The 118510-nt window shown below is 31.6% G+C and overlaps 12 protein-coding genes across 17 annotated transcripts; 6 read left to right on the top strand and 6 right to left on the bottom strand.

Moving 5' to 3' along the window:
• The first annotated feature begins 6796 nt into the window (after nucleotides 1–6796).
• Nucleotides 6797–30440, top strand: LOC100801607 (callose synthase 3). The gene is made up of 43 exons (XM_003530857.5): nucleotides 6797–7010; nucleotides 7082–7298; nucleotides 7379–7479; nucleotides 7745–7869; nucleotides 7954–8047; nucleotides 8214–8324; nucleotides 8406–8522; nucleotides 8679–8771; nucleotides 9035–9126; nucleotides 9278–9404; nucleotides 10541–10678; nucleotides 10815–10891; nucleotides 10972–11065; nucleotides 14141–14263; nucleotides 14367–14484; nucleotides 15822–16159; nucleotides 16285–16337; nucleotides 16441–16501; nucleotides 17132–17213; nucleotides 17294–17343; nucleotides 17418–17504; nucleotides 18260–18394; nucleotides 18490–18584; nucleotides 18715–18799; nucleotides 18891–19051; nucleotides 19260–19383; nucleotides 19487–19593; nucleotides 19684–19822; nucleotides 19906–20057; nucleotides 20795–20904; nucleotides 21007–21135; nucleotides 21820–21888; nucleotides 22038–22224; nucleotides 24571–24721; nucleotides 26212–26331; nucleotides 26408–26526; nucleotides 26601–26684; nucleotides 27334–27446; nucleotides 27522–27751; nucleotides 27981–28781; nucleotides 28888–28938; nucleotides 29440–29625; nucleotides 30019–30440. Exons 2-43 carry the CDS (start codon nucleotides 7100–7102, stop codon nucleotides 30265–30267), a joined length of 5877 nt encoding a protein of 1958 aa, XP_003530905.1. The 5' UTR covers nucleotides 6797–7010; nucleotides 7082–7099; the 3' UTR covers nucleotides 30268–30440.
• Nucleotides 30441–33339: 2899 nt separating this feature from the next.
• On the top strand, nucleotides 33340–40219 carry LOC100803199 (putative E3 ubiquitin-protein ligase LIN-2). The gene is given in 8 exon segments (XM_026129829.2): nucleotides 33340–34978; nucleotides 35621–35773; nucleotides 35902–35929; nucleotides 36030–36645; nucleotides 37481–37625; nucleotides 38652–38921; nucleotides 39163–39469; nucleotides 40001–40219. Coding segments are annotated over 8 exon segments (3258 nt in total). The 5' UTR covers nucleotides 33340–33358; the 3' UTR covers nucleotides 40120–40219.
• Nucleotides 40220–40713: 494 nt separating this feature from the next.
• On the bottom strand, nucleotides 40714–44720 carry LOC100801059 (protein NRT1/ PTR FAMILY 7.1). Its single transcript, XM_041017790.1, has 6 exons — nucleotides 44053–44720; nucleotides 43145–43198; nucleotides 42619–42709; nucleotides 42319–42536; nucleotides 41678–42237; nucleotides 40714–41563 (listed from the first exon to the last, which is right to left on the bottom strand). The coding sequence occupies exons 1-6, from the start codon at nucleotides 44296–44298 to the stop codon at nucleotides 40714–40716; spliced, it is 2019 nt and encodes a 672-aa protein (XP_040873724.1). The 5' UTR covers nucleotides 44299–44720.
• Nucleotides 44721–45539: 819 nt separating this feature from the next.
• LOC100802679 (inositol transporter 1) lies at nucleotides 45540–48087 on the bottom strand. Its single transcript, XM_003532275.5, has 4 exons — nucleotides 47765–48087; nucleotides 47177–47691; nucleotides 46914–47099; nucleotides 45540–46429 (listed from the first exon to the last, which is right to left on the bottom strand). Exons 1-4 carry the CDS (start codon nucleotides 47919–47921, stop codon nucleotides 45782–45784), a joined length of 1506 nt encoding a protein of 501 aa, XP_003532323.1. The 5' UTR covers nucleotides 47922–48087; the 3' UTR covers nucleotides 45540–45781.
• An 8038-nt stretch (nucleotides 48088–56125) lies between these two features.
• Nucleotides 56126–57963, top strand: LOC100802145 (pirin-like protein). The gene is made up of 7 exons (XM_003532274.5): nucleotides 56126–56382; nucleotides 56481–56530; nucleotides 56650–56688; nucleotides 56766–56794; nucleotides 56882–56944; nucleotides 57027–57130; nucleotides 57204–57963. The coding sequence occupies exons 1-7, from the start codon at nucleotides 56135–56137 to the stop codon at nucleotides 57685–57687; spliced, it is 1017 nt and encodes a 338-aa protein (XP_003532322.2). The 5' UTR covers nucleotides 56126–56134; the 3' UTR covers nucleotides 57688–57963.
• A 3533-nt stretch (nucleotides 57964–61496) lies between these two features.
• Nucleotides 61497–62904, bottom strand: GMR2 (ras-related protein RABA5d-like). The gene is made up of 2 exons (NM_001358134.1): nucleotides 62381–62904; nucleotides 61497–62067 (listed from the first exon to the last, which is right to left on the bottom strand). The coding sequence occupies exons 1-2, from the start codon at nucleotides 62715–62717 to the stop codon at nucleotides 61745–61747; spliced, it is 660 nt and encodes a 219-aa protein (NP_001345063.1). The 5' UTR covers nucleotides 62718–62904; the 3' UTR covers nucleotides 61497–61744.
• A 957-nt stretch (nucleotides 62905–63861) lies between these two features.
• Nucleotides 63862–70989, top strand: LOC100801070 (signal peptide peptidase-like 3). The gene is made up of 13 exons (XM_003532272.4): nucleotides 63862–64204; nucleotides 64276–64546; nucleotides 64634–64750; nucleotides 65876–66033; nucleotides 66829–67008; nucleotides 67393–67427; nucleotides 67536–67692; nucleotides 68465–68518; nucleotides 68632–68724; nucleotides 69050–69192; nucleotides 69785–69855; nucleotides 70455–70538; nucleotides 70625–70989. The coding sequence occupies exons 1-13, from the start codon at nucleotides 64079–64081 to the stop codon at nucleotides 70726–70728; spliced, it is 1593 nt and encodes a 530-aa protein (XP_003532320.1). The 5' UTR covers nucleotides 63862–64078; the 3' UTR covers nucleotides 70729–70989.
• A 68-nt stretch (nucleotides 70990–71057) lies between these two features.
• On the top strand, nucleotides 71058–73270 carry LOC100800517 (actin cytoskeleton-regulatory complex protein PAN1). 2 transcript variants are annotated; one of them, XM_041017726.1, is made up of 3 exons: nucleotides 71058–71862; nucleotides 71957–72585; nucleotides 72760–73270. In XM_041017726.1, the coding sequence occupies exons 1-2, from the start codon at nucleotides 71688–71690 to the stop codon at nucleotides 72535–72537; spliced, it is 756 nt and encodes a 251-aa protein (XP_040873660.1). In that variant the 5' UTR covers nucleotides 71058–71687; the 3' UTR covers nucleotides 72538–72585; nucleotides 72760–73270. The 2 variants fall into 2 exon arrangements, with proteins under 2 accessions (XP_040873660.1, XP_003530903.1); XM_003530855.5 differs by having other exon boundaries at nucleotides 71127–71862; nucleotides 71957–73270.
• Nucleotides 73271–78700: 5430 nt separating this feature from the next.
• On the bottom strand, nucleotides 78701–79914 carry LOC100799988 (auxin-responsive protein SAUR71). The gene has a single exon (XM_006586220.4). The coding sequence runs from the start codon at nucleotides 79500–79502 to the stop codon at nucleotides 78972–78974; it is 531 nt and encodes a 176-aa protein (XP_006586283.1). The 5' UTR covers nucleotides 79503–79914; the 3' UTR covers nucleotides 78701–78971.
• Nucleotides 79915–84148: 4234 nt separating this feature from the next.
• On the top strand, nucleotides 84149–88418 carry LOC100305422 (serine/threonine-protein kinase). 5 transcript variants are annotated; one of them, XM_006584401.4, is made up of 6 exons: nucleotides 84149–84373; nucleotides 84504–84658; nucleotides 84766–84965; nucleotides 85110–85299; nucleotides 87149–87540; nucleotides 87624–88418. In XM_006584401.4, exons 1-6 carry the CDS (start codon nucleotides 84309–84311, stop codon nucleotides 88080–88082), a joined length of 1461 nt encoding a protein of 486 aa, XP_006584464.1. In that variant the 5' UTR covers nucleotides 84149–84308; the 3' UTR covers nucleotides 88083–88418. The 5 variants fall into 5 exon arrangements, with proteins under 5 accessions (XP_006584464.1, XP_006584467.1, XP_006584465.1 ...); XM_006584404.4 differs by having other exon boundaries at nucleotides 84151–84194; XM_006584402.4 differs by having other exon boundaries at nucleotides 84155–84322.
• A 3143-nt stretch (nucleotides 88419–91561) lies between these two features.
• SWEET26 (sugar efflux transporter SWEET26) lies at nucleotides 91562–93494 on the bottom strand. Its single transcript, NM_001357950.1, has 6 exons — nucleotides 93358–93494; nucleotides 92964–93000; nucleotides 92648–92858; nucleotides 92266–92427; nucleotides 92056–92175; nucleotides 91562–91969 (listed from the first exon to the last, which is right to left on the bottom strand). The coding sequence occupies exons 1-6, from the start codon at nucleotides 93401–93403 to the stop codon at nucleotides 91724–91726; spliced, it is 822 nt and encodes a 273-aa protein (NP_001344879.1). The 5' UTR covers nucleotides 93404–93494; the 3' UTR covers nucleotides 91562–91723.
• A 4760-nt stretch (nucleotides 93495–98254) lies between these two features.
• On the bottom strand, nucleotides 98255–100726 carry SWEET25 (sugar efflux transporter SWEET25). The gene is made up of 6 exons (XM_003530853.5): nucleotides 100575–100726; nucleotides 99739–99775; nucleotides 99354–99564; nucleotides 99057–99218; nucleotides 98829–98948; nucleotides 98255–98735 (listed from the first exon to the last, which is right to left on the bottom strand). The coding sequence occupies exons 1-6, from the start codon at nucleotides 100618–100620 to the stop codon at nucleotides 98493–98495; spliced, it is 819 nt and encodes a 272-aa protein (XP_003530901.1). The 5' UTR covers nucleotides 100621–100726; the 3' UTR covers nucleotides 98255–98492.
• Nucleotides 100727–118510: the final 17784 nt, after the last annotated feature.

The raw sequence follows: 118510 nt of genomic DNA, 5'->3' as shown, positions 1-118510 counted from the left end.
CACAAAAGAAAGCCAAGGAATGCGGCAAACCCATCAATTAGGGGCAATCTTTAAAAAAATTTATTGCCCGTGGCTAAAATTTAAATTAATATCATGAAAGAGATAACTTTTGTAAATAATTTATTACTTTTAAATTGAAAATTATAATATTTATAAAAAAAATTATTTACACTGACGTCATACAAAAATTTATGACTTTAATTTTTTATTTTCTTAAAAACATGATATTAAAGTGGTAAATGAAATTTTTTTATTGAAGTTATAAATTATTTTAGGACTTTAACTTTTTTTCATGTATTTTTAAAAATTGTAAATAATTTTTTATTTTGATTATTTAATAAATTAATTTATGTTATCTTTTTATATTTTTATTTAATATTTTTTATTTTTTATATGATTTTATTTAATATTTCTACAATTTTTTATATTATTTTATTTAATATATTTTTTATATTTTTTACCAATGCTAAGGATTATTAAATTTTTTTAAATTAAAAAAAATGAAAATGACTTAAATTGAAATAAAAACATTAAAATACATTACATATCTATTTAACAAAAATATTAAAATATTTTTTACTAATATTAGTAAATAATATTAACTTATAATTTAACAAATAATATTAATTTTAAAAAAAAAATACAATTATCGTTAAATAAACTAATAATTTCATATAATAGTATTAATTAATTTTATTTTATAAATTATTTTAATATTAACGAATAAAATATAATTTAATAATAAAAGTAGTTGCTAAAATAAAAACAGCATAATACATTTTAAAGTCAATCAATGGTATCCTACTTATTTGGGGCAAAAATACTATTCTTCATTGTTTTACCACTATGAACAAATATACTATTTTAAAGTCAATTAATGGTCTTTTACAACTTCGGGTTGGTGTACTTAAATGAAATTTGTTGTTTGAAGATGAATTGTTATATAGGCATGTTCTAATATGCACAATGAGAAATGCGCTGAGTCAAATGCCTTGCCAAATCAATCAACTAAGCTAGTTCCTTCTCAAGGAGCACAATTTTTGCAATCTTTTTTAGGAATTCATTTAGCCATCTTTCAACCGTAAAGGGATAATGCTACCAAATTGCCTTAAAATCACTATTTTCTTCAACTCAAACAAATATTGTTTGTGTTCACATATAAAGAAAAAGGGGAAACTATGAAAATATGGCGTGAATGTGACACCCAAATGTTTCATTCAATTGCATACAAGGTCATGATAATTTTTTTCGTTGTATGTTTTAATCATTAGGAGTTACAATTTTTCTCATTGTAGAGTTAACATGACTACGAAAAAGATCAATCTAAGACCAATTTGAGTGTGTGTGTGTGTCTCTCTCTCTCTCCAAATATGTTATCAACAAAGTTAACAAATGAATGTGATTAACCAAATTATATGATAATTTATTCTTTCTTGAATCATCTTGTCTTCTTTATGTCAAATTTGTATAACATAAAATTATCGAGACTTTGCACATGACAGTGTAAATCATGTTTTTTAAGATTTAAGCTCATTCGACATATTTTGTGTGTCAGTTGGGATTTCTGTTTCTTTTTCTACAATATTAACTCATAGTCAGTGCCACTCGTATATGTCCCTTCACTAGACAAGATAATTTTATGAATATACATCATTGTTTGGTTAATGAGTAGCAATGTTTGTTGTCCAATGTCTTTGTCAAGATCTTTAGTGGTTGGGGTGATAGATGAGAAGTTTGAAAGTGAGTATCAGATTTTGTTTTAGTAAGTTGTTAACTTGTTGGCAAGTGCACCAATTGTACTTAAGTGATACAAACTCAATTATTAAGCAATGAGAAGAAGTAGAAGAAAAAATGAATTGTAAGTGTGAAAATTGGGGGTAAAATAAAAGAAGAAAGATAACAAGAAAAATAAATAATTGTTTAAATGCAAAAAGATGAAGTCAGAATGTAATAATATTTGAGGCTTAGTATACCAAAAGTACTTACAGTGTAATGTAGTAGATTTTCTCTAATTAATGAAATTTTTGTTTTCACCCGCATCTATTAAATTATCCTATCTTTGGTTTCCCGCACGAAACACCTAGTTTATTTATCATTTTCCCTCAAATTTCTTTGGAGAGATAAAATAACAAACCACATTAAGATAAGAGATGCAAAAAATTTTGGGCAGAATAAATATCAATCTATTTTTAACAATGAATTTATTTAGATTCCTTCCCCAGTTCTTTATAAAATTACCATTTTTCAATGCATTACCCTCTAAACATTATATGGGTGACTAGACTATAATAACAGAAAAACATAGAGAAAAACATAAAAATAGAATTGCATTAAATAGATAATAGGAAAGAATTACATTACAAGAGTTTGGCCTCCAGGTTCCCAACAAAATGGAATTTAGCCTCTTATAGCCACGAGAGACTTTACACTTCACAGGCTAATGGAAGAAGGGACTGGATGACTAATAGCAAGAAAATGAGGAATGACTAAGGAATAGGGTTTCCCCTAAGGGATAGGCTCAGGCTTTTGATAGCTATGAGACTCGGTATTTTTTTTTTCTTTCTACTTTATATTCCTTTTATAGGCATAATGTAGTTTCCTTTTCATGCTGACCTCGCGCTAAGTGCGCATCTGGGCTTCCTTGTGGGCCTTCTCGCGCTAAGCCTGGGTTGCATAGAAACTATGCACTAAGCCTGAACTTGTTCGATAAGCGAGAGTGCACGTTGAGTCTGGATTGCACGCTAAACGAGCTATCCAATTCCTTCAATGCTTTTTCTTCTAGATTTTTCATCAATTTCCTCTAAAGTGCTTGAAATATTATTCTTTTGACTTTTGTTAATAAAAAATTGCAAAGATGTTAATTTATTCATTATTTGATTAAAAATAATAAAGTGAAGAAATTATTATCATTATTAACCAAAATTGTCTATCAAATTAGCTCAGATTTCACAATTATCATAAGTTTAGAGGCATATTTTATGAGGTTCCACAAGTCTATGTAATGCATGCATCTACATCACTTTAAAATATTGTGGTTAAGAACAACAATGTTAATGTTTCAATGGGTGTTTGTTGTCATCATAGGAATAATTCAAAAAAAAAAAAAAGGAGAGACCATGCTCACCCAAAACCCAACAAAAATGGCTACAATTTCTTCTTTGTTGAGGAACATGCAATATTCTAGCAATTACATCATAGCAAGGATAGGGATATTAGTAGGATGATTGGTGAACTTTGGAACAAGTTAAAAGAGCTTGAAAAATCTATATGCACACACAACTTGTTAGGTATTATTAGGTTAAACTATTTACTTGATCATCTCTGTTTTAAGTTTTAGTCCCTACATATATGCATAAAAACTAAGTTTTGGTCCTTGTTGTTAACATTAGATAAATTATTTTGATGGTGTAAAACTTGTACAAAAACTTTATGACAATGATAAACAATCACAATAAATTGTGTAGGGACTAAAACTTAACTTTCGCGTACATGCACTAAAACTTAAAATGGTCAGAGGTATAATAAACAAGTTAATACTTTAACCACATTGCAAATTTTTAGTATGTACTACATGCATTTTTTAAGATCATATGTGATAGTAATGCGTTGAGTTTCACTAATTTAAGGTTTATCAAGAAAAAGTTGTTAGAGATAAAGGTATACGACAAAAATGAAGGATTATCGTGAGAAATTAAAGATAGGCCCTGTTATTAGTGATACCATGTCGCTATAACAACGACTTCGTGATACAAATTTGGTAGATGTGGATGTAAAATTTGTAGGTTTTGAAGAAAGTAATTTCTGGTGAAAGTGAGTATGAAGATGCCATTATGGACGTTGAAGCTAACTATATAGGACTAGACAGGGGGTGAGTTTTTTCGCCATTACAGGGGAGAAATGAACGTTGGGGTTAAAAAATGAATGAGAGCAAAAATATGTTGACACTATTTTAGTGTAGACAACAATTTTTTTTATTTAACATTTCACAATTGAGATAGGATTTATTTCTAGTTTTAGGATGCTCATGGTGCCTTTTGTGTTTTAAAGATTAATTCATGACTAAATACATTTTATTATACATTGAATGTTGGCATAGACAATGGTGGCGTAATTAGGAGTGTGTTGGATAGACAAAAAAATACACATTACAATGCATAAATAAAAAGTTATGTGAGTTGGATTTAATTAGATGCAATGGTATTTCAAATACATCTTAAATAATTAAAAATTTCATGTGTTTGCATTCAATGAAGTGAATTCTGTAAACACAAAAAACATTTATTTTCTAAGGGATTTTCTTTTGTGTGAAAAACCATGTGTTACCATTTGGTTCCCATTGCTTATAATGTGGAGTTGTCAAGTAGAAATTGAACATTCAATTAACTCAGACATCACATACTCTCGCATTTTGTTTAGAGTTTTCTAAGTTTATGCAACATGTATCTAAGTTTATGCAACATGTATTAAAAGGCATTGAGCTAGTTAATGATTACATTATTATCTGGGACGTTGAAATCTTATTATGGTTTTATTATCTGTATTTAAAGGAGTTATTCCTTTTATAAAAAAATTATAAAGATAAAATAGAAGCTGTGATATTTTTAAAAACTAAAAACTTATTAAAATTAAAATATAATAATAAACAGTTTTAGTGGGAATGCTCATTTTCTATATTCTTGAAATGATATCAAGTTTATTTTCTTTTCATTCTTGATTAACACTGAAACAATTTTTTTATGCATAACACAAACAATTGTTTCTATGCAAACTTGCCTGAAAGTTTAAGATAGTAATTGAAAATAATGTTACTTATTTTAATATTTTATTATTCTAAAATTCATAATTGTAGGCTGAATTGATAGGAATAGGACTGTAGGAGACTACTTCAATGCTCTACTTCTAAAAGTGTTATTGTGTTTTAAAAGATTTTTTTTTTTGTTTAGCCAAAACAGAGGGAATAATTAATATTTTTTCCTTCTTTTTTCACTATGTCCTCTCTACTTCCAAACAAAGATTTTAATTTGCCACGAAGCCGATTTCTTATAACTAAATATTTAATACATAAATTGTTTTGTGGAAGTACAATACGACACAAGTATTCTTAATTTTTTGTTTTGAGATTTTTAAATGTTCACATGCAATAATTTTGTAACGGCTATAAGCTATCCACTCCATTAAAAAAAAATGCAAGAATTTTGCTAACAAAAGCAATCAATGGGTTAAGCCTTGTACTGTTATACAAACTAAAGTTGGTGAGCACGGATGTAGCAAGTATATAAACTTATATTTTTTTATGGTTAAATCACAATTTTAGTTTCTTTGTAATTTTAAAATTTAAATTTTAGTCTCATTTTTTAAAAAAATTATAATTTTGATTCCTCCATCCATTGATGATGGTCAGCAATAAATATTATTACATTAAATTAAATTAATGATGTGGTAAAAATAAGAAAAATTAGGATAAAAATTATGAAAACACCAAGTGATTGTAAGAATTTGTATACTCTTTCAGTTGCACATTTCGTACTTTATACTCTTTGCTTAATTTTTTTATTTAATTAATTTAAAGTATATAATTTTTTTGACGAGCTTAAATTCACAATTTTTCTTTTTTTTTCTTCATTTAATTCATTAACAACGTTTATTTTGTAGGTTGCACGTTTCGTACGGTCAAAATCATATTGAAAAGTCCCTAGAACGAACTGTTTCCGTATACACCTTTCATATTTTTGAAATAGTAGTTTTATTTTTAGTACAAAAATATTAACTACGAATCCCCATATATCTATGGATGATGAATTGCCCATTCAAAAAAAAAAAAAAATGGAAGATAATATACTTTGTCTCTTATAATTTAGCGATTTTTTTATTTTTGTTTTACAATTATTTTTTCTTTAATATGTATTTGTTTTATTTTTTCATCCTTTTTAGATAACATTTTGAATAGTAAAAAAATGCTTTAATAAGGAAAAATGTTATAAAACACTTAAAAAAATATTTTATAACAAATAAAATAAATTTTTTTATTGGAATAAAAATAAAAAATCACTAAATTGCAAAGAGAAAAATATATTTAAGTCTAAATTAAATAAAAAACAAAACTCTAGGAATTCAATGCCTATGTAGTGATAGAGTAAAATAATTTTATATTATAATTTAATTATAAATTATTATTTGAATTATTTTAAAAATCAATAAATTTATTATACATAATAAAAAGTAAAAAGTTATGATTGAATGACTATAAAATCAGTACATAACCCTTCTTTTTTGTTAAAAAAATTGAATAATCCCTGTTTTAGATAAAGTGTATCTTAAGTTTTATTGTGAAAGAATAAGAATGGTTAATAAAAAATACAAATATTTGTTGTTTTTACAGATCAAATATTTGATTATAATTAGATAAAATTAATTATGATTATAATTAATTAATCTTCATCATTGATCGTGAAGACACATAAAATAAAATGAAGAATCTCCTAAATCACTTGACAAGGAACAAAAGAGGTGACTAATTATGTCAAATGGTTGTTTGGTAGTCTTGCCAACATATGATTGCTGCTAATAATAAAAATATGGGGAAAATTGAAAAAGCACAGCTGTGAAGCATGTTGTGCAAGTGGCAGGATGGTTATAAGGAAGAAAATTTTGTCCCTTTGTTTGAACAGACCGAAATGGGTAGAAAAGGAGTGACCCCACGCTGACTACAGTAGACAGTAGTCACAGTCACAGCACAGAGGAGAGGTAATTAATTATTAATTAGTATCAGTAATAAAGTAAAGAAAAGAGGAAAAAGAAGAAAACGTCTTTGTATTGTGTGCTGCAAATGTCCGCAACCTCTCACTCTCTCCTTTTCTTTGCACCTTTTCCTTAGCTTCGAAGTAGCTTAATAAGCTTCTCTGTCTCTGTGCTAGGGTTTCAAATTCCATTCCTGCATCTCTCTCTCTCTATATATGCTCCAACATTAGTAATCACAATCCGAATCTCCATTCTCCTTTCTCTGTCTGTCGGTAAGAGTACTTTTTCATGCTTCTCTTCTCTTTCTTTATTATTCATCCTACTCATCATTTTCTTTGCACAGTTCTATAGAGTGGTCGGAATGTCGTCGTCCAGAGGAGGCGCGGGGCCGTCCTCGGAGGCGCCGCCGCCGAGGCGGATCATGCGGACGCAGACTGCGGGGAACTTGGGAGAGTCGGTGATTGACAGTGAGGTGGTGCCTTCCTCTCTGGTCGAGATTGCGCCCATTCTTCGTGTCGCTAACGAAGTTGAAAAGACTCATCCAAGGGTTGCTTATCTCTGTATGTTTCATTTCTCTCTTCACTTTCGTACCAAATTTGTTGCTATTTTTAGTTTATGTTTGCTGATCTTTGCATTGCAGGCCGTTTTTATGCCTTTGAGAAAGCTCATAGGTTGGATCCCAACTCAAGTGGTCGTGGTGTTCGCCAATTCAAAACTGCACTTCTTCAACGCCTTGAAAGAGTAACTAACCACCGTTCTCTCTCGCACTTCATATACATAGCTTCTGCCTTCCTTCCCTGCTTTACTGTTAACTCTTTTCAGCAAACCGACTTTATATTTCTAATGCATGTCTTACTTTACACTATACTTGTCTTCTCATTCACAAAATTTAATTTATTTTATGAATAAGAACTTGGTCCTGTGTTTTAATTTAAGTTATTTTATGCTAAGTCTCTCTCTCTCTCTCTCTCTCTCTCATTTTGTCAATTTGTTCAATAATTGTTAGGAAAACGATCCAACTTTGAAAGGAAGGGTAAAGAAAAGTGATGCTCGCGAGATGCAGAGTTTTTATCAGCATTACTACAAAAAATATATCCAAGCTTTACAAAATGCTGCTGATAAAGCTGACCGGTAGACTCTCCCGATAATTTTCTATTTGATATGTTCGTTATCTGGTTATTGGGTGACTAATAGTTTGCCGTTGTCTCCTTTCAGTGCACAGCTTACCAAGGCATATAACACAGCTAATGTTCTTTTTGAGGTTTTGAAGGCTGTTAACATGACACAATCTATGGAAGTTGATCGCGAGGTTATTTTCTGTGGCTCCTAAGATGTTATCTTCCTATTGGGGGCTTCCCTTCTATGTGAACCTTCATTGTTTATGCATATTCAAATAATTTGCTAGGGTTTTACAGGATGTTACTGACATTACTACTATACATGATTAATTTTCCATTGCATTGTCTTCGTTTCAGATTTTGGAGACCCAAGATAAAGTTGCTGAGAAAACAGAGATCTTAGTCCCTTATAATATTCTTCCTCTTGATCCTGATAGTGCTAACCAGGCTATAATGAGATTTCCTGAGGCATGATATTTAGTTCCATACATAGTGTAATTCTGACCATCTTACTTTTAATGAAAATACTTATTCATTACTGTTTTACAGATCCAAGCTGCTGTATATGCTCTTCGTAACACTAGGGGTCTTCCTTGGCCGAAGGACTTCAAGAAAAAAAAGGATGAAGACATCCTGGATTGGCTTGGGTCGATGTTTGGATTTCAGGTAAAACACAATAAGAAACTGTGAGGTTATTTATCAATTTTAATATCGTATTTTTATTTCTAAATCAAAAAAAATTAACATCTTCATTACTAAGTAATTGAATTGAGCTTGTTTGCCTCCTCTTGTTTTTAATATACAGTTTTATACATAATGCAGAAACACAATGTTGCAAATCAGAGAGAGCATTTGATCTTACTGCTTGCTAATGTTCACATAAGACAATTTCCAAAGCCGGATCAGCAACCAAAGGTCAGCCTTTAATTAACTGATGCATATTTTCCATTTTAGTGTCTGTAGAAAGCCCTGTTTATTTTTATTTATATAAAAATAAAAGTCAAACAGAATAAAAAAACATGTACCAATAAAGTTTGGACGAGCGTGCTCTGACAGAAGTTGACATTTTTGTAATTGTTAAACATATCAAGCAACAATGAAATCAGAAAAATAAAAAACACCACCTAATCAGTACAATAATTTGTATTGATTGTGACTAGTATGATTTGTTTGATTAGTTGGATGAGCGTGCTCTGACAGAAGTGATGAAGAAACTGTTTAAGAATTACAAAAAGTGGTGCAAGTATCTGGGTCGGAAAAGTAGCCTTTGGTGAGTGTTTCTGTTTTAATGTTGAAAGATAGATACTATAGTTACTGTTTTGCTGACTTGCAGCTCTTAGCTTTGTTCTACTCGTCTACAATAAAATAAATTTGTATTTTTCAGTTCTCCTTGTAATGTGCCTTGTGGATGCATATTGCAGGTTACCTACCATTCAGCAAGAAGTACAGCAGCGCAAACTACTATATATGGGTCTGTATCTTCTAATATGGGGTGAAGCTGCCAACTTAAGATTCATGCCAGAATGCCTTTGTTATATATATCACCATGTATGCTTTGTAACTTGAACCAATTTATGTTTATTTGCTTTTCCAAGAATGCTTAGAGTCATATTTGTTGTTTCCCATTGTCGGATTTTTAGGGATGTTTTGATGCATTTTCAGCATTTGCAATGAAAAGCTAATTTTGGATATAAAATGACCTATGAATTCCTTACCAAACTTATTGATTCCTGCTTATATGTGTGCTAGTGGATGAACTTGTTTCTCTACAGTTTTCACCTTGGAACAAAAATAACACTTATTCTGCTGACTTGTGCAATCTGTTGTTTCTCCTTATTCCTCTATCCTTTGATGTGCTTGCTCCCCTTTATTCCAAACCTTTTAACATGAAAAAATTGAATAACCCATATTTTGTACTTTTATGCATCGTAACTTTTTTGACCAGTTGAAGTTTGACTCGTTCGATAACCCTTAGTTGCATAGGCACACTGTCACACAGGGTTATTAATTGTGTTCTATAATGTAGTGGAGACTCGGTCCTGTTTTGATGCCATGGAAGTTTCAGCTGTGAATTGTGGCCACTATCTTGGAAAGTATCAGCCATCTTGGCCGCTATTCTTCATGGAGGAAATATTCCACTTAACTTATTCCTTGCACCCTGTTTAATGCGTGATTGAACCCCTTTTTTAATCAGTATTTTGCTATTTCCCCTTGTTCAGAAATACATGAGGTTTTATGCGTGATTGAACCCCTACCTATCAGTATTCTGTATCTTGCATGAGTTGCTGATATTATAAAATTAATGCATGTAAACTTTCAGTCTTGAAAGATATAATGTGCTGTTTATATCTTTTTCAGTCTTGGAAAGATATAATATGCTGTATATCTTTAATTGTTGTTGTATTGTATTTTTATTATACGTAATATCTGTCAATGACTGTTTGCATTGAAGCATGATGTTCTTATATATTACTTTTGTCATGCTGTGATTTTGTTATCTTGTTTCCTGGCATTGCATAATGACTGTTTTGGTAGCAATGCCCGTGTGTATTCTCCCTATGGTTTTGGTATTTTCTTACATTGTCACCTTTGCCATGATGGTTTTAAATGAATCTTTGATGGTAACTTGTTACTTTTGTTGAATATTGACATGCATTTGGTTCTTTTCATTATGAGTCCTGTAGATGGCTTTTGAATTGTATGGTATGCTTGCGGGTAATGTCAGTCCGATGACGGGAGAGAATGTGAAGCCAGCATATGGAGGTGAAGATGAGGCTTTTTTAAGGAAAGTTGTCACTCCTATCTATAACGTGATTGCTAAGGTGTTTCTCCCATTGATTACAGTCTACCCTTCCTTCTTTTTTTTTTGTTTGTGGCCATAACATCCATATAAAATTCTTTGCTTTCATTTTTCACATTGATGATATGAAAATAAATTGATATTTCCTTGCTCAAAAGGAAGCTGCACGTAGCAAAAAGGGAAGGTCAAAACATTCACAATGGAGAAACTATGACGATTTAAATGAATATTTCTGGTATAGTTAATGATTAAAATTTACTCTTCTATTCATTCTCATACCTATCAATGAGTTGATTTTTAACAACATAATTGTAGGTCCGCTGATTGTTTTCGATTAGGTTGGCCAATGCGTGCTGATGCTGATTTCTTTTGCCTGCCAGCTGAAAAGCTGGTTTTTGATAAATCAAATGTAAGTATTGATTACTAATTTTCCTGTTCATTTAAAATTTGAGAATAGCTGCAAGGCTTCTGGTTTTATTGCTCACTTTGAATTTTATATGGTTCTAGATCTTTTTTAGACTGTTATTACTATTTTTTGGATAACATAAGAATTCATTAAGAAAGAAGAGAAGTGGAACAGGCAAATATGGTGATTGTTGTGATACCCCTATTTCAAAAGACTGAAAATGAAACTAAACCCTAATACCTAATAATCAAATAGGGTGTATTTAGTAGTGCTCCTTAAGTCCCTCTTTATTTTAAAAATTTAAGCTTATCTATGTTTTCAATTTTTTGATAAGTTTTTGAAAGAAAAGTAAAAAAATAAAAAATAATGAATTGCTGAATTGTGTGATATTTATCAGAGACTATCGATGCATTACAAGATTCAGAATCATCCATGACTCATCACATACAAATTTATGGATAGCCAAATCACATCAAATCATAAGATTCTGATAACTACGCTCCCCAGCGTGCTTGGATAATGATTTTCTATGTGAATGTAGTAGAAAGTTGCCTTGCCTCTATTTGATTATCTATTAGCTAGGCAGTCAAGTGCCCTGCTATCACAGCGAATCATGGGATGCAGTTCTGGAATTTGAATGGGTTTTAGACAAAAGTGTGTTGTGACTGCCGCCACTGGAAAAGTGGCTGCAATTTGTGGTTAAATATCACAGAGTTTGTGTGTCAAAATTGGGTGGAGCACAGCTGCTTTTCTGAGGAGTGGTGGAATTTTCTTACTTTCCTGGCCAGGCAGAAAAAGTTAAGGAGAAAGATTAGGTGGCGGCTAATAGGAGAAAGACTAGGTTTCTTACTTGCATTTGCTTTTTGGATCAGAGTGGGTATTGGACATGCACCTTTAATTGGCCACTCTCCAACACAAACAATATTAATCAAATATAAAATTCTATTTTTGCTGTGGAGGGTTTCCCCCCATTTTTTATAATTAATCATATATCATATATTATTCTATTATAAAAATATAAAGTACTCTATATTTAAAAATGTTAATACATAGTATTATGTATTATATGATAGGGACAAATATATAACATATAATATAATATGATAACATATAAATCTATATAATCAGAATGCATATAAATAAAAGATGTAATAACTAAATGAAATTGATATAATAATAAGAAATATGAAATATATATAATGCATTGGGTGTATTTCCACACAATCCCAAAGACCATTTTCTGCAACATGATAACAGGTCTGCTGCTGGAGTTTTAGAGCTAGAAGATGGAAGTGCTGGTAGGTAGTGCTAACATGGACCATTTGGAAGCATTGAAACGGGGTAGTCTTTGATAATCAATCTTTCGAGGGAAGCAAAGTGATGGATGATGCATTATTTCTACTATGGTCTTGGCTTAAGGTTATGGAGAAGGGTTTCACAATGCACTTTAGCTACTGGTCCTCCCACCTGAAAGCAGTTTTCTAAAACTAGGGAGTGGCCATGTTTGTAACAGTTTCAACTAGATTTGCAGGGCATGTATATTTCCTATATGGGTTCAGTCAGATTCTTAGTGTTTTGAATCTGCTGTATACCTATCCCCTATATGTACTTTAGTACCTCTGGTACTCATCTATAATATAATCTACTTGTGCTGAGCAAAAAAAAAAAATGAAATATATATAATAATGAGTAGAATAAATATAAAATATTATTAATTCTAATATATATATATATATATATATATATATATATATATATATATATATATATTGTTATTTGCTATATGTGTTTGTTTGTGTGTATATATATTCAGAATAGCAGTCATCCTGCTTCAGCGTTTTTGGGGGTGGTGTATATATATGCGTATATGTGTGTGTGTGTGTGTATTCAGAATAGCAGCATCCTGCTACAGCATTTTTGGGGGTGGTCGCTCAGTGCTGCTATCCACCATTGACTACTATGTATTAGCTTGAGTCTTGAGATTGTACTTCCCTCATTTGTTTACTAATTCTTATAAAGTGGGTTATGGACCTACCTCAACCCTGCAAAACCTGCTTGTAAGGTGTGGGCTGCCCCCACTTATATACAGTATTTTTGCCTCATCACTGGATGATTTGGAATCTCCCAAATGCCCCCCTCATGCTGAGGACTGAACATCTTGGGCATGAAGTTTGCAGAACTGAACAACTGTGGGTGGTTCGATTGTGGCTAGATAGTGGGTGGCATGATAGGCCCAACAACAATCCCTGGGATAAGCTCTTATATCATGTTAAAATAGGAGAAAACAGAGGTATAATGGATTGAAAACCGTGTGTTTAAGACCACCACAGATGCTGTATTATAAAGATGCCATTACAATAAATACCATGATCAACACTATTTATTGTATTATACTTGTTCTTTTGTTTCTATGTAGAAGAGTTTTCCATATCTAAGAATAATTTTATTTAATTGAGGTGCCTTTCTTGTTATTGCTGTTTTGGCAATTGGTGGACATTATGATTTATGAGGCTGCAGGTATTTTGATGAAGTCAAGTTTTTTAGACAATGCCCAAATTATTGCATTTAGTGTGGCAATGATTTTTAGAGAATCTACCATTTTGGTCTTCAAATAATTCGTATTTGGTTCCACAAGTTATGTTTTAATAAATGAAATTCATAAATATGAAATGTGTATGTTGGGGTCAATTGTGATCTTACAAAACATGAGAACTCAATCGATCACATTAGATCATGAGTTGTGGAAATATGTACTTTTCATTGACCATATTGTAGCTTTAAACTTTCCTGATTATACAAGGCTCTTTCACTCTATCCTCACTTGTAAGATTGGTTTTCTTTTGATGCTTATATAATTTGGGTATCAGAACAGAAAATTCATAAACAAAATAACAAATTTCCTTGTATACTGTTCTTTGGATAGTTAATGATAATTTACGCCATGATATGTTTGGTTAGACAAGTCTTTTATTCCCAATCAAGAAACGAAATTATGATATGCATTTGCTCTATGTTTGGAATGTTTATAGTTATATTTTATATATACCACTGCATCTTAAGCCTTGCTGAAATGTACAGGATGACAAGCCACCTAGCAGAGACAGATGGGTTGGGAAAGTGAATTTTGTTGAGATTAGATCATTTTGGCATATGTTTAGAAGTTTCGATCGAATGTGGAGTTTTTTCATTCTGTGTTTACAGGTATTAAATATTTTCTGCATTTTGTTGCTCCCCTTCTTTGTCAGCATTTTTTCCCCTTTCGATGCTCACTTTCTACCTCTGAAAATGGTTAATTTTTCATTAGGCTATGATTGTTGTTGCTTGGAATGGATCTGGGGATCCCAGTGCAATCTTTAATGGTGATGTGTTCAAGAAGGTGTTGAGTGTGTTTATAACTGCAGCAATATTGAAGTTTGGGCAAGGTAAGCAATAGCCTAATTTATTTGCATCTATATTCAATTTCCAATTATGGTATTGCAGCTTACCTTGTTACTCTGATATTATGCCTTATCCTTTCTGCATTTAGTCAGTTGTTTCTGTATGAATTTGTTACCTAATTTGCCATTTTGACCTCCTACATTTTGCATTTTTCGTTTACATTTGTGAAAGCTGTAGCTGCCTTAGTTAGATTAAATTAGTGAAAATTTATAGTTTCTGTTAATTACATAGTGCCTTGGTGACCTGTTGGTCATGGGTTCGAATCTGGAAACAGCCTCTTTGCATATGCAAGGGTAAGGCTGCGTACAATATCCCTCCCCCATACCTTCGCATAGGGAAGAGCCTCTGGGCAATGGGGTACGCTAGTTTTTTTAATTACATAGTGCATTAGTAGTCCCTTTTGAAAAGTTTCAAGATAGGTGGAACGTGGAACTGTTATACAGGAGAGCAGACAGTGGCAATCTGAGAAAAAAAGCAAGTAGAACTGGCAAATAATAGGTAGAAGCATTGGATCAAAGTATTTTGGTCCTCATGCATGTGGAGTTTGAGTTTCTTTATGGTAGGAGGGATGTTCTTATAGGAGTGCAGTGCTAAAGGTTTCTTATAAGAATGCACTTGCATATCTCATATCATATCTGGCTTTCCAAGTAAATTTAGATAATTCAGCTTGAAAAACATTATGGGCTTGTTTGATTTAAAGTTGGGTAGAATTGATTTTTGATGGAATGAATCTTGAACAGTTTTAACACTTGAACATATTGAGTTGTTGACTTGTTTGACTGAATTAATCTTAATTATAGATTCTATATCAGAACATGTGCAGTGCTGCAGTTTGAGGAATTGATTTTATGTGTTTAGCCAAACAGGCAGTGACTTTGAAATGGTCCATCATTCTCTCTATTCATTATATGTTGTCTTATTAGAGATTTGGATCTCTGTCACTCAATAGTATCCTGTTCCCGTGTAACTTCTCAAGTGTGATTGGAATGTTCATTTACTTTGTCATAGTTTCAATGCTTTGTTAAATTAACGACTTTTTTAAGTACTGTGGCAAATTGAAGGTACAGCATTCGACACCGAAGTTCATTGTGGGAAGCTATGAGCATGCATTGTTTACTTGGCTGAGCAATTTATATAATATGTGCTGTTAAGATTTGGTTTGATTTTAAAATGAAAATGAGTTTTAAGAAGTCAATATCTATTTCTTTATTTTTTTTTATTTTTTTCCTGCCAGAAATGTATATTATAGAAATAGGAATACTTTGTCATTTCATAAAGCGGTGTGCTACTGATGTTAATCTTTTCTCTCCCACTTGGACAGCTGTTCTAGATGTGATCTTGAGTTGGAAAGCACAATGGAGTATGTCACTGTATGTTAAGTTAAGATACATTCTCAAAGTTGTTTCAGCTGCAGCATGGGTGATTGTTCTGTCAGTTACTTATGCGTATACTTGGGATAATCCTCCTGGGTTTGCTCAAACCATTAAAAGTTGGTTTGGAAGTGGTGGTTCAAGTGCTCCTTCATTGTTTATTTTGGCTGTTGTTGTTTACCTGTCACCAAATATGCTTGCTGCAATATTCTTTCTGATCCCTTTTATTCGTCGTCATCTCGAAAGGTCGAACTATAGGATTGTGATGCTAATGATGTGGTGGTCACAGGTAGGCAGTAATGAAACCCTTTTTTTACTATATTTTTTTTGTTTGGTATATCTTAAGAACAATTGTGTCATTTGAGATACTTAGATTCTAATAACTTGGTGTTTCTGATGTCTTACAATTGCCAGCCTCGTTTATATGTTGGTAGGGGAATGCATGAGAGCGCATTTTCCCTTTTCAAGTAAGAATATTAGTTGAATAGTTTCTATTTCATTTGATGTGAATGGTATAATATATAATATTCCTTGCATCTGATATTAATGTGTCATTGTTTATAATGTCAGATACACAATGTTTTGGGTCTTACTCATAATTACGAAGTTGGCTTTCAGTTACTATATAGAGGTGATGCATTTTCACTTTTTATCACTTGGTATAATCTATCATTTCTTTCAGATTGTAAGAATTATTTACTGTTGTGTGTTGTTGTATCAGACCACATGAAATACTCTTATTTATATAATGAAGGAGATTTACAAAATACGGAAACAAAGTAATGAGTAATAATGGAAATAATCCCATACTAAACTGCTGTAATTAAAACATCTAATCATATCATATCTTTGACACAGATGACTCTGATAGTCATTTGCCTTTTCATATTAAGTTCCACAATTTCACACAATGATGGTTATAAATAAATTTAACTTTTTTTGGGTCCTTAATTTAAATCCCTTAGTCTCATTGATACATAAGTTATTGAATTGTAATTTTGTATTTTTATGAACGAACTTTAATTGGTTTTTTAGCTGTCTTCTGTAATAATCAATGAATTTTACTAGTTCTTACTCTGTGTTACATCAATGAAACATCACGGGGCAATACCTAAAAATTGTTTCTTTAGAATAATCGTTTTTTTTTTTTTGTTTAGGAGGATTTGTTATCCTTCAGCTTCAGATCTTCCCCTTTTATCTTGATGGATTTCTACTTTTGCCAATTTTTTTTAGTTGTTTTAACCTTACATTCTTTCTGTAGATAAAACCTCTGGTGGGACCTACAAAAGCTATAATGAGTGTAAAAATCACAACTTTCCAGTGGCATGAATTCTTTCCTCATGGTAATAAGCTTGAATGTTCGTACTTTCATATTAGTTCATATTTTCTGAGAAAATTTTGTAAGTGGTTGTGCGTTTGGCAGCTAGGAATAATATTGGCGTTGTAATTGCACTTTGGGCTCCAATTATTCTGGTATGGGTTCGTAATCTCGTTTACATCCTATTTTAAACATCAGTAGTATAATGGTATAACTTTTTTCTTTCCAGGTATACTTTATGGATACCCAAATTTGGTATGCCATATTCTCAACATTATTTGGTGGTATTTATGGTGCCTTTCGTCGGCTTGGGGAGGTTAGTAGATTGTCCACACTCCTATTGTTGCTTATAACTGTGATTTCTTTTGGATTGTTCATTTTTATTCTTAATTCATTGTTTTTACTTATTTTTATATAATTTGGTCAGAAATCTAAACATATTCAAGGTATTATTGAAATTACTATCAAAGCAATCTAGTATTTTGATGATTGTTATTATCTCTACCAAAAAAAAAAAAAAATCTCTACCATCTCTCTATATTGGGTCATTTGTTACATGCCTTGGTTATCACCTCACTTTAACTTGATACAGTGCTGAAGTCTATTTAGATTTATGGTTAGATGAAAAAGGAAATTATGGTATAGGTTGTGTTTGTGTGAGAGTTAGAAGATTTTGTGTGGGTGGGAGTTACCTCCTTGTATAGAAATCATATGATCAGAATTCTAATCCTACAATGAAAAAAATCTAGACTGATATTTTTGGAATATACTGCACTATACTGTCCTGATTTGTTGATAATTTCATAAAGAATTACTAATTATAGACCCATTATGTATATCTGGAAATGACTGGATTGTCAACTTGCTAATGACTTGCAACTAACTTTTGGTTGCTGTCAATTGACTATAAATCCCTAATTACAGATTGGACTTTTCTGTTTTGAATTAACTTACAGAACTATAATTCTTGAGTTATTCTTGGCTTTTATGCATAGAACACTGATTCTTGAATATAATATCTATTTCTTTTAAATAATAATTTTTGTGCATCACTGCTTATCCTGGTATCAGATACGGACACTGGGAATGCTGAGGTCTCGTTTTCAATCATTGCCTGGTGCCTTCAATGCCAGTTTGATTCCGGAAGAAACAAATGAGCCAAAGAAAAAAGGATTAAAAGCCACTTTATCCCGCAGATTTCCTGAGGTTTATTGTTTTACTTTATAACCACTTACTTGAGCTTATAGTATAAAATTAGAGCATCTATAACTGGATTACATTACTTTGACTGATTGATGCAGATCTCATCAAACAAAGGGAAGGAGGCTGCAAGGTTTGCACAATTGTGGAACCAAATAATTACTAGTTTCAGGGATGAAGATCTTATTAATGATAGGTAATGCGAGGGATAATTTCATGTTATTGGTTCTTGATCTGCTCTCTCTCTCTCTTGATCGGTCACTGACCAATCAATGCAGCACTGTATTTTTTCTTCAGTAGTGTGTTGAGGTGGTTATATTATTCAGGGAAATGAACCTTTTGCTGGTACCTTATTGGGCTGATACTCAGTTGGACCTTATACAATGGCCCCCCTTTCTACTTGCTAGCAAGGTTTGTTTATTTGCACTTTGATATGAGACTTTGCTGCTATCATTTCCATCTAATCATTCACTAGTTGTGTTTGTGGCCACATGCTCTTTAGATTCCAATTGCACTGGATATGGCCAAAGATAGCAATGGAAAGGACCGAGAGCTGAAGAAAAGAATTGCGGCTGACAACTACATGTCTTGTGCTGTCCGTGAGTGCTATGCTTCATTTAAGAGCATTATTAAGCACTTGGTTCAAGGGGAACGAGAGATACCGTAAGTAGTTGTACTTTATGAATGATAGTTCAGTTTAATATTCCCACCTAGCTCCAAATATTGGATTGTAGGCCGATTGGAAAAATCCTGTAGGAAATAGTCAGCTTTATCGCTTTTGATGATTTATCTTTTCAAATTCAAACCGACTTCTTAAAGTTTCTGTTTCTATCTAACTTTTTTATAACTTTGTTGCTGTTGTTCATTTCAGGGTTATAGAGTACATGTTTGATGAAGTGGATAAAAATATAGAAACAGATAAACTGATTAGTGAATTCAGAATGAGTGCACTTCCTAGCCTCTATGCACAGTTTGTCGAGCTAACCCAATATTTAGTAATATTTCAGAACTCTTTTATGCAATTTTGTACATTTAGTTTCTCTTTTAGCTGTTTAGTATGGTTGTCAAAATCTTACCCAGTTATTTAACTTATTGCAGTTGAATAATGATCCGAAAGATAGGGACAACGTTGTTATTCTATTCCAGGACATGCTGGAGGTCGTGACAAGAGATATAATGATGGAGGATCAGGATCAAATATTCAGGTAATGCATGAGTAGATTATCGTCTCTACATCTGTAAATAGCAATGTCTTCCCTCCCCTGATTATGATTGTATCAACATTGTTTCTATAGTTTGGTAGATTCAAGCCATGGTGGTACCGGACATGAGGGGATGCTTCACCTTGAGCCTGAGCCACATCACCAACTGTTTGCATCTGAAGGAGCTATCAAGTTTCCAATTGAACCACTTACAGCAGCTTGGACAGAGAAGGTTTGTTACTAATTGAATTATTCTGCTAAAAGTTTAAATTGTGAAGTGCTTTTTTGATGACTTCTTTACCCTTTTTGGGGTAGATTAAACGACTTCACTTGCTGCTTACGACAAAAGAATCTGCCATGGATGTACCATCTAACTTGGAAGCTAGAAGGCGTATTTCTTTCTTCTCAAATTCTTTGTTTATGGACATGCCTATGGCGCCAAAAGTTCGCAACATGCTTTCATTCTCGTAAGCTATCTTTTAATCCCAAATCCCTTGCCATGCTTTATTGTTGTAATTTTTGAATCAGTTAAGTTAATTATTGCTGAAATCTCCCCTCTTAGCATGTGATTTTCATTATCTTAATCAGTTCCTTTCCCTGCATTATTGTCTGGAGATTCAAAGTTCTTGGATTTTGTTAACTTTTAACAATATGTGCAATTAACTCTTCAGTTTGGTATGTGAAGCATGAAAATTTAATTATATAAAGCACTTATGTTTTGGTTGGTAAAGTTTATGGATTACTGTAATGTTGTGAAATGAAAAGCTTGATAGAATTGAACGACCTGTTCTGGTTTCTCAAAGATGTTCTCAAGGATAATATTTTTTGGGAGGATTCACAAGGAAGAAACAAAGCTATTATCTATCGAAGTGTGTCTGGTTAAAATTTGCAGAATTTTGTTTTCTTGTATTTTTGCTTGAAATTATGCCCCAAATAAGAATATTCTTAGAATGCGGGTTTGGGTCTAACTCCCATTTATATATTCTACCAAAAGCTTGCTAATAGGGGAGGGTTACCCCCACTGACATATTCCATCTTGTCACTATCTCTAGCTGATGTGGGACTTGTGTTTTTTCCAATAAATATTAATATATTGTGTATATATAGTAAGCATTATTTAAAATTATCAAATCCCTCTGTTTTAGTGTATTTACATCTTTATTGTTAATTGTTGATTTTTGGATATTGTGGATTTTGGTTATAGGGTTTTGACACCATATTATACAGAAGAAGTTTTATTCTCCTTGCATGATTTGGATTCACAGAATGAGGATGGGGTTTCAATACTGTTCTACTTGCAAAAGATTTATCCAGGTTTACCAATACTCTCAAATGTCTTTTGTTGCATAAATATGCAACATTCACGTGAGTATATCTAATGTATTACTTGTTACCTTTTTGATTATCAATGTACAGATGAGTGGAACAATTTTCTTGAACGAGTGAAATCTACTGAGGAGGATATTAAAGGGAGTGAATTTGATGAGTTAGTAGAAGAACGTCGTCTTTGGGCATCATATAGAGGGCAAACATTGACCAGAACTGGTTATTTCTCTTTCACTCCACCCCCCCCCCCCCCCCAAATAAAATAAAATAAAAATATGCACATATGATTTCAAGTACTAAAAAATTTCGTAATCATGAATAAATAGTTCTTTCTCCATGAATAATTAAATAGGATTATAGTTGCACAAACTAGGGCAAAATAATGAGACAAGGATAATGGTATACTAACCTCTTACCTCATTGTTCTTCAAGTGCTCTCTGAGTCTTCTTGAATGCTTTTGCAAGAATGCTCCTTAAGTACCTTTGAATTATAAGATAAGATCTTCCTTTCCTTTCTCAAACTTGAGAGAAAGTGAACAGGGGACCTACCCTTTCATGTAGGGACAGAATGGTTCCATGTTTCTTCATCAAGAGACATGTTCATTCAAACCCCCTTTCATGAAGAGTTGCAAATTGCATTGGTTCCATTCAATTATATGCTACACCATTCAGGTACACTCACCATGTGACGTCTAATATTTGTTTATCACATTATGGATATTCCAAGAGTCATCAAGATTCCATTCAACAAATGTATTTAATAAATCAATTAAAGGCCAACACTTGGAAATAAAAATTTCTCACATATTTACTATTTGCTTTATATGCAGTTATGTTTTAGCCTCTGTTTAGAATGTAACATGTCATTGTGATTGACTGATATATTGTGTATTATTAATGCAGTAAGAGGTATGATGTATTATAGAAAAGCTTTGGAACTCCAGGCTTTTCTTGATATGGCCAAAGATGAAGGTAAATGATCCTTCTCTCTTGGGAATGATCAAGTGAATTTTTTTTATTTACATGTACTTTGGTTGTCACTCAGTTCATCAATAATTTAATCTTACACCTTTAAGTTTTTTGTTTTCGGTTTGTATGACTGAAATGTTACAAATGGGCAGATTTGATGGAAGGTTATAAAGCCATGGAAAACTCAGATGACAATTCAAGGGGGGAAAGGTCATTGTGGACACAGTGTCAAGCAGTAGCTGATATGAAATTCACATATGTGGTATCATGCCAACAATATGGCATTGATAAGCGATCTGGTTCTCTTCGTGCACAGGACATATTAAGGCTTATGACAAGGTAAGCATTGGAGCTTCAGTAATTTTAATAATAGGTTGTGTTTAACCCAACTTATTTTGAGTTTATTTTTTTCTTAAAAGTAGAAGCTCAATACACAAGTCTGAAGTATAAGAGAACAAAAAACTCTCCTTTATTAAAGTTAGTTTTGGGACCTTTTCCTTTTTCTATTCCAAATTCCCAGTACCTGTCACCCAAGAACATACCACCCAAGAGCTTTTAATTTATTAGTAACTTATAAGCTAAAGATTCATAAATTGCCAATCAATTTTAACTTTAAATTTGAAGTTCTTATTTTTAATTTTAAATATCATATAAAGTAGCTTTTAATATTTTTAAACAAGTTAGGCCAAAGGTTGCCTTAATGCTTGCCTTTTTTTTAAATTGAAAAATACATGTGCTAGAACCAGTGCAATGCATGGGCTAAAACACTACTCATATGTCATTATTAATCATGCAACATTGTTATTACAATTTTTTTTTTGAATGGTATTGTTATTACAATTTAATATACACAACTTCAATTTTTGCTCTTGCTCAGCATGACTTCCGGATTCTAAACCATTTTATATATTATATTTGTATTCATATATAAATGTAGAAGTTTATGACTTACTTTTAGCAAAAATGATTTAATATCTCATTGTAATGTTCTAAGACAAGTATATATGAAGCCAAACATGAAATGGATTGTAAATTTGTTCAAATTGTTCCAAAAATGACAAGGCATTGATTATTTGTCCAGTTTTTTTTCCACAAATAAAGTCTATTGTAAAATTTGCACAAATGCTTAATTTTAAATGTCATCCATTTAAACATGTGAACAAAATCTTAGAGAAAAGCCTGGATATCATGTGTGTACCCTCTTGGATCACAATCTGGTTCAATTAGTAACAGTGGTTCAGTTGTCTCATTTAAAATTTGAGCAACAATTCATCCCAAACCTCTTCCTTAAAATAATATGCAATACATCGATCAAAGAACTAAGTTAAAAGAATCTTTCAAGGAAAATATATTGTGAAAAAAGAGGCTGAAAGTACTAATGACTATGGTAGAATATTTATACAACTTAAAAGTCTAAATGAACTGTGTAATTATATAAACTTGGTAATAATTTATAAAACTGTATAACTGGATGAGGGGTAATTTGAATAACAAAGAAGCTATTTGTGTACTTCCAATTCTATTATTCTCAAGACTAGAATGTTTTTGGTACCTATTATAATGTCAAAATGGGTAATGCAACCCAACCATTTTTTGGTGGGTTTGGTTGGACCTGTTTTGAGATTGGGCTAAAAATCTGAACCAGACCCAGCACAACCCTGGTGAGTTGCCGGTGCCATTTTTTCTAATTGTAAATCTGTATTTCCTTTTTTTATTCCATTTATTTTGTAAGGTTCATTAGAAGTTTCTCTTTTTTTGTTTTCATTTTGTTTTGTTTTTCTGGACAAAATTAGATGTTCACAATGGATTGCGTTGGGCTAGCATGCCAAATCCAAACTTTAATGAATATTTTTTATTTTGTCTGTGGTCTCTTCAATTTATAATACATGTCTCTTCTTTTATTTCTAAATAGTTTTAATTTTTAATAATATTCTGAATTGTTAAAGGGGAAATACTATAAGTTATTTTAAAACATAAATACATTCTATATTTTTATGTATTAAAATCATTGAAAGAATTTTTCAGTACTATTTAATGGAATTTTCACCCAGAAGTGATTAAACATAATAGTATTCTCTTAAGAAAATTATAGGTACAAAGATGTCACTAAAGGTAGTAATAATATTAAAATAATTAATTCTATATATTAAATTGAAATATTTTTCAAATACTTTTCTTCTTCTCTTAAAAAATAATAATGCATTGTTTTTATTCTTAATTTTTTGTTCAGTTGTTTAAATTTAAATATATTTTTTATTTTATACCTTTTATTTTACATAGATTAGTTATATAATATATATAGATTATAAAATTTATTAAATATTTTGAATTTACATTTATTTATTTTATTTGTATGTAAGGACAACCAAACATGCTGGACTGCTACTCGCCTAGTCCCTTAAAGGAATTAGTCTGGTAAATAATAAAAATAAAAATACACCAAGGCGGATTGTTTGATGGGTTTGTGAGCAAAGGCAAGGGTCGGATGGTTGAAATGGGGAAAGGTAACGGTAGGATGTTTGGATTGATCAGAAATTATTTCAAATAATTTATTTAATGAAAATATCCTTTCAATGAGGTGGGACAACAATTAATATAGAGTTGACATCTGTAAGAGAATCATTCTCCTTTATATATTGCATAGCTAGTTTTTGAATAATTGGGTTGTATATTTACATTTGGCAGATATCCGTCTCTCCGAGTTGCCTATATTGATGAGGTAGAAGAACCTGTCCAAGACAGTAAGAAAAAGATCAACAAGGTTTACTACTCTTGCTTGGTGAAGGCTATGCCAAAATCCAATAGTCCTTCAGAGCCTGAGCAGAATCTGGACCAGGTATTTGGATTTTGATAAATAAGTTACTTCTTTTTTCCTACTAGTATTGTTTTTGCTTTGATAGGAGAAATTTTATTAGCAGACAGTCAGGAAATTTCAACTAGATGGACAACAGAAATTCCTTCAGAATGAGGAAATTTACATACAAAAAGGAACTGTGAAAACTAGGAATGTAGCAAGTTTGCTATGCTCAGGTGCTCTGTATTGTCAAAGATTGAAGCTCCATTCAAGTAGCCTTTGGTGTTCTGCTTGAAGATCGAATCTTTGATCTTTGAGCAAAATACCAAAGAGAATTGATAATCATTTGATCCCGTAATAAGTCTTGGTTGCAGAAAAAAAAGATGTGCTGAATGCCTATAGTTGTAAACTCCAATTATATGAATATATCAACATTTGTCCAGCTGACCTGTGACAATCTGACATTCTCACTCAACTTCTTAAACCAATCAACTCAAGTTGGAACTTGTTACATAGACTAAATCTTGGCCAGCCTGTAGTTTTGAAATTAGTTTCAACTCTAGTGAGAGGCAGAAAACAATTTCCTTGTTTTTCCCTTGTTCAAACAAGTAGAAATATGCTTGCGTGGCCTCATTATGACCCCATAATTTCATTGGGCAACCCTACTCAACTCTACTCAGTTTCAGCACTAGTTACATCTTCTTAGTGTTCCTGATACCTAGTTCCCTGTTACAAAGTGACCATAGATTGTTTTAGATGTTAGTTAAATTGGAGATCTATCTTAATCTGCCTTCAACTTGCATTTAACCATGATTTTTGTAGCCAAATCTTTTCTTGGGACTTTCTGCAAATACTTTGTTATGCAAATTAGAGCTTCCCTAGGAGTGTATGTCCTAGAAGCCATACAATTAAAATGTAATGCCTATCTACATAGATGTGAAAATAGTTCAATTATCATGTTATTTTCTTACTGAACCTCTCTGAAATTGAATCACTAAATGCCACTTCATCACCCAAAACAAAATCCGTATATGGTTCCATTGGTGTTTCAGAGTCTAGTTCTAGTATCGTCAAGTAAATTTTAGATAAACTTGTTTTGTTAAAGATTCCATTCTTGGAATCAATGTTCTTAATATATAATAATAGAGGGGTAGGTACTAAAATATATGAAATATACTATACACAGCATCTTCGTGCATGTTATGGTGAACTGAGAGGCAGAGGGCGAGAGACTTCTAAAACATGCATCTTAAAATTGGGTTTTGGGCCTAATTTAACCTTACAAAACCAGCTTGTCCCTAGCTTTTGGGGTTAGGTCCAAACCCACATTTTCGGAAACACAACCAATAAAATTGAAGTCACTCTTACATAAATAGACATTTTTTATTTATTTAATTCAAGATAAGAAAAAATTATCAAACTATTTTTCTTTCTATATAACTAAATGGAACTCTTAACCTTAACTGTTACAGTCTTACCTAAACTATCATTTATTTTCTTAATAATATACTATATTTGATTGTTTCAATCAGATCATATATAAAATAAAGCTTCCTGGACCAGCAATTTTGGGTGAGGGTAAGCCAGAAAATCAGAATCATGCCATAATTTTCACACGTGGAGAGGGATTGCAAACAATAGATATGAACCAGGTATGACGGTCATATACGAAGAGCTCATCACTATAAGGTCTCTTAATGCCATGTGATTAAATTGCATCTTTTATAGGATAACTACATGGAAGAAGCTTTGAAAATGAGAAATTTGTTGCAAGAATTTCTTAAGAAGCATGATGGTGTTCGGTTCCCTAGTATTCTTGGACTTAGGGAGCATATATTTACTGGAAGGTAAATTCATATTGCTCTATTTGCAACCATACATGATTTCTGTGTTTCTGAATATTGTCTTGGTTTGGCTTCAGTGTTTCTTCCCTTGCATGGTTCATGTCAAATCAGGAGACAAGTTTCGTGACAATTGGTCAGAGATTGTTGGCTAATCCTTTGAAGTAAGTTATTCTACTGGTTCTTTTTCTGGGTGCAGCATAATATGGACAGAATTTTGGAATAAATGTGCTTCTAGTTTTTAATATGAGAGAATTGCTAAGCTGCACAGAGAGAAAGAGAGAGAGTTCTTAAAAGTAAATAGAATTGATTGAAATTGGTAAATAAACAGAAAAAGGGAATATTAAAAGAGAGACTTGTTTGTTCTTCGTGAATAGTAGCAAAGTATCAAATCACCTTTTTTTTTTAGTCTAAAGCATTGCTCTTGATTGACTTTCGGTCTACTGATTAATATTTAATACATACTAATATTTCTGCAGGAAGTTAAGTTATTATTCTATTGGGCACCCTGAGTACTTGAAAATAAGGCTTAAACATCTTTCTAGTCCTTGCTATTTAGCTCCTTTTTGCTTTTTTTTTTGGTTTGAGTCCTTACAAAATATGTTTTGTTTTGTTTTTCGTCTTTAAAGCAGTTTATATAACATTTTTTTTCACTGTTCAAAGCGCCATCTAAACAACTTTAAGGACGAAAAACAAAATAAACATAATTTGTAAGGTCGGAAATTGGATCGCTAAATTGAAAAGACTAAATATATTTAAACCTAAAATTAAATAGAAATGTTTAATCTGTTTCCTTTTTTTGTATTTATGTAGGGTTCGTTTCCATTATGGTCATCCTGATGTCTTTGATAGGCTTTTTCACCTGACGAGAGGGGGTGTGAGTAAAGCCTCCAAGGTTATCAATCTAAGTGAAGATATTTTTGCTGGTACTGTGTCTTCCAATTCCTCATTATTTACTTATATTTGATTGCATCCTCATTGGAGTTTTCTGTTATTTCTAGGCTTCAACTCTACACTCCGTGAAGGAAATGTTACTCACCATGAGTACATACAAGTAGGGAAGGGAAGAGATGTGGGTCTCAATCAGATTTCTATGTTTGAAGCAAAAATAGCTAATGGGAATGGAGAGCAAACACTAAGTCGAGACGTATACCGACTTGGACACCGTTTTGACTTCTTCAGAATGTTGTCCTGTTATTTCACCACAGTTGGATTTTATTTCAGCACTCTTGTATGTTATCTCCAGAGTTAACTTTTACTTGCGTATTATGTAGGTTATTTTTATTTTAGGAATCAGAAAGGGGATGAAATATTCCAGTTTGGGGAGGGGGGGGGGGGATGAAGTCCTCTGATTTTAAAGATGGGTAGGGGGTACAGTGTGAGCTTGAGACTGGTCATATTTTTGAAGTTTTTATATCTTAGGTTTCTGAACTTGTTCCCCTCACTTCAAATTTGTGCAGATAACTGTTCTCACTGTATATGTATTCCTCTATGGTCGCCTCTATCTTGTTCTCAGTGGGCTCGAAGAAGGTCTGAGCACTCAAAAAGCCATTCGAGACAATAAGCCTCTTCAAGTGGCTCTTGCTTCTCAGTCATTTGTTCAAATTGGGGTTTTGATGGCCTTGCCCATGTTGATGGAAATCGGTTTGGAGAGGGGTTTCCGAACTGCACTTAGTGAGTTCATATTAATGCAACTGCAGCTTGCCCCAGTATTCTTCACATTTTCACTTGGGACAAAAACTCATTATTTTGGAAGAACATTACTTCATGGAGGTGCGAAATATAGACCCACTGGTCGAGGATTTGTGGTTTTCCATGCTAAATTTGCTGACAACTATAGACTTTACTCTCGTAGCCACTTTGTCAAGGGTATTGAGCTCATGATATTACTTGTTGTATATGAAATTTTTGGTCATTCTTACAGAAGTACTGTTGCATATATCTTGATTACCGCATCAATGTGGTTTATGGTGGGTACCTGGCTGTTTGCTCCCTTCTTGTTCAATCCTTCTGGGTTTGAATGGCAAAAAATTGTTGATGATTGGACCGATTGGAATAAATGGATTAGTAATCGAGGGGGTATAGGTGTACTGCCTGAAAAAAGTTGGGAATCTTGGTGGGAAGAGGAACAAGAGCATCTCCAATATTCTGGAATGCGGGGAATTATAGTGGAGATACTGTTATCATTGAGATTTTTTATCTACCAGTATGGTCTGGTATATCACTTAAATATTACGAAGAAAGGCACAAAAAGTTTTCTGGTAATTCTTAATATACATTGTCCTCTTTTCCTATATTATTATCTCACTACTTTATAATTTCGTAAGTTGAATGGAATGATGGATACCCTTTCCTTTGCTATAACAGGTCTATGGCATTTCATGGTTGGTGATATTCGTAATATTGTTTGTGATGAAGGTTAGTAACAAGCAGCTAGTGTATCTTGTATGGGCATGTTATAATTGTGTATATATGCTTCCACAGTGTGCACATTCTATTGTCTCACTAGTCCTAGAATGTGAGGATTGCTCCTCACTTATATACTCTAACTTGGCTTTATCTTTAACTGATATGAGACTTGAGTTTTTTTCAATACACCCTCTCATGTCCAATACTTCTTGGACTTGGTGCGTGAATAACATGGTGGGTGACCCTTTGAATTAATCTTGGATATGCTCTGGTAACATCTTAGAATCTTAGAATGTGAGTTTAGGCCTAACTCAACCTCAAAAGTTAGTTTAAGGGGTGAGGGTTTTTCCCAATAACTAAGCCTTTCATCATTGATGTATAGTGTGGGTGGGAGTATTCTTATATTGAATTATCACAAAGATGGCTTGTTCATTTTCTTGCCTAAAAAAATGTATGCACTTTTCCTATGATCTGACACAATTCAGTTTTCTGTTTTCCTTGTTGTCTCAGACGGTATCTGTTGGGAGGCGTAAATTCAGTGCAAATTTTCAACTTGTCTTCCGACTAATCAAGGGAATGATATTCCTCACTTTTGTCTCGATTCTTGTCATTTTGATTGCTCTTCCGCATATGACAGTGCAGGACATTGTTGTTTGCATTCTTGCTTTCATGCCAACTGGTTGGGGAATGCTGCAGGTGAGTTCTCTTTTCACTTCTTTCCCTACTAAATGAATATTCCTTTGGAGGGGAGTGCTATATTCCCATATATATCTTATTAATTTGTTAAAAATTTGGAACTACCAAGCCATGACATCCCGGATCACATTATCTATCTGCAAAATTTCTGAATGTGGGCCTGAGACTGAAGTTTTTGACATGAACTCATTGACTTTTGATTTTGAAAGCGATAGATGAGGAATTGGGGAAATATTTGTTTGTGTATAATTTGTTTTAGCATAGTGTAGTTCTATGATCTATCTTGTCTTGTTTGCGTTTGTGCTTTTTTTGTTTGTATCATGGGGCATATTTATAGAACTATTGTTGCCTACAACTTGTTTGTGGTTTTGATTCTGTTATTTTATTTTGCAGATTGCTCAAGCATTAAAACCTGTAGTACGCCGGGCTGGGTTTTGGGGATCAGTGAAAACTCTTGCTCGAGGTTATGAGATTGTCATGGGTTTGCTATTGTTCACTCCTGTTGCTTTTCTGGCTTGGTTTCCATTTGTTTCAGAATTTCAAACCCGTATGCTGTTCAACCAAGCATTCAGCAGAGGTTTGCAAATTTCTCGTATTCTTGGTGGCCAAAGGAAGGAACGCTCTTCTCGCAACAAAGAATAGGTTGTTAACTCTGAAGGGTTAATTATTAGGAGTCCAAAATTCTTGGTTGCCGTAAGAGCTGTATTAATTGTAAGTAGTTGTAACTATGAATCTGACAGATTCTACTCTTTGCTTTCATTGTAACATTTGAGTAATCATTATCATTATCAAACATGAAAGTTATTAAGTCTTCACATGTAAGCCCTAAGCTATGCATCTTCAGAGTGATATAGATTCGCTTGTGTTGCACCTACAAAACAACTATAATAGGATCGATCGAACTTGTGTGCAGGATCGTTTTAATTTTTCTTTTTTGTACTGTGTTAACGTGGACAATAGAGTGTCGCACTCCAAGCCAAACTATAGATTAGGTTAATTGATACCACGATTTTACTTTTTTTTAAAGATCAATACGCTGGATAATTTATTGATGAATAGAGTTTAGAGAAACTACATTCAAGATGATTTGGTATGAAAATCATTATATAAAGGTACGAATATTTATTCTCATTTGTTGGGAAGTTGTTTGAAAATATTTTAAGGCATCTTTTATTTTCAGGAAAGTTACATTTATTTTCATGTCTACACAACTTTTATTCTCGTGAGAAAGTTACATTGCTAGTAATTATTTTTTAATTTCACTATAACTTTTATTTCACGCACACACACACGAATGTTAAAAGTGAAGCAACAGTATTTTTATATGTCAAGGAATAGCATTCTTTGCTACAGTATTCTTGAGGATGTAATATCTGAAAATGCAAGATTAATTTAATTTTTTACTAGTCTCAGGTATTTCTTTATTACCGGAGGTAGTGTTTAGTATAGGGTGCAAGTTTGGTAGTTTTTTTTAATGATATATTGAATTTTTAATCCGATTAAGAAGAGACCGGGGGAGGGGCGGGGGGGGGGGGGGGGGTGGCGGTGGCGGTGGTATTCATCAAGATAAAATATATATAATGCAGAAAAGGTTTTATCAAGAAAATAACGACATATGGCATTTGAGTTTGATAGTTTATTATTTTTTAAAAAATATTAACCTTTTGTATATCTCCAATAATTTTGGGATTTAACTAAGAAATTTATGAAATTTAAACAACTGAAAGAGAATTGCAACTGTGGTTTGATTAATTTATAATTTAAACCGATTCAATTGACCCGTATCATTAATCGGTTAATCTAGTTTCAATTAGATTTTGAATTAATCAATTTTAATTTTTATTATTTCAATCATGAAATTGAGTTCTCTAAATCAAATTAAAGGTCAGTTATAATATTTGCAAAAAAATATCTATAAATGAAAAGAGAATGGTTAATATAAGTGGTTGAATCTTGGATAATTTTTAATATGAAATAAATTATGTTGAGAGTAAAATATTCATATTATGTGTGTTCATAGTCCCATCAACCAGAATTTGTCATTATTTTTTATAGGAAAAACTTGGTACCAATACCATTGTAATTTTTTTTTAGAAAAAACGGAGAATGTACACAAAATAAAGATTAAGTACAGAAATTTAAAATCTTAACTTGAATTCCTTGGATGAATAAATTCGTTAGCGTGACAATTCACCAAAAAAGTCAACTTTTTACTATTGACTGGAATTTATAAAAAAATACAAAACTTTGAAGGCATTTTTTTTATTTAATAAATTTCACTTAAAATATTATAATTTTAGAATATTAATAGAATTTAAAATAAATACGTAGAAGAATATGTTGCCAGTGTTATATCATGCAACATAAAAAGAATGCGTTAGAAAATGTATTATATCGGTGTTATATCTTACTGGATCAAAACATATAAAATGTAATAAAACAAGAAGAGTTGAAACAACTTGCATCATTTTTAGCAGAAAAAGTTAAATTTCTTGAATATATATAGCCATGCTCAGTTTCAAGATTTATGCATATAACCCTTGCTTTTAACACTTAAGTATACATGTATAAAAAAATTAGTGTCACCTACTTTTAAAAAGTAAAAAAAGGGTATAAAAAAATCATTAGACTTGATATTTGTATATGTAGAAGGCACTAATAATTAAAAAAAGTATTTTTAACAAATTAAGAAAAGAGATCAATATTAATATCCGAGTAGAAAGAACAAAAGTCATTTTAAAAGAAAGAAATGTTATTTTAAGAGAAAAAATATTATACTTTTTTGTTTTTCATAAAGATTATTTGCCACATTTTAACGATGGTCTTGAGTATTCGAAATACTTTATCAACAAATAATTTCTTTATTTTTATTTTCTGCAATAAGGATATTCTCCAGTTGGTAGTAGAATACTAATTCTTTCGAGAATAAAGCAGGTTGTCTCTCATAGGAATTCAATCTCTCTAAGGCGACCAATGTTTCCCGTTAACGTGGAAAAATGAAGATATAGTTTGGTGGGACCATTGAGAAAAAGGTGTTAGTTGGAGACAGTTAGTGCTTACTGCTTAGTTAGTTAATTAGTACTATCACTATTTCCTACTATATATGAGTATGATTTTGAGATTCCAAGGCTAGGCAAGGCAACGAAAAGGTCTTCAATTAATTACAATTTATTATGCAAAAAACGAAAAAGTATTGATAAAAGAAAAGACAATGTCTACCGTCCTTGAAACATTCAAATCTGGCAACTGTCAAAAGTCTATTCATTCTCTCATTTGTCGCCTTTCACTTGTCCACTCAACTCGTGTTGCCAATTGTTGTTGTTTCTTACTTTTTTGTTTTTAATAACTAATCAACTTGTTTAAACTCTTCACTAATCAACATCTCTATCATTCTCCTTAATTTGTTCTCTTTCATTCGTCTATTCTATGCATAGCTGGTTTTAATATGACAAGCCTTAGCTCCCCCATTCAGTTGGGAATGTTTGCTGAGCAAGTCTGATTCTTATAATGGGATGTGGCATGACAGCATGCTTATTTAAATGTTACATGGTTGTGGATATGATTATTCTTCTATCATCATTTTAAACGGCTGGCAAGGTTGATGATATTATTCTTTTTCTTTCTCACTTTTTCTCTTCATTCTGGTTTTCTACTTGATAATTATTCCTCACTTTGAATGTTTTTGATCTTTGCCTTTAATAGGGTTGGAAAGGGCATATATATATACATATATATGGCTTCATCTTTGGAGGAGCTTCTTGCAGAGGAGGGGTTCAAAGGAATCAGAAGAGTGACAAGGTCTAGATCCTCCTTCCACCATGGTGCTTCAAGTGAGCCTCTTTACTCTTTGGATGGGAGATTTTCTGTATCAAGTGAAAGAGTTCGAACTCAGAGAACAAAGTCTGATGCCTCACAATATCAAATTACAAGTAGACAGTTAAAAACCGACACTCATACTGCTACGAACCGGATGTCAAGGGATAATCTTTTTTCGAGAGACAAAATGGATCAACGGTTAAAGAACTCTTCTACCGATACAGATTCAGGCAAAGGAATTGATATGCCAAGGAATGAGATTACTGAGGTGACTGAGCAAGAAGCTAACATAGTTAAAGATAATTATTCAAACCAAGTTTCTCTAAAAAGAGGCAAAGAGAAGAATTTCAATGAACTTGTGGAGGAGGAAGATCCTGTCAAGGATGCAAAGATGCACAGCAGAAGTTCCAGTATACATATGCTTGGACACTCTAGTGAAACTAGAAAGAATATAAAACCCCAGAAGGACTCATACACTAGATCAAATAGCAGCAGGAATAAAGATAGCAATCATGCTATGCAAGCTGCTTCTAGTCTTGCTCTTGATCAAGTTGCTGTCCAAGCAGTAGTTTCCATTCTAAATGGCTATATAAAGCGTTTCTCCAAAGATGTGAATTTTCGGTCAACATTGCGCGGCAAATGCTTCTCCTCCTTGAATTTGATTGAAATGGAAGAAGAGAACATTACGGAGACCAAAGTCATAAGAAGTCTTGAGCAAGCAATCGAGGCCATTGATCAAACTGCTGAGGAACCTATATCTACCATGTATCTGAAAAGAACCACGATGCAACTTAGCATTATTACAGGTTTGAGTTTAAATGATTTTAAGTACGAGTGTACGTGTGGGATTCCAAATTATAAGTTGTCAGCCTGTGCTCATCTTTACCTCAGTGTGGTATACATGATGCAGAAAAAAAATAAGGTGTCAGCAAAGCATCTCTTGCAAGTGTTTTGTGATTCGCCTTTTCAGGCACGGACTGTATTGTTGCCTGAACTATGGGAGCACCTATTTTCTCCACAATTTTCTCATTTGAAGGCATGGTACATCAAGGAAGCAGAATTTCTAGAAGATGCACCAAGCAAAACAAGAAAGCTAAAACTTCTTCAAAAAGTGTATAATGAACATTTGGATTCTGGAACTCATGTATTTGCCATATACTACAAAGATTGGCTCACTGAAGGAGTAGAATCTCCGCCTATTCCTTCAATTGGCATTCCATCAGCTTCTGTAACGGGAAGTCAAGAGGGAAATTCACTTGGTTATTCATTTGAGTCTGCTAGCTCCATTGACCCACTCTCACCACAGCCAATGGTCAGCAAGAAACTGTATGATTCTATGTTTGGTGACTCTAGCAAATCCAGAGTTTACCAAGTCAAAGATATTAATGATGATGATAACCTAGACAACTGCATGAAAGGCTCTTGTGGTTCAACTATTGTTAGACAGACACTAACATATGAGTCTGAAACTGTTAAATTTACAGATCAAGATATTGAAGATTTCTCTATAGGTGTAGCAATTGATACAATCAAGCCTGTAAGATATTTCTCTTTCTGTATATTATTTTGCTGGGAAAATCACAATCAAGGGATTATTGGTCCTCTAAAATTGCTTTCAGTTTAAGAATGAATACTCAAGTGGTTAATTAAGTCTGGAAGTGATTATTTATTACCACTCTTTGAACATGATTAACCAGTTGAGTCATTAATTGTTCCTAAACTGAAAATAATTTTACCAAAAATTCCTTTTGGTAATTTTCTCTCTCCTTTTTTCATCTTGTCCTTTAATCTGAATTACTATAGTGGTTTACTCTTTGATCCCATTTGATTGGATTGTTCCTCTACTACATCATAGAAGAATTAATTAAAAATGATTTTTATGCTTCAAATTAATTTTCTTGAGTCCTCTTCAGTATTTGATATGCAAAAAAGTCTGAATTGTATATTTATGAAATGAAATTGTACCATTGGTCATTTTGTTTGGAACCGATACCTTTATTTTGATGGTTCTACATCTTGCCCAATTACACACTTTGTAGATTTGGAGTCATATAGGTTGAGGAGTGAAACACTGTACATTTTATAAAAAATGTTTTATGCTTGGAGTGGCATTGACATATTTGTTTCTATTCTTCCTCTACATCTCACTTATGTTTACAATGTCAATGATATTTGACAGCACAATGGAAATTCAATGACAGCTTCAGAAGAATGGCAGAAAAGGAATCTAGTCGATGACATTAATAACTCTTTCTCTATGAAAACTAATTTAAGCAGCCACAGTATTGATGCTCTATCACATGAAAAAGCTAGTGAACTTGTTCTTAAAAAGGTACAGGATCGGTTTTAGCAATGTGAACTGTGAAACATATTATTTTGGTCTCACTACTGTTTCACTGTCTATGCTGTGTTTATGACTTCATATATCTAATCACCTTCTTTATAATCTTTCATGTACAGCCAAATAAGACAAGTTCTACTCTTGAAGGTGAGAAAAATCATATGTTTGATTGATGTACCTTCCTTCAGATAACATCTACTATTAAATTTTTGGTTTCCTAAACGTCCTATCGAAAATATTGGTGCAGGGTCATATTTTCCAAGTATTCCACATGAATTTATTTGTCCTCTTACTGGAGATCTCTTTGAGGAACCAGTCACCCTAGAGACTGGTCAAACATTTGAAAGAGAAGCCATCAAAGCATGGTTTGAAAAGGGAAATAGAACATGCCCAGTAACAGGAAATAATTTGGAATGTGTGACCATGCCATTTACCAACCTTATTTTGAAGCGTTTGATTGATAATTGGAAGTCAGAACGTTTGGATTACCTTATTGATTTTTCTTTTCAAACAGTGGAGAATTTGGAGGAGCTTAAGTTGAAAAAGAGGGATGAGGCTGCTGTTTTCAAGTTAGAGAGTCATTTCTCCTCTTTGAAAGAAGAGGACAAATCAACTTATGCTAAGCATCTCATCTCTTTAGGAGTTCTTCCATTTCTTTTTAGGAGGTTTGAACAGGGAAATGTGAAAGAAAAATCACATGTGGTGTCACTTTTGCTAAACTGTATTCAAGTGGACTCTGGCTGCATATATCAGATAGCAAGGAGTGTTAACAGAAAATGTCTTGTTGAGCTTCTTCACAGTAAGGAGGCTACTCCGACAACAAATGCAATAATATTCCTTACTGAACTTTTATCAATGAAGAGGTGAACGTTATCAAATTTTGGCATTCAATTAAATAAGATTGATTTGTAGCCTAGTGCAACATATGGGTCAAACTTATTCAGCTTTTAAATTTTTTCCTTACCCGTCCTCTTTTCAAAAACATATTTTTAATTGGCTGTAATTGGTTACGGTAGGAATTTTGTTCAAGATTATCAGTTAAATACAAAAAATAAGTTAAGAGATATAACTTAAGGTTTTAGGACAGAGAAAACAGTTTGCTGCAATCTGAAATGTTAGAAGTTGGTTGAGACATTGACTAGGGAAATGGGCGTTGGGTGTTAAAATTTATGGACTTATTTACTTAAGGAGTGAATATGACCTCATTTGAAAGAAAAAAAAAGATGAATAAGTTAAAAGGAGTTTAAATTATTGAATGAAGGCCTGACATGCTTCCTCGTTTGTCTTGAAAAGCTGACTGCGTACAAACTTAGAACAACCTTGTGCTCAAGTAAACAGTATTTTATGCTAAAAGTTATTTAAAAGGCTAAAGGCAGCTAGAATGAATCTTTGAACCAATTGTGTAATACCCTCTGGGTGTAGCTCAATTGGTTGAGCATGATACCTGAGTTGTTGTAAACCCATGATACATCTCTTCGATTCCTACAGATAAAAAAAATCAATTGTATAATATCATGCATTTAATAGAATGATCTAATAGTTGAAGTAGTTAACAACTGCTTTCATAAATAATGGAAATAATTCTGGTCAGTTGTTTATCAGCATATTCTGGATATTATAAATTCCAGAAACAAATTTACAAGGACAACTAATATCTACTTCTCTTGAAGTATTAATTTCTGGACTGCTTTTTTGTAGGAGAAAGGATGTTACCTCATTCATAAGTGGCTTGGCGGGTGAAAAAGTATTTAATATAATGCATATTCTGCTCATGTATCTCAAGAATCCTTCTCCATTTGAAAAGCCCCTAATTGCTGTCCTTCTGTTACACTTTGATCTGCTGGTATGCTCAAGCAATGTTGAAAAAGTTATCCCAGTATAATCATTTCATGTCAATTTTCTTGTATCATCATTAGAAATAACCTTAGATGGCCTAACATGAAAGGTGGATGAGGCAATTTAACAGACCTCACAAATGGCTCCTCCCAAAAGTGAGGAATTATAATCATTCATTGAAAAATCAATGGTTTAAATTTAATAATTTGATATTTGTTATATATGTATAAGTATTTTTTCACAATGACACAATCTCAACACAGCAGATTTTTCAACCAAAGGTTATAACTATGCACTTTACCCTCTAAAGCGCACCCCTTACTTTATAGACATTTTCTATCAAGTTAGCCATAGGAATCTTGAGGCAGGCAATTGTCAAAACTCCCCATATTTAAATATAATTTTGTATTAAATTAATTGTAGAAGTTAGATTATGAAAAGTAATGAACAATTTTTACTCTGTAGTTTCCTTCTTCTAAATATTGAAATATATAATTGTACATAACAACTTCTGCAGATTGTGCACTTACAAATAAAATGACTACCTATGATTACTTGTAACGCATAATTTGCACCTTAAAATTCGCCAAATCATCTTTGTTTTTCAACACATTTAAGGGATACTACTGCATTGGAACATCTCTCCATCTTCTGCAAGAAAAATGTAAATATAAAAAAAATAAAAATCAGATGTTTAGAATAGAACAAACACTTGAAACCAGAACATTAGCAGTTCATGTCTATGCTCTTCTTATTTAATACGCTTAGATAATACTAGCTTGTAACATACAATCCTAACCTAACCTAAAATCTTGCAATTTGCTTCATTATATAGATTAAGATATTCTGTAGATTTGGCATGAATATGGAATTATCTGTATAATATTTAAATACCAAATGCCTTCAGTGTTTCATCCAATATTTAGCACTCTTTCGATTTATTTTGTTTATAAATTTTTCTTGAATTAAATGATAAATGAAATTCAGTTTCTGCCTTGCACACTTAAAGACTAGAACAAGTTTTTCACTTCAGGTTGAGCCTCAAAAGTTTGGCATATACAGAGAGGTGGCTGTGAATGCCATTGCAGAGGCACTTGATGCCAGCTTAAATGATGAGAAGGGCAGAGAGAAGTGTTGCAGAGCACTATTAATCTTGTGTAGCCATTTTTCTTCAACTGGAAAGATACCAACCATGACTAGCATCTTAAAACAAGCAGGTTATAATAATGATAGCCTAGAAGTGAAACCTCCTGGCCATGAAGAAGAGGGTCAGCAGTTATATGTAACCATTTCAGTTTCATCGGTAAGTTTTCTTTGTTAGGGACTTTGTCATCTCTAAGGTATTTCTCTGGATGAAAAACAATGTTTTCTTGTGTATACTGGATTAGATACAATCAATCTCTTGGCATGTGTTTAATGATACATATATTTATTGAAGAAAGTAAAATACTTGTCTTCCACTTGTGTATAAATGAATTTTTTTGTAACTTGCATTAGATACTGAATGTATCTTGGCTCGACTGATAAATTAATTAAAATGGTAGGAAGATGAAGAAAAAAGGGGTGAAGAGTTGCTAAAGAAGTTGTTAGAGTCGTTGATTGGTGATGGAGAAAGCCCTTTTTTGAAGAGCATATCTAGATGTTTAGATACTAATCACCTAGATTTGGTGAGAACGTGTCTAATAACTGTGACATGGTTGAGCTCCTCACTATCTTCGCTATTTAGTGCTGGATTGCATCTTCCCGCCTTCTTATCCATCATCTCTCAGTTGAAAGGAATCTTGGAAAATGGAGAACTTGAGCTCAAGACTCTTGCTTCTTTGTCTTTGCTTAATTTCAGTAAAATATCAGGTTCACCATCTTCTGCACTTCTTTTTCCTTTCCTTTTTTTGGTTGCTAAAAATCTTTCCATTTTTGATATGAACTTGTGCGAAAACGAAGTACACTTCCCATTATCATTCTTTCCCCATTTTTTGCTGTGCTACTTTTCTTTTTGTTTTGAATATGGGAGACCTTCACAATAACCAACCAAGATGTGAATCTAGATTCCTAGAATGCTATTTCTTCTTTCTTAATAATGGAAATGAGATTTCATAAAATTGTTCTTCTAGTACCTTTGAACAAGACTAAACAATGTTTTACACTGCATTTTGCTTAAAATTGTTTGAGAATCATCTACCGAAGATAATATTAAGCAAGTTTTTATGAGAGAAACTCTTAGTCCATTTTTACAATTTGTCAAGAAAAAATTCATTGTTGTCTTGTGATATTATGACAGGGTGTGAAATATATTCAAAAAGGTGATAGATATGAGCATTCAAGTGCACTAAGCATGCACAACTTATATGATTCTGTTTAACACCTTGTAAATTGTTTTAATAGAATGAAAAACGGTTTTGAAGACTATGGCAGAAGATATTGCTCCCCTTCTTCATGGACTTGTTGATGTAGCATGGACTGCAAAACAGCTGCATGCCATTGTGTCCAGGGAGAATTTGTAGTATTCAGAAAACATATCTTCATCTCCTCATTTCAGGAGTTCCAATTTTGATGGGGTCCAATTTTTCTTGTCAGAAAATTTATGCTGCTTATATATGAAAATCCTTGGCATAGACTGTTCTAGAAAAAGCAAATACTTCAACATGGTAAATTTTTGTCTAGAAAAAATGTAAATTGATCTCATTGATTTTTTAATGTTTTATCAGGATGAATAACCACAAAAGGTTGTGAATGTGATATGCTTCACACCTTAAAGACTAGTGTTAGAATGATAAATTGTTAGGAGGTCTCGAAAAAATGACGTGGTAATTTATAGTTTGATCCTCTCGCACGAGTAGACTGGCTTCAAAGTTCAGAACTATTACATAGCAACTAAGAATGCCTACTATATATTCACTAATACCCAGAATAGCATAAGTCCAAATGCCAAATTTGGTATCAAGAAAGCAATCATCCCACCAATATTTTGTCAATTCTCTCTCAAATTGAGCCGGCATGCTTTGTGTCACCAAAAAGGATCATCCTTGAACAGCCTTATCAAAATTATTAAGATAAAAAAATTCCTAGCAAGAAAATGAAAATTCAAGACAACTGAATCAAACTTTACCAATCATTTCCTTGTCCTCTTGGCTTTCCATGTCACCATCTCCAAGGTTGATGCTCTTGTACCAGCGAGCACATAATAAGTAGAGTACAAAGTCAAGAGCATTTAGCACTGCAACGAGGAAGAAAAACCTATCCATGTGCCCCACATTCAAGTTATTGGGAATCCATCCCGGATTCTCGCCTCTTGCAGTGATTCGCATCACCATGTAAACCAGCATGCTACTCACATAGTTTCCAAGAGACATTGAAGCCATGCAAAGTGAGCTCCCAAAGCTTTTTATGCCATCTGGGGCTTGCCCATTAAAGAACTCCAATTGACCCACATACATGAAAACTTCTGAAGCACCAACTAGAACATACTGTGGGATTTGCCAAAATATACTCAAAGAACTAGCCTTTTCCCTGGGTGTAACGTGTTTGAGCCTTTCAAACTCTGTGACACCAGCTGCAAGCATTGCTAACATTCCAATAACTAGACCAACTCCCATTCTTTGAAGCTCAGTTAGTCCCCTAGGATTGCCACTTAATCTTCCTGCCAGAGGAACAAGGATTTGGCGATAAATTCCAGTGCATAAAAGGACACTGCAGATATCAAGCACTGACATGCTGGCTGCTGGCAAGTGAAATTTTCCTATCTCGTTGTTCATCACATTCCCTTGCTCGACAAAAAGAGAAGCCATTTGCGTAAACACAACCGAATAAATAATAGTACATAACCAAACTGGTAGCATTCTCAGTACGCATTTGGCTTCCTCAACTTGAGTCACAGTACATAGCCGCCAGTGATTCTTGAGATGAACTGCATCTTTCTCCGTTATCGTTGCTGCCTTGTCCATGAATCTGCTCAACATCAACAAAAATGAACCAAGGATGTAGTAAGGTTCAATTCCATGCAACCAAACAAGTTAATCAAAATTATATAGTTGTTTTACATAATCACGTGTTTTTTGTTACCTAAAATCATTGCTGTGCAGAATCTTTCTACTCCCTTTTATGGCTGATTCTGGACCATCAACCTCATAAAGTTGGTCTTCCTTGGCTGAACCAACCTTCCACTTTCTAGCAGTAGCCACAAACACCTGAACTACCCTTATCACCGGATTCCCATGAGCCTTTACATATTTATATTTTTGATATCCTGCTAAGTATGAAACTAAGGCAATAACAGCTGAGGCCAAGGACACCAAGAAACCCCTTGTCCACATTCCTGAATTCTCGTAGTATACTAATACAGTGTTGGAGAACAGAGACCCAACATTGAGAGCAAAGTAAAAGTAACAGAAGAAGGTTTCTCTGGCATCCCTATGTTTTTCATTCTTCTCATCAAATTGATCTGCACCAAAGGTTGCTAAGGTGGGTTGGTGCCCTCCATATCCAAATGCCACTAGATATATGGACAAGTAGAAAATGCCAACACCCAATGATGATGGTTCCAAGCATGTAGTTTCTTCATTTCCACAACCAGCCGGTTTGATCAAAAATCGCCAAGACGTGAAAGATAACATCCCCAAGCCCTGTGCATATATGTTCAGAATTTCATAATGCCAGCAAAGTGTTATAGTAAGATGTAAGGTGAATACAATACAATACAATACCACAACAAAAATGAGCTGAAAGATTGTGCATGTTAAATATCGTCCCCAGTAAGAATCACTGAGGAAGGCTCCTATGAGTGAGAATATGTAAACGGTTCCGGTCCACTTGCTCACGTTGTTAGCAGCCTCAGCACTTTCTTGGTGAAGGACTCGGGTCAGAAACAGAACCAAGTTCACTCCAACTCCAAAGAAAGCTAGTGTAGCCAGTGCTTGATTCGCTGCATTGCATTCAATATCAATATCATGATTCATGTTGCATTTACATTCCAACTTGCTAAACACTGATCATTTATTTCATACCTAGCAAGATATTTGCAGTTTTCCAACCTCCTTTAATCTTCTCATGGCTTGTGCCTGACTGCTCTGTGTAGTGCCCATTTCCTCCTGTCACCTTTTTTTTTAAAAATAAAGAACACAATATACATAAATAAAATAACAAATTTAGTCTATAACCTTTTTTCTTTCATTCAACAAAATGAATCTATCTATGATATTTTAGTGGATAACATAGGCATATGTATTTCGTTTAATCATGCAAGCTAGACTTTGCGAAGTCAAACCGACAACCATAAGAAGAAAAAAAAGTGCAACTGCTAATGAACTATTTGACACAACATACTTCTATCAACTTTTCTTTCTTTTCAAGCATGTATATTTTGGCTTTTAAAGAAAACAATTTCAGTTTGTGACATGAAATATATATAAGCCATAAATGGTCTGTATAATTGTTTTTCTATTTAACATTAACACAAAGAACCCCTTCACTTTGTTTTGTATCACCAGGAAGCAAATTGAAACTAAACCAGATCAACTAAGAATAACTGACCTCGATTGCTTCAATATTTACGGAGTTGACAGAATTTTCAATTCCTGGTTCCATCTGCAACATGTAAAACTCTGTTTAAAACTACTAAGCTCCATTATTGATATATAAGAATTTCTCTTTTCAAATGACAATGAAACTCATCTTTAGGAGTCATTTTCAAGCATGAATTTCCACTACTATCTTGTTTCATGTTGTATAGAATCCTAAATAAAGTATGTTTTTAATAAGATAGATTGGTTAGGTTAGGTTGTTTATCTCCATACTTTGTAGACTCAAATAATAACAATAAGGATGAATGTATAAAATAGAGACAGAATCATCTAAATAAGCAACCACGTAAAGGAGCAACAGTATTTATATATATATATATATATATATATATATATATATATATATATATTTTTTTTTTTTTTTTTTTTTATTTTATTTTTTTTTTTTTTTCATTTATGCATAAGCATAACAATAAAGGTACTTTGCTACTCTTCTTTTACATTCACAGATATGGTTAATCCAAAAAGGAAAATACAACGCAACAACCAAATAAACTAAATTGCATCGATCCTACAAGTTGCTGTTCAACATATTGAGCTAATAAGAATATAACTTATCAACATAATACAAGAAAATATCATGGATGATAACTTCTGTTACAAGTTGTACGAACATGCACATCTTTTTCTTTTAAACATCTCAGGTATATATGTTCAGTGAAAACTTAGGACCCAAATTTTTCAAGCAAATTTATAATATAATAAATGTTATGAAAAAACATTTAATATAAATATTTACTTATGGAAACAAACAATTGTTGTTTGGTTATACATCATGAGGGCTCTTTTATAAGTTAGTATAACATTACTTTTTTGACAATTGACACAAAAACATTATGCCGATAACATACATGATACATGGAATGTTAAAAAAAAAAAACACAACACAAAAAAGAAACTCCAATAGGAGCGTAGCGACATATTCAACAAACGTGATAATTCCACATAAAAAATAAAAAAAAAAAACCTTTTGCGGAACTTGGTTACAGAAATAATGAACTGTTCTGGAATTGTGTCAAATTCTGGTGAGGGGGAAGAGCAAGAAGCAGCAATTACAAAGGCCAATGTTCCCCAAGAATCTGCCCGGTTCAAACCTCTATTCATTTATGGTTGAAACTTATAATTTTGATGGAATGGAGCTCACAAAGATGCCACCGCCAGTGAGTTCTCTCAATCTCTCATGCATGTACGTACAAAACAAACAATAACTTTGCATGCATGCAAATTAATTTAATCCTTTTCTTTTCTTCGAGCTAGTAATGGTGAACCACACACTAGACTAGAGGCCAATTAAGAACACCGATCGATCACTGGAGAAGAAGCACTGGCTAGCTAGTAATGGTTAGTTTTTTGTATATATGCTTGTTCACTGGATGACTTTCATTCTCTTTCTAAGTTAATTTATTTAAATAGTATGCTTAACGATGGAGCCGGATCTTACTTAATTAAGCAGTGAGCGAGGTCTAGTGACACTAGATCAGTTATAGAGTGTAAAACAACCAATGATTGATTAGCGACCAAGATTTGTTGCTATTTAAGTGTAACTGAATTACGAAAACTTAGCAAAATTCAATTTATGTGGATGAGATTAAGGGCCTCTCTTGAACCGATCTTCCTTCATCACAAGTTTTGCCCACACATGGATCTATATTATTAACGAATATAATACAGTTCTCTTCTCTGAAACTCGTCGATTATAAGCCACACAAGCTTGTAAAATAATCAGGGTAAATGGTTCTTTTTAATTAATTATTTAATCAATTATTATTTTTTAATATATAAATTATATTATAATTAAATTTACAATAAATCATTTTTGATATTCTTTTAAAAATGAAAAGAATAAATTCAAAAAATTAAGTTGTTTAGACAATTAAATATATATAGATAAAGATGAAATAAGAGTGGTTTAATACCCAAAAAAATAGTTTGAGATAGTCAAAAAAGAAATTTTTTGAACTAATTGATAAGTCAAATAAAATTTGAAATTTGAATTGAGAGTATATTTGAAATTTCAAATGACAAATATGGTTTGTTGGACTAACAAGACGTAGAGAGAAAAGAAATAGAATTAAAAAGTATATATAAAATGTTTTTTATGTGAAATATTTTTTTATTGAGTATATAATATAACTGCATATTTAAGAATAAAACTTGAAACTCTTGTCACCACTCAATATAATTTTTCAATCAATTGTTATAATTCCTCATCTTTTCTCTAAAGTAAAATCCTCATTTGAGAGGGATAAAATCTGAAACTGAACAATAAAATAACTACAGAATCGCATGATTGACAAAATATTAAAGGTAAACTCAAACATGAAGGCAAGTGAGAAGTCACGTTGTAAAAGTGAAACTCCACAAAATGAGTTGAAATAACCATGGACGATGGAACTACAGCATTTTAATGATGGTGCCGATCGATGGAACTACACAACTATTCCCATTCCATTCACTTATATTATGAGGCAAGTGAAAGATGCGAACCAAATCAAACAGTATGATATATAAAGTCATAATAAAATGCTTATGTGAAATGTACCCACACGATACATCTATTTAGGCCAACAAGCTCACACTTTATTAATTAGGAACTACTTCCCTGCTCAAGAAGGTTTTGTGTGTTGGGGTTCTTGCCCCAAGCTCTCTCCCTCCATATTACTTCCACTTCATCAAAGGTCAATCCTTTGGTCTCTGGAACATAAACAAGCACAAATACAAATGCAACCACAGCTATGACACCAATAATCAGAAAAGTTGAACCAATCCCTATACCCTCCGCAATTGAAAGAAAGGTCTCTGAGACAATCAAATTTGAGACCCAACACACAGTAGCTGACATGCCCCCACAGATACCTCGATATTCTTCCGGATATATCTCTGAACTCAGAGTCCATGGCACAGGCCCCATTCCTGGCGAGAAAAAACCAATATACAAGGCTAAGCCTACAACTGCAAGCCATCCATACAACTCATTTGACGTGGATGATTGCTTATAAAATGCAAAGGCCAAGATGACCAAAGATACAATTACTCCTCCCAGACTAGAAAGAGCTAATTTTTTTCGTCCAGCATGGTCGATAAGGTAAATGCCAAGAATTGTTCCGGCTGCATTCATGCCGGCAACTATAAGGGATAGAAGAAGAGCCAATTCATTAGCATGGAACCCTGCCATTTGGACAATTGTCGGGCTGTAGTACATGACTGTGTTAATACCCGTGAACTGCTGAAAAGCCTGCACAACCATTGGATGCTATAAGAACAGAATGCATTTCCACACACTGATGCTATTCATATTCAAAATTTCAAAATGCCCTTGGCTGCCACTAACAAACAATGTACAAGGGAAGATGGTGGCTTCTTAAATCAATCACAAAACCAGGATCACATTAGAGTTGGAAACAAGGAAACTAAGCACTGGTCTGAAAACTTAATTCAAACTTGAAAGCTGAAATGAAAAGGCATCACAATTTTAGTAGACCACTGCTGGAGGCGAGGGGGTGATTAGCTAGAGATAGTGGCAAGATAGAATATATAAGGGGGGGGGGGGGGGGGGGGGGGGATGGAGTAAGACCCAAATCCACATTCAAAGCATTTCTGGACAAGATGGTAACTTAACTTTTCGCATGGATTGATGCATAAGTATGTACTTGTAAGTAGCATTCTAATTGTGCAATTATTTCGAAAAATGCTAAAGCAAAGAAGAATTGTTCTGTTACCAGAAGTCCGGCACCGACGAGGAATGCCAGTCTGATTTCTTTGGATCTAAAAACATCCCAGAATTTGATATTTGACCTTCTTTGGCGCTCTTGCTCGGATTGAGCAGTGAGGAAATCGACTTCGTCTTCTAAGCGAGCAACGTCAAAGATCTTAGAAAGCACATCAACGGCTTCATTTTTCCTATTCTGAAAAGAGGAAGAGATAAAGAGGAGTGAAAAGAGCGCTGTAAGAAGATAAGATGAGCATGAGCATGAGAATTTACCTTGACAAAAAGCCATCTTGGGGATTCAGGGAGGAAGAGCATGAGAACAAACTGAACAACAGCAGGCACACCAGAAACACCAAGCATCCATCGCCAAGTACCAGGAACACCAGTAAAAGCGAGGTTAACAAGATAGGAAAGAAACTGTCCACCGGTTATCATGAGGACATTTGTGCTGACTAATGAACCCCTTATTTCGGAAGGTGATGCTTCTGCAATATAAACGGGAGCAGTGACAGAAGCTATGCCCACACCCAAACCAACCAGAAGGCGTCCCAAAATGAGAACATAAGGATCTGGAGCAGAAGCCATGATTATTGCTCCGGCGGTAAAGATAACATCGGCAAAGAGGGTGGCCTTCTTTCGACCATAGGCATCATTAATCCAACCACCCAATGCTGCTCCCACGATTGCCCCGGCAATAGCCATGCTGACTATTGTTTCCTGGAGAAGATTGCTGTTTCTAACCTCCTCAAAATCATCCTTAATGTATAAAAGAGCCCCTGATATCACACCTGCATCACAATCACAATCACAAGATGAGGAATTCTACCATACAACTTTGGATCTAAACAAACACTGACTTACCAGTGTCGTAGCCGAAGAGGAGACCACCGATGCCGGCGACAGCAGCCAGTCCGAGAATGTAAGGATTTTTGAAAAAGGACATCTTCCGCTCTGGATACAAATCCAAGTATCCTGAGCTTCCCGGCGTCGATTGCATAGTGATACCCCCCCCAGTCATCTTCTTCAATTCTACAATCAGACCTTGTGCCAAAATTTCATAGCTTTTTATTCTATTTTCTCCTCAGACAGACACCTGGCACTACCACCACCATTCCCAATTTACTTACCCTTCCTTTTTTCTTCAATACTTTGCGCATCGCCATACCCATTTATTATGCTCCCCCTTCGATTTTCTTTTCTTTTCTTTTATTCTAAAGGTAAAATTACAAATTCGATCTCTCAGATTATTTTCAGTTTTAAATTTGATCCTCTAATAATTTAATTTACAAATTTAATCTCCTTATTTTATAAAATTGTACAATATTGATTTCTCATGTCATGATTGAACGTTGATTATTGACAAATGATGTTAACTATCACGTATCATGTTCTTATTGGATGATGATGACTGTCATGTATCATGTTTTGATTGGATGTCAACTCCATAAAAGATAAAATGAATTGTTGTTTTTATTGACCAATCAAAACATGACACATGATAGTCATCATAATCCAATGTGACTGTGATAGACATTTAATAGTCAATGTCCAATTGTGGTCTTAACGATAACATAGCACGATTTTACAAAAATAGAGGATCAAATTTGTGAATTAAATTATCAGAGGAACAAATCCGAAACTAGAGATAAACTAATGGACCAAAAATGTAATTTTGTCTATTCTAAATAATAAATAATTTCCAATTAAAGCCCTTTCTGTTTTTTTTCTTTCTACAAACAAAACCCAATAAATCAATCCCATGCGTTTAGAGAACCTAGTATATTTGTTTACTTTTTTTTTGTCTTCTCAACTCTCAAGTCTGCATTTTGTTTTCTTAAAGCACAACACCTTTGTGTTTCAGATTAAATAAAATTCATAAGCTCCCAGTAAATGTAATGTAAAAGAAAAAAGGATGGAAAAGTTCTTAATTGTATAATTTTGTACAGTAACTGAATAATGAAGCTGACAGAGAGGACAGGGCTGTTAGTGATAATGTGTTGCTTGCAAATATGAAAAACACAAGTGTAGGGTTGGGATCAAACGTAAGTAAGCATGTGCCACGTGGGTACGGAAATTGGATGAATGAATATGGTCCCACACTCCCCCCCAACCCAACATTACTAATTATTGCCTCTATTATGTAATTTCAATTCATTCAAAATAAAAATACTACTGTCCTAAGTATGGAGTATTATAAGTTCAAAACTAACAAATATATATTATTGGCTCCCAAATTTTATATTATTTATTATCATAGGTACAAAAGGGGCAAAAAAAAAAACATCTCCGGTCAAATTTACATTCCATTAGTAGGTTGGAAAAAATGGCAGTCAAATTATTTCTAATCATACGAAATTCTCAATAGTAATCAATTCCGTATGGGTTAACTTGGCCAAATTAATTTGTGGTTCAAGTTGGGCCATGTGGATATGTAGGTTACATTGCGTGTGACTTTTGATACCTATTTCAGGTGTTTCATGTTTCTGTTTACAGCTATTGCCGTGAGTCCGTGACTACTCACTACAGTCCCTGGCCAAAAGCAATAAACTGCCTCCACCAATCGGTTACTTAATATATTTTTAAATTAATTTCGTAATAAATTTAATACTATAGTTTTTTAACACAATACTACAAAGTAAGTGGGGGGAATAGTGTAAACTGAACCCGACGCTTTTATTTATTAAATTAAAAAATTAAATTGTTTCTAAAACCTATTATGAAAGTATAATGTAATAACAATTTAATCTTTGAATTAACAAAAATTCTGAAATAATATTTGAAAGTGTAAAAAAGTACATTAGAAACATCTTTTCCTTAAGTGTAAAGCGACTTTTAAGTTTTGGGTATGATTCGTGACTCATTATAGTATTAAATTGTGGAGTAAAAAATTATCTTAAATATGCATGTTTCCATAAATGATGATGGAACAGTCTATTTTTAACATTGAATCCTATGAACCAATACGTACAGCTGTCAAGGATTTTTCACAATTTTGACTTGATCTACCTTGCTCTTCATTAGGACAAAAAATTGTAGTTAATTAGTCCCAAAGCCACCATAAACTCCTCTTGAATCTAATGTGTTATTTTTTACTCATTCTTCTGCTTAGAGCCTTAGATTAGACACTCCTCGTTTACACTGAAAGGCTGAGAAAATTAAATCCAATACAAAGAAACAAAATTAGTCAGAAGCACTTGTATATATACCAGCAAAAATCAGAACAATTGAACATGGAAGCACAAAGAAGAGAATTGTCAAGTTGGAGGTTCTAAAGCACGATGACATATTCCCGTTAGAAACCCCATTCATCAAAAGTGACATCTTTTCCTATGAGAAAATCACGTCGAATGAGTCTTAGAGGGAAAACTGGATTTTGTCTCAGTAATTTCCCAATTCCTGTAAAGAAACATAAACAAACAGTATCCATGTTTGATATGGCGCTACAATGAAGCCTAGCTTTATTTGGAAGTGACAAATTTAGAGTCTAAGATTTGCACAAATGTAACAAAAGTCACACACCATATTGGAATTATATTCCTTCTCAAGTGACTCTATGTGCTTATCCTCATCCGTCCCTTAAGGGAAGAAAAATGTCGAGTGTGATATATAATATGATATGGTACTAGAAATTTAATATCAAAAACAAGAAATTAAAAAGGAACAATGAGGTCAATATTGTCACCAACTTAATTAACAAAAATATCTCTTTCTTGATAGAGTCTGCATGAATTCAAACTCTTTCATATATATCCATCTTAATTAATCTAGAGAACCTGAAGAGTCTTTTTCTATAGCTTGTCATATTCCTCCAGAGTCATCTCCTATCAAATAGGGATAAACACTACTAATCCATAAAATTAAAACAAATAACGAAAACTCGGCGCTGAGGAAATCAAAATATAAAAACTGAAATTAAATGGCATATGTCAAGATCTCCAAGAGTAACTTTCAAACAGGGTTAAATAAGTAATCCAAATGTAGACACAAATGTCAATTATCCTCTATTTGATTACCATGTCAAATATTTTCACTCATTTTCAAGTATCCAAAGGATACAACGTACGTATGAAGTTTGATTGTGCGTCACAATATAAATAACATTCAAAATTTACTTACGCTTAACCTTTATCAAAAACATGCTCTCAACAGACATATATTATCAATGCACATCAAGTGAAAGTAATGTGTATAGGTTTTCAATTTCAGCAATGCATCGTCACCAAACAAAACATATTCACTAGGGTTCATTATTAGTTAATTTCCATGTTTTCGTGGCTGTGACGAGCCGTAATAAAGTCACAAAAATAAAAAGCACCCTGGGCCTAGCCCAGATAGGGGTCAATTTTTTGTTTTAATTATCTCCTGTATTATAAATTTAAATTCCCACTTAATTAAAACATTTTAGGAAGTAGCATGTTTTTTAAGGTATTACTAAAAATATTGAAAAATAATATATGTAATCTATATATTTAATAAAGATGATGCAAAATATTATTTTTTATGCAACTAAAACTGTCACAAAGGTTTAGACGCTTGTACAATAATTTCAAGAAATACTTTCCTAATTTAAAGTTGAAGCAAATGTTGTGGAAGGTTGTGAAAGTCACATATTCTGTTTGAAAATATAGTGTCTTAGTTAGGATAAAAAAGAGATTAAAAATTGTATTTGCTGCAATACAACAGTCGTTGACTAACTAAGTTTGATCCTTTGTTAATGTTGTAATGTATTTGTTGTTTTTAGCATCATTAATTGACTTACTTACATGCATGTGTGCATATGACTAATATGTGTCTAATTTTAAAATGATTTTCAGTTGCACACCTACACATAAGTAGGCTAATTAGTAGTGCTAAAAAAACTAAACAACAATAGATATATCATAACAACCAACACATCTAATTGAAAATAATTTTGATAGAATGCCCTCGATTGTATTCACTACTTGATAGATCAAAATCTATCATTCTATACACATGATGAACCAAAATGAAACCATTTGAAAATCATAAAGGACCAACACAAAAACATTTAAAATGATGTTGTTTCAATTAAAATATTACATCATCATCTCAATTAGTTTTAATACACACGTCACACTTTTTTATGAATATATTTAATGTTTTTATTTAAAAGGACCAAAACAAAATAATTCCAAAACATAAAGAATAAAAACGAGACTTTTGAAACTTAAAGAATCAAAATATAAAAACATTAAAACGTAATTTAAGCCTTTTATAATAATTACTTGTAAGTCATATTAAAGATGTAATGAGGTACTGGAAGTAATTTTTGGATGTGCTGGAGGCAACATTCTAGGACACTGCTACGCGCACCCAAAAAAATTGCTGGTATACCCAGCAATTTCACAATTTTCCCATTTTGTCTTAACTAATCCGTAAGTCTCATACGAATTAGTTAATTTGTATGAGGTCCATGGATTAGTTGATTCATATGAGGCCCACAGATTATTTAATTTGTATGAGGCTAACGGATCAACTGATCTGTATAAGTTCAATCCAAAAGTTTTTTTTTAATTATTTTTCAAAAATATGTGTTACGAATTAATTTAAAATTAATGGTCCAAGCAAGAATCTGGAGTACATATTTTTTACAAAAAAATTTCGGATTAAACCTATATGGATTAGTATGAGGCTTACGGATCAGTTGATCCGCACCCTTTTATGAAAGGAACAAATGGGAAAATTGCAAAATTGATGGGTGTACCAGCAATTTTTCTAGGTGCGCATAGCAGTGCCCAACATTCCACAATCGGTTGTGGATTTTAGTTGGCAAGACCCAACGCCCAACTCGCATGGGCTTACTTGCCCTAAAATCTTTTTTTTCCCATTGAATATCCTTACGAAAAATCCACCATCGAGTCCAGAGGTAAGTAGCCTAATAGTAACTATTATCCTTCTTTGTTTGCATAAGTTTGATTACACCTTTTTTGGGGGACTTAATTATACCTTTGTTTTCTAGTTTAGACAAGGTAATTTTGATGACCAAGTTTTTAAATTTCTCTATCTATAAAATTTATATAAATTTGGTTCTTTTGTAGAATTTCTTATACTTAAAACTGATGAAGTTTTATTTTCTATTATGTAGATTTATTTGATATATATAATTCAATTAACAACATACGCTGAGTTTAAAAGAAAGAACTTAAATTTGATTATCATAAAATATATCTTTGAAAAAATGATAAACTTTAAATATAATTAAGTTTTAGACTGAGAATTAATCTTATAGTTAGACTAATATATAAAAGTTTGTAAAAATATTTGAAATCCTCTCAGAGAATAAAAAATTCCAATTAGGGTGGTTAAAAATTTATTGTAGATTTATAAAAAAAAACTTGATATATTAAATAATTTCAAAAGTACAAAGGTAAAAAAAAATAGTAGAAGTTTGAGGAAATTTGAAACATTTAATAGGATGTGAGGTTAAGGTTACCAAAAGATGAAATTTTAGAATATTTTATTCTAGGCTAAATTTAGTATTTTAATTGATGGATCTTAAGAAATAGATTATTTAAAATGATTTAATTGGTATAATTTGTGAATATTTTGAGTAGAAAATTAAAATTTGAGGGTTTTAAGTTGAAAGAAAGTGATGAAGGAACTCAAATGCAATAATTATAAAATTAATTGATTAAATTTGCTCAAAATATTATTCAAAGACTAAAATAACACTTTCAATATAGCAAATTAAGAGATTAAGAGTGTAATTAAGTCATTTAAAAGATATCCTCCAAGTGAAATTCCTCGAAGACGACTGATTGATATATATATATATATATATATATATATATATATATATATATATATATATTTTTAGAATATAAAATTTAATTAAGATAATAATCAATAAAGTCTTATACAGTTCCCAAATAGTTGTGTCTTTTACTGTGGTAATTTCCACAAGAAAAATAACTTATATTGAAGGAGAATTTCCAACGGGCATGTTGTCAGCTTGTGTCGACGCCATTTTGTACAAAGTGAGTCATGGTACGCAGTTTACCAACAATCAGATCAGATCGTCAACAATAGCACACTTCAAAAAATAATGTTTTTAGCAGAATATTTCGACTGGGACAACGTCATTACTTACTTCCAAATAACAGATTTCAAATAGTAATATATTACGTTTTCCTTGTAGAAGTTTTTTTTTTCTTTTTAATTCTAAATTCGAAACACCACATGGTTATTTTTTTTTTAAGAAAAATAATAATAATCTTTTGGTTGCAAATTTATGAAAAGGTTATAGCAATGAATGAAAGGAAATTGATAAGTTTTCGATTGACAGTCCTTTCACTCCACAATTCACTCCACAATTATAATGGTATCCTTCTTTTGACTAACTAATTTCATTTAGTTAGAGAAATGTGGAATGAATAATCAATTTAGTTAATAAAGTAGTAAAACAATTCCCGAAATTATTTATTATTATTCAATTTAGTTTTTTAAATTGTAACGAACTAGTATTAAATTGGTGTCTAAAATAAATAAAATGGAAAATAATTTCTAAAATTGCAAAAAATATAATTGTCGGTTAAATTAGCTCCTAAAATAAAAAAATTCTTAATTACAATTTCCCCTTAATTTTCACAATTTTGTGAGTTATGTCCTTAAAATTTTTTCTAGCAAAATTTCACCCTAAATTCACATAATTTTATAAATTTGTCATAACTAGAATTGGCATTGATGTGGAAGAATATGTTGTTTAGAAAATATTTAATTTCGCTTTATGCCCCTTATTTTAAAATTTTCCATATTCTGTAATTTCAATTAAATACGTGGATAACTAAATATGTGTTTGATTTGTATTTTCATTTTCTGATTTCATTCTTGTTTTCATTTTCAAAAGATTAGAATTCTGAAAACATGTTTGATTTAACTTATTGTTTTCTGCTTTCAAGAAATAAAAATACTATTTTTAGATTTGCTTAAAATTACATTCCTTGTCATTGCATTTTCATTTTATCCAAGATGAGGTTCTTAGTCTCAACTGAAAACACTGCAAATAAATTTTATTGTTTTCAGTTTTTGATTCATTTGGGAAAATATTTTCACTGAAAATGAAAATAAAAATCCAACCAAACACATTTCCATCACCATTTTTTATTTCTAGTGAAAATGAAAACAGAAAACAATCCAACTAAACACCCCCTAAATCATCCTTCATCAAGGAGGGAGTAAATTCATCAATTTAAAAGTACAAGAACCAAAACTAAATTTGACACAAAAGTTAAAAAATTAGAAACAAATTAACTCTTAATATTTTTTTATACAATAAATATAAACATACACTTAAAAAATCAAAAGTGCAATTAACAAATGCAATAATAGCATATATATATATATATATATATATATATATATATATATATATTTCATATAAACTAAACAAACCAAATGATGAAGTGGCTTTGATGGTTGTGGAAAATGAATGGATTGAGAATTCAAACCCTAATTTTAACATTTTTACCATTTTCTGAAGGCACCAAAGTCCACTAAAACCAATGTTGGGACAAAATTTACAAAACTATGTAAGTTTAAAGTTAAAATGTGAAAATAAAAATTTCAGGGGCAAATTAATTTTGAAAGATAAGAAGTGCAATTAAACTTTTTTCCTAACCTAAACTTTTTATGAAAAATCCTATTTCAACTCCAAAGATTTAATGTTTATATGGTGTCTTCCTAAAGAGAAATGATTCGTGGAGAGATAAATAATTGATAACATTCGTGATATAATAAGACAAGAAAAAGATAGATAAAGAAAAATAAAGAATATTAATAAGATTTTTGTAAATGATGATTGTCTAAATATTATCATTTCCTGTCTAAAGGATTTTTTGAATTCGTAGGCTTTTTCTGACTTGGATCGGGGCTCTATTTCGGTATTTCCTCCCCTAAATTTTTTATTACCTAGAAAAAAAATCATCATTCCTTCCAAAAAGCTCATGCTAGAAGGAGAGGATGAGAAATTACAAGAGTGAAGGGAATTAACAATGTGATATGTGAGCATTATGATAGGGAGATTGAAGAAGGAAAGGAGGCAGTCATCACGATGACAATAGATTGATGTCATCATTATGATTGTTCAAAGTGGATCCCACCCCAAATGTCAGACCCAACTAAGCCTTCATCTTCTCTTTCCACTCTCCAAATTCCTCAATGATACCTATATATATATATATATATATATATATATATATATATAAATATCCAATGTTCACATACACAACACACCTACCTAATACCTTGTTTATGAGAGCTATAAGTCACCACCTTTCACTGCTCAATTGGAGAATCTCTACCTCACGATCTCTTTTTTCTCTGAGAAATACTTGTACCAATACCATGTCTCAATCTGATAATTCCTCTCCTTTTACCACACCCAGATTGGTTCTCAAGAAGGTTTTGGCCAAATCTCAACATGAAGGGGATGGAGCTGTTGTCAGAAGAGGCATTGGAAGGTATTCTTAATCTTGGATTTGTATTATTATTATTATTATGCATTTCATTTAATTAAAGCGCTAACTCGTATTCATGATTGATTGATTTTTTTTATCAGGAGCGAGTTGAAGAACTTGGATCCCTTCCTAATGTTGGATCACTTCTCAGGTACAGACAATTGCTTTTGTGTTTGTGTGAAACCTTATTGGTTGAAGCCTACTTTGGTTGACCTCCCTTTGTCCTGTTTCTGTTGTTACACCACCTTACTCATGTCTTTGACTTTGCAGTATCTCCCCCAGCAGGATTTCCCGATCATCCACACCGAGGTTTGGTTTTTAATTCCATATTTGCCTCCTTTTGCTCTCTATTATATTATTCTGTTTCCTTATATTTTTATTTGCAGGTTTTGAAACCGTCACCTACATGCTAGAGGTACATATAGTTACATTTAACTTCAAATTAAATTATGGTTGACCAAAGTCCATATTATGTATACTTTGCTTTATTTTCGGATTCCAGGGAGGCATCACTCACCAAGATTTTGCTGGGCACAAGGGTACAATAAGAGCTGGTGATGTTCAGGTATGAGTAACACTATTAGTTAATGTTACTGAAAAGAGAAGATTAATTAGGTTGTTAGAATATATTATTTTTGCTCGTGCAGTGGATGACCGCAGGAAGGGGAATAATTCACTCTGAAATGCCAGCAGAAGCAAACAACAACAAGGGATTGCAACTGTGGATCAATTTATCATCCAGGGACAAAATGTAACATATCCCAATAACTAGCTAGTTAAATAAATTGACAAGTTATTATTAACTGTGTTTGATTTTGAGTCAGGATCGAGCCTAATTACCAAGAACTTCCAAGTGAGAACATAGCAACAGCAGAAAAAGATGGGGTTGAAGTGAGAGTGATAGCAGGGGAAGCAATGGGAGTGCATTCGCCTGTGTACACACGAACACCAACCATGTACCTTGTTTTCTCCATGATGCCCAAAACTCAGTGGAATCAGAGCATTCCAGAGTCGTGGAATGCCTTTGTTTATATAATTGAAGGTGAAGGAGTTTTCGGGTCTCCAACATCATCCCCAACTGTGCCACACCATGTCCTTGTTTTGACTCAAGGTGATGGCCTCAGCGTATGGAATAACTCTTCAAAGCCTTTGAGATTTGTTCTGATTGGAGGCCAACCACTTAATGAGCCAGTTGTTCAGCATGGCCCTTTTGTGATGAACACGCAGTCTGAGATTGAGAACACAATTGAAGACTATCACTATGGCAGGAATGGCTTTGAGATGAGCAAGTATTGGATGTCTCAATAGTAATAGTAATCACAACTCTCTCTATCTCATATCTTATAGATATAAATAAATAAAAATAAGAAGCCTGTTTTCTCAATCCTTTTCAGTGTCACAGGCGTAGCTATCAAAGTAGTAGGAGCTGAAAAGAAAACAAATACTACTATTGCTTATTCTCTCTTTTTTCATTTCCATGTAATGAAAGCTTCTAGAAGATTAAGATTAAAATTGCTGCTGGGACAACTATTGGTTTTGGTTGTGGCTCAAGTCATGTCATGATGATGGGTCAGCTTATCTTGATTTTTCTCTCACTCTTTCTCCCTTTTGCTCATTTTCTTTAGATTTCTTTCTTTCTTCAGATCTATCCATGTTTGGGGTAGTTGAGATCATAAAGAGTAATATAAAACTGTTCACATTATAAATATCTAACCTTTTAGGTTCATCTCCAACAAAACAATGGATTGTTATATATTGTTGTGTTTTCCTTTTTAAATAAAAATTAAATATTAACACAGCCAAAAAAAGAAATCTATTTTAAGTTTTCAGGAGTATCATTAATAAACTTTGACTTTTTAAAGCTTTCCTTGGAGATTTTGTTGGCAAGAAAGAGGTTTAGGTAATGGTTGTAGATTGGAAACTATGATAGGGATTGGTGGGTGGTATTGCTTGTTGGGCTCACGATTGTGTTATGTGTTAAGGTCCTCCACTATCTCAGAATTTTAGGATTTTCTTATTAAACTGATCTTGAGTTGATCCCAAATGTGGCATGGTGTCCAAGCCACATCGTTGAGGATGATGTTGAGTGGGAACTTTTCATGTATGGCGCATAAAAATGGCATTTAAAAAAAAATTGTGACTGGTAACCAACGAACGAATAAAGGTTTTGAGTTGACGAAAAAATACAAAATTGTGCTATTAAACATATTTTATAAATGATAAACTGCTTATGAATAAAAAATCATTTGACGTAAATTATATTCACATTTTCCTAGGTTTAACCAAACTGCATTTGATGTTTTCTCTTTCTCAACATTATACTGATTTTTTAAATTTACATAAAAAATTATATATATGTTAACGGAAATAATATATTATATTATTATATAAATCGAGAGGAAAATGTGTAAATAAAAAATATTTAAGTATAATTTCATTAAATCTTAAAGAGTATAATTTTTTTTATTTGCTTTTATATAAAACTCTAAAGTCTTCATTATTAAAAATGTTATATATTTTCTTTTTCATCAAACATATAACTTTGTTGAAATTACTTTTATATATATATATATATATATATATATATATATATGTATATATATAATTTTAATACTATCACTTCCATATTCTTCTTATTAGTTACAAATACATTACTGCTAAACAAATTTCATATCTTGCTTAAGTTTCTTATATGATTTTTTAATTATATATTATTTATTTATTAAATATTATTTTTTCATGTCCGAACTCAAAATTATGTGACTGATTCCCAAGTTTCAATGTTAAATTAAAGTCTAAATAAGTCATTTAATTAAGAGCACATACACCAATGTGATAACAAGCACGTTTTTGGAAATCGAACAAAATCTCTCCTAAAACTTAAGTAAAATCATATTTTATATACTTATAAAAAAATCACATTATCTCGTATTCACAAATGTTTTTCCATCCATACATATCAATATAATAACATATTTATCTATTAATCATATCACATCATATTAATTTTATATAAAAATTAAAACTATAATTTATTTACAAAACATAAAAATAGGTCATACTTCTTTTGTAGTGAAATATAAGCAATTTTTTATGTGTGAGAATAAAAATAATCAAATTTTAATTAATCATTTCCTATTTAATGATATTACCTCTAAAATATCATTTATTTAATTAGTTTTATTTTTAACAACATTTTCTTTTTTATGATGTGCAATTAAAGGTAAAGGATACTTTATGAAATAAATTGATTTTCTTGGTGAGACTATCACAACTAAATAATGTTAAATAATTTTCTTAATAGGCATAAATTATTATTATTTTTACTTATATTTTAATTCAGAGGAAGTAATAGACATGATCAATAAGTGGAGAATTAATCTCAAGTCATCAAGACATATCTTGCTTACCACATTCCAAGATCTATTCACTTGTTATGAATTCATTCATATAATACATAATATATGAATTCACCCAATGGTTTGCTTATAGGTTCATTCATCAAGTATGTTTAAAGGTATTTTCATCATCTAGTAACAAATAAATATTTTGAGTTATTATAACATTAATGCAGAGTTTTTTTTTTTTTTACTACTTTGATGATGATTAATTTTTGTTAAATTTTTTTACTAACCATCTTTAGTTGAATTCTTTAGTTTAATCATATTTTTTTCAATTACTTTGGTGATGATTAATTATATTGAATTCTTTAACGAGTGTCCCAAAAGTATTGGCGAGTAAAATCTCTTATTAAATCTCATACTCAATACTACAAAATGTTTAACCTTTCTCTTCCTATAATTAGGATTTTTGATGCTCAACTAAAATTGTCTCACTTAATAAAAATGTGGTATACACAAAGTAAAAAAATTTAGTTCGGAGCACCAGCTACCTTGCCCGCATAGCATTTAAAAAATACATGATTGCAGAGTAGTTTAAAAATTCATGAATCTATTTCTTCTAAAACAAAGTAAAAAAAATGTACAATAATAAGCATTGATTAAAAAGTGAACAATGTTATGAGAATAACATAAAATTCTATATAAAAAAAAAGTTTAGAGGTAAAGAAGGCAGATAATAGAGAGAGAAAAAGAACGGAGATAATGGAAAGTTTCATAATCAATTTTTAGTGATGAGATAACTTATTAATAGGTACAAACTAAAAACTGTAAGGGAACAGTTACAAATAGTTTAATAATATTAAGACAAAATATAAATAGTCACATATAATAAGTATGGACATTCACCTATTAAATATTCATAAAAAAATTGAAATGAATTGATAGTCATTAGTTTAGGTTTCTAGGCCTTCTAATTTTTTGGGACAATAGAAAACAATATAACATTTTAAACTTTAACAATAAAATTTGACCAATTGCAAAATCTAAGTCATCAACACCGGTTGGATTAGCTAAGCAATTGACTCTTAAAACTAGATATTCATTTAAATAATAATAAAATTCAAAAGATCGATGATTAAATAGTCCACTCTTAAAACAAAATTATTAATGTGTTTGTCCAAGTTTTTTATCACGTAATTAGAAAGTTATGAACAGTTAATTTATAAAAGTACAACCAATTAAAGAAAAGTTAATTTATAAAAGTATAACCAATAAAATAAAAAAGCTGGCAGCTAAAATCTTGATCGAATAGTTCACAGTTTACACACATGGACCCCTTTTATGGGTCTCATTTATGAAATCACAAGTCATTGCCTTACATTTATACAAATATACGTCAATTCAAAAGAAACCCATGAACCGAAGGCAACTTCTGGTTGACTACTTGACTAAAAACAATCCCCCCCAATACATGCACACTGCTAAAGAGCCCGGGCAGTGAGATTAATCGAGTTAGAAGGCAAAGCATATCTCCATAGAAAGGCTAAAAAACACTAAAATTACATATTGATGACATTCATCAGGCAAATCAATTGAAAAGCCAAGGTCTTGTATTCTAATATAAGTCAAATTTCTCAAGAAAGAGAGCGCAGTAGTAAATCATACAGAAAAAATACTCAGCTAACAGGGAGAAATGCACAAGAAAACAACAAATGAAATAATTATTCCCGGGAGAGCGAGAATTGTGGAGAGTAGAGAAGAAGACGACGAGTCAAGGAAACTAACAATCACAGAGACATAAATGGATGTCCGATTTCAATTGCTGCAATGCAATTACAAGCTCTTTGTACCCCCATTATAAAACTATACCCGTTTTCTTAAAATAAAATTGAAGACAACATTTTGATTTACTATATAGTTGTAACTGATCAACAAGTTTTGAAGGAACCATTTAATTAATAAAGCAAAGCAACAAAAAGGGAATAGAAGTGACAAAGCAACTTGTATCGTATGGTAGTTATAGGTCATCGGGAACAACAAGAAAAGTAGGTTTGATTTTGCTTAGATGTAGCAGCACCATTGTTGACGAGGCTGACCCTGTTGACAGATAACTCTGCCTTGTATGTTTCGGAGTTGAGAACCTTCCTGCTCACGTTGTTGTATATCTCTCGAATTACCATCTCAAATGCCATCTTCACGTTTGTCGAGTCCAACGCTGACGTTTCCATGAAAAACAAACCTTCCGCTTCCGCAAGGCTTTTCCCCTCGTCAATGCTCACCGCCCTTATATTCTCCAAGTCACATTTGTTCCCCACTAGCATCATTGCCACCGTTGTATCGCAGTGAGCTGCATCATATCATTAGATAAAATCAAACAACCAAATAACGTAGTTTTACTTTTACTTAACAAGATACCATATCTATCCTCCTCTAATTAATTAATTAATACACACGAAGCTAGTATAAGACAAATTGCTCTGCTCCTAGGTTAACCTGTGCTGTGAAGGTACCAGAAGAATAAAACTAGCTACAAATACAAGAAATGAACATGTCAAGAGTGGTGAAAGCGATAGCGAATAGATGAGAATCGGATCGGGGCAGGATACCGGTAGCCGGTAAGTGTTAAGAAAGTGAAAATGATGAGAGATCAGATCTAGTACTTTTAAGCTCGTCGAGCCAGCGACCGACGCTATCGAAGGTGGTGCGGCGGGAGATGTCGTAGACAATGAGGGCGCCGACAGCGCCGCGGTAGTAGGCGGAGGTGACGGCGCGGAATCGCTCTTGGCCGGCGGTGTCCCAAATCTGAGCCTTGACTTCCTTGGAGTCGATTTCCAAGCACTGAGTCTGGAACTCGACGCCTATGGTGGCCTTGGAGTGCATGTTGAACTCGTTCCGGGCGTAGCGGGACAGCAGGTTCGATTTCCCCACCGCGGAGTCTCCGATTATGACGATCTTGAAGAGGTACTCTTCTCCTCCCTCGTCCTCCGAACCAGACATTATTTTCAATTCTAATCAATTTCCACAACTCACAGAGAGAGAGAGAGAAAGTGAGGAAAGTTTAGTAGTGGAGGCGTGCTTCGCTGTGATGATACCACACAACACAACCTGGCATCGCGCTACTCAGCTGCATTCTTTCCCCATTTTGCCCCACTTTTTTCCAATTCAATTATTATTCAAATTAATTAAATTAACTGTCCACTTTTAGTCCATTTAAATAATTTTATTTCAACAAAATTTTAATACTAATAAAATAAATATTTAAATTTTTTAAAAACAAAAATAAATATATTATAAAAAGGGCGCAAACTGTTATTTATATATATATATATATATATATATATATATATATATATATAAAGACAATACATATTGTAATTGTTTATTGATCTTCATTTTTATTTGTTTATTTTACCTTTGAATGTTTAAAACAAAAATAATAACAATAATGTACAAATAGAAAAAATAATTCTTATGTGATCTCCACTTTTATTTAATAAATTTTATCCCTTTATATAACTTCTACATCACGGAAGTTAAGTCTTCCATCATTTCAAAAACAAAAAACTACACACTATCTATATTACACTACTCCTCACAACTTTCACTCAATTATAGTTGTTTTTGATTTTCTTCTCTTGCGAGTCATATTTATGCTCTTTTTCTTACTATTATTTTAGTGTTGTTACATCCTTCCTTTTTTCTACAATTTTGATTAAAGACCTTGCCTCAATGATAAAAATTGGGGTACATAATAAATTTTTTACTCCCCTAATCTTTTTGCTGTATTTATTTTTAATTTTTTTTATTCTAATCATTCTTAGACATCTTTTTATATTTTATTTCTTTTGTTTGTTACTAATTATTTTTTTAATTAATTTAACAAATCTTTCATGAAATATACACTTGAAAACTGCCATTGTCAATAAGGAAGTAATTTATGAAAAAAGAGGAGGGAGAATATTTTTTCAAAACTAAAATTATTGTGAATTTTGTATGACCAATCAATTATTTTTATGTTTAGTTGTGCTATTTAGTTTGTTTTTAATTTTCTATATGAAGTATATCATTCATCGAAAATAAAATTCAGAAATTATAATTAAAATTATTATAATATATTAATTCTTGACACAATAAACGAGAAAAGGAAGGAGTAAAAAATATTAGTAGGAGATAAAGCAACAGTTGGTGTAATTGGAGTTGAGAGTGGAGGCAGCGAAGAGGCGGAGCGAGTAACAAAATTTGCATTATTGAATTGAATTCCTCTGTTCTATTCGATTCCATGCGAGACAGAGACAGAAGAAAAGAATAAATTATAAAAGCAGCAGCAAAGAGTCTTGATCTTGATCTGGTGGCAAACGATGGCGTTTCGTGGTCTCGGTGTGTTGTTGGTGTTGTTGTTTGTGATTGGCGCGGGCGCCGACGATGCCAAACGCGACGACGACAGGGCTCCCAAGTCGGAATCCTGCAATAACCCCTTCCAACTGGTATGTATTTCCATTGGACCGATCTGCGATTTATTCTTTTCTTTTGCAATTTAATTTGGCTTTGGGTGCAGGTGAAGGTGGAGAACTGGGTGGATGGTGAGGAAGGGCATATTTATAATGGCGTCAGTGCTAGATTTGGGTCTGTGTTGCCGGAGAAACCTGACAACAGTGTGAAAACTCCAGCAATATTCGCTGATCCCTTAGACTGCTGTTCCAATTCAACTTCAAGGTTATCTGGCTCAGTTGCTCTCTGTGTGCGTGGGGGTTGTGACTTCACAGTTAAAGCTGATTTTGCACAGTCTGTAGGTGCTACTGCCATGTTGGTCATCAACGACGCACAAGGTCAATCATGACTCATGACTATTAAGGCAACTCCACAAGCTGCAACTTATTTATTACTCACTCTCCTTTCTTTTTTGCTTTTGTCAGATCTCTTTGAGATGGTTTGCTCCAATAGCACTGAAGCTAATATTTCAATTCCAGTAGTCATGATAACAAAGTCAGCCGGACAAAGTCTCAACAAGTCTTTGACATCTGGAAGCAAAGGTCAGCCTCAGGACTTCAATTCTTACATCATATTTTTCTGCAAATAATTTTTCATTTTCTTTTGTTGCTTGGGCCAAATGGGATATGCTTTGATTGCTTCTTGTTGCTAACTAGTACCACACTAAGATGTCTACAAGGATGCTTTATTCTCCTCTCTTTTATTCCCCAGTCCCCACCAGAGGGTTTGGTCCTGTAATAAGAAGGCCATCATTCATCAAAGGCTCCAATGAAAAAAAAATGAATCACATGGAAGCTAGTATGGGTAAAAACAGCAGAGCAACACCTAAGAAAACAAAGTGACTTTTGCAGCGTGCAGCCTCACCTCTCTAATGCTTAGAATTAAAATAAATGTTTTAGTGCTTTTACACCCTAAGTAGCTCAATTTTGTTCATACATTGCATCCAAATGGCTTAACCAAGAGTTGAACTTGAACCTAAGTTTTTCCAGCCACAGATCAGGCATGCCACTGCTAACTGCTAAGCCAATGGTTCTTAATAATTGCTGTGCAATAATTTAATGTATTATGTTGCTTTGGAAAATGAACGTGTCTTCTGAAAATGTCCAAACTGAAGAATTGAACCATGATATTTTTCGTACCAGTTGTTACTGTACATTGTGCTGCTTAAATGATCTGTTTCATTATATGACATTTTTGTATTCATATTTATATTTAAAATATTTATTTCATGTAGGATATAATTAAATTTTAAATATATTTATTCATTGTAAGATATATTCAGTGTACTTAATGGCATGTGGATTTATTGTATATGTCATGAATCAAATTAATTAATCATGTTAGATGTTTATTTTTAGTTGTTTTCCCCATGACTTATTATATTTCATAATTTTTCAAAATTTATGAGTATGTTACAAATCTCCAATTAAACCAATAGTTTGACCTTGAAACCTTGAACCTATCTCTTTTCTGATTCATGGATTGTTCCAGTTTTAAAAATATTGGTTAATATGTGCCACCGTGTGTTATTTTAATAGGGATCTGCTCATTTCATGTTCATGCGTTATTTTTAGTTTTAATGCCACCATTAATGCTTATTTATCCTAGATGTCAGGTTTATTTTCCGCTTGACTTACAGATGGTTAATTTTGAGTTGTCTATTGCAGTGGAAATTTTGTTATATGCTCCACCTCGGCCACTTGTAGACTTCTCAGTTGCATTTTTGTGGTTGATGTCTATTGGAACAATTGTATGTGCTTCACTATGGTCAGATCTAACTACCCCAGAGAAGTCTGATGAACGCTATAATGAATTGTGTCCCAAGGTTTTTCCTTGCAACCCTATATCAGCCATGAAGTTTATTATATGTACTTAAACATGCTATTGTGATGCCTTAAGTAAGCACTTTTCTGAGTTTCTGGATGTGAAGACATGTTTTTGTGAAGAAAGCATCTCCTAATATTTGAACAATGCTGAAATAGGAAATGTATAATAACAGTTTGACATTGGCATGTGTACTTATCTAAATTTCGTTGTAGCTTTTATTTCCTTTGTTTTTATCCACTGATAATTTCATTAAGAGTGTGTTTGTTTCAAGTTCTGCAAAATCATTCCCAGGAATGTACTTTTGAATATAACATTCTTGTGTTTGTTATAAGTTTTAATTTTTTCCCAGGCATGGCTGATTCCCAGGAATTTGTCATCATATTTTGCTTGGCTTTTGTTTCCATGGTGAGGGGTGGGTATATTCATTCCCATGGAGAATATTGGAAGTTTCAACTTATCATATATCCCAATCATTAACTTCCATTCCCACTTTTGTTTTTAACTTCTACCAGTTGAATTTTGAAAACATTCCCATAAATGTTAAAACTCTAAGTAACCAAACATGTTTATTTTGATTTACCCAAGAATAACATTCGTCATAATAATATTCTTGGGAATGTAATTAAGTACCTTGAAACAAACATCACCTAACTATTACGAATTTTACAATGGGGTATAGAAGAATGCCTTCTTCCTTCCATTTTGTTTACTGATACAATTTTTTTCAAGTTTACTTTTTAGCAGAGATTCAAGTGTATTAATTTGTACTAATAATTTTCTTTTCTTTTGCTAGGAATCTTCTAATGCGGAAACAGCAAAAGATGATTTGGACAAGGAAATTGTTAACATTGATTCAAAGGGTGCTGTCATATTTGTCATAGCAGCGTCTACCTTTCTTGTGCTATTGTTCTTCTTTATGTCATCTTGGTTTGTCTGGGTGCTGATTGTACTTTTCTGCATTGGTGGTATTGAGGTAATGTAGCTCATTTCCTTGGATTTGGAATTTACTTCTACTCTAGTACTCCTTCTAATTAACAAAAAAAATCATATTTCATGGTGTGCATGAAGGGGGTATTGGTTCGGAATCTTGCACAATTAAATTTGGTGTATAAATTAACTGTAAGTTTGAATTAGCAATTCGAGTAATTGGCATATGCCAATCAGATTATATTGCATTAGCCTTGTTTATTTCATACACAAGTTATGTAAGGGTCCGAAAAGAAAGGAAGAGAGTGAAAGTCTCTTGAAAGAAAGGATTTAGGAGCACTAATACCCGCACTATCATTGTCATGAAAATATGCAATCTAAAGCTTTAAAATTCCTCTGTATGTTAATTTAAATTTGTTTTCATTTTCAGGGTATGCACAATTGTATTGTAAGCCTCACTTTAAGGTATATCCAGTGCCTCTTTGTTTTCTAGCCTGAGAATGTGCTCGGTGTTCTTTCTGCATGCCACACGTTTTATTAATTTCTCTTATTAATTTTAATTTAAATGAGCAGAAAATGCCAAAATTGTGGTCAGAAGACAGTGAGCTTACCTCTATTTGGGGAGATCTCTATTTTCTCACTGGCAGTATTGTTATTCTGTGTGGCATTTGCAATTTTCTGGGCTGCTACTCGACAGGAATCATATTCATGGATTGGCCAAGATATCCTTGTAAGTTTCAGATTCTAGTTGCTGCAAGATGGGTCTTTCTATTATTATTTCAGTTTCTAAATTCAAGCTTATATTGTTTAAGATGCTTCGAATAAGAAATTTTCTTCTTTCTCAAAACTTGTCCATGAATACTGACTATTGGAAGTCAGGAACTTTGTATGAAGAACTACAACAGAAGTTGCTGTGGTTTTTAGTCTAGGTTTTTGCAACATTTATATTTGGATGATTCCTATTTCACTTTCACACACATTTAACTGAATTCACTTATATACATATATAGATGTGCACAAATATCTACACACACACACACACACAGGCACGTCAAAGTGTAAGTATGTTTGAGAAATTACAAAAAACAGATATTCTTGGTATAGCAAGTCATCTAGTTTAGGTGCGGTGTATTTATCAAGTGGTTAATTATGTTAACTAGTGACTATTCATTGACCATTCTTTGAGTGTTGTTAACTACCTGAGTGGTTAGTAGTTCATGAACTATAAATATTTTTACTAATATTTCATTGTAATTTACCCTATTCCTAATCTTCAAATTAGATATTGTCAAATCATTAAATAATAATGTCCAAGTGTAAATCTGCATATATGAGCCAAATATGGAATTGGGATCTTGGTCGGTTCCATAGTGGGCTTTCTGAAGTATTGATCTTGAAGCTGGTTTGTTATCTCAATTATGTTTGACACCATTAGCTGATGCTAAGTTGTCTGATCTTTCATTGCATGCTATTCACTTGAAATTTGGCTTTGTTCTTAACAGGGCATCTGTTTGATGATAACAGTCTTGCAGTTGGCTCGATTACCTAATATTAAGGTACCCAAATGGATTCTTTATGTCTACAATCAAATAATCATTTTTCTCTTACTCACTTTGTTATGTATCTATTAAAACAGCTCTAATAATTTCTCATGCATCTGATATAATAGGTTGCAACTGTACTCCTTTGTTGTGCCTTTGTCTATGACATTTTTTGGGTATTCATATCTCCAGTGATTTTCCACGAGAGTGTTATGATTGCCGTAAGTATTTACTCTCCTAGTATTCTTTAACTTCTATTGTCTCAGCTCTGTTTGCATCTTTATAGGTCGAGTAATATAAGTACTTATTTTGTTTTACTTGATAAAAAGGAAAATTAAGTAGAAAGGAAGAAGAGAAAGTAGAAACATGAAGATAGAGGACATTAACACGTATACATATAGTAAATAATAAGTTACCTACTCAATTAACACTTATATTCTCTTTCAAATGGATTCTGTGTTTTCTATAATGCTGCTTTATTAAAAAGGAAGAGAGAATTCTGGTTTTTATAGTTTTTTCATACTCTTACATGGGCTTTCTTTTTAGGTTGCTCGAGGTGACAAGGCTGGTGGAGAAGCAATTCCTATGCTTTTGAGATTTCCTCGTCTTTTTGATCCCTGGGGAGGTTATGACATGATTGGATTTGGAGATATTCTGTTTCCTGGTTTGCTTATTTCCTTTGCTCATAGGTACTGAATTCCTTATTGAGTCAACATCATATATAAATGCTAGATTTACAACATTGAAGATGTAGATGTGAATGGATATTTTGGCTTACCACAAAAGACAAAGAATAATGGATATTTGTAGGGATATTTATTAGGTCATTTTGAAGTTCATAGCTTTGTAATTTTTCTTTCCTTATTTGCATTCCTGAAAGGGAACAGAACAAGCTTTCTTATTAGGCTTGCAAAACATCAGCAAATCCATTTTAATATCCCTCTATTTTAACCAAAGATTTTTTATTTTTTATTTTTATAATGTGGTGATGTTAAATGGGCAGTTTGATTGTGTTGCTTCTGCTTTGTGGGATTAATAATACTAACTTGTATCAAACATGGACAGAATACCACACCTGCTCAGAAGTAAAATCCAATCAAATTTCATGACTTTGCAAACCTTCTGTCCTCTGGATGGATTGTGTTTCATGCATATTCCAAATGATCATATGTCACTTAGAGAATTCTTTTCTTTTTAAAATTTGCATTAGGCAACTTTTTGTTTATGTACTTTGGACAAAATGCTTTGTTTTAACATATTTATTCTTTTTGGTTGTCATAGATTTGACAAAGATAATAGGAGGGGAGCATCAAATGGATATTTTCTTTGGTTGGTAGTTGGCTATGGCATTGGTAAGTTCTTTTTGTTCCATGTTTATATCAAAGACTTGTTTACTTGTGTACATTTAAGGCCAAGTATTTCTAGGCTTTATTTAAGCATTGTTTAATCCTCACTGCTTGAAAACTGAAGCAGAACTGAAATTACTGGCATATGCTTCCTCAATCACAAGGAATCTAAAAGAAGTTAAGAATGTTTAAGATCCAAATTTAGTCATATCATATCACAACCTCATTTCACCCTTCTGTTTGATTCATTGGCATTTACAATTTCTGCTAAATCCCTTCCTGAGTCACCAAAAAGAATCCTGTGAAACAAAACTTGATTTCTTTTGTCTCGAACAAAACTTTATGGTTTGAATATATTGTTGAAATGCTAATGCATAAGATACTGTACGTTCTTAAGCATAATTGCTGATGTTTTATTTTTAAAGGCTTAAATTATCATTTCAATAAAATTCATGATGTTTTAAAGTCCAATCCTCTGATGCTACTAGTAGTTTAAGGCATCACAGGTGTTCCATGTTGATTTGTGAGTTATTTAAACTCGTGATCTGGATTCAATGCTATAGTTCATTCTTCTATGTCGTGACAGAATCTTTTTTCTGTTTTAGGCCTCGTTTTGACATATATGGGACTATATCTGATGAATGGAAATGGACAACCTGCACTTCTCTACCTTGTTCCATGCACACTAGGTAACTAGTTTTTTGCTGAAATTAGATGCGTAATGGTTCTCGTCGTTAAGTTAAATCTATCTATCTCATGCCCAATTAATCAACAGGTGTCACAGTCATATTGGGATGTATAAGAGGTGAGTTGAAGAGCCTTTGGAATTATGGCACAGACTCATCGTTGTCCACAGAGCCCTCTGGCTCTGAAGTTTAAATGATCACGTTATTCACCTTTTGATGATTGAAGAAGCTGAACTGCAACTTTAGGCAAGAAAGACACCAGGTGTACAGGCTCCGTAACTATCTTCTGTATTAATGATTGAGTGCTCTTTATGGCTGCGTCATATTATACTACATTTCTCTTGTATAAAGGATGAAAAGCAGATGGAAAAGTACGTATTCAAAATTCACCATACTGAACTTCTGCCACTGCCGTAGTGAAAATTGAATCGAGCTAATCATCATTTTTCATTTCTGTTTAGTTGTCTGTCAATAGTCGCTTTCCTATTTGTTTAGTTTTATTTATACGGAATTAAAGTAAAGATTGAATGAGGGAATTAGATAGGAGTTGTGATGAATTAATATTCATTCAGTTGCTTGGATTAGTTATGTTCGATTCTTTGAGTAAATGGAACTTCCAAACAATTCACCATATAATTTATTTGAGAAATAATATTCAAAAACTTGTTAAAACTAGAAAATCTCACAATTTAGAACAAGACAAGTTATCCGTTTTCTTAGTTAGCAGATTAACAAGCTCCGCCATAAGTAACGTGTTTATTGTTCTTAAATCATCATTCCCCAATAATTTGAAGACGCACATGTCTTGCACAGACTGGTAGAAAAGTTTCGATGACCGACTAAAATATGGGTGTTGTTCCTATCAATCAATAAAAAAGAAGAAAATGAACCCTGACTACGTACCAAAGTCGATCAACTCTCCAAATCCACCCCATGATTCTGCCAACAACATCTTCACATGTCTTTGTTTGTAGTGAATACATTAAAAATTTCAACTCCGTTATTGTTGTTGGTCCTACCACAGTACCATTTACACACTCACGGGTTCCTTCTATTCTATGCTCACTATAAAATATTGTTGCCCTTCCAGTTCCCACTACCAATCATCATACAATTACAAATGCTTTAATTTTTAGAACCTTCACTATTCTCATGGATCAATTTCCTATTCTCCTTCTTCTTTTTGTTACATCTCTCTTCAGTTGCCCATTTGTGCTCATTGCTCAATCTCCAAGTCCAATTATCTCTCACATCAGTGTGGTGGGAGCTGTTTATTGTGATACCTGCTCCACCAGCACTTTCTCTAAACAGAGCTACTTCTTGCAAGGTAAGCCAATTAATTAAGCAAAGCAATTAAGAGTTTCAATTTTGCAATGCACTGTTTCATTGGTTTGTTTATTTGTTCCAATTAATTCAATCAGGTGTTGAGGTTCACATACAGTGCAGATTTAGAGCAACCTCACCAAAAACTAGCGAGCAGATAAGCTTCTCAGTGAACAGAACCACAGACCAATATGGAGTGTACAAGTTGGACATACCATCGGTGGATGGAGTTAACTGCATGGATGGTTCAACAATTGTGTCACTCTGCCAAGCAACTTTGATAAGTAGCTCCACTTCCACTTGCAATGTTCCCTTTCTCAAGAGCACAACACGTCAGATATCAGTCAAATCAAAACAAGATAACCTGTGTGTATACACCTTGAGTGGCCTCAGTTACAAGCCACCTCAAAAGAACACTACCTTGTGTGGACATGATCAGCAATTGCAATTACCAAATTCTCTCAACTCCTCAAAATGCTACTTCCCTTGGCCTCAGCTACCATTCCCTCCTTTGCAATCAATGCCACCAATACCATCTCTGCCTTTCCCTTTCCCACAATATCCTCCAACCCCATCAACTTGGCTACCTCCTATCCCTTCCCTTTCTCATCCTCCACCCTCCACTTGGATCCCTCATATTCCGCCTAATATACCACAATCACAACACCAAACTCCCTAGAATTTCCAACTCTTTATTTATTTATTTATTTATTTTCTTGTATGGAGGGCGAGTCCTGGTGCAGCGGTAAAGTTGTGCCTTGGTGACTTGTTGGTCATGGGTTCGAATCCGGAAACAGCCTCTTTGCATATGCAAGGGTAAGGCTGCGTACAACATCCCTCCCCCATACCTTCGCATAACGAAGAGCCTCCGGGCAATGGGGTACGAAATTTTTTATGGAAGCATGTGATTGAGCGGTGAAGAACACAGTATAGAAACTAGAAACTACTCCGTATAGTGCAATTCAGCAAATTCAACTTTATTGCTTGCTTGATCACGTCACGTGTATGCTTTGCTCCTGACTCAAAAGGAAAGCAGCTCACAGCGAGAATAATAATATGTCGAGTGATCACAAAAAGGGATCATAGGATTTTACTTCAACCAAGACATGTTGGTTGGTAGTACATAACTTGATGTCCAACTTTGTTTAATTTATTTAAAGCAGAATATCATGCTTAATTCTTCTAAATTGAAGGTGTTTGTAATTTTCTAGGTATCTGTTTGATTGTACATCAAAATGTTATTGTTAGTACTTTTTTTGCATCACATGCATAAGCCATTGATTTAATGTAAAAATAAAAAATGTTATACAGATGTCAGACCGACGTAGTAAATTTTAGAGCAAGCAATGGCATGACACATGAGAGAGAGAACATTTTGGATGAATAAAAATTTCTGTAATTTCTTCTAATCTCAATTGGTTTTGTGACATGATGCTATCAAAACCGGGCACTGAAAGAATAGTAATCACACATATTTGTTGGATTCCAGTTTTTCAATACTTAATTTTATTCCCACTTCCTCCTTAGGGAAAGAAGGTTCTTCACATGTTCCTTTGTTGCATTGCAGTAGTTTTATAGGCGAATATGCCTGCAGCTCCGTACGACATAAAGCATAATAAATAATCGTAAATTCTACCGTGAAGCAGGCCTGGCCTGAACGTAGCTCGGAGGGGCGATGCACCTGATACTAGAATGGCTCCAAAAAATTAAGAAAAATTATACACTACATAGTTTTGCAGCATTATTTTATGTTATTTTCATTAATATATTAAAATTACAATTTTGTTTTATGTCTTTTTTACCCAAATTAAAATACGACACGTGATTAGAATATATTGTTCTCATGGTTGTTATTTTCCCCCTAATATTTTATTTTCATAAATCCATGTTAAATGAATTTTTTATTAACTGTGACGTATCACCAAAAAATAATGTAGTTTTTAACTTGAGAATAACAAGAATAATACATTATTTGCTTCAAAGGATAAAATAATATTGTTTTAATTTTTTTTATTAAGAAACCTTTAGAAGAAGAAAAACAAAGGCCTTAATTTTTTTTCAGAAATGATGATTGTATATTTTTTGAGAGACAACCTAACTCAATTACAATTGCATTTACAAGATTCCTCGTTATGAAAACAACTTGAAATCCTTCAAGTAATGGCCAATAAAAAAGAAGCATTAAGAAAAGAAAAGATCACTCAATCACATGAATAAAACTTGTATTGAATAAAAGAGTTCAACTGCAGAGGATTCCCATGAAGTTCATATACCCTTAACCTAAGGAAATATAGCAAAACGCCAAAACACGAAATAAAATAGAGCAATAGAGAAAAAGACGACAATTGATGATAGTGGCTGTATTAAATCTTAAAGGGTTCTCTCCTAAGGTTCGAACAACATTGCAATGTTTGACTTGTCATTTCTAGTCTACTCTTTTCTAACCTCGAGTGTCAAGGATTTAAATGCAAAAACAAAATTTATACCAATTCTTATATATTTTTTCAATGTTTCAATTACTATTTTGCCTTTTCAGTTTTCCCTTACTTTTTCTAGTAGAATCATTCACATAAATTAATCAAGTATCATCCTCAATCAACCTTCCAAGTACAAAAGCACTCTGGCGACTGCTAAAAAATATGTTGTAAGTTTAACTTCACTTTATTGGCAATGGTTTTGGTGACAAACTTCACATCACATTCCACAAAGATACAGGCCTAAGTTTTAATGTGTCGAGGCTTTTTAATCTTTGAAATAATGTAAATGAGAGTATGAGTTAATGGAAGATGGATTCTTACCATTGATTAAAATATCTAGAATCAGTGTCATCATATTGTGGCCAATTGAGCTCAAGTGTTTTTTTTAATAGAATAAAAAGTTGGAAGCTCATCAAGGAATGGGTATGAAGTGGGCCTCAGCCTTTGAAATCCCTAAACACTTCGTAATAATAATAATAAAAATGGTTCGTTAAGAAAAATCTTCAATGAAAATAAGTGTGTGATTGTTTTTCCGTCGTGGAAGGTCCAAAGGTACGTTTAAAGATTTATTACTTCTCACAAAACGGTGCATTTGAACGCATGTCAATGGATTTCAACGATAAAACAAACAGGCTCTATACAAAGGCTGAATGTTATTTTTGGTCTTTTATGATTGTGTTTTTTTTACATTAAATTTTAAAAGTCTTATTTTAATTTTTTATATTTTTAAAATATTTCATTTTGATGTTTTCTAACTGAAACGTTAAATATGTTGATAAAAGAATGTAATGTTCTATTAGCCCTGATTTGAGATGATAATATAATATGTGAACTAAAATGATGTTATTTTAAATAGTTCAATTTTGATCCTTATGCTTTTATATGATTCTATTTTGATATTTGTGAATTTTTTAAATGGTTTCATTATAGTCCGTTAGGTTTATGAAATGGTATATTTTGTCCTTACAGTTAAATATGATCTCAATGTCAAGTGAATGTAATTGAGGGATTCTACCAAAATTGTCACAAAGGTTATGCCTTAAACGCTTGTACAATAACTTCAAGAAGTACTTCTCTAAGCAAATGTTGTAAAGGATTGTCAAAGCTACAAATCTTGTTTTGGAAGGTAGTGTCTCACCTAGGATAAAGAAGAGATTAAAGATTGAATATGCTGCAACACAACTCTACTTTACTAGATTTGTTTTTATGTTGGATGCTATAATGTATGGATTGTTTTCAATTTTTTTAGCATCACTGATTTATTTATGTGCCGGTATGCACTTCACTAATATGTCTAACTTTAAAATGATTTTCACATGCACATGAGTCAATTAATAATGCTAAAAAAATTATAAATTGTAAATACATTACAACATCCAATACATTTAACGGAAAACAATTTTAATAGAATATCTTTAATTATATTCATTAACATCATTTATAATTTTTTGGATCACAATTTAACATTTTGCAAACCTAATGGACTATAACTAAATTTTTTTAGAACTTAAAGTATCAAAATAGAATCATTTAAAAATAAAAAAAGAACAAAATAAAATCATTTAAAATAATATTATTTTAGTTAACATATCACATCATCATTTCAATAAGCATTAACTCACTTTCTTGTTAACATATTTAATGTTTAATAATGAACCTAAACTAACATTTAGCCAAATAAAAACTGTAATCAAGTTTAAATTAACACAATTTAATGTTTTTATTTAAAAAGAGTCTTGTCTGCCCTATAAATTAAAAGATAATGAAAACAGGGTTAAAATGAAATTGTTGGAGCCAATCTATACGTGGGTAGGCGAATAGGCTCTAATGTCAAACTTGCCAAGGGGGATAAATTAATGGACAGGTGCATCATTGCACGTTTTATAATCTCAATTTGTCTATCTGACGCCAACATTACGTCCATCTATTATTTAAAAGTCACATAGTGACAAAACTAATTACAACTTTAAAGTGGTATTTATTAAATAAATTAAGAAGTCGTAAATTTTTTTTATCTCTTTAGGAAAAAAAAGTAATAAAATAATTTACAACTTTAAACTTAGAAGTTGTATATTTTTCACAACTTATCTATTTTTAGGTATTTATTTACAATTTTTTCTCATTTGATAATTTAGAAGAAAAAAAATTCCTAAACAATCATATAGCCGAGAAAGTCACTAATTTTTTTGTTTGAACTCAACATAGAAAGTCACTAATATAGTTTATAAAACTAGGTTTATTTCAAATAAATCAAAATCTTATAATTCATATATAATTAATAATTAATTAAAAATCAATTTTTGTGTGTGTTATATTTAAAATATTACTTACAATTCTTTACTAAAATCTAATTCTCTTTCATTAGTTTTTAGCAAGATATTTTACTTTTAATTAATATTTTTAAAATATTGAAAAAAATTAATAAATGTAATTACTTTCATTTTTTGTTTCGTTTTCTCCGATTCTCAATTGCTTATTCTGTCAAATATTCACTCGTAAATTTTTTATATTAATTTTTTTCGTTCTTTTTCTATATGTCAACTGAACTGCTTTCCTTCTCCTCTTATATTAATTATTTTAATATATTTATTTAGTATATTTATTTAGAATTTACTCTTTAAAGAGTGACTAGATCTTTTAATATATTCTTACTATTTTTTATTTTAAATTAACTATACATATTTTTTATTCTAAATATTTTAATATATATATATATATGTATATTTAAATTTACATAAATTACTTATATATTTTTATAATTATAAACTTTACTTGAATTTTAAAATTCCCATATGATAAGCAAAATACTTATTGATTAAAAATCATTTTAAACACAGAGTAAACTATTCAAATTGCATATTCATTCTTCCTAACATCACACGTCACCTCTCACTTATTAACATCAGAAATAGGCTATTATGGTGTTTTGCTTATTAAACTCTACAAAAGTCAAACGGATATTTTATGTTTGTAATTTTGTGATACAGTATTGTATTGTCACCGCCGTTGTGTATGCCTGATGCGTCCTACAAAATAAAATAAAAAATCTATTAATATAATTATGCTTGATACCTCCACGTCATTCTTTAAGTGCTAATATTAATTTGATACATCAAAGCTTGACAAAAATACAATATTAGCTTCATAAACATCTTTTCAGCCGTTCCACCGCCCAATAGATCGATCCTTCATGCTTGATGCATCCTTTCTAATTAATAACAGATTTTTTTTATGATATTATTAATTAATTACAAAATACTTTAAATAATTATTATAAAAATAAAAAACATTTACACAATGAATTATTTAATAATAACAATAGTAATATACAATTTCATTACGATACATAAGTCACGATTTATTAAGTTATTTCATTATGGACGTTGGTGAGCTAATACTAGTCCGTTTTATGCGGGTTAAATTTCTCTCTAGTATTAAAAAACTCCAATAATAGGGTTGTAAGACCCACCTTCACTGGAGAGGATCTCCACTCTTTTTATGCCACTAACCTATAGATCGTGTTCACTGTTCACCAGCATGATTTTAAGTAAGTGTGCTTATATTATATATTTATTTTCTTTCATAACATTTAACTTTTGTTTAAATTTTAAATCAATTAATTTCTTCAACCAATAAAAATTTATTGACCGAAATTAACAAATACACAAATCTCGCTTGAAATTCAAATGCAAATTAATCAACACAACCAATATGAATATAAACTAGTTTTATCTTTTTAAAAAATTAGCCAAATTTGCATTTGCCAACCATGATTTATTGTTCCAATTTGCATTTTTTTTCAAACGATAAATGTGAATAATAAAAATCAAAAGGCATAAGCTGTGTATTGTATTGAAATTAATATTTACAGTTGCTCAGAGGTATATTATTTGATGATGAATGAAAATTAAAAATAAAGAGAAGTATAAATTATAAATTCAAATTCTTTCACTAATAAAAATTAACTATTTCCTTCTAATTGACAATTCAACCCGATGGAAGCTGTTCCGATACTTTGACAATCCTTTATCACAGCTTTGTACACTATAGCACCCATTTTGTAGCGGTTTCTAGGTTTGATCCAGCATAAAATAGGTATTGGAGTGTTAAAGGTAGCATTAATGGTATCTTTATTAGAGATGAATGAATATAACCTGAGTGAGAGATCTATTGGAAGGAAGGAGAACTGCGTATTTATACACAGAAGAATTCAATTCTTCCACTAAATTTTAAAAAAGAGTTAATTGCAGAGGTAAACCTAAAAAAAGAGGATTACACATACGTAAATAGTGAAACCCAAGAGCAGGCAGCACGGCACTAATATTTGTAGTCATTGTGTGATAGAGAAACAAGAGGCATATTCAATAGACGATACAGTAATTTTATTTGAATTCCAGAAAGGAAATTAAAGAAAGAGAAAACTAAATTTCAATAGATGATTAGTACATGAATATTAGAAGTGGTTTATGGGAGGAGGAAGAAGTTGATAACTATGAAGCATGAACACCCTATCCTCTTGCCGTGTCCGAGTGTCAGACACGTGTTTGTGTCCATGTCCAACACGACATCGACACTGATAAATTAACATCCCATTAACTTTTTCAAGAGGTGAGGTGTCTACGTATCCGTATCCGTGTCAGTGTCGGTACTTCATAGGTTGATAAGCAGAGGGAGAGTGTTGGTACTTCATAGGTTGATAAGCAGAGGGAGATCGCTTAACGCAGGCACAGCCCTGAGGAGTGGTTTGAGTTTCATCAGAACCCATTTCCATCAAGACCATGTAGAAGACATCAACGTGGCAGGGAAGGGCCAAAGGGCCTTGGCTGTTGTAACCATACTCAGATTCAGCTTCTTCGAGCAACATCTTGAACAAGGGGTGGCTTGCGTACTCGGTTTTGATTACAAACCTTTGCATTTGGGGTCCAACATACACCGAGAAGCAACCTTCGGGGGCCACAATAGTAGTACTGTTTTTGTTTTTGTTTTCTCGGTCACGCCTTGGCCATGATTTGCTTCTCATAGTATTAGTATTAGTATTAGTTGAAGAAGAAGTTACCTTTCGGCCTCGTCCTATGGACTTGCATCGCTCCCATGTTTTCGTGATCAGCCCACCACCACCTTTCTTATTCCCTTTTCCCTTCTTAGTACTCTCATCAACATCATCCATTTAATTAATTTCACTCTGGAAACAATTATAATTCAAACAAACTATATACACTAATATAGCTTAGATTAGGAAGGAAAATGAAAATAAAATAAAATAAAAAAATTATGGAGGGAGATGGATGTCAACCCCTATCGTAAACCAAATAAAACATGGCTTTACTCCTTGGCCTCATTATTATTTCTACGTCTGTGCAAATTATATAGCTGAGCCGAGCAACAAAGTTAAAGAGTGATCACTAGACTAAAAATCAACAAGGGAGGGTTGGTTCATGATAAGATCGATCGATCCAAGAGGCAACTAATATATAATAGGAAGAAGAGATTGAGGGTAGGGTTGATATTATGTTGATCACTTCACAAGCGTCTCTAACCTTCAGGTAAAGACTAGGCAATTGGCATGGCCAACCCCGCCACCTGTTGCCCATTATATAACCCTCTCGGGCTATGCTACATACATTAATTATTTCTTTCTAGTGGACCATCCACCATTTGTCAACGCTTCAATTTCTGTCTTTCAATTATTATATTTAATGTCTACACTGACATGAAAGGTCCCGTTTCTATGTACGAGATAATTTTATGACTGCTCATTTTTCTCATCCCTTCAGTTTCCTTTCACTTAAAACATTCATCTATTTTCTCTCTTCTTTCCTAGCTAACACACTCTTCCAATAACGTCTAAGGACATGTAACACACGTCAACCAAACAGACAAATATTTCTCTCTCTATATATATTCTTATCTTTATTTAGTCCCTAGTTGAATCTTTCTTTAAATTTTATACTTATAATTCCAATTACAACAGCTTCACAATATTCTTATTTATATATTGTACCGTAAGGGGTCCACTAAGTATTTGGTCGTTGTCAATCAACCACTCACGATATACACATGTCCGCACTAGTCAATACTCTCGACAGTTACTAGGTCATTAGCTACGTACAGTCAACATAAAGAAGACAACGTCGGAGGAGAAAGATGAGTACTATTTACTACACAGAATATTTGCTTAAACACCTATTGACTTAAGCATTAGCGTCTCTTCGTAGGTATCCACAACTCGCCAACCGAAGGAGGCAAACGCGAAGGAAATATATCATATCATCCATTGGAGACCACAGCTAACAAGATCAGTCGAGGTAGGACTCGGTAAGAACATTTAGCTTTAGAAGAAGAGTTTAGGCCACTTTTGTCTCTTAGTTTTGACTATCAGACTTGTTCTAATAGTTACAAAGTCTTACATTGTTTAAGAATAGAGGAAAAAGTCGTTTACAAATACTTTTTCCTCTCAATCCACTAAGACGTCTTTTGCTAAAGACAAAATCGTGATGATTTATCGAACACCTAACTGGACAGTATCTCTAATATGGAAATTTTAAAGCACTTTCAAACATATTATTTGTAAATTATTAGCATAGACATTACCATATTCGCTCACTTCTATACTTCATCTCTCATTTTTTACTTTCCTCTTACCAATTCCGCCATTTAAATTATGCTATAAATATAAAATTAGTTTTCAAGTAATTACATAGTAGTAGTTAGTAGTTAATTTCGATACATTGCTAAAAAGATTCTATAAGATTCCGAACTAGATCTTATACTCTACTCAAATTATTATCTTATATGCTGTTAATTTGTGTAAAATGTTAGATTAGTTAATTAATTAATAATCTATTTCATGGAATAACATTAATCATGAAAAGACACATAAAAAACTTGAGAATCGCAAAAGGAAGATAAATAAAAGTGTGTGTTAGAATCATTTTCTTACATATCTTTTTGATGGGGCAAGTGTAGTACATTTTTTTCCTATTTCTTTTTTTTAGTCTTTGTTGTTTTCACATCATTGCTCAAGAACTAAATATTAGAGGACATGACCCTTTGGTTGCACACAAAACATGTGTCATTTTTCATTATGTTGATCACTTATGGAATGCAGAGGGTGAAAAATTTTAAGGACGAAGGAAGTGTAAGTGGGTGGAATGGCATAAGATCCATGTGATTATTTGATACACATTCAATAATCAAATTGAAAAGATCAAACATATCAGAAAATGTAAACAACTTACAAAAATTATTTTCAAGAACTACAACCACAAGTAATATATAGACATCAAAGAATTTTAAATTTAATGATTACTTGAGAGAGTAGAAGAAGCTATTTAAAACATCTTAATTGAACATATATAACTTCTTAAAGAAATTAGACAATGTTTATTAAGAAAAAAATTTAAGATGTTTTCTTTGTATTATTTTCCTATTAAAATTTTGTTTCAATTGAATAAATAGTGAAATTTACATGCAAATGTTTTTTTTTTTTGTCATCAAATATGAGTTCTTAGAATGTTAGTTTTGTTAGTAAAAAGGATCGAACCCATAACTTTTTTTCCCTTCCCTTTTCATTTAATTATCTAACTCACCTTATATCTCCCTTTGCATGCAAATGAAAGATGTGAAAGTCAAGATAAACTACAAAGTGTGAAAGAGTAAGGTAAAAAATATGAGGGATATAGAATGGAAGTAAGGAATATGGTGATGATTATGCTAATAATTTACATGCAATGTTAGACTTAGTTAAAAGTTCAAAAGTACATTCAGGCTCCAAAGTGATAGTATGCAATTAAGTTCAAGAACAAAAAATTAGTAAGTGGTTAAGTTTAGAAACTAAAATGATAACAAGTTGTTAAGTTCAAAAACTAAATTAAGAAAAAAATTCACAACTCACAAATTAGTCTATAGATGATATGTTGACAAATTAATCCTACTTAATTAGCAGCACACATGCATGACATTCTTTTAGATGACAATTTGATTCAAAGGTACCACGCAAACATGAACATTTGAGTTAAAAAATGAAGCTTAACGAGAAGATGAACTTGTTTCAACTTTTTGCACATACGGAGACTAAATTTTAATATTTTATCTTTCTTGAATCAATGAGTCATCCCCTTACACTTTCAAATATCAAAATAGATAATTACCCGACTAAAGAATGACCAACTTTAGATTTCCAATAACTAAACTATACTACAAACATACACATCTATACCTACTATAAATAAGGCTTTCTTAGGACAAATGTTAACACCTTATTAAAAAAATTCCTCCAAAACTTTTTTTATATAGGTTTAATTATTCATTTAGTCCATGTAATTAATAAGTGGATTTTTTTAATCTCTAAAGTTTACATTTAAATTTTCAAAAGGTTCCTACCATTAAAATTATTTATTTAATGGAGTTAAAAAAAATTTAACAACAAAGATCTTTTGAGAATTAAAATATAAACTTTAGGGACTAAAAAATTTATTTATTAATTACAGGAACTAAAATGGATAAATTTAAAAACTATAGAGACTAAATAGCTAATTAAACCTTTTTTATATTACATTAAAAAATACTATAAAGTTAATAAATATAAAAAATAATTTTTATCCATTAGATATTATTATATAAAACAAAAAATCTTTATCATTCTATCAATAAAAAAACTCTATTATTATTATTATTAAGATATTATATATTATTTATGTATTTTATTAAATATTCTTTTTAGTACTATATTTAAATTATCATGTTCATATTTTTTTCCTGACCGTAGTTATACTTTCATAATTAAAAGGTAGTTTAATTATATTACATTAAAAATACTATAAAGTTAACAAATATTGAGAAAAGAAAAGTTATTTTTATCTATTATATTAAACAAATAGAAAAAAAAATTGATCTTTTATAAAACAGATGTCACAATTTAATAAAAAAATTACTGCTCAATTTTATTTTATTTCCTCTCTAACTTTTTTTTTCATTTGCTTTTCTTTTTATTTTAGATTTTTTATTTTCTGTATTTTCTTAAAAAACGAACTTCTTTTCACTTTTTCCCTCTCTCTCATTATTATTACATATGTAAAAATATATTTATAATTTATCATATTATTATGATACTAATTACATACTATTTATGTACTATATTAAATATTTTTGTTATACTTTTTATTTTTTGTTTTCTAAATTAATAGTCATTTTTAGTGAAAGGTTGAGAACAAGACAAATATATCAGACTCAAAGTGGAAGTATTTTTACTTTACATTTTATACAATATTTTTAATTAAAAATAATTAAAAATAAATTTAAATAATTTTGTAAATAAATATTTTCTTGATTAATATTTTTATTATAAGGTTAATATTTTAATACTAAAAATTAATTTAAAATATCTACAAATTTATGATTTTAAAGTGGTAGTTATTTTTAGTAATTAAGAAGGGAGATGAGTCAAATATATCCCACGTGAATGTGGGGTGAGTACAAATTAATTACCTAAATTTAGTTTTACTTTAAATTTTATAAAATGATTTATAAATAGAAATTGTATGAAATAAATTGAAATAAATTCATTAATAAATATTTTGTTGATTAATATTTATATTATAAGGTTGAGATTTTTACACTAAAAATCATTGTAAATATAAAAGTTTTCATCATATTGCTTTATTCTTACTTATTAAAAAAATATAGTTTAATTTTTTTGTAAAAGTATACCCATCAAATAAATATTGATTCCTTTAATAAATTAGATATGTATTTGATTATTTATATTTATTTCCTATAAAACGTACAAAAGTAACGGAAGGGAGGCACAGGTATGTAGTTGAAGGACAAAAAGTAATGAGCTTGGAACATTCAAGTCTCTGTATGGTTAAGAAAAAGCTTACTTTTGTATAAATTGTGATGGTGAAGATAAAAAATTGTTATAGTAAGAAAATATGGAGATGGAGGGTGGTGTTGTGATTGGGATGATTCGCTCATGAGTTGTTTTTGGTATTGGGTTTCATTATTATTAGTGGAGTTTGGTGGAGAAGAATCTAATCTGTTTGTCCTGTCCACTCCATTCCACTCCACCATGGCTATCTATCTTTCCCTTTGTTTGTGTTTCTTTCTAAATATAATTGAATAAATAGTAACTCTAATCTAACACGCTTTCTCTGCTGTGTCTTTGCAGTGAGTTTCATTGCAAAGCTACTTTTCTCTGTTTGGGGATAAATAAAATGGGTTGCTTTTCATGTTTCGATTCGAGTTCCAAGGAGGATCACAATCTCCGTCCTCAGCACCAACCCAATCAACCTCTCCCTTCTCAGATTTCCAGATTGCCCTCTGGTCAGTATTCATTATCAATACCCAAATGAATTCATTGATTGATTGAGTAATTCTTTGGATCCACAACTCAAATGAAAAATTAATTTTTGTTTGTATGGCAATTGCAGGAGCAGACAAGTTACGGTCCAGAAGTAATGGAGGTTCCAAAAGAGAACTGCAACAGCCTCCTCCCACCGTCCAAATTGCTGCTCAAACATTTACTTTCCGTGAACTTGCCGCTGCAACTAAAAACTTTAGACCAGAGTCCTTTGTTGGGGAAGGTGGTTTTGGAAGGGTCTACAAAGGCAGGCTTGAAACCACTGCTCAGGTATAAAGTATTCACTTTTTATGATTATTTCATCTACAGGGATTGCAATTCTTTACCTTACCTTTCACACCACTAAACTAAAGTGCTGTCAACTCTATTTTTCAATTAAAGTGACTCCTAACATTTGATCATTTAGCTGTACAGATTGTTGCTGTCAAACAGTTAGACAAAAATGGTCTTCAGGGTAATCGGGAATTCCTTGTAGAGGTTCTCATGCTCAGTCTTCTACATCACCCTAACCTTGTCAATCTCATTGGATACTGTGCGGATGGGGATCAACGCCTCCTCGTTTATGAATTTATGCCTTTGGGATCATTGGAAGATCACCTTCATGGTATGGTCCTTTTGCTCTTTATTCCTAATTTCTTTTACATTAATGTTTCTCAGATAAGTCTCAACAGTATTTGTTTACCCTTTGGGAGGGGAGAATTCCACTAGGTGGTTAGTCAGGTTCTGACGGAGAGTAGTCATCGGCAAAACCGGTGGATACTCCGGATTAGTAACATGGTAACCAGAAAAAGATATTACAGAAACTTACATCCCTAATGAAATGTTTTTTTTTTTTTTTGGTGAAATGATGAATAATGCTATGTGTTTTGGGATACAGAAAATATAAATAATGCTGTACAGAAAATAATGGAATCTGAAATGACATTAAATTCTGATAGTCGTTATTGTATTGTTTGGCACACTTGACTTTCTCTTGTAGAATCACATTTCTAGTTAGTGAGTGAGCTGTTTTCCAGGTCAATATTGCCTAAGTTCTTCTATTCCCTACAATGCATATGTTGCTTGTTTTTTTACTTATCTATTTAATAAATGATGGAATTTTTCTCTTTTTGCGGTTTTAACTGTTAAAATGGGTTTTGTCTTGAACCTACTATCATGATAAAAAATTGTATGCAGCTTTTTTACCCTGGCATGGGAACATCAATGCTCATTATGTTATGTCCTTTTAATTTTTATGTTCCATGCCTTGCCTATCTAACGCATATGATTCCTGACTTACTGTTATAAGTTCGGAGTTCCTGATTTCGTTGTTGCATTATTTCCAAGGTTCCTTCAGATATCATTCTATACTTCCATTTTCCATAATAGTTTTGGATGAATTGCATAGCAACTATAAAATTCTGTACAATAAGATGGCATGAACATACCTTCAGATTGTAGCTTCCTCAATAAAATCATCATTGGCTATGGTCGGGATGTTTTCTTGTAGTTTTCCATTTAAATGTATTCTTAGTCTTAGCATGGTAACACCAATCGAGTGATAGCTACAAACTCTCTTAGAATGTATTTGGTTTAGAGGATGAAAAAAGAAGATAAATATTTAAATTAAAATAGAGTGTAAAAGGTGTGGGTCTCACAAAAAAAGTACAAAATTCCTCTTCAATATTATTTATCTCCTCTCTACCAAACACACCATTATGGGTGTGTAGTTCCACTAAGTAGCATAACACAATGAAGTAGAGGTATTCATCAGGCTGTGCTTTCATGTTCAAGTTAGGCTTTCATTTAGATATAATGCATATCAGGCCAGCCCAGAACTATAATAGGAATTCCCAGAGCTCAATCCAAAATTCCATAAACAACAATTCATATTAAAAAAGGTAACCAAAATGAAAGACTTTTTTTTACCCTAAACTGTATCTTAAAAACAATATACAGTTTAGGATGACATACACATATGGGAAATTCACTTACCATAGGAGTAAGTCTTGCAAACTTACTCCCCTTACTAACTTTTTCTATAATTCGAATTTGTTATGTGATATTATCTTGATGCATGTAAAATTTTAAATAAATTGAACATTTATAAATATATAGTACAAGAGTTACTCTTGGAGTAACTTGATCCCTCCTTTCTCTCTCTCTCTCTCTTAATATATATATATATTTGATCCTATCCTTATAGACACACAAACAAGATCAATTGCTAAACCTGACAAGCTTAGTCTTTTGGCAACTTTTTACAAATTTAAATTTTGTCAATCCAACCATTGAATCATGTAATATTATCTTAATGATCATGTATTCCAAATTTTAAATAATTCATACATTCATATGTAATTTAATAATTGACATATTTTAAATAGCATGTTAATGTAAACTGCCTTAACAAACAATATGCAATTGCCATAATGACAATTGATGTTTAACATTGTTTATTGATCTCTATGCAGATCTTCCCCCTGATAAGGAACCACTAGATTGGAACACTAGAATGAAAATTGCTGTTGGTGCTGCAAAAGGATTAGAATACCTTCACGATAAGGCAAATCCTCCTGTCATCTACAGAGACTTCAAGTCATCTAACATATTACTTGATGAAGGATACCACCCAAAACTTTCTGACTTTGGTCTTGCGAAGCTTGGTCCTGTTGGTGACAAATCACATGTTTCTACCCGTGTCATGGGAACTTATGGTTACTGTGCTCCTGAGTATGCTATGACTGGACAGCTGACTGTGAAGTCTGATGTATATAGTTTTGGGGTGGTCTTCTTAGAGCTGATTACTGGCCGTAAAGCAATTGACAGCACCCAGCCGCAGGGAGAACAGAACCTTGTCACATGGGTTTTCCTCTATTCTTTCTCTTGTCATTTTAATTAGTTTGGCAAGCATAAACTAACTGCAGTTTTATATGTATGTTTGTGCAGGCACGTCCACTTTTTAATGACCGCAGGAAGTTTTCAAAGTTGGCTGATCCCAGGCTGCAGGGGCGATTTCCCATGCGGGGTCTTTACCAGGCTCTTGCTGTGGCATCAATGTGCATTCAAGAATCAGCTGCAACGCGTCCTCTAATTGGAGATGTGGTGACAGCCCTCTCTTATCTGGCCAACCAGGCATATGACCCCAATGGTTATAGGGGGTCTAGTGATGATAAAAGGAACAGAGATGATAAAGGTGGAAGAATATCCAAAAATGATGAAGCTGGGGGATCTGGACGCAGATGGGACTTGGAAGGATCCGAGAAAGATGACTCCCCACGAGAAACTGCAAGGATTTTAAACAGAGATCTAGATAGAGAACGAGCTGTGGCTGAAGCCAAGATGTGGGGAGAGAACTTGAGACAAAAAAGAAAACAAAGTTTGCAGCAGGGCAGTCTTGATGCTTAATTTTCTGCCTTGAGGCTATGGAAGATGGAAGAAAATATGGGGAGCTTATCTAGAGAAACAACTCAAACAGCCAGCCATTTAGGCCATATACTATTACTAGGTTCTGATTTCCTTAGAATCTGCCTAGTAGCCATTTCTTGCAATGGCTGCACATGAATGAACCTCGTAACAAAATCTTTCTAACATAACCTTTTAGGCACTTTGTTTTCCCTTGTTTCTTTACTGTACTTTCTGCCTCCTGAACTGAACTCGAGCATAATGGAGACCGTACATTATGTCATAATCGCTGCAGTAAACATGCATGGGCAAAATTCTTCTCCCATGTGTTTATGGTAATCTCAGTATCAACTATAATTGTTATAAACTAATTTGTGAAGACAAGTGTGTAAATAATCCTTGAAGCGGTTAATAGTTGCATCATCATTCCTAGAAATGATGGAAGTTATCTACATACATATAGTAGAACTACGATGTGCAACTCCTGTTTTTGCAAGACAAAGGATTAACCCGAAAGTGATTATTTGAACTCTTACTAGTTTAGTGCAACAGACAACTTCAGGAACAAACACCGAGGATCTAGCCAGCCTGAGCCCATAGATACTTCTATAATTGGCACACCATCCCAGGATGATGAATGTTGAAGTCAGGGACAACTTCAAGTAGGCTAAAACTTCCTGTACTCCAACTATTGTTTCCTGTTGCGCTTCATTGCTTTTCGGAAAACCCAAATTGCATTCTGTATTAGACTTTTTGAAATGCAATGAGACACAGCAGAAAGCCATAGTGGGGGTGCAGAAAGCAACATTCCTTCAATTACACTACCTTTTTCCCACGAAAGAATGCATTATGGACATCCTTTCTTTTTCAGCAAATAAAGATATATGTATTAATAATGGGTACAAGGGGTAACCCAACCCAAATACACAGGTGACCAGCACCAGTAGCTATTACAAAAAGACCCCATCCCATGGTTACATTCTTAGTCTTTTGCATTTGCTAATTCTAACTTGTATGGTCTCAATTTTTTAAAATTGGGGAAATGTCTTCGTATATTCAATCTCTTCTACTTGATGATCTCCAAGAATATAACTAGTTGTACTTTATACCTTTCTATGCTCGTATCATAATTATGCTTAATTTTGTAGATGCACTTAGAGCCAAGTGCTTTCTTGTCAAATGGTAGGTGTGCCATCGTTTAAGTATCGTTATTTTCAAGGGCATTTATCTCATTTTTCATGGCTTCCCTCCATTCATTATATCTCTTACTGCTTTAGCATAAGTAAATGTCTTTTTTTACTTGTAAAAAAGAGGCAAGAATAAAAGGGCATGCTAGAGAAAAATGGTCACAATTCACATTCTGAGCATACTATTAATGAAGATGAATCATGGAATGAGCTTATTCTTTTAGTGGTGTTAGTAAAAAAATCACGCAAACAAGTTGAAAAATAAAAATAAAAAATGAATGTAAGAGAATTGAGTGTGAGATTACTATGCTCATTTACAAAGAAATACAAAAAAAAAAAAAAAAATCTATATAAACTACAAACTACAAATTCTCATTCTTTGTAACTAAAAAATGAAGATTGATCTTTCATAAGAAAAGAATGATTAATGACTTTTTGACGAATAAGCGGGTATGCAGCACCCAATTATATATATATATATATATATATGTGTGTGTGTGTGTGTGTTTACTTTGAAGTGTTAATAGTTTAAATGTTTTCTTTTTTAACTCTCTTAATAAATTCTTATTTGCTTAATTAATTACATGCATGATTCAACACAATATTAACTTGGTCTACATGCATCCATATAAACAAAAATAACTAGCTTTAGTTTTTCCCTGTTAAATACAAATGAGGTGGGTCGGTGGTGCTTTTTATTATATTGGGAAGGTGCTATTATGGTTTATTCCACAACTTTTGTAAACTGCAATTTTGATACATGGTGCTTACGAATAGAGGTTATTTGTTTTTGCCGTTAAAAAAAGTTAAAAGTTGGTTATAGATTAAAGCTAAAATTTAAAATAACTCTATACCTTTTTATGAGTGGTGGTCAAACCTTCTTTTTAGTTAGTCTTGCTAATTTGCTATGGTATTAATTATTTGATTATATACTAATGTAAATGGCACGGATAGTCCTTGTACTCTAACTTCTAAAGTATTTTTGCTTCATAAAAAAATCTTATTGGCAGATTCAAAAGCACCTACTTTAATCATTGTCCAAAAAAATGTTGTTTAAATAATAAGCGCGCTTAGAGACATTGGTTAAACTGTGCGGTTTGGTATCTAGACCAACTTAGAGGCATCTTGTGTGTATCTTTTAAAGAAACGATGTTAAGAAATTAAGGATCAGTAAAGACAGGTTATAATTAAAGAAAGAAATAGTTATACTGTTATCTCCCTTCTGAGTTCTGATATATAAAATCTTTTAACTAATTAATCAGAACTAAGAAAATACGTTAATCACATTAATTTTATTAAAATAATTTATATTATTTTTTAAAGATTACGTACGCTTATGGGCATATTTATCATTTCGCTCTTTTTTATTTAATTAATCAATGTATAAAAGTTGTTAAATAATTTGTCTTATTATTTTGTGATTCTCCTATCAACAAGATAGACAAGAAGACTTTATTTTATTAATTTACAATAATTATTGTCTATTGACTAATTTTTTTAAGTAATTAAAGATTTTGGTATAATAATAATAATAATAATAATAATAATAATAATAATAATCATAATAATAATAATAACTATTATTATTATAATAATTAAGATTCTTATAAGAAAGAACATATAAATTTTCTCAAAAGATATTCTTTTATACAACTATACAGTTTCAACTAAAAAATATCATCACTTCTTTAGCTAGATCAATTAATATGTGAGAATAAAATTAAAATTACTTTATTGATTTTTTTAAAAGGATAAATAAATTGAAATAATGTTAAAAATTTAATAAATATTTTGAAATATGGATCAATGCAAAGTTGTTTCGCAAAAATTTCCATTTACCGTTTAGTATTATGGTAACTTTAATATTATGCAGTACGTACTAGCTAGTTTTGTAATACGGGTATATACATCTAGATGTATCTTTGACTCCTATATCTTATTTCCTTTTTGGTTTTTTTTATTATTTTTTAAAATTAAGTATAATGATATTTTTATTATAAATGTTAATTTGTGTAAGAATTTAAGTTTTTAATAGAATTGGTCTTTGATATGGTTTCCAATCCTTTATAATCAAGCAAGCAAAAATTTCATCCTTCTTATCTTCTTTATATATTTTAAACACAGAGCTAAATAATATACTGTAAAATTAAAATTGTATATTAATATCGCATTAAAATAAAATGTCGAGGAAAAGGTTCTTAAGTGTTTTCAATTAAATTATCTGTTTTGTCAATTAAGAGAATTAAAAAGCGTTTAGAAATTAATTCTTAGTGAAAGAAAAAGTCAAGCATGATTGATGGACAGCGCGAAATGCAATGGTTAGATTAAATTCAAAGATAGAATGATTAGTACATTTAGCTAGGTAGCTACAACTTAATGAAAGAGATTAAAAGTACGTAGATAGTGGTGGGTCATGGCCATCGAATGATATATAACAACATACATGCATGCAATTAGCTAGACTGCGCAATCGTTATTAGGTTCATCACTTTTCTCCTTCTCCTCACTGCTTTCTTTGCTCTTCTTTCCTTGTTGCTTTTCCTCCACAAGAAACACCTCACCAGTTTCTATAACAACGCTTTTCAGTGGCTCTAGCGGTGCCTTCTTTTCCAATATTTTATCAACCTTCTTATTTCCATTCCGGTAAATGGCATAAAGCAGCATCTGAAGTAATCCCAGTGCAAAACCAAGTACATTTGGAAGCTGCACACAAGAAGATTGATTCATTAGATGTGTTAATTAATTTGTACGAGTAATAAATTAGTTAAATAGTAGAAATTAATGCTTACAGCAATGCATATGTCCTTGAGAAAGAGACCATAACCAAACCACATTATGGCACTCAATGTGAGGGTGAATGACAAATTGAAAGGCATAAACTCAACACTCTTTGTCCGAACAACTTGTGCCTGCATATATAACACAGCACGAGAAAATAATATTTAACTAGTTTGAAAGGGAGTGAATAGAGATTTATATCTAATTTTATGCATACATACCACAATGCTTAGTGGTGCTGCAAAGACGCTAATCGAAAGGGAAACACATATCCATCCAAGGACTTGGACACGAAGGGAACCATGCACAGCAAAATGTGTGACCAAGAGGATCAGAGCAAAGGCGCCCACATTCATTGCAAAAAATAGCTTTAAAGTTAAGTTCTGCATAATGAACACAACTAAGTATATATTAGAAATTCGGATATATATATATATATATATATATATATATATATATATATATATATATATATATATATATATATATATATATATATATATATATATATATATATATATATATATATATATATATATATATATATATGGATAAGCTCAATTCGTTGATGGCTAAGGTTGTATATATATAGATCATACGTACCCTAGCATCCCCTGTCGCATAGGTGATGTACAAGATGATGTAGATGATCTCTATGACACATCCAAATGAGTTAATGGTCAAGAGAAGCATGGCGTCTTTCTTGAGTAAAGCATAGTACAACCAAAGCATGGAACTGAACAATGCCACCAGGTAAGGCAGTGACTGAAAGCCCTCAGTCGATTTCTTCTTGAATATTCGGTAAAATGTTGTTCTGCAATATATATTCATTGATTAATAAAATCCGAATTCCTTTTCGATTTTGTTTTCAAATGCCATTAATTAAGTGGAAGTGACAAGGGTCGATGCAAGTACTTACATTGGAGCCAAGAATACCAAGAACGAAATGACGTTACCTATTCATCATAAACAGAAAAACTAATTATTTTGCTTAATCCAGAACAAGTGTTTAAAGGTTAATGCATGACATATAAATGAAAAGTGTAGTGGTATATGATAAAATTATATGATTAGAAAAGAAAAAGGACTGAGGCGATCACATCAGTCCATATCGATCATAAGAATTTAGCTCTCTAAAAGTGAATTATGTTGGTTTAAATTAAAGCTTCTTGCACATTGCATGTATGCATGATTAGTGACAAGATAAAAACATAAATATATAAAGAATGAGGTAATTAAGATTAAATCAACTGAATAATAAGAGATATTATATTATTTGTACAATAGCATTAATTAGCAGTTGTATCCTATACCTAGCATGCCGAAGGCAAATGCCAAAGTACTGTGGCTGATAGCCATGTTCTTTGCTTCTTTCTGACTTTGGGCAACCAAAAGTACCTACACAAGAAGTAGAAACCTTAACTTTCTTCCGAAAGTTCAATCCCTAAATCTCATGCAGGAGCTGACGCTGCTGAGGATCTCTTTACCAAGCTCTCTCTCTATATATATTAGCACAATGGACATCTGAGCAATTAAAAATACGGCAAAAAGTACCTGCAAATTAAAATATACCAAACGTACGTACGGGAGGTTAGGATCACCGTTTTTCCCACAATATTCAATACCATATGATACAGTATAAACTTGGGAGATTCTTGTTTTTGTCATTGTTTTTTTTTTTTTGAGGGGGAGGTCTCAACTGATCATCACAAGTTGCAAGGTTCTTTTAACTTTACTGAGACCGTGCAAAATTAATAAGGGTGTTGAAAATAATCGAAGTCTCACATCGACTAATAATACAATAAAGTAAAATAAGTACTGATTAAAAATTCACCTTTAGGATTAATTATTTTACTTAACTAGATATAAATTTGTATATATCAATTTTAATTTCTTTTAAAAGGATATATACTAATTTCTAAAGTTGGAGAATCATGGCAGAACCGACACGTCGGTACAATTTTCTCATTTGAGTTTGAGCTAGATGCATGTTTGTTTTATTGATTAAGTACATCTGTTTAACGCATGCTTGCTACAATTCATCCATTCCTACTGGATTTTAAAATTTGAACCTCACGTACTTTACACTTAGTTTCTTCAACTTAAAAAAATGATGAATGTTAACCAGCATTCTTCCTCTATAGTTAGGAAAAAAGAAACTAATTTTACTTTAACTTTATTTTAGTAACATTAGTTTAAACCAATGCTATAACTTTAATGCAATTGCATATAGCAATAACCAGGTAACATTATATGATACGTCAATTTAAAGAATCAAAGTCTAGTAATGCGTGAAGTTAATTTACACAATTGAATAATAATTAGAATATGTATAGTTTCTTCTTTATAATTTAAAGTTTTTTTTTGTATATTTTTCATGAGTTTAAACATTAATTAATTATGCAATGTAGAAAATATTTATTAGCATCCATTAATAGAAAGCATGATTCGCACAGTATAGTTTTTGTTGACTACAAATTAATACAATTAATGAGAGGCGTTTAGTTTGTATTTGACCTGAAAAGAGAGCATGCATATGATTCGTATATAGAAACGATCGTGAGGAAGAATATAGAGATATGATCAACTTGAGAGGAGCAACATGGGTGATATGTTAAAGAAATGGACATATGGGTCCTTTTAATGGAGAAATATAGACGGTTCATATATTTAATGTATATATTTTTCCTCGAAATTTTCAGCTTTCCTTTTCCACCATCAATGGGAGAGAGACTTGCATGTTTAAAGTTTGTTAATTAACATCATGAGCACCATTTTGACGCAGAAAGCTGATTTACTCAGGTTCACTAATCATGCTTTACTTTCAGAACTTAAAAAGAACAGGGATTAAGGAAGAATATTATAAATTAATGACGAACATATTGAATTTAGTGATGTCAACAGTAACACGCAGCCTTTCATTTAGTGGTCGGCACAGATCAGTTAAACTTGTCGCGTCCACCATAAGTAGTATCTTGATACCAGAATAAAATCTGGGGCTACAGTGAAACAAGCATGAATGATGATGCTTTTTTCGCTGTAAATGAATCCTGATTCTTCAAAGAATAAAATCAGCGGTTACTAATTAATACCTAGCTAGCTAAGTAAAGGTGAGCATTATAAGTTAGAATAGCTCAGCGAATCCGACTGTAAACAACAACATGAAGGTTTATTTACATTAGAAACGTATATGTGTTTACTTTCCTTTAGCGGACCTCCACCATCGGGTAGGTTAAATACTAGTTAGCTTCTACCACTGCTTCTGGCTAGGCTCATTCGTCTAAGTAGGAGCTATGTCGTTAGCTAGCTAGAATGCACTGAACTATATATTATACTATATCTTGTCATGTACAAAACAAATGATTAATTAACAAAACCAACATGGTGGCCACATGTCTAGCCTGTGACACAGCACACTGGTTTTCTATACTACGAATTGAATTAGGTATACACCGCCAAGCAACTTCCTAGTCACTAGCCCGTTAAGGCTTTGATATTATTATATCAACATTGGAGATTATTTACAAGAGTTTAATTACTTAGGCTGATCACCTTTTATTATAAAGTAATTTGACGTTAATTATCAATAAATATATATATGATGATTTAAAAATACAGTTTATTGAAGAAAAAAAAATACATGTGACTGTTCTATTAAAATACAGTTTACAGAAAAAAAAAATGTAATTATCTTGATTCCTTAATAATGTGACAAGACAATAGACTTCAATAATCATCATGTCATCATTTAATGTTGTTATTTGAAAGAGAGGATTACAATTCAAAAAAAAACTTTAAAGGATTGAAATAAAATAAAAATGTAAAAAGACTAAAATTAAAATTCATTTTATAGGAACTAAAAGATTATTTAAGCCCTTTTGAGTAATAAAGATATATACACAGATTGTAAAAAACCTATTTTTCATAGTTATATAATTTTGATCCTAAACTTGAAAAGTTAAAGGAATATAAGTTTAAATAAACTTATGAACCAAATGCTCTTAACCCAATATATCTTCCAAAACTAGGCTGGCGAGTTTCATGTTTGATGAGGAAAATAAACATGTCATTCCAATCATGCATATTTCGTGTTTGGCGAGTTTCGTGTTTGATGAAGAAAAAAGTAAAAAATGGAAGGAGAGAATTGAAGAGATTGAAAATGACAAAGGAGCATAAGTTTAGGAGGGGAAAAAACCACCCATAAGTATGCTAGATAAATAAAGGACATGTATTTTATGTATATCATGTATGATGTTTGTTTTATATATAAATAAATGGTATATATGAGAGAGAAATGTGAATGTATTAAATATGATAACTTGAGAATAAGACAATTTTCTTAAATTTATTGGTCGTTTTAAAAAATTAATAATATCTTTGTTATTATTTATAATATTTAATTTTTTAAAGTTGTTTGTTGTTTTATATGAGACTTAATTCAAATTGTCTCATATTATTTTTAGACTAATATATTCCTAATTAAATAAGAGAGAGGTCATATTGACATGCACTTGGAAGCATTAATGACAATAGTATATTTGAAAAAGTATATAAATTTATGATAAATTTATTATTATCAATTAAATTAACTAATTTTCTTAATATTGATGATTAGTTAATTGGATTTTATAAATAAAAAATAAATAACTTTTTTTTTCGTGGATCTAAAACTCAAGTTTTAGTTTTTTACCCTTGTGTTAACTCTGTTGATATGAATCTACCAAGGTTCAAAAATTTCAGAAGAAGCAAAAAAGGATTTTCAAAGCTTAATAATAAAGGTGAAAGCTGTAGAATATGTTTAATTAAATTAGAGTTCAATTCAAGAATTGTTTCATTTTTACAATTTGAAGATAAATTCAAAAAATTTAAAATTTGAAGAATACAATGAGCCTAATAATTTATACTCAAGATACCCATGTAGGTTGAAATTTATTTGGATGCATTACTAACTTAATTTCCACTAAAGATGAAATTTTTGTAGAAGGAATTTTGAGCCAAAACCATTGAGATTGAGGAACTTGGGATATCAACTATGGCCTGGTTGTATTTATGCTCAATTAAGTTATTTTGGGCTAAAAGAGTGTTTTTATGGTCAATTGATGTATTTGAATGAACTAAGAGTTTAATATGTGTCATTTCATTTACTTTGGTTTAATAAGAATCTTTTCAACTTGGGGATAATAAATGTATTTAATTGTTACATATTAAACAAGTTGATTAATGTAGGTTTAATTGAGTATTTTCAATTTGAAGAATACGCATAATTTTTCTTTGGTTCTTTTAAAACTTTTTTGAGTTATCAAGCCTTGATCATCCTTGTGAGGTCTCCAACACTTGGAGTACTTCTTTCTTGTACTCAAGAAGTCAAGTGGATCATCAAACCTAATTGTTTTTAGCTTTCTTGGGATAAGTATAATTCAAGTGATTATGGGTTCCAAAGTTCTAAATCTTTTTGAATTCATATTACATGCGCTCCTAATCTTCTTTTACCTTTTGGAAGTTTGAGTACGCGCGGTCCCGTTTAGAAGAACTAATTTATACCTGAATTGAAATCTTATCTTATATAATAATTATATATTTTTCTCAGTTCTCACGTATCATTAGTTTAAATGAGTTGAATATTCATAAATCATTTGAATTACTTTAGCTTGGTAAATACTTAATTAAGTTTATTCGTTTAATTAAATAACAAACTCAAGATTAAGATTCAACAAAATTATTTAAATGCGTAAAACTTGAAATTTAAAAGCTCAACATTAATCCTTTCAAAAAAAAATAAAAATCAGCATTAATGACTCATTTATTTAAAATTAATGATGGAGATTTTTTCAGCCTTTTTATTTATATATTCATTGTGAAAATATTCAAAACTTAGTTTGTTGAGAACATTAAAATTAATTTTGAAGTTTCTTTTTAGTAGTGATCAAGGATATTGTGATTTTTTTTATTTAGTTCATTATAAAATTATAATAGTCTAGAGTGTGTGAATATTTCGCATATCATATACTAAGCACATATTTTTTATAAGCATGTTTAGCATATAATTTTTTTTTTGTAAATTATCATCTAGTTTTAAAATATTTATTTTAAATTGATAAAATTAAATTATAATTTAAGAAAAAATCACAAAATAAAAAATAATAGAATTATAATTAAGTTAAACAAATCAAACTCAAACTTTATCTTTTTAAATTCTCTAAATGGGTCAGGTTCAATTTTTCAGGTAGACACGTTTAAATAAATAAGTGAAACATAAACAAATCTAATCAAAACTAAATTTAAAATATATAGCTTGACCGTATTCGTTTTCATTCTTAATGTCACTCGTCAATGACATAATTTACCTAAACGATAACTCAGGAACAGGCATAATTTTAGAATCGCTAGTAAATTAATGGAATAAAATAAAAGTACGCAGATAGTGATGATTGAGACAATTATTTAGATTTTAGACTAGGCAGTCTTCAGCCTTTTTGTCCTCTCCATCTCCTTGGCTCTTTTTTGCAGCTTGTTCATCTTCCTCCACAGGAAACACTTCTCCAGTTCCCAACGGATTCACTACAGCAATGTTTTTCAGTGGCTTTACTGATAGACTCTTTTCGTTTGTATTTGTCTTCTTATTTCCTTTTCTGTAAATTGTGTAGAGCAGCATTTGAAGTAACCCCAGCACAAAACCAAGCACGTTTGGGAGCTACACGTACAAGAAGAAATTAAAAAATATATTAGTTTTCACTATATAATTCAGTTGTATAAATTGTACAATAGTATATGCATATATACTTACAGCAATGCATATGTCCTTGAGAAAGAGGCCATAACCAAACCACATTATGGCACTCAATGTTAGGGTAAATGACAAATTGAAAGGCATAAACTCGACACTTTTTGTGCGAACAACTTGTGCCTGCAAATCGCAATAAAATAAGATATATACGACGTACGTGCGTGCGTGCGACGCAATTGAATAATTTATAAGAACATATCAAATTAATAAGGATTTCTGCGTACGTACCACAATGCTTAGTGGCGCTGCAAAGACACTAACTGAAATAGAAACACAAATCCATCCGAGGACTTGGACACGAAGGGGACCATGCACACCAAAGTGTGTCACTAAGAGTATCACAGCAAAGGAGGTCATGTTCATTGCCGAAAATAGCTTAATAGTTAAGTTCTGCACACAGCACGTTAAAGAAAAATTAATGAACAAATATATATTCAAAGTTAATGAACAATATAATTGGAATTATATTGGCAAAGTTTCTGTATGCTTGAATTAATTCTAGACTAAATAATTAATTAAGGTTACCCTAGCATCCCTGGTTGCATAGGTGATGTACAAGACGATGTAGATGATCTCTATAACACATCCGAATGAGTTAATGGTAATGAGAAGAACAGCATCTCTTTTGAGCAACGCATAGTACAACCAAAGCATTGAACTGAATAGTGCCACCAAGTAAGGTAGTGACTGAAAACTTTCCGTCGATTTCTTCTTGTATATCCGGTAAAATGTTGGCCTGCAATATTCAAACAAGATAAAATATGCTCAATTTTAATAAAGATTATCGTTGACAAAAACTGGTTTAATATTTTTTTAATTTTTCAATAAAACCATTAACTAAATGTAATGAGTAACAATGAGTTCGTTCACTTAAAAAAAAATGAGTTCGTTGATATAAAGAAGTACTTACACTGGAGCCAAGAATACCAAGAACGAAATGACATTACCTGCATGTGCATCAAAATGAACAATTCCTTAGCTTAATACAACAGAGAGGTGCTAATATTTTTTTAACGACTATTGCATACATAAATGAAAAAGTGTACATGCACGTGCATGTTTACAAATTAAGGTTTATGGAAAAAGATAGTAATAAGAGAGAAAAAAAAGACCAACGTTTATTTCATGGATCAATCTAGAGTTGTACGTTTTAACTTAATAAAAGTTTTCAGTTTGAGTTACAGTTTCATTAAAAAATTGAAATGCAGAAAACAAAGCGATCAACAACTGGTGAATGGTGAGTGGTGTGTCTAACTAATATCATTATGTAGATTGCGCAATCTGGTATATTAACAAAAAGAAAAAAAGAAGCAAATATTGTATATGTAATCTTTGTAAAAAAATTCTTTTTAATATATCCATTTTAGTACTTATTTATATATTAAGTATTTGCATGTCTCTTAAGAATAAAAGACTAGATAAAAAAATTCATAATATTTAGAAGAATCAAATAAATAAGAAATATATATATATATATATATATATATATATATATATATATATATATATATATATAACGGATCAAATAAATTAGTAGATTAATAAGAAAATTATATATAAAATTTTATGAAAAATAGATTATAACTTTTAAATTTAATTTGAAAAGTAAAATGTAAATATTGAAATATATAAAGGTAACAAAATCACATTTGAAGAAGTAATAAGAAGGAAGGAGTGTAGGATAAAGATATAGAAAGAGTGGTGAGTACAGGTGAAAGGATCACTAGTAATGTGTTGATACCGTACCTAGCATGCCAAATGTAAATGCCAAAGTATGGTGAGTGATAACCATGCTCTCCTTTTTTGACTTTGGGCAACCACAAGAATGAACGAGGAGAAAGGGAGAAACTTTTGCTAGCTAGCTAGTTTCTTCCAAACTCACCCCTAAATAATGCAGAGAAGCTGGTGATGGTGTGGATGGCCTCACAAGCCAACTCTATATATACACACACTTAACCAGAAATTAAGCAATTAAAAATATATATAACACAAAAGGGAACCGCAAAAATAAAATATAGTAATAATCGTCAAATACTTTTGCTCCGAGGGCCGGGGAAGATATGCCTTCTGTATAGTGAACTGATTCACAACTTTTTAGTTGGCATCGTACGTTCCATGAAGCCATTTTAATTTGTCACTATCATATATATCATCATTAGTCAATACGCCAAGAGAGAAAACGTACGTGAGGATGGAATCAGCATTATTACATTCTACTTTCTACGTTCGTCAATCAGCATACATAGGACAGCAAACTTGCAAGATCCATTTAACGTCACAAACATTAATTAAGATTGTTCAAAGATAGGAAGCTTATAAAAGAAAAAAGAAATGTTCTAAAGGTAGGATTGGATTGGAGTAATGTAAAGTATATGTCGACCAATTTAATGCTGGTTAACTTTTTTTTATCTTTCAACAATATAATGAAAATAATTTATATCTTTCAAAGGATTAATATTGAATAATTCACACGTCTAATCTTTCAGACACCAATACAATGTTTTATTATGTAAAAGAGGGACAAAGTTGGGAGTTGCTTTAATTTAATCAGGAGGTTAGGGCTATCAAATTCATTCAAAGTACTAGTATTCATATATTTGCACTCTCTTTCATCTTGTTTTTATGTTTCTCTTTATTTTTCCCCAATTTATATTACTTGTCATATCTATGACTTTTTCTCTTTAATTTTTTTCCCTATTTTCTTCTTCTTCCACTCCTGATATATACCCTAAAATGGAGTGTAAGTATACGTTTATGATTTTCCATTTCCAAATTTTCAGTGGTTGGAAAATCATGCCATTACCAACCTTTCCTTCTCTCAGCCACAGGGAAAAGGGTTACTTGTTCCATTTGCATCTACGTACAGCCTGTACATGATAATCACGTAGAAACCTTCACTTTATCTGCATTTTCCATATAATTGTCACGTAGCCTGAACTGCATGCTTTTATTCCAAAGAAATATATTTAGTTTTTAGGTTACCGGAGGCATATGGCTTTCGTCCCTTTCAAGCCTTTCCAATTAATTCTTGCATCCGAATTATGATTGTTGTTGTAACAAGTAATCAAGTCCCTTTAGCTAACGGATATTTGCTATTACTTCAACCACGTTATCTAAACAAATTTATGTTTGGAAAAAACGCTTGAAAAATGCCCCAAAATATGTTACAAAAAAAGTGAAAAAAATAATAATAAGTGTTACGATACATATACCTTAACTATATTTTTTTAACAAAAACATTACTGCAGGTTAACTATTAAGATTTTTTATTCATATACGACTTTCTAATTTTATACACAAATATATATATATATATATATATATATATATATATATATATATATAAATTAATTTTTTTTCAATTATTTAAAAATTTATACATTTAAGAAAAAAAATTACAAATTTATCAATAAAAATTACAATTTCATAAGTAGAGATGCTTCAAATTATTGACCTATAGTATGATGTTTTCTTTATGTGATGAATGGATCAGCCTGTAATTTTTAATTTTAGTTTTTGTGTTTCTTTTTTATAATATTTTTTCCTCACCCATATTATTTTGATAAGTGCTCGATTAATAATATCCTCCGTTTAAAGGTCTTAATTAGCATCATGATCACAACCATTTTGAGGCGCAGAAAAGTTTATTTAAGTTAGGTTCAGCGTTGTGCTTTACAACTTTTGGTTGATAATAACTGAAAGAAAAGAAAAATAGGATTATAAATGACAAACATATTTAATTTTGTAATTTCAACAGTAAGACGCAGCCTTTCAACACATGTACGTGTGGTCGTGGGTCGACAAAGATACGTCAAACTAGTCTCGTCCACCATAAATCTTGATACTGGAATATAATCGGGCCTTACAGTCAAACTATACTCTCAACCATAAATGATGATACTCTTTTGCTGTAAATCAATCAAGTTTCTTAGAAGAATAAAATCTGGGGTTACTAATGCCTGGGTTCTGGGACTAGCTTAAAAACCGTCCACAAAATGTTAAAAAAGTCAAGAGAATCTTGCATCAAACACTAAATAATTCTTGGGTTTATTTATAAATATATTTAATTACTTATAATATAATATATGTAGTCATGTATTTATGCCTAGCTAGTTACCCATAACGGACCACGTATACCAGTAGGCTCATTCATATGGACACGTAGGAAACACACACATATATATAAACACTATTATTAGTGATTTAGAGTGCACTATATATACTTATAGCCCTAGCTACATCGATCTTGTAGGTGGGTATGTGTACGTATGATATGGTGTCTGTCTCGTACCTTCAATTACTCGAATGGAATTACAAACAAGCTTGCAACCAAAGAACATTTATTGTTTCCAATAAGCAATTGAGCTTCAATTTCCTTAAATCTCTCACATAGGGATAAAAGAAGTTGAATTCCTCATCGAAAGTCTCTGTAGTATAATTCATTATCTGCATCACTCCTAAGTCAACTCAAACTTATTTATGAAATAAATCAAGTTAAAACCTTTTAAAAATCTATTTAGTTACAAAAACAAAAACAGTTCCAAACTATATTAAAAAAAGCCGAAATGATCGACGAAGGTTTGTTAAAACTAGAAAATTAGTAAAATAAATCTTCGAACATATGTGACAAGTATAGGTTCTGTCAAAAAGAATAGTATAAATACAGTATTTTCCCACGAAATTTGATACAATTGTCAACTACTGTAATATCAAAACTATTTGAGCAATGTAATTAAATTGGGGTAAACAATAATAGATTTTATATTAAAAAGAAAGAAAAATAGTTGTGGCAAATTTTACTAAAATTCAAGATTTAGAAACTGATGATTAGGGCAAAAATCCCTTTCTGTGTCTTCTTATGCAAATAAACTCTCACACCCAATCCGCATCATATATATCCTGTATAACATTTTTTTAGTGAGTCAATTGAATCTATTTATGACTTATACTCAACTTACCACAAAAGGTGCCAAAGTTAGGAACAAGATGATGAATTACAAGAAAAACAAACATATAGGCTTTATGCGGCCAGTACAAAATCAAAACAATTCATCCCCTAAAATAATAAAAAGAAACGACCACTGCACACTTCCTACTGTTACAGGTATGACAAAATAATTTCCTCTTTATTATATGCTAATGTCGCTTCCCACTAGTGAAGACCAAGTCAAATCCCAAGGAATGCTACAACATTGCAAAATTGAACTGCTGTAATTCGTACTATTAAGTCAGGGTCCTTATATTTCAACAAATACTTTAGAATGAACTTTGGCAGTTTGGCTATAGTCCCTACCATCAGCACCATGAGAGGATTTGACAAGATTAGCGTGATGCCAAAGGATGCTACGAACTAAAAATGTGGTTGAATATAATCCACCCAATTGCTAAAAGTGAATATTGACTTTGCCAAAGAATTCCACAAACCCATCAAAGCATACCAAGCAATCACACAGAATTGAAGGAGACCATGAAACATGAAAATGCGCCACCAACGAAAAGACAATTTGGAAAACGCAAAGTCTAGGAAAATATTAACTTCCTGTATAAGTTATAACTTCATTTATAAGGGGGAAAAAGTATCATTTTAGTTTTTTCAAATGTAATACCAATTATTTTTTTAGAAAAAATGATTATGCATTAGTATAATTTTTTTTTACACATTCATTTAATCACAACCCATCGTATGATAAATTTATTGATTTTTATAATAATTATATTAAAGTAATTCAAATGAATAGTATAAAACTTTTTAATAGAGTCTTGTTTGGAGGAGCGATAAATGGTTTATGATTCATGATTGTTTCTCATTTTTATCATTCATTTTCTTGAAATTATATATATATCCAAAAAATAAAGAGAGAGAAGGAGAGAAGAGAAGATATTAAATTACACCGACATAAAGATATATAGCAAACCATATTATTTTTTAGATTTATTAAAATGATGCTATTCACTTAATAAAACATATCATTCTGATAAAATTATCTATCTGTTTTTTTATGTAATATATATTTATGTTTTTGAATATTTATATACAAGGGATCCTTATTACTTCCTATGTCCCTAAAATATCAAGATCAATATGTTAATAAGTGTTATTTTAAATTTTTAATGTAATATTAATTATTTCATCAAAATAATATTCTCTCTCATCTATTACTAATTTTTCTTAGTTTATGTAAAAAAAAAAATATAAAATAACAATTATTATGGGATTCAAGGAGTAACATAAATTATAGTTTAAGGCTTAAAAATCAGAGCAGACTCAAGTTACTCTAACTTCACTTTCTTTTAATTTAATGGAAAAATATATTACTCATCACAACCCTTAATTAAAACAAAATAAACAATAAGGATAGATTGTAATTTTTTAAATGTCCTCTTAGAATAACTTAATCCTTTCTAAAAAATATATATTAAGAATAATTTTTTAATTCAAAACACCGTTACTCAAGCAAGGATTTCTAATCCCTTAAATAATACCAAATACATATGAATATTTGATTAAGCAATGAGACCAAAAGATATATATTAAGAACTCATGTGATATTTTAAAGTTGTTATTAATGATATTAATGATATGGGGCCTACAAAATAAAAATAAATAAATAAATGATAATAAGGTTAATTTTTTAAAATTGTTAATGTATGATCACAATTATAATAAAGCAGAGAGAGTATTCAATAAGAAAATTATATTTTTTTAAAGAAATAAGAAAATCGTATTTAATAGAAATTTAATCCAACGGTTCATCAATCACAATGTGTTTGGTAAGCTGGCACGTAGTGATCCCAATGGGTGTGTTAGTTTTGACCAAATGAATTCTAATTAACACAAATTTATTTTAATAGTTTATAAATTATTTTCATAAGTTACTTTAAATAACTTATTTTTCTTTTTTATTCTTATTAATTTACTTGAGATCTTCTTTTACCTTTTTTAATTAAATAATTATTTTTTTTATTTTATATTTATTAGTTAACTTATAAAAGCTAAAGGAGTTGCATGAAGTATTACCTAGAATGTAGGAAGCAATTGCCCATTCCGAACACAACGCATGCAAGCCTTGTTATTTCTACAATTCCACCTAGTCTCTTTTTTTAGCCTTATCATTTTCACAAAAAGCGTGTAAAGTCACCCTTATCCATATTGTAATTTCCTACACCCCTTCCCCTCCCTTTCTGGCTGAGTTTTGTTTCTTTTGGATTCGATGAAATCAACAAAACCGTGATTTGTTATGTATTCATACACATCAAAATTGTTATTTAAGTTTTATATGTAACTAAATTATGATTTCACTGTGTATCTGATTAGATACATATCGAGCAATTGGTTATATATATCTTTTATTTCATTTCCTTTCATTTTTTTAATTATTTAATTACTATAATTTTGTTCTTAGTTACTAAATTAGTTATTATACAAATTATCTTAATGATAACGCCTTTACCTTTTTCAATAGCACTAAAAAAATTATGATATAAATAAATTAGTTGTGAGCAATTTTGTCGGAAATTTTGTTAAAAATGCTTCTTTTCCTGAAAAAGCTGGAGGTGCACTTAAGAAAATTAAAGGTGAGAATAGTAGTTACCAACATATGCTGGCAAGTTTGGGACATAAACAAAACACAGCAAACTGTATCCGAACGTATAGACCTCTTTAGCCATTGTGATCTGTAGGGCTTAAGCATAGGTTTATATAGAGGGTTTCTATTTGCCCCTACAAATTACTGGCCCCTATCGACTTTTAAAACTCCTGAAAAAGACCATTTCACCCCTCAGTTCATACAAATCTGAAACGTAATCTTGACGGTTATTGAAAATTGGTCATAGTGGTCGGCCTGTGTATGCGATAAAATTATGAGATGGGCTGGGTTGATCAATCAGGACCAGTTTTGTTTCTGTAAAAAAAATTACTTGTCTGTGTATTGTATTTTTTTTAATCAATTTTATGTCTTATTTTTTTATCGATAAATATTAGTTATTAATTGTTAATTTTTTTTAGTAGTGAGGAGTTAAATGGGCAACCTTCCCCCTCTCCCCCCTCCTTTTTCCCTTCAGAACTCACCAACCTTATAACTTCTTTGTGTACGTATTGTATAGGATAGGGTACATATTTGTTTTTATATAATTATACTTATAATAAATATTTTTTTAAAATTTATAATTATATAATAATTGAAAACTATAATAAATAAATATTTTTAAATATATAAATTATAATTTAAACTTATAATAAATAATTCAAAATATGATAAAAGAATAGTAGTTTGAAATAATTAAATATTGAGTATGAAATTCAGTCCTTCAGGAAAAAAAAGTAAGTATTGAGAATATCTAATTAAGAAAATAAGCAAAGTGAAAATTTCATAGTTAAGAACTTTGCTTTGTTTGGTTGCAATGAAAATATAAGAAAAAAAAAGAAGAAAAAGGAAAGAAAGTGATTTCTGTTGTTTGGTTGGTACATAAATAAGGAAGGTGAAAAATGGTGTATCCCACGTTAATTTTTTACTCAATCAAATAAGTGAAGAGTTTTTTGTTCCTTCCACTTTTTCTCTTACTAGCTAAATAATTAAAAAAAAAAACATTTTTCTTTGTAAACCTAAGATAGTGTTACGTGTAAATTTGCATAATAAGTTAATTTGTTACTGAAGAGGGAATGTAGATGTAGCGAAATTTGTGAAGTCGTTTGCAAAGAGTGGGTTGATTCAAATTGTGTTGAGTGTTGATGGCATTAAATATTCAATTCTTGTGTTGGGAAGATACGATACCCATGTCCCATGAGATGAGATGACTGAGCTCTGACAATGACAATGAGGAAATTTCTGTTTCCTGATGCTAGTCTGTCTGCATGTGTTGAAGGTTATGACCGTGACAATTCTACATTACTCTCGACAATGTTGAAAATTTCAAACCTTGTGTTTAATTGAACCTGTTAAACACTGTCTATATATATTATGAGAAATCTCAGCCATTAATTTTATTAAATATGGGTGTAGAAATTAGTAAAATAATGAGTTGTATTGTAACTTGTAAGGGGTGCAGTGAAGTGTGGTCAATATGGTTAGAACTGGTTGTCTTCACGGTTACGCTACGTATTTATTTATTTTGTAAAAATGGTTCCCCAGCTCAGCTGAGAATGAGGAATAAAGTTGGAGCATGTAATTTGTTTAGAGAAAGTGGAATGAATCTGTACCTAGTAAGTTTCGTAGGGCTAAAGAGGGAGAGAGAGAGAGAGAGAGATGATATCAAAGAGAGGGACCAGCTCACATGCTCACAAAAAGACACCCCTTTTCTCTTTCTCTTTGTTTGTTACACTTACACTTACACCATAGCATTGAAATTGGATGGGCCTTTTGAGGAAGTTTCTTTGTAGCTACTGCTGCTGCAAGCTTTGGTTGGGAAAAAAGAGAAACAATTTTGTATTTCTGGTATGGTATCTGTGAAAGCTACTTTCATTCGCCACCAGTACCACTTCCCACTTTCATTTCATGCTAGCTACTCAACATCAACAACAACAAACTCTTACAAATACAAAAAAATATATATACTAGTGTAGTAGTAGTAGTATCCATTGGATTGACATTCCGCAACTCATCTATAACATTAATCATTTATTTTATTTATTAAATTCAATCAAATCAATACCAAAAGAGGTGGGATTAATGATGGAAAAAGTCCAACCCCTAGTTTCATAGTCAAATAGATTAAATTCAAATTTGTAAGGCATAATAGACGACTGAAACACTCCAATTAAATAAATTGGCAATTGCGAAGCCACTTAGGATTCGTTTAATTTGGTTTTCTTTTGCTTGCATTGCTTGGTGAGAGAGAAAGAGATAGGGAAACCAATTGCCATTGGGTTTTGATTTTTCTAGTGTAAAGATGAATGCAATGCAACCTTGCTTTGCTTGCGGTCACGGGTGGGATACCCCATACATGTGATAAATAATTAATCAACTAAGCTTCCGTCACGAAACAAGTATATTAACTCAAGACAAGGACGCATTTCCCCTTACAACTACACAGCTAAAATAAAACTACATGACATGACACCCACTCTCTATAGCAATTATTAGTTAGTCCTTACAGTTTTGAACGTGATATTTTTAGTCTTTATAATTTGTATTTTAATTATTTTTTAGTTCTTATTAAAAAAAATATATAAAAATAATTAACTACAAATATTTATAAATTATCAATTATTTTTTTTATTAAAAATTATCTTACAATAAATTAGTTACGAATTATTTGTTAATATTTTTGTAGTTAATTGTAATTAATAATATTACTCATATTTTGATGGTAAGTACTAAAATAAAATTAAAATATAGGAACTAAAAAAATTATTTTCAAATTATAAAGACTAAAAAAGAATTAAAATACAAATTATAAGAACTAAAAAAACTACTTTCAAAACTATGGGAACTAAAAAATAATTAAAATGTAAATTATAAGGATTAAAAAATCATTTTCAAACTATAAAGAAAAAAAAATAAGAATCATGAAATTATAATTAACATTTATCCTTATATTTATTCCTTATATTTATTTGCATTGAAGAATTGCTGCTTTCTTGTTCCTTGGCTATTTTGCAAAGTTTGGCTTTCCGGGTTGACAAATATTTGGCTTCAAAATCAAGGAACTTCCTTATTTCAAGTGGCCAATCACAAAAGCATAGGACCACATTCTCAAGGCATCCCTATGCGTCCAACATTAGAATTGAAAATAAATAAATAATACCGAGGTCAACTTTGAAATCAATGGAGACTTTCGAATTTCTATGCATGCTTTTGTTCTAGAAAATGCGCTCATTGGACATCGGTTACTTGTACTCTTATTTATTTCAAACAAAATTAAATATACATATTAATTTGTTCTACTCCACATCAACGTAAATATCGACCGGCTTATAAAATAAATTATCAGGTATATATACGTACGAGACTTTATTGTTCACCTTCCTTATTTCAGTACTTTATTGTTTATATGCTTAATTCTCCATTTGTTACTCAAAGTTATTTTAAATTATTTAATTTCATCTTCAAATTTTTAAAAAGTTTAATTTAATTTTAAATTTTTTTTAAATAAATTAATTTGATCCTCAAATTTTTAAAATGTTCAATTTAATCCTCAAATTTTTAAAAAGTTGAATCAATTTAATTCCTAAATTATTTTAAATCGTTTAATTTGATCCTTAGGTAAGAGAGTTTAGATAAATTAATTTTTAAGAATTTGAAGATTAAATTGAAACTTTTAAAATTTGAGAATCAAATCGATTTATTTTAAAAATTTGAGAATCACATTGAATCTTTCAAAAATTTGGTGGTCAAATTTATTCATTTTTAAGAATTTGATGATGAAATTAAATTTTTAAAATATTTAAAGATTAAATTAAATAATTTAAAATAATTTGAGAAAAAATTGATAATTAAGCCTAATTTATATTATATTCATGAGACTGCCCCCACTCTTCAAGCGTACCTAAAAACAAATTTCATAACACAATAATTTTAATTAATATTAACTTTTGAGTTTAATTCCCATCCTTGTAAAAAGAAAATATATTTTCATCCAATAAAAAAATTATTATCAGTATCATTTTAAAGTATTATAAAATAATAATAAATTTATTATATATATGAATTTATACTTAAATGATAATATAAAAATCTTTTACCATCTTAGTGCGTACGTTTTTTATACCAAATTGCATACACTTTTACTCTTAACTTTCTTGTACAGTTATTTTCAAAATAATAACAAAATCACACTATATTTTTTCATATATGATTGCAAAGGAGTGTCCTCATGAATCACCAAGATTTTTAAACTCTTTCAAAAAAATCTATTAATACTCATAGATGAATTGTTTCCTCCTAACAATAATTTTTCCATATGCATGTGTCAAGATTTGAACCCTTCATCAAGTGTTTAAGGAGTCCAAGTTCCAATCACTTAAATTAACTATTGTTGGTAACAAAATTACACTATACAAAACCATAATGGTAGGCGCCTAAAAATAATTTTAAAAAAAAAAACAATAACCCAAAGGGCAAAGGCTAATCTTTAATCTTTGTGGCTTTTTTATTACACATGGTGCAAATACTCTAATCCTATAATGAAAGTGAAGAACTATAACCCACGAGTTCAATGAATTCATAATAATCCATATGATTTGCGTACAGAAGCTGAGGATGAGTATGATTAACAGGGGACTTTCGAACATAGCAAATGATGGGCAAAGAAAAATTTCCTCTGAAACGTAAAAGAGGGCATGATGCGTCAACGGTTGACGTATAGAGTGAGGTGTGACGCACAGTTACTTTAATTTGTACCTCTTTCCAGCTAATTGCAGTTTAGAGAATGTAAACTGAGTCCAGCTCCACCATTCAGCAAAACCAAAATTCCAAAAAGATTTTTTACTCAAAACACAATAATTGCAACCTTTGACGTTTCTCTTGTACTATTTTAAATCCCCCATGACAATGCCCCCACGCAAACTCCTTTGACCCTATAACAAGAGAGGGAATAGGGAACTAGAAATGGGAAAAATCAGAGCCGCAATGTGGCATACGAAACCCTTTTTCCCTACTTATATCATATGCAAGCAAGTGGGCTCACAATACTTTGCTTGTGGGAATCTCATCTCATCTCATCCTAATAAATATAATAATCAAGTTACTGGTTTGCTTGCTTTGTTCACTCATTTTCTAATTCCCAATTCGGTGCCTCTTTTTTTTTTTTTTTTTTTTTTGTTTAGGCGAACAAGTTTCCCTTCTTCACACGGAATTAGGCTTCTTCAATTGTCAATGTTTGAGGCTCCAGTTTAACAACAATCTCAACCGTCCCACGTTTCCACCACTCACTCACCATCCCCCTCTTTTCCAAATTCCATAACCACCCCTTTTAGTTTCCCACTTTTTTCATCATGCCATTTTCTTTTATGTTGAAATTGAACCCCATATTACAGTTTATAACATTTGCAGATCTTGCTGTAATCAATTGAGTTATATATTATTAAATTTTTTCATATTTAAAATAGTATCTAATTAGTTCATAAAAGTCTTTTGCACTGGTTGTATATTACTATTATCTAATCATATTATAAAATTATAAAGTTTAAGTTGAATGTTACAAACTGACATTTTATTTAAGGTTTGTGTAAAATGTACAAACAGGTAAAATCTTTTTACTTTTTAGTCTATACCAGATGAATCTTTTACATTTGTTTAAGTCCATTAAGATCATTACATGAAATAAAATTCTTTGGTAATAAAAAATGTTTTCATTTATTTATTAATTCTAATTCTAATTGCACCGGCCAGCAAGCATATCATTAGTAATGTTTGATTGATTGAGTAATGTGATGGATTATGTTATTATGTATTATTATGTTTGAAGAGTATGTACGCGTGTGAACTATTTTTAATTTTTGTTTGAGGTGGTTCTTTCAGCCTATTAATTTCTTTATTTTCACGTCAACTGGCTTCCGTTGACTAAAAAATGGGATTACTCTCACATCGTTATTCATTCTCCTCCATTCATTACCTTTTCACGGGCCAGTTACCCGGATCTATTTTTGGATTTGAAGAAAAATGGTAAATAAAATGAATTAATTGGTTGGGAATTATGTATGATATGATAGGGTTATAATTGTGATTGAGTTTATAGGAGAAGAATTGTCCCATGATTTGCATCATGAGATCCAAACAGCGAGACAAGAAGATCGAGGAAATCTTGAAATGGGGCATCACTTGAAGGTACCATATTTGTCTTCTACCCTTAGTCCGACGTGGGTGCCCGTCGTTTTGGAAGCAACTAGGCCCCTTGCCTTTATTCTTTCACCCACCTTTCTCCTATTGTCATAATCAATTATAAATTCATTTGACCTCATTTTAGTCTGTCTTTTATCTTTTAATATATTTTCCATCTTATCCTAAATTTCATACTATCTTATTATTAAAATTAGAAAATGCTATTTCATTATAAAAACTTATCTTTAGATTTATGATTGTTAATTAGGAGACGAGTTAAATATGCAATTATTTTAAAAAATAAATTAAAGTGTGCCCATATTTCATTATCAAGTTTAAAAGAACCTCACTCACTAATCACTATAACTCCTTCCCTTTGGCACCTTCCCCATCATTTATCGAAAATAATAATTATTGAGTTAGTTAAATGCACTTTCCCATGAGTGAATCATAATCCATCACTGTCTTTTGAGATAATAATAATAATAATAATAATAATAATAATAATAATAATAATAATAATAATAATAATAATAATAATAATAATAATAAAATTCAATCACAAATCATTATTTATATAACTTTTAAAGTAATTATTATAAAAATCAACAGTCTTATCATATATAGTAGATTGTGATTAGATGATGGTATACAATTTTTTATATTGTTGATATATAATCTTTTTTCTCATAAGATAAAAGAGTAATTTTATAATTTTTTATAAAATTTTGTATTAGTTTATAAAGACAATATTAAATAAAAAAATTAATATCTTAAAAATATAAAGCACATTCAACACTTGTTATATAAAAGAAGTAAGTTGACGTTATAAGAGGTCTAACCTATACAAAATATTAAATTTTCATTTTTTAACTTTTGGGTTTATTACGACAATGTTAAAGAATTATTTACATGTGCGTGATGGAACTTTTATTTGACAGTAAATCTTTAAATGAGACTGACGTTTTATCTTATGTATGAAACTAATATTATATTTTTTATTATATAACGGAAATACCAACCAAAAAAGATGATTCATAAAAGTTTATGATTTGCGCTCCTCAGCAAAATAAAGAGACTTTTTTACGAATTGTAAATCGGCTGCTCAACACAAGGAATTACATTATTAAATGTGTAGAGACTAGAAAAAAAAATGAAGTTATCCTAACTAGTTTATGAGCAACCTCATTAATGTGTCTCTTGATAAAACCTCTATCAAAGGTTAGATAATGTGTCACAATAAGTGGCGGATTCAAAAGAAAATTAAGTGGAGACAAATAAATTATTTATAATATTTCTATACACAAAAAATCATATAAGTTTTTACAAAATACATAATCTTATCATAAAAAAAACCAAAGCTTCTACACATTCAAAAGAATATAAAATGAATAAAATTGTATCAATTTATTTTATATTTTAATTATTAAATTCTTTATGTATTTTATGGGAACAATATCTACTTTTTTATGAAACAAAAATAATAATAATTAAATATATTCAAGTAAAAAAAATATTTTGTGGGAACAATTACCCATAACGGGCAATGTGCATTTATCACTAACCACAATGTCCCTACATTCTTAACTAAGAAACTTAACTTAGATAAATCAACAAAAGAGTTCCTAACTTTATCAACCGCAGTCTTACCATCTAACTCAAAAATAACATTTTACAAATCCAAACACCCTCTTGGAGATCCAAACAAGGGCTCCCTCCAAATTGTCCTAGCCATAATAACTCTACCGCAATCATCTTGAATGCACATTCCAGCTCAAGTACGATTTTGCGGCTAAAAAAAATCTAGTATCAACATTACACTTGAGAAACCTAGGTGTTGGTGGCATCCATTAATGTTCAATATGATTGTAGTGTAATCTTGGATATGCATGATTTGACATCCGCTGAACTTGCACCTAGTCATGAAAGAAATCATCATGAAATAAACTTGAGAAATCCTTGTTCTCCCACAACTCATCATTATTGCACCTCCTCCGTATATAAACTCCATAACATCATCGCCACCCTTTGTTGCTGCTAAGAAGACATGCTTCTAAAAAGATTAAAAATCAATTGAGAGCAAGACTCACCACAAGGACTAAGATCATCAACAATACGTCGAATTTGAATATTCTCCCAACAGTCGACGTTGATCTGGCACGTAAAAAACATATGGAACGATGTTTCAACATCACTTTGGCAAAGTGGGCACACAATAGAACACTCAACACTTCTAGAATTGATGTTTGCCCTAGTAGGAAGACATTTTCTTCGTGATCTCCATATCATATTTTTAGCTTTGGGAAGGATATTCAGCTTCCAAATTAAGCGTCAGTCCCTATGAATGTTAAGGTCATTGAACTCTGAATTGTTGCATAATTAGGTTATATGCATTTTTCACAGATTAAACCTCACTTCTTGTAGCTGCCCAAATTCTCCTATCCTCCTTCATTACGTCCAGAATAAGAATTTTTAGTATTGCATGCACATCATCCTATACAAACAATTGCTCAATAAGATTGTCATTGCAACCATTCATGTGATCAATAATATCCCACACCTTCATATTCTCAAATTCTTCATGTACATGAGTTATAATAAACTCATTGTCCTCCTCTCACCAAGGTTCGCCCATATACCAATTCTAGCACGACTCCCCAACTTCCATCTAAAATCTTCACATATAATCATTTCAAAGGAAAATATGCTCTGCTAGATAAAAGATGAATTATGCCCTGCACCTATAAAATCCCCTATTGGAAAATATTTGGCTTTGAAGATACATGATGAAAAAGCATTCGGGCAGAAGTGACTCTCCACCCTTATTTTCTTTACATGGCCAAATTAAAAGCAAAAAGATTCTCGAAGCCCATACCACCATTTCCTTTCAACACACATAATTTGTCCAAGCTAAACAATTAATTCATGTCGATTGTCTCCTCCTAGAACTCCACCCATATGAATTCATCATCTTTTGTAAAACATCCCCAAGAGATTCAGAAATTTGAAAAATACGGAATAGCTTGCATCACAAATTTTATTAAAACTTCTATACCAGCCATAGATAATGTCATTCTCTTTCCACTCCAATAATTTATTTTATGCCACACTTTTTCCTTAATAAAATTAAAGATGTTTTTTTTTTTTTAATTCTTCCCAACAATAGAAGAAAACCCCAAATACTTACCTTCTCCGACTCTTTGCCATGCCTATCTCTAACTCCCAAAGTACAAGTCATTGAACCCTTTACAACTTGCTCCACATTCTTGTTATAAGTCACTTCTAATTTTTGTAGGTTAATCAAATTGACTTGAAGCACTTCCATGAGAATTACTTACCATTATGTATGTCTTTGACAATACTATCTTTTGGTCCTATATTTGAGAAATAAAAATCTAATTCATCAAAAACTTATAAAAGTGGTTAAATTGGTTAATTTTAATTAGTAATGTCATTTTTTATTTCAAAACTACCCATAACATTAGATTGTTTAAGTATTCAGCAAAAAAAATTAGATTGTTTAAGTGGTGGTTGTTTTTCAAATGATATTTTTTCAAACCAATGAATATGCCTTATTGTGTTAATAGCTTAACAAATGCATCTGCACACATTACTTTTTAGAAAGAGTATATTTGCAACTTACATATAGCTATATTTTAATATCAATTGTCATTATAGTTTGCTAGCATACTTCTTCAAAGAAATAGGTGGGTGTATATTAGTAAATCCCATAAATTTTTACTAATGTACGTTCACTTATTTGTATGTACCTTAGTCAACTATAACTATATTTTTTTTTCATTTTTTTCTATCTTATAGATTTTTGGTTTCTTTCTCTTTATTTTCTCTCATCATTTACTAAACTTTTGCCGAATATAGTCTATGACCCCAAATGGCTCTATATATATATATTCCAATCATTATAGATTAGGTTAGAAAAACCATTGTGAGTTATGTAGGTTGACTCAAAACAAAATAGGCTATGCTTACCATTTTGACTTCTTTGGGAAGAAAATCTAAGTAGGATAAGACAATAATTTGGTTTAAGGGGGGTATAGGTGATATATTGTTGCCTCTTGAAACATCAATCTCTACTTCAATGATGCAAGAAACCTACCAAGTCTTTCTTTAACCCTACCTCTCTTTCAAGTAAATAAGAGCCTTGGAACCCTACATCCATCAAATTGAAATCTTGGACAAATTTTTCAAAAGCATAATCACTCCTCGATGTAGAAGTTGTAGGAGAGCTTTCCTCCATTTCATGAACCTTGAGGACTACATTGAAATCACCCATTAGGCTTTAAGGGTGAGTTTGTTATGTGAGCAACAATCTACTGAAGATCCCTCTAAAGAAAAATCCTCTATAGGGGATGAGGACCGGCATAAATGGTGGTTGTTTTTTTGTTTGTAGTTGCATAGATGGTTGTGAGAAACCATGATTGCGAATTATTTATCATTTAAACAAATTGCCTAGAATGAGTTACAACTTTAAATTGACCGAATTGTATGGGTTAAATTGATTAAAAAAATTATTAACTAACTATTTAAGTTGAAAGTATTCAATAAAGTTATCTAACTTTCTTTTGATAAAATAAAATTAACTAACTAGCCAATGCATATAAATTAATGTAAAAGGATAAAACCATGTGTACGCGTATATAATAATTTTAAAAAAATGGAAAAAAAAACTGTAAAGTTCCCAGTTTATAAAAAATACATTATTTTTATTAACTTATGAAAAAAAATTAAAATTAAAATTTTCTTTAAAAAAATCTCTGTAATTAAACTCCCCTGATAACTTATTTTTTGTCAAATAAAGTAATTAATTAACTTATAATTTTCCCAACACACACATAAACGTAAGACACAGAATACTAAATAATAATTTGAGCTGAGTAATGTGGTGTTTGACTAGTGCTTAATTTAATTTAAAAACACTTGTTCCACACTCCCAAGTAACTTAGACGTTTCCATTATTTTGAGAATAAACTGGGAAAATAAACAACAAATTAGGCCCACATAGAAATATAATATGACTGGAAAACACACGATCATGTCTGAGATAGAATAGATTTTCTCATTGGTTTTATATGGCTATAGTTTTTATGCATGTAGCTTTAATAAGAATATATGCCAATTTGTATGGTTAGTCGATTTCAGCGTGATTTAGACCCTTAAGTTATTGAAAAGCTAACAGAATATTTTAATTGATCTGAAAATGATTTCGCAAGTGTATGTTTACGTTCACGGCTCCTTAAATCAATGTGGTACAATAAATTAATTTTTCAAAAGAGTCTCAGAAACATAATTAATTATTTGTGATCTAAAAAAAATCTTGAGCAAGCGTAAACCTTAAAAATGAAAAGCTTACTCAAAGCTAAAAAGTAAATGGTAAAGTACAAACATATGGAGTAGTAAATCTTTGTTAAAATAAATAATATTATTTTCAGGAGACTTTTTATAAGAAAAAATGAAAGAGAAGTGAGGAAATAAAAATTTACATCTATAATTATTAATAACAAATAATTATCCTATTTGGTGTATACATCTTATTAGACAATTTAATCCTTAAATTATTTCTTTTAACTTAGATTAACTTTTATACTTTTACATTTAACTTCTATTATAGTATTAATCTTGTAAATGTAGAAGCTAACAGAAGAGAGAGAGAGAGAGAGAGAGAGGGGAAGGGGTAAGTAAAGGTAATACCGACAGAAAGGGGTGTGTCTGAAGAAGTTACGTTAGGAGCACCAAAACGAAACGGCAGAGGAGAGACTAGTGGTTGGGTAAGGGTTGAGTTTCCGTACAAATTAACTGTTGCTTCTTTTAAGGGGCCAGGGTGCGTTGCGTTGCAAAATCTGATAGTATTCATCTCATTTCATTTGTTCCCCGTTAAGGGAGAGACAGGGTTACTTGTGTACTTTC

The sequence above is a fragment of the Glycine max genome, chromosome 8 (assembly GCF_000004515.6).
Source record: "Glycine max cultivar Williams 82 chromosome 8, Glycine_max_v4.0, whole genome shotgun sequence".
Taxonomy (NCBI): Eukaryota; Viridiplantae; Streptophyta; class Magnoliopsida; order Fabales; family Fabaceae; genus Glycine; species Glycine max.
The sequence above is the reverse complement of the archived record's forward strand: the minus strand, read 5'-3'. Positions and strand labels throughout refer to the sequence as shown.

Excerpts from the sequence above, each read along its gene's own strand:
- LOC100801607 (XM_003530857.5), top strand. The coding sequence starts at position 7,100 with ATGTCGTCGTCCAGAGGAGGCGCGGGGCCGTCCTCGGAGGCGCCGCCG. Across the intron at positions 14,485-15,821 it reads AATATTGAAGTTTGGGCAAG|CTGTTCTAGATGTGATCTTG; the intron begins GTAAGCAATAGC and ends CCACTTGGACAG. Across the intron at positions 18,395-18,489 it reads TATCCCGCAGATTTCCTGAG|ATCTCATCAAACAAAGGGAA; the intron begins GTTTATTGTTTT and ends TGATTGATGCAG.
- LOC100801059 (XM_041017790.1), bottom strand. The coding sequence starts at position 44,298 with ATGAATAGAGGTTTGAACCGGGCAGATTCTTGGGGAACATTGGCCTTT. Across the intron at positions 43,199-44,052 it reads TTTTTTTTTTAACATTCCAT|ATGGAACCAGGAATTGAAAA; the intron begins GTATCATGTATG and ends TACATGTTGCAG. Across the intron at positions 42,238-42,318 it reads TTCAGCTCATTTTTGTTGTG|GGCTTGGGGATGTTATCTTT; the intron begins GTATTGTATTGT and ends ATATATGCACAG.
- LOC100802679 (XM_003532275.5), bottom strand. The coding sequence starts at position 47,921 with ATGACTGGGGGGGGTATCACTATGCAATCGACGCCGGGAAGCTCAGGA. Across the intron at positions 47,100-47,176 it reads CAAGATGGCTTTTTGTCAAG|AATAGGAAAAATGAAGCCGT; the intron begins GTAAATTCTCAT and ends TCCTCTTTTCAG. Across the intron at positions 46,430-46,913 it reads TCGTCGGTGCCGGACTTCTG|GCTTTTCAGCAGTTCACGGG; the intron begins GTAACAGAACAA and ends ATGGTTGTGCAG.
- LOC100802145 (XM_003532274.5), top strand. The coding sequence starts at position 56,135 with ATGTTCACATACACAACACACCTACCTAATACCTTGTTTATGAGAGCT. Across the intron at positions 56,795-56,881 it reads CCGTCACCTACATGCTAGAG|GGAGGCATCACTCACCAAGA; the intron begins GTACATATAGTT and ends TTCGGATTCCAG. Across the intron at positions 56,945-57,026 it reads TAAGAGCTGGTGATGTTCAG|TGGATGACCGCAGGAAGGGG; the intron begins GTATGAGTAACA and ends TTGCTCGTGCAG.
- GMR2 (NM_001358134.1), bottom strand. The coding sequence starts at position 62,717 with ATGTCTGGTTCGGAGGACGAGGGAGGAGAAGAGTACCTCTTCAAGATC. Across the intron at positions 62,068-62,380 it reads CTGGCTCGACGAGCTTAAAA|CTCACTGCGATACAACGGTG; the intron begins GTACTAGATCTG and ends GATATGATGCAG.
- LOC100801070 (XM_003532272.4), top strand. The coding sequence starts at position 64,079 with ATGGCGTTTCGTGGTCTCGGTGTGTTGTTGGTGTTGTTGTTTGTGATT. Across the intron at positions 67,009-67,392 it reads TCTGCATTGGTGGTATTGAG|GGTATGCACAATTGTATTGT; the intron begins GTAATGTAGCTC and ends TTTCATTTTCAG. Across the intron at positions 68,519-68,631 it reads CTCGATTACCTAATATTAAG|GTTGCAACTGTACTCCTTTG; the intron begins GTACCCAAATGG and ends CTGATATAATAG.
- LOC100800517 (XM_041017726.1), top strand. The coding sequence starts at position 71,688 with ATGGATCAATTTCCTATTCTCCTTCTTCTTTTTGTTACATCTCTCTTC. Across the intron at positions 71,863-71,956 it reads ACAGAGCTACTTCTTGCAAG|GTGTTGAGGTTCACATACAG; the intron begins GTAAGCCAATTA and ends TAATTCAATCAG.
- LOC100799988 (XM_006586220.4), bottom strand. The coding sequence starts at position 79,502 with ATGGATGATGTTGATGAGAGTACTAAGAAGGGAAAAGGGAATAAGAAA.
- LOC100305422 (XM_006584401.4), top strand. The coding sequence starts at position 84,309 with ATGAGTTGTTTTTGGTATTGGGTTTCATTATTATTAGTGGAGTTTGGT. Across the intron at positions 85,300-87,148 it reads ATTGGAAGATCACCTTCATG|ATCTTCCCCCTGATAAGGAA; the intron begins GTATGGTCCTTT and ends ATCTCTATGCAG. Across the intron at positions 87,541-87,623 it reads AACAGAACCTTGTCACATGG|GCACGTCCACTTTTTAATGA; the intron begins GTTTTCCTCTAT and ends ATGTTTGTGCAG.
- SWEET26 (NM_001357950.1), bottom strand. The coding sequence starts at position 93,403 with ATGGCTATCAGCCACAGTACTTTGGCATTTGCCTTCGGCATGCTAG. Across the intron at positions 93,001-93,357 it reads ATTTGCCTTCGGCATGCTAG|GTAACGTCATTTCGTTCTTG; the intron begins GTATAGGATACA and ends TATGATGAATAG. Across the intron at positions 92,428-92,647 it reads ATGCGACAGGGGATGCTAGG|AACTTAACTTTAAAGCTATT; the intron begins GTACGTATGATC and ends TTCATTATGCAG.
- SWEET25 (XM_003530853.5), bottom strand. The coding sequence starts at position 100,620 with ATGGTTATCACTCACCATACTTTGGCATTTACATTTGGCATGCTAG. Across the intron at positions 99,565-99,738 it reads TTGGTATTCTTGGCTCCAGT|GCCAACATTTTACCGGATAT; the intron begins GTAAGTACTTCT and ends TGAATATTGCAG. Across the intron at positions 98,949-99,056 it reads CAGCGCCACTAAGCATTGTG|GCACAAGTTGTTCGCACAAA; the intron begins GTACGTACGCAG and ends TGCGATTTGCAG.